This window comes from Tenrec ecaudatus, chromosome 1 (genome assembly GCF_050624435.1).
Source record: "Tenrec ecaudatus isolate mTenEca1 chromosome 1, mTenEca1.hap1, whole genome shotgun sequence".
Classification (NCBI taxonomy): domain Eukaryota; kingdom Metazoa; phylum Chordata; class Mammalia; order Afrosoricida; family Tenrecidae; genus Tenrec; species Tenrec ecaudatus.
In genome coordinates this window covers 115915756-116059934 of record NC_134530.1, presented here as the reverse complement: position 1 = coordinate 116059934, position 144179 = coordinate 115915756, and the positions used below count along the sequence as shown (strand labels likewise).

General features: G+C 47.1%; 1 protein-coding gene across 1 annotated transcript; it reads left to right on the top strand.

Moving 5' to 3' along the window:
• The first annotated feature begins 34129 nt into the window (after positions 1 to 34129).
• On the top strand, positions 34130 to 98014 carry LPAR3 (lysophosphatidic acid receptor 3). Its single transcript, XM_075540169.1, has 2 exons — positions 34130 to 34865; positions 97549 to 98014. Exons 1-2 carry the CDS (start codon positions 34130 to 34132, stop codon positions 97881 to 97883), a joined length of 1071 nt encoding a protein of 356 aa, XP_075396284.1. The 3' UTR covers positions 97884 to 98014.
• Positions 98015 to 144179: the final 46165 nt, after the last annotated feature.

Genomic DNA, 144179 nt, shown 5'->3' with positions numbered 1-144179 from the left:
GCTCTATAGCCTTGGAAACTCTGCAGGGAAGTTCTACCCTGACCAATGCTGGGGAATATTTTTAAAAAAGGAAGAAAATTTTCCAGTGAATTGTGACTCATAGCAGCCATGGAGGACACAGCAGAACTGGATGCCGCAGTTTCCTCTGCGGGCACAATTTTTCCTTTAGCCATGACAAGACCTTCCCATTGAGCACTGTGGCATGCCTCCCCCACCTTATAGAAATTTGATATAATTCGGGTGCCCCTAGGAACAGCAGCACAACTCTTTGGATACAAAACTAATGGCAAATATTTGTTGAAAGGGTTTTGATCTACTTTCCAGCTTGCCATTCGGATCATTTAAATTTGGTTTTACTAATAAAACGTTTTGGTAGAAGAGAGAAATACCAGGTCTCACAGGAACATCTGAACCTCCAGCTTCCTTCCCAAAAGTAGGATTTTCGTCACACTTTTCCTAATTGTTATCCTTACCTTTGTCTATTTTCTCCTGCTCCTGCCTCCAAGCCTGGATAGTTGATGGCCCATTCTTGTTCCTTCCCCTCTCCATTTGGTCTTATCACTGTCTCCAATTCCCCTCCTAACTGGCTCAAGCTTGTTAAACACACACACACACACACACACACACACACACACACACTACACTAAGCACACACTAAGCACCTACTAGGAATATCTTTTTCCTTTTTTGCTCGAGGCTCTTCACAGCCTCTTTCTGAGAATTCATGTTAAAGGTAATCCCAGCCAAATTAGGAGAGCCCTCCTCCCCTATGGAGCTCTCCGTGGTTGTGCAGTGGTGCCCTTTGGGCTATTCTTGGGGTTACCAGGGTTAGTGGTTCAAAGCAAGAAGCCTCTCTGAGAGAGAAAGATGAGGCGTTCCACTCTTTCTGTAGTCTCTGAGACCCACAGGGGCAGTTCTCACAGCTCTACACTGTCTACAAGGCATCAACTTGATAGCAATGTGTGTCTTTCCCTCTTGTCCTAGGAACAACATTTTCTTGCATGGGTTTGGGTAAGAAGGTGGGGGAAGACACTAATGAGGTTCATCTGTAAGTAACTGGTTAACAGGATAGAAGCACCTATGTATACTACTGAAGGGCAGAACAAGTGGAAAGGTGGGGGCGGCAATCTTTACATTGCTCCCCACCTCCAATTCCGGCACTTTGGGGCTAATTTAAAAATTACGGCTTTCCCCTGGATCCTGGATGCCTCCTCCTCCCCAACTACCATGATCCGAATTCTACCTTGCAAGTCTGGATAGAGCAGAGGTTGTACACTGGTGCATATGGGAGATGGAGGCACAGGGAATCCAGGGTGGATGATACCTTCAGAACCAGTGGGTGATGGGCGATACTGGGAGAGCGGAGGGTGAGTGGTTTGGAAAGGGGGAAGTGATTACAAGGATCTACATGTGACCTCCTCCCTGGGGGACGGACAACAGAGAAGGGGGTGAAGGGAGACGCCAGATAGGGCAAGATATGACAAAATAATAATCTATAAATTATAAAGGGCTCATGAGGGAGGGGGCGTGGGGAGGGAGGGGGAAAAAAGAGGACCTGATGCAGAGGGCTTAAGTGGAGAGCAAATGCTTTGAAAATGATTAGGGCAAAGAATGTACAGATGTGCTTTATACAATTGATGTATGTATATGTATGGATTGTGATAAGAGTTGTATGAGCCCCTAATAAAATGTTTTAAAAAATTGTGTCCCCTCCCTAGATCCCAAATTTCATGATGAGTAGCCTTTGATAGAAGCGCCCTTAGCTGCTGTCTCCTCGGCTGTAAAGGTCATAGTTGTGCCACCTCCTCTGTGCCCCCTGAAGCTTGCGTGGGGGGCAGTGCCTCCTTCCGGATGCTTCGTGGCTACCAAACTTGAGGCAGGGCGTTGGGCTACACCTGGTTAAAGGAAACTGTTCAGTGGTGCCTCCTGCCCCCTTCAAGGGGCATCCTTGTCACCTGCCATACCTTAGACCTTTCTCTGTCTGGGGAAGCCTACGCCCAGGGCTGAAGGCTGAAGGTCCTGCGGGTGGCGGTGTGGGCAGCGTTTCCCAGCAGCTACGTGTTCGTCTCTCCCCGCCGAGTAGTGAGAGGCACAGGGGGCGATTTGTTTCATGTGAGCCTTGGAAGGCCTGCACGGGGCGCCCTCGGGCTCCTTTCAGCCCGCCACCCTTGAGGGGCGGGACCAGTCCTAGGCTGAAGCTCCTCTCCGGACCGACTGCCGTCCCTGGCTGGCACGTGGCGCGGGGTGCACGGAGCGGCGCCTGGCCGGTTGGAGGCGCTCTCGCGTGGGAACTTTCCACGGAGCCGGGCGGGGCGGGGCGAGGCCGGGGGCCCGCCTCCTCGGTGCCTGCCCTCTTCAGGCCAAACTTTCCTCCCGTCGGGGCGCGGAGCGGCTGGAGGAGCAGGCGCCGCGCCGCCAGCCCCGCTGTCTTCCGCAGCGCCTTGCGCCCGGCAGGAGCCCGGCGCCCTGTTGCGCTCGCCCCGGAGGGCATGCGGCAGCTCCTGGGGCCCCGCTCCCGGGCTCGGCGGCGCGGGCGAGTGTGAGCGGTGAGTGGGGCTCTGCGCGCAGAAGGGTTCCCCGGGTGAAAGGCAGCCGGGCACCGGTGGGGGGACCCGGCCTCGGGGACTTTGCCGAGCCCGGCCCACAGCTTTAAGGTGTCACCACCAGGTTTCCAGGCTGGCGCACCTGGAAGAGCATCTCCTGGGGTGGTGGGTGAGTGGGTGCGGGGTGCGTTGCGCTTCTTGCCCGTTTCCAATTTTTTCCTCCCAAGTGCAACACCCAGTGGGGATGCAAACCTAGGGTTCCACCCCCCGTGGCTGTGCGGACACCTGCGGCGCAGGCTCCTCTCTGCTTTGGCGCAGGTGCCGCTTCTCCAAACTTAATCTTACAGCGAAGAGGCCTGGGAAACTCTGCGGAGTCCAGGGCTATAACATTTCTTTGCAGCCTCTAGTTCACGGTCAGTACGATGGCACGTCGATGGAGGAACAGCTTGAACCCGCTCCACGCAGGCATCTGTGATTTTCCTAACTAGTAACACCACTGGGGGTTGTGCTGTGTGACTGGGGAAGGTCCCAGGGATTCCCTCTCCTCAGGGGCAGACAAAAGGGCTTTGTCCCCTAGCAGCGCTGCTTCAATGCTTTCTCTCAGCAAGTTGCAACTCCCCAAAATTGGTTCGCAATTTCTCAAGCGTGCACTGGGAAGAGTGACTGAATATTAGAAACATTTTAGTCTCATTACAGTAATCATTGAAACAGCCTTCAAAATCAGCCGGAGGTCACTTTGTAACTGCTTGTTTCCACATCATGTTATCCTCCCGGATCTGTCCCCGTCACCCCTAGGCTATCCTCGCTCCTTCACCACCCAGGATGGTCGTCCTTAGAATGGGCCCTCAGAAGGAAGGGGCAGCGAGGCGACTCGTAGTCTGACTTGTTTGTAATACATTGGAGAGCAAAGTGAACGTCAGTCACTGAGCTGGCACCTACTCTACACGTAGACTACGTGCTCCTGTTCCCTGGCCTGCTGGGCGTTTAGCTCAGGCGTGAGTTGTTTGAGAACGCGAGTCGCTGCGTTGAGTGAACGCTCCCATTCAAAAGAGCATTGGTGGTGGGTTGGTTACGTGTTGGGTTGCGTGGACAGCAGTTTGAAGCCACCAGCTGCTTTGCGGGAGAACCATGAGGCTCTCTAGTCCCGGGAAGAGTTACAGTTCTGGAAGTTCTGCCCCTGTGAGTCAGTGTCCACTCCATGGGAATGCATTTTTTAAAGATCCCACTCAGGGGCACCAGGGTTGTTTTTTTGTTGGTTTGTTTTGTTTTTATCTTATCAGTAGTGGCTCAGCCTGATTCGATGGAAGCCAGTCGGACCAATGCTGTGTGATCTGATTCCAGTGACTAGATTCCACCCCACCCCACCCCTCATTTTTCACTCGAAATGGCACCATCAGACACATCCACAGCCTGGACTCTAGTCACGCCATGCTTGTCCACACAAACTCTGGGCCACGGAGCAAACACTGGCGCCCACGAGGCAGGCGCTCTTTGGGTGAGCTTGGAGAGTTGCGCTCTGGTTTGGGACTGTACGTTGGTGTGGGTGGTGGCAGTTGCCCTTGAGTTGCTTGCTGCTGGTCCCAGCCCATGTGTGTCTGAGTCGCATTTCTCCCCAAGTTTTCAAGGCTCTGACCTTTGAGAAACACAGTCACCAGGCTTGTCTTTGTAGGTGCCTCTTGGTGGGTGTCATTCACCCATTTTCCACTGGTAGTCAAGTGCGAGGCTGCATGTGCCTACCTGGGGCTCCTTGAGACTGCAAGGATCTAGTAGTATATAACATTGCCTTCCCGTCTGGACAACACTTTTATTAATTCTCACTACCATCAGTCTATGCAAATAGACCATTTGGGCAAATTTTTTTCTGTCTTTTTTCCCCTTCAAATTGCAAAGTGCTATAGTTTCTCTTTAACTACAAAGTACATGTCTTCTTTTCAAAATCTGGAAAATACATAAATCAGCTACCAGACTCTTTTTTTTTGCTGCCAGACTCTTTATAGCTAATTTGATTCAATAGATTTAATCAAATCTATTTTGATATCTAGCTCTTTGTTATATATAACAGATCTTCTTAGGTTTGCTCTGAATTAAGACACCAATGAAGAAAATTAAAGGTGGTGTTTGGTTTTTATTTTGTTGTAATATAGTTTAAATTTGTTATGCACTGCATGGAGTCGATTCTCACTCACAGTGACCCTGTAGGACAGAGTAGAACTGCCTCTGAATTTCTGGGACTAGAACTCTACAGGAGTAGAAAGCCCCTTCTTTCTCCTGAGGAATCTGGTCATTTTGAACAGCTCACCTTGTAGGTAGCAGTCTAACTCATAACCACTCTGCCACCCAGGCTGGTTTACTTGGGCTAAGGATTCGTGACATAGATAGCCCCAAACCACTTGTGGACATTTACTCCCGAGGCTTCTGTTTTTGGTGTAGTTTTACCCCGATTTAGCAGGACCTCTCACACCACAGAACGAAACACTGCCCGGCCCTGTGCCTTCCCCAGGATTAGTTGAGGATTGGACCTTTATGACCCATAACGTTTCATGGTCTGATTTTCAGAAGTAGACCACCAGGACGTTCTTCCTAGTCTGTCATAGTCCGGAAGCACCATTAAAACCTGTTCAGCAGAGTGCTCCAGCCTCCAGGACAGGCAGGTGGTGGCTACTCATGAAATGCACTGGCCAGGCCTGGAGGCTGGGTCTGCAACATAGAAGGTAAAAATCCTAGCATGGAGCCACCACCACCACCACCACCAATTCTCTCTCCCAGTTTACAAACACACCCCCACACATATACAAAGAAACTAACACAAAGCACGACACCAGCGGCGGCCAGGGCGTATACTCTCAAAGTCAGGCGCACGTTCTAAAGATTGGCTGCTGCTTCCACAGAGGCGCAGCGGTCCGCCGGGATGGAAACTCAGCGTCTTGTCTCTGGGCTGGGCCAAGGGGAATCACCGCAACTCCGGTGGGAATGACTATAGCTCTGATGATCCATTAGTCATTCTCCTTGGAGCATACATCAGTTCAGAATGCTCTCTGGCCTGTGATTATACCCAACAGAGCGGTTAAGTCTGATTGTAAGCATCTAAATGGCAGCGAGCAGGCAAAGACATTATTAATGTGGTCTAGAGAGACGGGCAGGGTTCTGCAATGAGACTGGCCTTTGCTCCAGCTCAGGCGTGGTGACCTTGGGCATGTTATTTAACCTCTCTAAGCCTTAATTGTCTCATCTGTACAAAGGAAGATGATCTCCCCCTCCCCTGAAGAAGTGAGCAGTTAGCAGGGTATCTGTTACACAGCACGCACCCTAAATGCTGGTTGCCCCATCTCCTCCTAGCTAAACATTGTTACGAGTATTAGCATCGGTGGACACGGGCACAAGTGCAGACTGTGCCAACGAGAGTGCAAAGGGTCCTCGGACACGGGTCATTGAGAAAAGTCACGCTTTCTCTCCTCTCTGACCTTGCTGATCATCCAGTGCCCCTTGTCCCGAGTGTGTGTGTAGACGGAAGAGACCCTGGAGCTTCCTGCCATGGATGGGTGGTGAGCTGTCCCCAGAAGCAAGGAGAGCTTGTGCTTCCAGAACCTGGGCTACAGAGGTACTCGGAGCATGAGAGCGCCCGGAGTTTAGTCCTAGGACCAGGAATAAATCACCTGTCATCCTTGAATCCGTTTTCTCATTTGCAGGATGGCATTAAATCATTCCGTTCCTACCTATTCGGGAACCCTGGTGGCACAGTGCATTACATACTGGGCTGTTGACCACAAGGCAGGCAGTTCAACCCCCCCAGCCACTCTGATGGAGATAGATGAGGCTCTGCCTCAGCGAGGAGCTATCGTCTCAGTAAGCCTGTAGAGCCCTGGTGGGTTGCTGAGCTAGAATCTACTCCAAAGCAATCCGTGAGGGTGTGTTTGGGTGTTTAAACCGACTTCCAGGGGTTGTTGGTGGGCCAGAGTAAGAACTGCATGTGAAAGAGTTCTGTTCCTGATGAAGGGCAATGCAAGTATTGGAAGGAAAGAGTCAGGCCTCCAGCCACGGACAAGCCCGGCAGGTAGGTGCCTTTAGTGCTCACAGAGTGTGCGTGGGGGGGGGGTGGAGGGGAGGGTGCTTGCTGGATATTTCTGCTCCTCCCTGCCCTACCCTGCCCTCTGAGGTTTCTCTGAGACTTCAGAGAACACATTCTGCTCCAAGTGGAGAAACTGCTCTGTGGATGATATGAGAAGAAGATACATTTCAGGGCTGATCTGACCCAGCACTGTGATTGAAGGCACAGGGCAAAGTCCCAAGGCAGCTGTTCTTCCCTCTTAGGACTGCTTGTCCCATCTGACCATCACACTCCACGGAAGTAACAAAGAAGGAACTCCCTACCCAGGGCGTCAGGGCACAGTGGCAATCACGATCACCTGGCACTGAGTCAGTGCACTTTGTGCCGTCCCCATTGCCGGTGCCATCCTGCACACTCAGGCTCTGAGGTGCACTTTGCAAAGCACTAAAGTGGCTTGGGCACCTCCTCCCTGTAAAACAACTAAGCATCTTATTTTATTCCATTGAAAAGTGCGTTGCTTTCTGCCTGGCCTGGTGAGCCAGGAGATAAGTACCCCAAGAGGACTAGGTTCTGCTGTCCTGAGTTGTCCTGTCTACCCCACCCCACCACAGCCCTGCATGCTCCTCCTCAGTCCTCTGCCTACTTCTGCGTCAGCTCCTGGCAGCACCTGAGCTCTGACGTCCTGTCCGGTCTGTCTAGATCCTTGGATTCCCCACTTGCCCTTGGACCCAGACATTGCGCTACTCCTTTGGACTGTAGCTCCTCCCCTCGACTGTGACTCATTCATACACCCAGGCTTGGCTGGACCATGTGTCACTGTGGAAAACACTCGCCTGCTACTGTTGGCTCCACCCCTTCCTAAGGACCTTGATCAGCCCCTCAATTACTCATCAGCTGTTTCATTGTTATGTGGAGTTAGACAGGAGGGTCCACTAGCCCTGGGCTTGATTCAGTCATGTACAGATTTAGCTGTGTCATCCAGGGATGCCTTCACAGGTGGTTAGAGGACATTCTGGCTGCTTTACAAGCCCCACCAGGCTCCCAAAATAAACATGTGATCGAAATAAAAACATTGTGCTTATTTTGTAGATACAGCCTCAAGGCAGGCCCCAGAGTCTCTCCCTTTTAGGCCAAGCTGCACGAAGCCCCCTCTCTGTGGAGTCCGCCTCTCAGACATGTAAGTCAAAGCAGGACAATGGGGTACTGCAGAGGCCTTCATCCTTAAGGAGAGCTAGACAACCAAGATTTGCTAGAGCTAGCAAATCTCGAAGTCAGTGGGAGTGACTAGTGATGCAGACACAAGCCTGGGCGGGCTTCATTGACATGTGCTGGGAGAGGACAGTGACTCATTGGCCTCCTGCCCTGGCTGACAGTCCTGAAGGGAAGCTGTCACATGGTCTGGCATGGAGGAAATCATTAGCTCTTTTCCCGTGTCCCCATAACAGTACCAATATATCCATTTCCCTGCATCTTCTGAGAACAAACTGGAGATGCCATTCTTCATTACCATGAAACTCCCTGTAGCCCTTTGCCAAGTTGACTTCAGACTTATTAGCAACCCTATAGGAGAGAGTAGACCTGCCCCAGGATTAGTGAAGCTTTACAGAAGGAGGCTGCCACATATTTGTTCGCATTGAGTGGCCGCTAGGTCAGAACCAGTGGCTTCTCTGTTAGCAGCCAAGCAGCGTCACCAGGGTGCCCTGTAACCTCTCCAGAGGGTGTGCTTCTCATCCCTGTCATTCGTTGAGCATTTCTTCAATTTCTGGCACCACAAGATGTTCCAGGTTCATCTTATACTGCCTGCCCCCCGCTTCCCCCTCTACCTCATCTCTTTGCCATCTAAATACAGAATGGTATTTAAAGTACCACGACCCTCTCGCAGAGTCAGCATATAGTGTACCAAATCAGGAAGTACATCCATACAACACTGCCACCCAGCCCCCGGATCCCATTCATAAGTCACAAACTCTCTCCCACATGCGCTTTAACTGCCTGGCCTAGAATTCACGTCACAATGGATTGTCATGTCCTTTCCGGAAGGGTTGCTCAGACTCTGCCTGTCCTCCAAACCTTTGCCATTTGAAGAATACAGTTTCCCTGTGCTGTAAAATGATTCCATCTGAGTCGATTGGAGGTTTCCGCAGGTTCGGACTCAGGTCTTGCAACCTTGACCAGGATGCCACAGAGTGGATGCTGTGCCCTCCCAGAGCATCACCTTAGAAGGTCCAAGAGGCCAACCTGTCTACCACGGAAAAATTAACCTAGGTCACCTGGCTATGCTGCTGCCTGCCAGATTTCTTCACCTTGAATTCTCCATTTTCCCCTTGGAAATGTATGAGGATTTGTGAAGAAGTCTTCTGGGGTTATGCTAATAGCTTGCACCTTATCAAACCTCCATCTGTGGCTTTACCGCTTATTAATGGCTTCTTCCTGAATCACCTCCCCCTATGCGGGTTGCCAGTGGTGATTCTTTATTCCATGATTCGTTCTATGTTTATTAGCTGGCGTTCTGACATCGGAAAGAATTGCATGGCTCCTTCATTCATCTTAGTACGTTGTATGCAATCCTTTTGTAGCCCAGAGTTTAGAATCTGTTGCTATCATTATTTTGTTGCTAGGCGTGGCCAGTGAGAGTTCCTTTTAACCTATTTCTATCACTCATTGAGGATTTCTTCATCTTCTGGCACCACAAGATGTTCCAGGTTCTTCCTAGACATTCCCCTATCTCTTCCTTCCTTTGAGTACAGACTGGTATTTAGAAACCTACAAACAGAAGGGTGGGGTGCCCATTGGTACTGAGATGTCATTGCTCACTCTCTCAGAGGATGGCCCTGAGAAGCACATGTTTGTGTGTATATACACATATATTCATGGGTCTGTATATATCAGATTATGTGTATATGCTATAAAATCGGGTTCATACCAATGCCTGCATTTTCAATCTAGCACTGGCTGTTTATGAGTGGTCTTCAAAATTTTCTTGGAAAACTGGTATTAAAGAATAAAAGACTTTTTCTACAAGATTTTTAAAACCCCTTCAGATATATCTCTTTGTCAGAAAGAAACTCGACACTGCTTTGAATATTTTGCTTCCTTGGGGCTCCTGGTGGAGTCGGGGGTTACACGGTGGGAAAGGTGAGCAGTCTGGAGCCACCAGCTGCTCCGAGGGGGAAGAATGAGACTCTGCTCCTGTAAAGACATCTGTCTTTAGAAGCCAACAGGGTGGCTCTGCTTTGTTCTATAGGGTTGGTATGAATCAAAGTGGACTTGATGGCACTGGGTTTGGGGTTTTGATTGTGCGTACTTGCTCAAAGTAGCAACCTTCCAACCACAATGCTCATCCTACGTTCTCTTGCTTTGTAAGCGCCTCATTGCTCGCCAGGTCTGAGCTCCCGTGCTGCTTCCCAGCGCTCCGGCCATGCCCACTCTTCCTCCTCCTCCTTGCGCCTGTGTGGCTCTCCACAGTGGTGCATGCCTGTATGCAGTTCCCCAGTCTTTGCCTCATTACCTTGTGTCCCTTTGCCACATGCTGACCTCTCCATTCAGGGAAGAGGAGAGAAGAGGAGAGAAGAGAGGGGAGGAGAGGAGAGGGGAGGGGAGGGGAGGGAAGGGGAGGAAAGAGGAGAGAAGAGAAGAGAAGAGAAAGAGAGAAGTTGATGGGAATGGAAGGGAAGTGTCAGGCGGGAACAGTGTATACATTTTATAAGCTCTTTTATCCCTTCCCAGAAATTCTTTTTTTATTTTACTCCGCCCTCCCCCACCCCTCCCGCCCCGGCCTGCAGAAGTTCTCTGAGTGTGCATGTTATGAGAAGGCCACTTTCCCCATACTCTCACCAGCACTGCACAGTATTCGTCTGTTTAAGTTGTATCAGTCTGATGGCGCGTTACTCAGTTACAGATCCCATCACGTGGAGTCTTAGGTTACATCTATCTTTAGTTTAGGATTGCCCCACCTTGGGGCTATAGACATTTGCACTGGGTCTTCTCTAGGAAGCGTCCCCGTGGTGCAGCAGTTAAGTGCTCACAGCGCACAGTGAGTTGACCCCACCAGCTGCTTTGCAGGAGCAAAGACCTGGTGATCTGCTCTGGGAAAGTTGAAAGGCAGCAACAAGCAAACCCTGCTGCTATCAAGTCGGTGTCAATTCGCAGTGACCCGGTAGCCTAGAGTAGAACCGCCACATCTTCTCCACATGGAGGGCCTGGTGGGTCTGAATGGAACCTGCAGCTCCTTCAGTTAGCAGTCACGTGTTTAACCCTTTTGCCACCAGGGCTCATCCATCAGGCTCACAGCCTAGGAAACCCTGGGAGTAGGGGGGCAGTTCTCCTTCTGTAGGGCTTCCCTGAGTCAGAATGGACTCAACAGCCCATAAGAACCATTCCTTGTGGGAGAGGGAGCTTCTTGGCCTTTGTCCACTAGACATCAGTATTGTTCTCAGTCATGGCTAGCATCAGTGTCTCTTGCTATGGTCACATGTAGGGGCAGGGAGGACATGCGTAGGCGAGTACCCCAGTTCTCGCTGGGTCTTTGCCCTCCTAGAGTGAAGAGTGAGGAAATGCGGACTGACGAGGAGTGCCAGGAATGGATGGGTGGTAGCTTGCTTGCAGCTCTCCACATGGGCAACTTCCAAGAGCAGCCGACAGAGGACAGTGAGAGGGGATGTCAGTAAAGTCCATTTCCATGCATTGTGACTGGTACACGATGGATTTTTTGCAGATTATATCTATCCTCATTTCTGGCGTAGTTAAACTGGCACACTCTGGCTAATGAGCAAAGTACAATGGTTTAGGAGAACCTATGTCCCTATGTCCCTCCATTCAACGGGCTAGAAGTAAGCCCTGCGGCCTGCTCTTCTGGAACTGTCTCTGCAGCAGACAGACTGACTACTCATTGTCACTGTCTGTTATGCATCTTGAATTTTATTCTGCCGTGTTCATTTGATTTATGTGGATTTGACCCCATTCACTTGTCGAGAGTGCTCCTGAGAGATGCATTTAGGAACTTTTATAGACATTCACCACAATCATGACATTTCTTCTAGAATAAATAAATGCAAAAGACAGTAGTGTCAGTCTGAAAAATAAATCTACTACGTAGTTGGTGGCTCAAGGAGATATAGCATCAGCTACAACAAGAAAGGCTTGAAAGGTCAGTGGTAAATCGAACCCAGGTCAGGGGACTCAGCCCGGCCTGAGCGACCCATCCTCGCAGCAGCTCCTCTGTGAAAGGGAGCATGGTGGCTGTCCTTCGGGCTGCGCGATCCAATGGGAAAGGAGCTGTGATCTCACTTTGCAACTCTGCAGCCAGCTGTCAGCCATTTTGCTAATTGCTTTTGATGTTGAGGCTCAGAGAGATTAAGGATCTTTGCCCCGGTCCCCATGATGAAGACGTCTATAAATGAAATGAACACTCTGTGTAGGAGTCAGTTCTAAGTACTTTAATGCTTCCAGCAGCCTTCAGAAGAAGGCCTTGCTGTGATCTCCATTTTATAGATGAGGATACTGAGGCCGCAGAGAAGTTAACCGGCTTGCCGGGAAGCAAAGCTTCAAATTCAGGCTGTCTAGGTCCAGGGGTCGGGTTTGTAAATTAGTTGATCTGCTGCCCTGCTTCTCGGTGATTACTTGAAGCCATAATCCAGAGCCTGTGTTTCTGTACCATACCACAATGCCTCTTTCCTTTCTTCCCGTTCTCTGCTCTCGCCTCCTCCTCTTGTTTCAAGTAGCCATTGCAGCACCAAGCCTGGCCTGCGCGCATCCAAGGGAAGGAAGGGTTTCCTGGATCATTAGTTGAGTGGAGGCAGAGAATGATTTTTAAAAGCTTTGGGGACAATGGGTTCAGCTTTCGTCTGCTAATAGAAAGGCTGTCAGTTGAAACCTACCTAGCTGCTCTGAGGAATAAAGACCTGGCCACCTGCTTCTGTAAAGACTACAAGAAAATCCAATGGAGCAGACTGACTTTGTTACCATGAGCTGGAACAGGCTTGACAGCCAACAGTGGTAGCAACAGAGTATGGCTGGGTGGCACAAATGATTACACTCTCAGCTGCTAACCAACAGGTTAGTTCGAATCTACCCAGAGACCCCTTGGAAGAAAGGCCTGGTGAGTTACTCCTGAAAAAATCAACCACTGAAAAATCCTGTGGAGCACAGTTTTAAAGTGAAGCACTTGAAGTCTACCATGATATACATGATGTCTACCACAACATACATGGTGTCTACCATGACACACACGATGTCTACCGTGAAATCTACCATGACACACATGAAATCCACCACGACACACATGAAGTCTAACATGACACACATGATGTCTACCATGACACACATGAAGTCTACCACGGCACAAGATGTCTACTATAACACACATGAAGTCTACCACAACTCACATGAAGTCTACCATGAGTAGACATCAACTCAGTGTCACTGGTGCAGGATGACTCATAAAATGGCTAAATTGGGGTGCTAGAGTATGAACAGTTAAACTTCTAAAACACAAGTTGTACATTCCACTCAGGTTTTTTAAATGTGTTTAACCTCGGAAAGATCGACTGACCACTATTGAGCACTTCCTAGGTGCTCAGCATCTTGATCAGCACTTTTTAAGAATTGCAGTCACACTTTCTACAATCCCGCTGTCTTTTGTGTGTGGCTAGGATGTACATTGTAGAGAAGAAAGGCAAGTCTTTGGCAAGATCCGGAGTGTGCCACCAGGCTACGGTTGTTGCTGAACATGGTGTCTGACCCCACAGAAACCACATGGACTTACCCCGATGCAGCCCTGGGTGCTGGAGCAGTCTTGTGGAGACCCCTGCCAGCCCTGAGATGCTTACATGTTCACTGATTTGACTTTCCTCCTGCAGTTGGTGTCATTGCATGTGTTTTGTGAGATGGAGGAGGACTTTGTGGATTGGCATAATGTTGGACTTGTGGGCTTAGACAGCTCTGGGTTGGGATGTTTTCTTGATGTGCACTTACCCGTTATATAAAACTCTCTCTTATACATATGCGTTTCTATGGATTTGTTTCTCTGAATGTACCCAGACTAACACAATGGCCAACCTTTGGCTTCTTGGTAAGTCCTGAAAAACTTCACAAACTTCTGCCCTGTGGTTGCACCATCAGTTTCATGTGTGGGTTACTCATTGTGTGTACTCACTGCCATCAAGTCAATTCCAGTGCGTAGCAGCAACCCGATATGATAGAGTAGAACTTCCCTGGGGATTTCTGGGATGCCAACTCTTTACGGGAGCAGAAAGCCTCATCTTTCTCCTGAGGAGTGGCATCTATGTGTCAGTTACTGCATCCACATTGTGGACCACATTCTTAAAGCATGCCTCTTCTCCGACTTTGGTGGCAGGCTCTCTCCCTCTCTTTAGTTGGCATTTGCCTCGAAGCTCTTCCTACCCATGGAGTTGGGCAGGAAGAGGCCCCTAATTTTAATCTGTACTGTAGGTCTGCCTGCCTTCGTTCCAATGCCTGATGTTTTCCAGAAATCTTTGAGAAAGGTTTTAAGTAATGATCTTACTTTCTGTTTCTTTGGAATACTCATACTAAGAAGCAAATTCACTGCCATCAAGTCAATTCTGACTCAGCCAGACAGAATAGATCTAATCCTACAGGTTCCAAGATGCAGCAGAAAACCTTATTGTTCTCCCTTGGAGCATTTTATGGGTTCAAACTTCCAACCTTGTGTTAGCAGTCCAACACATAACCTATTACACAACCAGTGCTCTTCTTTGGAATACAGAAGCAGTACATTTTCCTCATCTGCCAAGGCCTCTAGTTTCTGTACATTGTCCATTCCGTTTACACTTTGCATGTTGTTGTTGGGTGCCATTGAGTTGATTCTGGCCCATAGTGACTGTGTTAGTCCGAGTAGACTAGAGAAACAAATTCATAGAGACACATGTGTATAAGAAAGAGATTTATATACAAGAACAATCAAATATCGAGAACATATCCCAGCCCAGTCCAGATCAAGTCTATAAATCCAATATTAGCCCATAGGCCCTATACCAATCTATAAAGTCCACTGAAGACTCACAAAACACATGCAATGACACTGAATGCAGGAAGATCACCGGTGAGTGGGTGGGAAGTCTTGTGGATCCAGTGGCATTGTAAGCATCTCAGTGCTGGCAGGGGTTTCCTGTGGCTTCCCCAGCTCCCAGGGCTCTGGCTGTATTGGGGTAGGTCCATGTGGCTTCTCCTCAGGGATGTCTCACAGGGAGTGAGCAGAAAGAGAGAGAGAGAGAGAGAGAGAGAGAGATTATCCCACCTCCAAGGAGGAATGCAGGAGTTCCCGGAATCCTCAGGAGAAGGCCATGCCCACATAGAGAACTCTTTGGCTATATCCTGATTAACAGGACCAACTCCACCCCTTCACTCTTAATCCTCAAATTGACTCCAGCTTATGTAACTACCACGGTGACCCTATGCACGACAGGACGCAACACTGCCTGGTCCAGCGCCACCCTCCAATTGTTCCTGTTCCGGAGCCCTTTGTTACAACCACGGTATGAGTCCGTCTCCTTGAGAGCCTCCTGCTTTCTCCCTGCTCCTCTACGTCAACTTTGAATACGAACTGGCTAATACTTGTCTGAGCACATCTCTTTGCGAACACTTGTAAGAAGAGGCCAACACATGCCAACATTCTGTTCTTTTTCCAGCACCTTCCCCTAGCGCCCCAGGCCTTACAGGCATATGATTGATCTGCTGCGCAAGTTCGCACTGGTGGAAAGGCCACCAGGCTTCTGCTGTGGCGGAGGTTGGGCTGCCAGCTTTACAGCGCAGAGAACAGCTTCCCCACAGACTGCCTCCTGACTGTGAAGTCCGTGTGGCCTCATTTACATCTTTAATTATGGCTCAGCTGCTGGGACACAGAGACCGCCATTGAGTGGCTTGAGGAAAACAGAGCTGCGAGTTTTGTCCTCCATCAGAGTCCCGAGGCCCTGTGGCTGCCCCGCCCTCCTCTAGGCCAGTGTTTCTCAAGCGCTTTGTGGGAAAGGACCAGTTTTCTCACTTGCAGTCTATCGCAGACCTATCGTGTGGGTGCACTCTGTGTTCATGGAGATGATGAATCCAGCGACCGTGCCCTTGGACTTCGTAGTCCTGCCTGCTCGCTCCAAATATTTCTGAGCCATTATTCCCAGGTTCTGAAGGTACCTCCTCATCGATGGCCAAACTAGTTCAAGGATCACTCATGCTGCCTTAGGCTGCATGTTCAAAGATGAATCTCGGCCATTTGTGTTGCAGCTTGCAGGAAGGGAGAGGGATATGGAGGCGTGCACACCTAGGTGTTAGTGCCTGGAAGCTGCACACTTCACACCTTTGGTAAAAACATGGCCCCATGTTCAGCCTAGCTGTATGAAGTCTGGAAAAGCAGTCCCTCCGGTGCTATAAGGAAAACTGAAAGCTAAACTCACCGCCACGGAGTCGATGGTGACTCATATAGACTCTGAAGGACAGGATAGACCTGCCCTGGTGACTTTCTGACACTTTAACTGTTTATAGGAGTAGACAGCCCTGGTTTTTCCCTCGGAGTGGCTGATGGTTTCAAACTGCAAACCTTGCAGATTGCAGACGAACACGTGACCACTGCACCTTCAGGAGTCTTGGTTTAGGAAAAGGAAAATGTATCTGTCTGTCTGTGGAGAGGGTGGTAAAAAAGAAACCTTGCTACCTTTGAGTCAATTTTGATTTATACAGGTGATCAAGCTAAATCATAATTCAAAAAAATAATAACACAAGAAGTCACAGGGCAATAGACAGTGGGGAAACAAGTGTCACTCCACAGAGACAAAGACTTCTTGCTGGTCCTTGATCAAAGTTTGAGAATCTGAGACTGGTTATGTGGTGAGGTCAGCGACGGGAAGTCCAAGGGAAAGGGCAGTGAGACCTTCCTATGGGGAAACTTCCTAAGGCAGCAAAGGCCCAGGTGTGAGCTGCGTTAGAATCTAGAAGGCTGGGTGCAGATGTGAAGGCAGGCAGTGCCGGCGTGGAAACACTGTAGTCAGGACCCAGGAGGGTGTCGGGGAAGGGGAATCCAGTCCTTTATGCAAAAATGCCTGGGAGTGGGAGAACAGAAGACCCCTAGCCAGGGTGAGCTGGACAGAGACTGCCCAGTACCAAAGCATCCCACCGACGTACCTACCTATGCCCCAATACCAACAGGCGCAGATCCCAAAGTCACTGATCCCAAAGCCCTCTCGGTTAAACACCTGTCTTTAAAGTGGAAATTCATTTCCTTCGTTGACTCCATTGTCTTTAACCATTGAACTGAGGCAAGTGGAGGGTACCAGCCTGCATCCATCCTGCCCTTTTTTGGTTGGGAGTGGAAGTGAAAACCTTGTTCTTGTCTTGAAGATGCCTTGGGTTTCTGATACACAACAGGGAGCTTAGCCTGTGGTGGGGCAGGGTGGGGGGGTTGGGGGGGAGGGTGTGGGAGATGTGAGAACTGACGGCTGGAGGTAACCAGAGGCGAGTTCTCCACGTAGGAAAAGGAATCCTTTCTATCCTGGGGGAGGAGAGGACTGAGAACTGAGTGCAAGAGTTTCTACAGCTCAAAGCTGTTAGGAGAACCGGAAGCAAATATACTGACCGGTCGGAGAAGAACCAGGGTCACCGAGGCTATGGAATGGGAGTTTCACAAAGCGAATTCTGACTGTCAGATTCCACAGTGAGACCAGAGGAAAGGAGGAGTAGGAGGAGAGCATTTGGGAATTACGCTTTAATCGAGTGCCTACTAAAAGCAAGATTCTGGGCTAGGCTTCAAGGAACAAGGAGACAGAAGGACATTAATTCAGTTCCCAACAAGCTTAGAAGGGAGTGGGAGGCGGATGTCTGAGACAGCATCTTGAATACCATAGGAGAGAGACTATTTCTCTGCCAGATTTCCTGAAAGAGCAGCCTGTCCTTTCTTTCCCCTTCTATGCCACTCGAATGTTAGTTTTTCTGTACGGTGTGACCTGACTTCCATCTGTTCCACTTTGTTGAACCTAACTAACGAGCTAAGGCAATACATAACCCAAATACTGATCGACAGTTACTCTGTGGTACGCTATTAGGCACGAAGTCTACAAGCACCAGTAAGACACTGGCCCAACGCTCAAACCCTGTCCGGTGAGTCAGCAGAGAATCCCAACATGGTGGATGCAGTCTTGGGTTGTTTTTTAATCCCCCTCCTAATGGCCAGAAGAGGGTTTGAATCTAGAAAAGTCAAACTACCTAGAGCCTCCCAAACCCCAAGCCACTGTCATCAAGTTGATTCTTAGTTACTCTATGTAAATCTTACGGGATCAGGCAGCCCCATCTTTTTCCCATGGAGTGATTTGGGGGTTTGACCTTGTGGTTAGTGGTCCACTACTTACTCCCCACAGCACCAGTGGGGTCCTAATAATTACCTTGGGAGAATTACCATGAGTGTATGGAAGTTCCAGGTGTATTAACACCAAGGTCCCAAAGCCAAGGACTGCCTAACATGTTTGTATGCAGGTTGGAAGGGTAGGGATGCTGGAATAAGATGAGACTGTTGGTGGTGCACAGTCCAGGAGTGGTGCAAAGGGTGACCACACTCAGCTGTTAACAGAAAGCATGGAGGATCAAGTTCACTTAGAGGCTCCTCGGAAGAAGGACATTGCCATTCTACTTCCGGGATGGGAGTGAGGGAAATCAGTCACTGTAACCCTGGACAATAATCACTGGTAACCCTGTCTACTGTAACACACCTGGGCACGCCAGAAGGGAGTGGAGACTTGGCAGAAATGGGGCGACTTAGAATTGGGTGTCTAACATGAGGGGAGGTGATAAAGGCATGGAGTGCTTGGGTTACAAGCCTTCTTGGGTATGTTTAGTCGCAAATGAGTGAGACAGAGGGGATTCCCACTGAAGAGTTTCCTCTTTTCCTAATGGGTCTAGGGAAAAAGAGGATGGGGGAGATGTTAATAGGGTTATATGACTCATTCATGAGTAATTATTAACAAGATTATTGTAGCTGTGAAAACTAATTCTTTTTTTCCCAATCATTTTGTTGGGGGCTCGTACATCTCTTATCACAATCTATATATACATCCATGTGTCAAGCATATTTGTACATTTGTTGCCATCATCATTCTCAAAACATTTGCTTTCTACTTGAGCCCTTGGTATCAGCTCCTCATTAAAAAAATCATTTTATTAGGGGCTCATACAACTCATCACAATTCATACATACATCGATTGTGTAAAGCACATTTGTACCTTTATTGCCCTCATCATTCTCAAAACATTTGCTCTCCACCCAAGCCCCTGATATCAGGTCCTCATTTTTTCCCCTCCCTCCCCACTCCCCCCTTCCCTCATGAACCCTTGATAATTTATAAATTATTGTTTTGTCATATCTTGCTCTATCACACGTCTCCCTTCCCCCACTTTTCTGTTGTCAGTCCTCCAGGGAGGAGGTCACATGTAGATCCTTGAAATAGGTTCCCTCTTTCCAACTCACCCTCCCTATGCCCTCCCAGTATCACCACTCACACCACTGGTCTTGAGGGGATCATCCGCCCTGGCGTCCCTGTGTTTCCAGTTCCTATCTGTGCCAGTGTACATCCTCTGGTCTACCCAGACTTGCAAGGTAGGATTTGGATCATGACAGTGGGAGCATTTAGGAAGCATTTAGGAACTAGAGGTAAGTTGTATTTTTCATCATTGCTACATCACACCCTAACTGTCTCATCTCCTCTCCAAGACCCTTCTGTAAGGGAATGTCCAGTGGCCTACAAATGGGCTTTTGGTCTCCACTCTGCACTCCCCCACTCATTCACTATGGTAAGATTTTTTTGTTCTGATGATGCCTGATACCTGATCCCTTCGACACCTCGTGATCGCACAGGCTGGTTGGCTTCTTCCATGTGGGCTTTGTTGCTTCTGAGCTAGATGGCCACTTGTTTACCTTCAAGCCTTTAAGACCTCAGATGCTATATCTTTTGATAGCTGGGCTCCATCAGCTTTCTTCACCACATTTGCTTATGCACCCATTAATTCTTCATGTATAAAAGAGACAATGGCTAGTAGAACCAGAGGGTGTTGAAATGGAATTGTTTGGTTTGAATCTTCTATTCGCAGACTTTGTACCACCCGCCCAGTGACTTCATGGACATACGCAAATAAAATACAGGGCTCCATGGAGGAGACTGGTCAGTTTGGCCATTCCTTTGATCAAAGAAAGCCGTTACAAAAGCAGGAATAGGAATCAAGAAAGAAGAGCCTGGGGTAGAGCACGTGCCCTGCCTGAAGCGGGGGAGGCAGCACCAGAGGCTGCAGCACCAAGACTGTGAGACAGAGCAGAGGAGCAGTGCTGAAAGCATGAGGTGCAACACCGAGACCAGGAAGCAGAGTAGCGGGCTTCCCGGGCACAGGACAAGTAAAGCTGAGTGCCTCTGGGCAGGCGGCTGGCTTGCAGAGTGGGGTGCCCTTTGAGCATGTATCAGCAAATAAGGGGTTTGTAACATTTGCCCAAGTAGGACAAAAGTCATGGGCGCATGCAGCTGAGACACTGAGGACCACTGGGAGATATGTCTGTTAGCACGGCTGAGAAGGAGCCCCATGGAGAAAAGAAAGGACAGTATACTTAATGTTTTCTATCCCAACTTACAGCCTGCTAACTTCCTTAATGAACTCCGTAAATTCTGATGTGCCAGATGACTCATTGGAGGTAAATTAGCAGTGTGGCTACTCTAGCCATCGCTGTCAGTCACCTCCACACATTGAAATAAAACAAACAAATAAATAAATAACCTCCGTAAGTACCAACATTGTCTGCAAATTCTGTGTCTCTACTGCAATGGATTATCGAACCCAGCTGAGAAGTAGTGTCATGGGAGGGGTGGAGGGTGTCAGAATTGAAGAAAAAAAAAGAAGGATGGCCTATCTGACCTCTGCCTCTTTAGGAAGATGTGAGGTTGAATCTCCTTCCCCAGGTGTAGCGGGAGGAAGTCAGGTGTGGCCCACACACCATTTCCTCAGTTGCAGAGTGGTACCCTGGGCCATTACTAGAGGCAAAATCAACACAGCTCTAGCCGGAAGAGCAGCATTCTGATGCGCCCTCCGCAGGAGCACACCCAGTGTTTCTTGGACGACGTCAGGCAAGAGCTGCTATGGCAAGTACTGCCATCACCTACAGGCTTGGCTTGGTGGAGTTAACGCCTTGAGTGGACAAGGAAGTCTGGGGCTCAACACACTGAGAAAGTTGCTCAAACTATGCTCTCCTCTGCTGCGTCAGCCAAACCAGAGTTCACACAGGTAACAGACAAAACAGCCGAATGGCTCCTGTCGGGAACTTCAACAGTGAAGGGGCACTGGTGGCCCTACTTGTCGGTTACCCACTTGTCAGTTACCTGCTTGTCTGTTACCTCAAAGGTCAGCTGTTAGAGCCACCAGCTGCTCCACGGGGAGAGGTGTGGCAGTGTGTTTCTGTTAAGATTGCAGTCTTGGGAACCCTCCGTCTTAAAATTTTTAAAAAATAAATCATTTTATTGGAGGCTCTTACAGCTCCTATAACAATCCATACATCAATTATATCAAGCACATTTGTACATATGTTGCCATCATCATTTTCAAAATATTTCCTTTCAACTTGAGCCCTTGGTATCAGCTCCTCTTTTGTCCTCCCCCCTCCCCCAACCCTCCTATATTTGTGACTCCTTGATAAATTATAAATTATTATTTTCACATTGTGCACTGTATACTGTCTCCCTTCACCCACATTTCTGTTGTTCATCCCCTGGGGGAGGGGGTGTTAAATAGCAATCATGGTGATCAGCTCCCCATTCTTCCCCTTCATCCCCCACCTTCCCCCTATCCTGATGGTATCACTGCTCCCACTATTGTACCCGAGGGGTTTATCCGTCTTGGATTCCATGTGTCGAAAGCTCTTATTTGTTCCATTGTACATGCTGTAGTCTAGCTGGATTTGTAAGGTAGAACTGTGGTCATAATAGTGGGTGGCGGGAGGAGGGCTCAGAAGCATTCAAGAACTAGAGGGATGGTATGTGTTTTGTTATTGCTATACTGCACCCTGGGTGGCTTGTTCCTTCCTTATGACCCTTCTGTGAGGGGATGTCCAATTGTCTACAGATGGGATTTCGGTCTCCACTCCGACCCCCCCTTGTTCACATCAATATGATTGCTTGTTTTGGGTCTTCTGATGCCTGATACTTGATCCTGTCAACACCTTCTGACCACACAGGCTGGTGTGCTTCTTCCATGTGGGCTTTGTTGTTCCCTGCTAGATGGATGCTTGTTTAACTTCAAGCCTTAAATACCCCGGATGCCAAATCTTCTAATAGCTGGGCACCATCAGCTTTCTGCACCACATTTGCTTATGCACCCTTTTGACTTCAGCGATTGCATCAGGAAGGGGAAACCCTCTATCTTATAGAGGAGCTATGGGTTGGAATTGATTCAATGGCAGTGAGTCTGTTGGTTAACTCCAAAAGTGAGGGCAGAGTTCATGGATACCAAGAGTTCATGTAGCACTCCAGAGCTAGAAATGGCAATAAGCAGCTAAAGTGACGAGAAAGCTGAGTGGACGGTGAGCATGAGAGTGTGACAGGAAGAAGATGAAAGGAAAGAGAGGAAGAAAGTAGGAAGAAAAAGCTATTTATAGAGGTACAGCTGTAAGTATGTACATGTGTAAATATATTGATTTTTAATGAAAGGGATAGAAGCCAGTGTACATATATGTATATGTTAAGTATTAATATAGCAGACAGATTTTTGGCCTCTACTCAAGACCTCCCTAAACACAGGAACACTTTGTTCGAATAACCTGGCACTCCGTGATGCTCACCTCCACATGATCACTGAAGACACAAATGTGTGCTTAAGGAAATGTGAAGACAGTGGATGGTGCCTGGCTATCAAAACATGCAATGTTTGGGGTCTTAACCCCACTGGCGGTAATCCCGAGTGTGGCTTGGGGTAAATGTTAACTGTCAGAAGAAGTTTATCATACCTGGAATGTCTACTAGAGAGATTAAAATGAGTAATTTCTTCAGAATTACAGGCCTATAATATAAAACAACAAAGTTTATGCAAAGCAATGTACTGCTTTGGGTACAAAATTACTGACATAATTAGACACCAGGGAGGTTAAAGGCTTGAAGTTAAACAAGTAATCACCTAGCAGGGAAGTAAATAAGCCCACATGGAAGGAGCACGCCACCCTATGCGCTCATGAGATACGGATGGGATCAGGTATCAGGTATCAAAAGATCCCAAACAAACAATTATATCCATTTGAAAAGGGGGGAGAGGTTGGAGTGGAGACCCAAAACCCATCTGTAGAAAATTGGATATGCCCCACAGGAGGGTCACAAGGAAGGGACAATTCAACCAGGGTGCAGTATAGCACCAAAGAAACACACATCATTCCTTTAGTTCCTGAATGTTTCCTCCCCACACTGCCATGACCCAGTTCTACCTTACAATTCCAGCTAGACCAGAGTACACACATTGGTACGGATAAGAGCTCTCAACCCATGGAATTCAGGACTGATAAAACTCTCAGGAAGGGTATTGGGAGTAGCAATATCATGAGGGTGGGAGGGATGCGGGAGGGGAGGGCTTATAGGAGGGGGACAAAGGGGGAACCCATTAGAAGTTTGGACATATAGCTCACTCCCCAGGGAGACAAATAACATAAATGTGGGTGGAGGGAGACAACAGACAGTGTAAGACATGAAACAACAACAATAATATATAACTGATCAAGGATTCATGAGGGTGGGAGAAGTGAATTAAAGAGGTGATACCAAGGGTTCAAGTAGAAAGAAAATGTTCTGGAAATGTTGATGGCAACATATGTACAAGTGTGCTTAATACAATTGAATGATGGATTGTCATAAGATTTGTAAAAGCCCCCTCAATAAAATGATTATTAAATAAAACAACAGAAATATATCGCCTCACTGTTGTGGAGGCTAGAAATAGGCATTGTGAGAGAGGAGCCTCCCAGGGTTTTTCCCAGCTCTTGTAGCCCCTGTGTTCCTTGGTGTATGGCACCTTCACTCCCCACTTTCACATGCATCACCTCCCTTTCCCCAAGGACAGCACTCCTGTGCAATTAGACCCAACCTGACTCCAGCATAAACTCATGCCAACACTTCACCCCTTCAAAGCCCCTATCCCCAAAGAACTTCGAAGGCTCTTCATGAGTACCAGGGATTAGGATTTCAACATATATTTTGGGGGGTCACAAACCCACCTATAATGCCCTCCTCAGTCTGTAAGGCCAGAGGAGAAAGGAAGGCCACGGTATGCAAAGGGCTGCCTGAGAAGTGCTCTTCGAGCCAACCCAAGCGGGGAGGCGGCTGGAGAAATACACGTGGCACCCGCCTCTGTCTATCCCAATTTGAGCACCTCTTGTTGGAAGAAGCTAGAAGGCTAGGAAGCCAGTTGTGCTGTCCCTAAGAGCGTTGGGAAGATGGAGAAGGGCAGAGCAGGTGGGGAGCTGGAGGCCCAAGGTGACACCCTGCACACAGCCTTCAAATGGCGTGCGGATTCGTTTACATGGCCTGGCCATCTTTACACAGCTGTGATAGTTTAGTCCCAGACAGGCGCTGGTCAGGAGAGAGCCTCCCACTTCAATAATGGATCCTGCTTCCTGTCCAAAGCATAGAACTCCCAGTGCAGGAGTGCTTGTGTGTGAAGCAATCACAGTGCTCTTCTTTGGCTTCTGGAGGCTTGATGGCAACTCTGTGCCTACATAGCCACAGGCCTTTAAAACACGGTTTTCCTCCCAGGATTCAGTTAAGCACTAGCCTGCAGGGGGGGGGGTGTCAGTTAGGCACCCAAAAAGCCTGCAGGAATCCCATCTAGGTTACTTACTGTCCATGGCAGCCTTGGGAGACTGCCAAGGAGGAGGAGTATTTGGAACTGACCCATGTAGATAGAGCAGAATACTCTTAAAGAGCCTTCTCAGGGCTGGAGATGGGGGTGGAGCTGGTGAACGGGGCGAGCAGGGGAAGACGCTACCAGGAATAGTCCAGGAGAAGTTGGGGGGACTAAAATGTCCTCTGTTAGGAATGTTGCAATCAAAGGAAATCTGATTGTTTACCCTCATGAGCAAGTGCAATGCGGTCTCTCGTTTCTCGAAACATGCTTTTCACAGACACAAAATGCCTTGTACAAGAAGACTATCTCTCTGAACTGAAAATGTCCACAGGTTCCATTTTGGCATTTCCAAGTAACCTTCAAACAGCGACGCTGCTGAAATGTGCTGACACCCCTAAGGATTCCTCACGGTGACATGGGAAGTTATACATGCATGATAGCAGTTTTGTTCTAAGCATTTTGGATGGCATCTTTTGTGAAGGCCAGAGGACAAAAAGCATCTCTGATGTGTCTAGCCTTGTGCGTTAAAGAAGATTATTTTTCTTCGTACAGATAAAGCAAATGCAATTCAGTATTTGCATTGTATGTACACAGAGATCAAGGACTTTGTTGAGTGTGGAATAATCAATATCTCTTATTTAGTCTTGTTCTATAGATTTTCCATTTTGCTTGCCTGTCCAACCAAATGGGACCAGACGGTCTTCTGCCCTTAGTGGCCTCTGCAGAAAAGAAATACTGAGTACTCACTAACTGCTCTCGAGTTAACGCTGACTCATAGAGACCCCATAGGGTCAAAACGCCCCTGGGAGGTTCTGAAATGAACTCTTTTTTTAAAAAAATCATCTTACGGGGGCTCATACAACTCTTATCACAATCCATACATCCATACATCGTGTCAAGCACATCTGTACATTCTTACCCGGAGTAGAAAGTGCCATCTTTCTCCCACGGAGCGACTGGTGGTTTGAACTGCTGATCTTTGGGTTAGCGATGCAATGCTAACAACCCACTCTGCTGCCAAGGCTCCTTACGTATCGTTACACCTGTTTAGTAAACAGGTCCTAGGGTAGAAACTGTGTGTACTCTGTAGACTTTTACAAGTGCAGCCACTGTACAGGGAGAGAAAGCAGTGGTTGAAGACGAGGCTCAGAAGTTTGCAGGACCTTTGCAACTAGTTTATGCTGTTTCGCTCATGCTGCAGTGTCTCCTGGTTGTTCGCGTGTCACCTCCTTGGAGCAGAAGATGACTCAAAGCACTTAAGTGACTCATTTGTATTAAGTATTTTCCCAAGTGCTTTAGTCTACATCCTCCCCCCGCTCCCCACTCCCCTCTTGGTACAGTTGCTCACCTAGCAGTGGAAACACTCAGGTGTATTGGGGAGAACATTTTGGGATGTGGAGAATGAGTCTAGATCCGAACGGTTTTAGCACCTGAATTTAAGATTTATTCTTAATAAACAGAGTAATCAAATTTTGGCAAAGTTTAAAGATTAACTTTCTTCAGAGTTAATAAGTTCATAAGTCATAATTCGACCATCTTGGTTCTCTGGAGTCTCTTACCCAGTCTTGTAAGGTTTTCTTATCTGCAATATTGTACCTAGTCTAATCAGGTACAATATTGTATTAAGATAGGGTGGCAGAATTTCCATTGCCAATCAGCAAGCCCCCAGAATGCAAAGCAGTTGTCACTGCGCCCCTTCTGTTGGGTGTCAGAGTGTTTTAAGGGAAGAAGAGACACCAGATTCAAATGTAATTTATAGAGACCCATTTATTAGTTCTTACATAGGACAAAGACAAGACAAGCCATCCTGATGAGGGAGTCCAGCAGGGAGCCACAATGGTGATCCATGGATTCACCACAACTTAAAGAGGAAGTGCTTGGCGCCCAAAAGGAAACTGACAAGGAATCACGATGGGTGGCAGACCAATTCGTAATAGCTGTAGGCGAGACGACAATATTGTACCCGATTAGGCTAGGTACAATATTGCAGATAAGAGAGCCTTACAAGATTGGCTCAGGGCCTCCAGAGAACCAAGATGGTGGGATTATGACTTACAAACATGGGCCCCTACCTTCTCATTTTCCATCAACAAGAGCACATTAGGGCCGGTTTCTGAGGGCTACACTGCCCTCTCCCTGGGTTGCCCAGGGAAGCTGAAGCAAACACACACTGCAGGAGAGCAAAACTTTTCCAATTGTTGGTCCAAGGTCAGGAAGAGCTCAGTGGCTCTGTCTCACTGCCATGAAGTCCAGGGTGACTCATAGTGATCCCGCAGGGCAGAGCAGCACAGTCCGTGAGGCTTGCCGAGACACTGCCTCCCTATGGGAGTAGAAAGCCGCCTCTTCCTCCGACCTGCTGACCTTGTGGTCGGCCGTCTAACGTGTGTAACCGTTACGCCATCAGGGCTCCAACAGTTTATGAGGATACTCGAAGTGGATGCAGCGCTCTGTAGACTGCAGCCTTCTAAACACCTAGCATCAGCATCTAAGCTCTAATGCAAGAGTAGAACTCTGCCCCATTGAGTCTTCAGTGGCTGTTTTTGATTGTATGTTTTTGAATATCACTGTGCCTTTTTTTTTAATACAGCATCTGGGTGAACGTGAACCTCTAATGGTTAGCAGCCGAGTGTGTGAACCACTCATCCATTCACCCCACTCGGGGACTCCTGTGCTCTTAGCAACTGCTCCCAAAGTCAACTGAATAGTTGGTCTCAAAATAACAAAGGCCACTTCTACTTGATTATAGACCCTATTCGTTTAAATTTAATCGTGAACAAATAGCTCCTCTTCTCCTAATTTTCCCATAGCAAAGAGTAAAGGCACTGCCTATGAAGTGCAGGAACTTTATTTATTTTGAAGTAGAGTTGATTTTTCCAGGATTTTGTAAATTCTGGATGATCAGAAAAATTAAGCAAATAGTAGAGTTGCTATGGTGCCTGCCTTCCCTCCCGTGGGCAATTTCTCCTATTAATTAGCACCTTACGTTCAGGTGGTACAATTTGTCACCATTAATGAGCCAGTAGTGTTATATTCTTATGACCTAAATTCATTGTTAATTCAGATTTCCATAGTTAATTCACGCTTTGTTTTCCCCCTCTTTTGTCTCCACCCCTCCCCCGCCAACAGTTTTATTGGCATGTAATTCATGTATCATGCAATTTAATAGTTCGATCACATCAATAAGAGTTATATAATCATCATGTCAATCAGTTTCAGGATGAATATCTTATATTTCTTGTACTCATCAGTATCAGCTCCCATTTCTCTCCACCCTCCCCGCCATACCCCAAGGAACCATTAATCCAGCTACTGTCTCTACAGACACCTCTCTCTTCATTGATAGAAACACATTTAAAAGCAAAAAAACCCCCAAATCTAACAAGAATATCAAAGTAAAACAGATAGAACCTCAATAGAAAGGAAAGCAGAAAACATTAAAAACTAGAACAAATCTAAATGCATCATAAGGGAGATCAGATGACAGAGCGCTGAATTTTAACCTACCCTCGTCTATAACGACCTACTTACCAGCACCTCATGCATGTCAACAAGGCTGTTTATGTCCGTGGTTTGTGCTGATAGGACAGTCACCAGGGTTTAATCCATGCATATTCCACCTTCACCTTTTTTCCACCCCCCCTTTTTTTAAGCTGACACGGCTTTAAAATGGGTCAAAAAGGTGAACACATGGTAAGATGCTACATTGTAACCTAACTGCACCTGCCACGATGTATTGTCCTTGTCTGCTGCGGATTTCCATCCAAGACACCACATTACACTTCGTCCCATGTCCCCTTAAGCTTCTCTGTAAGAAAGTCGGTACCAGATTCTTCCTTGATTTTGATGTCCTTGACAGTGACGAAGCATTCTGGTCTTTTGTAGAATATCCCCTAATTGGGATTCTCTGATGTTTTTCTCATGACTTGACTGGGGCTATAGGTGTGTTTGGAGGAAGATGACAGCGAGACAGTATTATTTTCATCCCATACGAGGGTACAGACTGTTAACATATGACTCGGATCCAGCCCTTGCTCCTCTGGCTATGTTTGCTGTTCACACGAACGACTAAAAAGGATTCTGTGAGCAAACACTGCTGCTTCGGTAGGGTCAGACTCTCCTGACCACATGGGCATCGACCCCTCTACCATCCCACAGTGGCCTAGTTGAGTTTTCCAGAGAAAAGAGGATTGTTGGACCCTTGGGCATTGTAGAAAAAGAAAACAAACCCCACACAGATTGCCCCTGTTTCTTCCTGGGAGAACAAGGGAAGTGTTACTTGGAAACCAGCTAAAAGGTCCACAGCAAGTTATCTTGTAAGATGCAGCTTGAAATGAAAGCCGCTTGAGTGGGTTTTGGATGTCTTCATTTTCATAATTGTTTGCACATTATGGGCTGGCTGGCCCTTGGTTCAGAGAATCAAGTTTGGGAGAGTCTAAATGAAAGCTTTGCTCCCGCGTTTTCCTTTGGGTTCCACATATAGACTTGCTAGGCCGTCATTTTATGAAGTCTGAAATTACTGAAGTTTGAAGTTGCGGTACTCGCCCCAGAGTCCAGCATCTTTCGTTCCGGGTCAGAACTGTCCAAAGCCTCTAAACCTTTTCGTGTAATAAAAAGCAGCTTGGGATTTGGCCAAAGCCAGGTTTTGCGTATTTAACCCGATCTTGAAATTGTCTGTATTGTAGCCTACTTACCATAAAATTTTATAACATTTTCAGAGGAAAAATGCCTTTTCTATGTTTCTGAGGGTTGTAAAATAGAAATAACAAAACCCAAAGACCACTCAGCAGGCTTGCTTTGAGCCCTCCTTGTCTTTTTGATTGTGTGAGGCCGCCTTTCCGTGTGGTTGGATCTGATTACTCTGTTGGGGAATTTTCTAGTTGTTTGATAACTGTGGTGTTTGGGGCAGCCCGGTGTTGGTTTGGAGAGGACATGCTGTGTTGGATTTCAGACGGGGGTCCTGGGCAAGGCGCCTCGGTAGAGCCGAGTCCTACGCCTTTCTTTTACTGACTGTGTGGTCTTAGGGACAATGGAAGGCTGCTCCACCTTTCTCCTGGACAAAATGACTGTAATCATGGTGTCACCATAATTGTTATGAGGCTGAAGTTAAATGATCCACATACAATGCCTCGTCCACACCCTTGCTCAAATATTAACCACTAAAATGGTAGTAATAAAGTGGCAATACTAAGTGATTTACTTTAAGACACATAGTTAATGAATGGTGGGGGCCTTCTTGTCACCATACGAGTAGTGGAAACTAGGAGTCCTAGTGGTGTAGTGTTTTTATGTGTGGTTCTGTGATCCACAAGGTCTGCTGTTCGAAACCACCAGCCACTCTGAGGGAGAAAGATGGGGCTTTCTACTCTTGTGAAGCGTTAGTCTGGTGACCCCACGGGGGCAGTTCTCCCATGTCCTATAGGGCCACTATGCATCGGCATCGACTCCGTGGCAGTGGGTTTGGAGACTGGTTGACATGTAAGTTAGCAAAAGCATTTAGTGGGAGAACAGATGGCAGAGGACAGAGGTCCCTGCGTGCACTCAACAGTTACGTAAGCTCTTGAGGTAAGCTTAGTAAAAGCCAGGCCCCTGCTCTTGAGAACAGTCTAGTGGTGGACGAGGGACAATGACGGTATCGGCACAGCAGGAGATGCTGCGAAGTGGCTGATGGGGGCCTGAGAAAGATGAGACAGGTCTCCTTTTGGAGTCGGAAGACGTCGCCAGAGAAGGGACGTTGCTGCTGAAATGGAAATAATAACGCGTTGTAGTGTCACAGCAGCAAAGTTGAAGACCGAGAGAGGTCAAGAGACGATAACTGAGTGCCCTGAGAGAAGTTCTCTTAAAGGTTTCGGTCCTTTCCAGGTAGGAGAATGATGATGTTCTGCAGCTAACCGCTCCTGGGATTGTCCGCACGCTTGGAGCCCACGGCAGAGTAAAAGAAACAGAGGAGCTAATTCACGAAACACGCGGTTCTGTGCTTTGGGCTCTGGAGGGATGGCATTAGACTGTGATTTCTAGGAGCATAGGAACAGATAGCCGGTATTGAAAGCTGTCGGCAAGTGAAGCGTGACGGCTGCGTGACATTTTAACCAGAACACAGTCGTGTTTTCATTGTGACTGAAAAGCTGAAAGTAAGCCAGCCAGAGTAAAATGAATGTAAACTACTTATTGAGGATTGCTCTTCAAATATGAAGTTTAGACTGTTTAGAATTGTCAAAGAAGGATAGCGCCCTGGTGGCATAGTGACTCGTGTGGGGCTGCTAACCGCAAGGTCAGCAGTTCAAAACCACTGGCTGCTCCTTGGAGAAACACAGGACTTTCTACTCCCATGAAGAGCTACACTGTCAGAAACTCATAGGGGCAGTTCTACCCTGTCGTACAGGGCCCCTGTGAGTCAATATTGACTTAGTGGAAGTGAGGTAGGGTTCTTGTTTGTTTGTGCTCCAAAGACAACATTTGTGGACTAGTTTTAAGAGGTTTCCTTCTTTCTTTTTTTAATGTTAGAAAATAGAGAAAATTGGAAAGAATTTTTTAAATGAACCACAGTAACACCATTCTTAATCAAATATTTACCAATTAACTAATTACTATTTTGAGATATTTTTCCTTATTTTTATTCTATCTCTTGTAATGATAGTTGCTGTTTTACACACACACACACACACACACATGCACACATATATAGACCTGCAACATAATTACATATATTTTCAATTTTAATAATGGTATGCTTTTTTTACATCACCCTAACTCTGTGGTAAACCTGGTTTTCACCCTATGGATGAAAGTTATCTTTCTCATGAATATCCTATAGAAACTCAATTTGCTCTCATTGCTTGCTTCTTCCAAAAGTGAAAGTAGGCTCCATGGGGTGGGAGGTAGGGAGCTGCTTCCTGTAGGAACTGATTGAGCATGCTTTTCCTTGTCTTACTGAGACATGTCTGAGAAGATAGCATTTTGACCCTGACTGGGAGAAAATTAAGTTGGAAGATTTTGAAGTAAACATTATTGACATTTATGTACATTATAGAATTGTGAGCACCCACATTTGAGAACCATAACTATATTTTAAGATGCATTCAAAAGAAATTAGGAAAACTTTAAGTTAGTATTTTCCTTTGTATCTTAGTTCCAAGGTCTTTCTGACATGTTCATTTTTATATTGTTAATGGATTAGTCAAGGGGAATATACATTTTAAATCGTAATTATGTTTCTCTTGGCTATCTAGAGCATATAGCCAAATGAACTACATAATTATCTTTAATTAGTGAAAGCACACATAATGGTATCATTAAAATTTCACATGTGGTCCTTGGGTTTAATTTCTGTGCATTTCAGTACTACTGAAAGTGGAATTTTCTCCTTTGATATTTAAATTGAATCACCAAATTAGTGTTCCGTAGTCAACTTCCATATGCTGCTGGTAGAATTAGACACAGAACTGTCTCAAGAGTAATTTGACGGTCTATATCAGAAATCATTAAAAAAAATTCTCATCCTATACCCTGTCAGTGTCAACTCTAATATTTTTTCCTTAAGGGAATGATTGGACAGGCACTTAATGATTAATACACGAGCATGTAGCCTTGTTTATAATACAAAGTTCTGGAAACAACTTTAACATTTAGAGATCAGTTAAGATGAATGTGATATATTCCTATACAGAGAGCACTATGAAGCATTATATTATCATATATATTTATATTTTTAATTTGAGAAAATGATATGATGTAGTGCAGATAGATTGGCCTGTTATGTGGACTTATTTGCTACTAACAGTTAAATATTGGTGAGTGTGTGCCAAAGAGAATGACTTTTATTTGGCCATTATTAAAATTGAGTCCTTCCATGTAATTGAAAGGCAAGAGAACCATTTGTCTCTTGATAGCGTTCCCAGTTTATCTAAGTATATGGAGTGATATTTTACCTCCCATTTGCCATGGTGGAAAACAATTACCCAATTCATTTAAAAGTATTATTACACAGTAAAATGTAAGTTAAAACTAAGACTGCAATGCAGTCTTAAAATTGAGAGCTAATCCTGATACCGGAGGCAGCACTGGATGGTAAAATTTGGAAGAATCTTAAATCTTGGGAATTTCTATTCAAGCGGACACTGTCAGAGGCATGCCATTCTTACCAAAGAGCTGCTCAGCACTTAGACCTATTGGATCCCCAGAAAATCACTCCCAGGCCCTTTTCTTGTGAGGGAGCCCACAGCCACTCTCCCCAGAAGATAGTGCTCTTGGTCGTAAGTCTCCGTCTCCTTTGTGCCCTTCATGATGGTGGCCACCCCCCTGTGAGAGAGACACCTGGTCTTCTTCAGCCAGCACAGACTCATGGGCATCTGGGTCAGAACCATCTCTTTTAAGATCTCAGGCAGTGGCTCTCAACCTTCCTAATGCCGTGACCCTTTAACACAGTTCCTCATGTGGTGGTGACCCCCCCAACCATAAAATTATTTCCATTGCTACTTCATAACTATAATTTTGCTACTGTTATAAATCTGGTGACCCCTGTGAAAGGGTCATTTGACAACCCCCCCCCCCCCGCCAATGAGGTCGCGACCCACAGGGTGAGAACCGCTGGTCTGAGGGATTTTGTTCTGAGATCAGCATCTTCCCTGTTGGCAGGATAATCCAGTTTGCAATCTGCTTGCAGACCTGCATCCCACGAGCGCACCCCTCTCTTGACAATTATTTTCTGACATGTTGGGGTGGAGTTCTGCTCAAATTCCCGATTTCAGTGTCACCCATGAAGGCCTGTGCCACGTCTCTGTGCATGGCACCCCGATACGCAGAAGGACTGGTAAAATCAGGGGAGCCGCTCCGACACTCCCCTCCCTGCTGGGCTGGAAAGAGCCCAGATGGGGAAGCTAACTTGAAGTGATTAAGTTGCAAAATCCCAAAACCAAATTCACCTTGGTACAATTTGGAAGAGGCAGCGCTAAGGGCGATATGAAGCTGAAGGTCAAGAAGAGGTATTGAGACCAGTGTCACCAAATTGCACCACACGTGTACAAAGTGAGCGTGGAAATTGTTAGTGGAAACCAGAGAAAGTAGAAGGAGGATCCGGAGTCGGATCAGAAGTACTGGAACGTTGAGCTCTTGGGGAAACCATATGGCTGTGTCAACAGCAATTTACCTCACCCCGTTATCTTGACAAGAATGTACCTAGCATTGCCAACCTGCTCTTGATTAATGCACACCACCCACACATAAGCAATGAGCTGGAACCATCAGGGGGGAACACAGCGGCATGCCGCGCTGTCTTGTTCCCCGGGCAGGGAGATGATGCGAGCCTGCACACCTTGGAACTGCTGTTGCCTCCAACCGTTCAGCCAGCCAGCAGCCGTTCAACACATGCCTGTCATGGGGTAGGAAGGGAAGTAGGGCCCTGGGGTTACAGGTGTACAAGATAGACACAGGTTCTCCGCACCAAGCATGTGGCAGCCCCTGGCAAGCAGAAAGTGCCACTGCAAGAGAAACCCTGAGATAGGAAGTGCGGGGCTGGCATTCCGGAGCAAGGGGCAGGTATGCTGAGACCCAGAGGACTCCTAAGAATTGGCCGGAAGAAGGGGCGCAACAGGGGCAATGGGTTTGGTGGCTGCCGTTCCAATAGTGATCGTTGTTTCTTCTTTGAATCTCTTTCTAGGACGTCCAGGTCTTCTCCACAATGAATGGATGTCACTATGATAAGTTGATGGACTATTTTTATAATAAGACCAACACGCACACAGCCGATGAATGGACGGGGACGAACATTATGATTGTTTTGTGTTTTGGAACCTTTTTCTGCTTGTTTATTTTTTTCTCGAATTCTCTGGTCATTGCGGCCGTGATCATAAACAGAAAGTTTCATTTCCCCTTCTACTACCTGTTGGCTAACTTAGCCGCCGCCGATTTCTTTGCCGGCATTGCTTACGTCTTCCTGATGTTCAACACTGGGCCCGTTTCAAAGACGTTGACGGTCAACCGCTGGTTTCTCCGCCAGGGGCTGCTGGATGCCAGCTTAACTGCCTCCCTGACCAATTTGCTGGTGATCGCCGTGGAGAGGCACATGTCAATCATGAGCATGCGGGTCCACAGCAACCTGACCAAGAAGAGGGTGACGCTGCTCATTTTCCTCATCTGGGCCATCGCCATCTTTATGGGGGCGGTCCCCACGCTGGGCTGGAACTGCCTTTGCGACATCTCTACCTGCTCTTCCCTGGCTCCCATTTATAGCCGGAGTTACCTCATTTTCTGGACCGTGTCCAACCTTGTGGCGTTCTTCATCATGGTTGCGGTGTACCTGCGGATCTACATGTACGTCAAGAGGAAAACCAATGTCTTGTCTCCACATACAAGTGGCTCCATCAGCCGCCGGAGGACGCCCATGAAGCTGATGAAAACAGTGATGACCGTCTTAGGTAAGAGGAACCTGGCGAGCCGCGCCTTCCGCTGCTTCAGCTCACAACCGTGAGTGCCGCTGGGTGTGCCAAGCCCTTCCTAAGACTAGGGACGGAACGGGGAACAAGACAGAAACACATCCCCACTGCCTCAAGTTTACGTGTGGAGGCTTCAGAGAGGAAAATGCCCTTATCTATTTATTCCCATTTTCCACGAGCTTTGCGGATCTTTCCCCCTTCGTATTCTAATGCGCAAAGACGAGACAGCAAACAAAAGAAGTTAAATTTATACACTAAGATGCTGATGAGTCTCTTGGAGAATGTGGCACTGGCTGGGGGACTAGGAGTGCTCTGCCTGTCGAGTTTGCACTGTTCCCAGGAGTGGCAGGGCAGCTTGAGGTGTGGAGAGTGTGGTAAGGGGGTGAGCCGTGCAGGTGTCTGGAAAAGGATGTTCCAGGTGGGAGGTTAAGTAAGTGCGGAAGCCCTGTGTGCACGTGTGTTTATGTGCTTGAAGAACAGCAAAGTGGCCAGATGGAGTCGATGGAGCCAGGGGCAAGCAGGGGGAGGTGAGGTCGGGGAGCAGATGGGGCTGGTTCAGGTTCAGGGTCAGGTCAGGTAGGGCCATGTGGTGTCCAATGGGAGCTACCATTATGCCTCCGGGTCCTGAAACTGCTAGTTGGAGTGAGGTCATCGCACACACCATATCATGGCGAGAAGGACTTCAAACTCTGGATTTCTTTTAGTTGCAAATATTTATGTGCTGCCCAAGACCTACCAACGTTATACTGTTTGACAAACATTAGCTTGTTTAATCACCGTGGTAACTCTATGAGGTAAATACTGCTATTATTCTCATTTAACAGATGAAGAAACTGAGTAGAGAGTTTAAGCAGCTTGACCAAGGATCCTGGCTAGTAGTGGGGGAACTAAGACTCTCAAGCTGCCTACTGAGTCTAAATGTTTGATCTCCGTTATTCTGCTGTTTTCATTGGCTTGGACCTTTTCAGGTCTCATCTTTGTCTTGTCGTCATCTCTGCCCACTCATTCTCTGGTTAGCAGCTTTCTTAGAACATAGACAAGAAAGAGGAGGGTTCCCATGGGCCCATCGTCGTGCTTAACTTGCTCGACACCCTATCCACAGCAAGTACCTGCCCACTTAAGACTTTATCGTTACCGTACATTATGTACGGCGTGCAGCGTATGATAGAAAAGAAGTTTGCCATCTGTGTGCGGAGGACAGAGCTCTCTGCGGTCGTCATGTTTTCCAGTGCCATATGTCACTTTCTCCGGGACAGTTACAGAGGGTCTAAGATAAAGGAGCCATGTGTTGGGGAAGGCAAGCAAAAACACCAGGAAAGGCGGTGAGGTTGCCGAACAGGATAAGAGAAGTAGTGGGGTGGTGAAAAGGCAACACTGGGAAGTCGGTCAGCAGCAGGAAGACAGTTTGGTGTTAAAGAACTAGGGAAGTTTCTCTCAGTGGTGAGACAGAAGGACCTAGTGAGAGATGGGAAGTTCAAGGATGAAGGAAATGAAACAAGAGCTAGGTGGTTTATAAACGTCTGGCTCTTCATTTCTTTGGGCAACAAGATTTGAGTTTTAACTCCAACTCTGTCATTTTATACCAGGGTTGGAGGGAACAAATTAGTACACCTTTCTCTTGTTTAAATTTCCTCTTATGTCAGGGCAAAGATAGTCATTAAGGTCACATGATCTTTGCAAGCCTAGGCAGTCCCTGGGCTACTAATGAGATCCATTCCTTTGTGTGTCTTGAAGTTGAATTTGCAGGTAAGTGGTGACAGGTGCGTATGGTTCTTATTTGGGCTTTGGTGGTGCAAGAAAAGGCACACAGGCTTTTCTGTGATTTAACAGCCTCCCATGGAGCAATGGATAGAAAATGTGATGAAGAATTTGTTGCCAGTAGGAGTTGGTTGGAGGCCTGGTGGTGTAGTGGTTACGCATTGGGGTGCTAACTGTAAAGTCAGCAGTTCGAAACCACCTGCTCTATAGGAGACAGACGGGGCTTTCTACTCCCATAATGAGTCACCGTCTCCGAAACTCACAGAAGCAGTTGTACCCTGTCCTATGGGTTTGCTGTGAGTCAGCATTGACTCGATGACGGTGAATGTTTTTGGTTTGTTTTTTGAGGGGTTGGTTCCGTTGTTCCAATGAGAAGCCAAATTTACATAATATTAAAGGGCAAGAGTGAGCACAGGGACAGCAATATAAATAATATGCTAAGTAATATAAGGCAGAAGTAAATTCGGCGGTCCTGCTCTGTCATTAAGGGAGCTCTGGCCCCACAGTGGGATGTGTGTTGGGCAGTTTGAAGCTACCAGCCGCTCTGCAGGAGAAAGGTGAGGTTTTTGGCAGCTGTGAAGATTTACATCCTCAGAAACCCAATGGAGCAGCCCCACTCTCCGGCAGTATTGCTATGGGTTCACATGGACTCAACAGCGCATGTGGCTTGGTGACATCATTGAGTCCCTGGGTGGTGCAAACGGTAAAATGCAAAACTGCTAACAAGAAGGTTGGCAGTTCAAACCCACCCAGAGGCACCGGGGAAGAAAGGCCTGGTGATCTGGTCCCCAAAGGGTCACAGCCTGGAAACCACTCTGGAAGGCATGTTTCTCTGTAGACACGAGGTCACCATGGATTGACATCAAGTCAACAGCGCTGGTTGTTACATTAAAAAAATTATAACAGTAAAAACTAAAAGTGAACAGGAAGCAGAAATGAGAAAGTGTGCGTGTCCTTGTGTTAACCCAGAATTCCATGCACCGACTATGGATCAAAGTGCAGAGCCTCCTTCTGTGCGAGCATCTACCACAGAACCTGCCTGGGAAGAAGCCCTCGGTTTCCCTATCTAATGCATATACGAATTCAATTTCCTAAGTCAAGGTTCTTGATGAGACTGTCTGAGAAAGACTTATAGTACTGAGCTTTGACATCACAGTGACTGGGTCTCTGTGGAGATGCTTAGCTTTCTCATACTCCTACTCCTCATATATCAACTGTCTCATGGTCTGACAGTTCACATTTATGACATTAGTGAAAAATTCTATGCAAATGTCTGGCACTAATGAGGGCTGCTGAGCCAGGCAAGAGTCATGTTGGCCAGGACAGTCAGCGTGGCTGGGCCGGGATCCGCAGTGGTTGGGTAGCTGGGTGATGATGCAGTCACCAGTTTGTGACCTCAGAGGGTCACGCTGTATTTGTACACAATGCCAAGTGTCCAATCATGACCAGGCCTTTTGGAACCCTACCGTGTTTATAAGTGAGGAGTGCGTGCCATTTTAAAAACATTGTTGGCAGGTGCCATCGAGTTGGTTTCGACCCATAGCAACTCTTTAGTACAACAGAACGAGGCACGCCTGGGTCCCGCGCCATCCTCACAATTGTTCCTAAACTTGAGTCCATTATTGCAGCCACGGCGTCAGTCCACCTCTTTGAGGTTCTTCCTCTTTTTCACTGCTCCTCTCGGCTTTACCAAGCACCCTTCTCCAGGAATGGGTCTCTCCTGACAGCAGGTCCAATGTACGTGAGACGGAATCTCACCAGGCAGGTCTCCAAGGAGCATTCTGGCTGTACTTCTTCCAAGACAGATTTTCTTCATATTAAATGATGTAAATATCTACATGATAATATTATTGAAGTAAAAATACCCTTTGATATAAATGAAAGGTTCCTTTAGGATTGAACCTTGAAGTTTATTATAGCTAGATAGGTATACATATACACACACGAGAGATATTTAAGAAGTTCAGGAAAAAATTCCACTATTTTAAAATTCCATTTCCACCAACGATTTGAAGCCCCTTCATATATTTTTAAAACATTTTATTAGGGACTCATACAACTCTTGTCATACTCCGTACATACATCAATTGTATAAAGCACATCTGTGCATTCTTTGCCCTCATCATTTTCAAAGCATTTGCTCTCCACTTCAGCCCTTTGCATCAAGTCCTCTTTTTTCCCCTTCCTCCCTGCTCCCCCTTCCCTCATGAGCCCTTGATAATTTATAATTACTTTTTGCATATGTTTTACATTCATATGTTTACATATACATACACATATAAGTTAAATATATTTTGAACAGCAAGTAAGAGGCAAGTGATTTGTGTGGGCAGGAGGGAAAGGCAGCGCATCCTAAGTAGCATACTTCAAAGTGTCATGGAAGAAGTGGCCAGAGCGTGTGCAGCCCCCTGGGACAGGCGCACATTGTAGTGGGAAGTGCTGGACCGTTCGCCTGAAAGGTTTAGCTGACTCTCTAGATGACTGACTCTGCTGCTCCTTTCCGCTTTGAGAGTCTGCTGGACACAAACGCACACAGCAGGGGATGGAGAGGAGGCTCCCCTTGGGGCGGGTAGCATTGGTGCTGGGGGTGGTAAATTTCAACCTGCCCATTATTGTAACAGCATCTGGGCACCGAGTTCCCATTTCATCAGCCCCAGGGCAGGGTGCTTGCTCACTTCTTGGTTCTGATGTGTGATGTGGCCTTTTACATGAAAGAAGGTGCTTATTGAAAGAAAACCCTGTATTTTGAAATACTATGTGTCAAAAAGCTTAATTGGCTCCAGCAATCAAACACACGAGAAGGCCCCACATGGAAACCCCTCTTTTATTTGGAAACAATCCACCGAGCCAGCAGTATACATAGTATTGTTTTGTTGTTTCTCAAGAAATGTGCTGGACTTTTTAATGTTTCTGCAATGTCTCAAAGTGCTACAGAAAAGAAAGACCGGAGAGATTTGTGATTCATACTTTTGGAATTTTCACGAACCCGTATGTTTCCAACATCAGGTTATGATCCACTACTGAGTCAGGAAATCAGTTAGGGGATAGTAACCAACACTTTAAAAAGTGACATAAAATAAAACAGAAAGTGTCAGCATCACATGTTGTGGGTATCAGTCTTGTTTTATAACCCTCTCCCTCGCTCTGTCTCTGCTTCTCTTTGTTTCTCCTGGATCGTGTTATAAAACTTAGTTCTTACCATGGGTTATGGTCCAGAGCATTTGAAAAGCCATGCTCTTAAGTTTCTTGTTTGACAAATAATGGCTGTACTCTTTCAAGACATCATCATTCATTGCTAAGGAACTTTGAAGAGGTTTGTGGTCATCGACAGAAGGAGTTAGGTGTTTTTCCTCTAAGTTCTTCCTGCCTCTGCTCTTAAACCCTATTCTCAAGGAGGGGAAGAACAGAGTCCAAGTGTTGGTAAGAGAGAAACAATACCTGACGCTTGAATGCTTGGTGATAACCGAGTATTAGGAAGAGGCTTGGTGACGTGTGAGCAATTGGACCTGCCATTCTATAGCACTGTGCCGTTTTCAGTGTTTTGATACATGCCTCCCATTTGCTCTCCTAGAAATCCTGCAAGGTAAGCAGAATGGATCATTTCCCCCCAAACTTTTATTGGCATATAATTCACACATTATACAATTCAATAGTTCAAGCTTACCGAGAAGAGCTTACAATCATGCCCACAATCAGTTTTAGAGCATTGATGATCCTGTTTGCCTGCCATTCTGCTGTGTGCACCCCATACTCAGAAGGCCATCAATTGTTCACAGTTCCCTGTTGCAGATCCCTCAGCCTCTGCGCATGCCAAAATGCCTTTCCTTTTAGGCTGCCTGGCAAACCCATTTATCTTTTAAGACTCAGCTCAACAGTGTACCTCCTCTGAATCTTTCCTTTATCTATCTTGGTAAATCTGGTTACTGCCTTCATCAGGCCACCGCTCTACCTTGTCCATCATCAACGCCCTTCATCATTGCCACGTTCCTATTTGCATACCTCTCATTTGAATCAGGGTGCACTCTTTCAAGTAGGGGACTGAATCATCCCTCTGCATCCTTAGCACGTCTATTTGGCATCCATTCACTGAGATGAGAATAGATGGAATAAATGAGGAAACCGAGGTTTGAGGAAACCTAGTCACTGTTTGAAGTCATCCTAGAGCTGGAACTGAAATGAGCAGCCTGGCGCTCTCACTTTCAGCCTGGCCTTTGGCCACTCACCAGCCAGAGCGCTGCAAGGCTGTCCGGCAGGGGCAAGGTGTCTCATCTTGTCAGTGGGTGTTGCGTTTTATGATCTGGGAAGCTGGGGTCTCGGGAGGTTAAGTGGTAGTGCTATCACAGAGAAAGAAGCCTTTCCTGAGTGCCTGTGCTGAAGTCAGTGCGCAACGTGCTTCTAGGACTTTCTCTCACCTTGTCCTCACAACAGCTCCCTGTAAATCTCTTTTATGGAAGAAGGGCCTGAGGCTCCAGCAACTTGCCCCTCACTGGTAAAACTCAGATAAAGTCACATTTTCATCAGCTGTTTACATGCACATCTGTCTGTTTTACTGTTCCATCTTCATGACAACCTTACAAAGGAGACACTGTGATCTTAGCCAGTTTACAGACGAGGAGGTGAAGGTCCAGAGAGGCTTGGGATCTCAGCCAAGGCTAGTTGCAGACTCAAGATTGGAACCCAAGCAGCTTGTCTTCCGGGCCTCACGTGCCGGAGTCCCAGAACTCTTTTGTAAGCGCTGGGGCCAGAATGACCATGGCTCAGTTGATGAGGATTACAACTTGTCTCTCCTACGACTCCCGCTTAAGTCTAGTATAAAGTCACTGGATCCCTCCACAGTCAGCTTACCCTTGATTGGTTTCTGAAGACTTTCAAGTCACAATCGTTTTGATTATGACCACATCTCCGTGGACACGATAGCTCTGCACGTCTCTAACTTTGTACGCCTTCAAGTAGATGCAGAGCAGGAGCTCTGGAATCAGAAAGAGAACCAGATTCAAATCCGGGCGTTGTTACGGACTTAGCTGAATGCCCGGGAGCAAACTGTCTAACCTTGTGACATAGTTTCTTATCAGCGGGCAGAGTACTCGTACCGAGTGAGGAACAATGTAGGCTTGGCACATACAAGGACGCTTCCAAAAGTTTGTGGGGAAATTCCGTCATCTCTTAATCCGATTTCCCCAAGGCCTTTTTGAAGCCCCCTCCTAGTAAGTAGACAGAGTCTCGGTTTGACCCTGAAGAGCCCTGCTGGGTATGCATACGGAGTGCTTGCTGCCGTGCCCCAGTGATGCCAGCAGACTCTGAGGTGATAGAGAGGAGCCCTGCCACTGGCGCCAGCAAGATGGCAGCTTTGAAATGAGGACAAGTAGCCAGGAGGAAGCCGGCCAGGTGTGCTTCGCAGAGGCCACCCAAAGCTGGCAAGTGGCCCGTCTCCATGCGCCTGCGTTCGCATCACTCTCCCTCTAAACCACCCGCTGCCTGCGCACTGCTGTTAATGATTCCTGTCTGTGACAGATGTTCTCTGCATTAATAATTCATCACATTTTTGCAACATTTATGAATAAAACATTGTAAGCGTGACCCTGACTACCAAGCATTATCTTAATAAGAGCCCCGTAGCCCGGCGCCAGGCTGTTTCTGAGGAGAAGCATATTGGTACCAAATCTGACTCAAGTGACTAATGAGTGCCTCGCCAAGTCCTGTTATCTCCTGCCCTGGCAGTGAGCCATTTACCCTGTGTTTGAAAAGAATCGGGACCAGAACCCAGGCCTTTTGGCTTTGCTTATGGGCTTCAAAAAAGAGGAAAAATTAGACCCGGGACCGCACCACACCACCCTCTCCAGCACAACACACACAGAGACCAGGAGGCGAGGGAAGCTCACTGAAGTCCCTGGGAATTGCAGAATGTTTCTCGTCAGCTTCAGTGACCTTGCAGTGGCCTCTGCAGCGCAGAAGCCAGCTTTCAGTCTCTGCAGCCCTGCGTGCCTTAGGAATCACATCTCTTGTAAGCAGGAGCAACGCTAAAGCTCGGCCTAACGAAATGCGGAGTGAAAGGACCAGAGTGCTGACACGCAGGGGCTCCCCTCTTGCTGTGCGGGGTTGTATCTGTCGGAGAACAGCAGGCTCCTCATCAAGGCCCACCAGCCAGGAACTGATACTTAGTCTTGATCCAGAGTGGTCCTGCCTGTCTTGAGGGAGCCCCTTGTTGGATAGGCACTGTCTGGGTGTTGTATGGTGTTGTGGCGGGGGCTTATAGGAAGGAGGGTTTTGCTTCCAGGCCAACATGTTGACCTGCCTGTTAGCTGCTTCCCATCGCCCTACAAGGCAGTGGCGCACCCCTCCCGTTCTGAGGGGGAATATGGTGACGGAGAGACCCCCACGAGGACCTCTGATGCTAAAGGAGGAAGGCACTTGCTCGTATACGCACTTGGCTTCACCCACATTGTCAAGGTGCTTCTACCTCTTCATCGACATATATTCCACATAGGGTGCAAGTCGATAGTTCAGTCATGTTAAAGAGAGTTGTACAATCATCCCCACGTCAATTTTAGAACATTTACTTCTTTCTTGTACTCTTTCAGGGGCCTTCGCTCCCCACCTCCATGCAGCCTCCCCTTCAGCCCCTCCCCGCCCCCCCGAAACTGCCAATGCAGTCATTCTTTCTACAGGTCTAGCCACGCAGGATTTCCTGTACAGCAAAGCAGAAGACAAAAGACAGCAGCACAAAGCAAACAAACTACTCTGCGGGCCAGCAAGGCGATTCACATCCCTGGTCTATGGTCAGAGGGGATTCGCTGGGGACTCCGGCCCTGTGTAGGCCCTGCAGATGGGTTTAGAGTGCCTACTGTCCTCCATAGCCCCCCACAAACCAAGTGTGTACCATTTCAGCTCTGACACTGTTCCTGCGGGTTTGGATCATGCTGCTCATGCTCCATGGGACACACAGACTGGTGTGCTGCTTCAGTGTGGGCCTGTCGATGCCTCACTCAGATGACTGACTGCTTGTTGGAAGACATGTCTTTAAGACCTCAGTCACTTTTTCCTAACAGCCAGGCACCACCTAGTTTCTTTCCACACTTTGCAGTAGCACCTGTCTCTTCAGTGATCTCTTCACGAGGGCAAGTATCGAGCACGGCCATGTCACAAGAACTGATCGTGCTCAGATTGGGGGTAGGATTAAGTGTGAGCTCCACATCCCTTCCTACAGTTGATATCTGCATCTGGTTCCCTTTAGATCCATCATTATTGTTGTATGTGAGAGTGTTATCAGTCATTCTACCGGAGCACAGGTAGTTCTATGGATAGTGTCATTAATTAGCCAATGGATAGTGTCGTTGATTTAGCCAATGGTGTGGAAATTATAACCCTGTTGAAGTTGTCTCTGCTTCTTTGGGCCTGTTGTATCAGAAAACGTTTTGAGGAGTCTGCCCACCTCTGCCGGATGTGGACGCGTGCCGTCAGCTCAGGTCTGGTGCTCAATTCTCTGTTTTTCTGGTTAGCGGTGCGGGCACTTCCCTTTGCAGTCCGTTCAGAAGGCATCCCTTCTCTACCATGGTCCGTGCTTCCTGTGTGCTCTGGCAGCTTCTTCCATCCCCCCACACCCTCCTTCACTGAATCCATTCTGTTTCTCTCATCCCCTCTCACCCTCCTGCACCCAGAGCTCTGCTTCTGGCTTCCTTGGGCGAGAACTGGCGGCTGCGGCGGCGGCCAGAGCCTGCAGTTGTTGACTGTGTGGGTGTGCGGCGCGGGGCGTCTCACATGGCTCTGTGAGAAAATGGTCCATACGCCTCCTTGATCCAGCCTCTCCTGAAAGAGTCAGCATTCCAGATTACATCGTGCTGCTGCTTGGGGCATGGGTATTTACCAAAGGAGTGTAAGCCGCTACCTGATGCCCCTGCATTGCCCCATTGGGCTAATTTAACACCTGGAATTGTGTGGTCTGTGCCAACCCGTGCTAGACTCTTTATCAAGCCATGTTATCATCGCTCATTCTTTAAAGCCAGCCAGCCGATGACTGCAGCATCCAGTGTGTAGCAAAGGCAAACATGTCGCCGGGCGGGACTTGTGAGTAAAGGGTGTTTGCTGAGGTCCTGGCCCTGCTGCAGGGGAAAGGATTACCAGGAGCTGGGATTAAGGGCAGGTGAACCCGGAAATGTGGCCTCGGGGACACTGCAGGCGAGCAGCCTTTCTCCCTGATCTCACTGTTGTCCCTCTAACCCAGCCACCTGCCCGCACTGGCCACCAGATGACTGCGACAGCTCTGCAGAGCGTGGGCGGGTTGGATCTCATTACCTTGAGGGATCAGTGCCCAGTTGCAAGCTTTGTCAGCGTTCGTCTTGTAAACTATTGGGTGGGCTGTGTCAGGGGCGCGGTCCCAGCTTCACCTAGTACGTCCTTCTTGTTGCCTTGGTGAAATCTACCTGTCTGTGGATCCGTGATAGCGGCCCACTGTAGACACTGTTTGTTTCTCTCACACCACACAGTGCACCCTTCAACACTGCCCCCCTTTTTTCCCTTTGTGTTTTTGAATATGAAGACATTTCTTTCTTCTTGTAGATATAGGTTTGCATCATGAACATTTCCTGAGCCTTTACTAAGAATTAGGCCACATAACGAATAGAGGAGTGGCCTCTGTCCTTCATGGGGTCTGTGCTTGCTCTCATGCTTTCAGGGAAGAGCGTCTTCAAGTCACATGGAAGCAGGTCTGACCTGTGTGACTTTGGGTGTATTACTTACAAGGGACCCCATTTGTAACTTGAATCTGAAGAAATGGGATGCTGATTTTAAAAATGGAACTAAAGGAACAAAAAAATATATAAACAAGACCCAAGTGAGGGATTCAAGGCAAAAAAAAAAAAAGTGGATTTCGATGGTCCAAGGGGTCCTCATCCAAGGGGAAGATCAAAGCCAGGGTTGAATGTACAGCTGGAGCGCAGAGAGTAGAACACAGCAGACAGGAGGAAAGGCGGGGATGAGACAGGCGCTCACATAGCTAGAGAGACCAGGCCAGGGCCATGGATGGGAGGAGGTGTCGACTGAGCCTGTCTCTGGAATGAAGGATTTGCAATATGATGACAATCTGGCTTAAGAGGCATATGGGAGAATGGAAGGCTTTGAGTCTGAAAGTAGTGTGGACCATGCGAGTTTGTGAGAACATGGGATGAAAAGGAATAGTGTGTTTCCCACGAACTTTTGGAAGACCAGAAGGCAAGTTCTATGTGTGCACAATACAGCGTGGACCCTGTGGTTAACTGGTCGTGCCCCATCTCACCACGTCTAAATTAGATCAATCTCAAATACAGATGATTCCAGCCAAATTAAATAGGTCTGTGGCCAACCTGCCGCCCACAGCTAAGATGCTCCGCTTGGCAATGAGGGACCTTTGTAGGATGCCGAGGGCACCGGTGAATTGGGAAGAAGGTGGCAGCTACTACGTGCAAAGCAGTTTTAGAAAGACACTGTCTGCCATGTGGGACGTGGGCCAGAGAGGGAGAGTCCACTTGGAAGACAGCTGTGGGGATCCCAGAGCTTCACAGGAGAGAGGTGGCTCCCGTGTCTGGGAGCAGAGTTGGCCATCGGGGGGCTCATCAGTCAGCAGCAGCCCAGGAGCAGATGGAAAACAGCCCGTGGAGTATGGGCTTCTGGAAATCCGGCTTGAGGCAGAGGTCCCCAAACACATAGGGTTAGCGTCAGAGAATCCTGTAAGGTTCTGTCATGACAACTAAGTTTCATGGAGTTGGAATGACAAGAACAAGGTTGCACCCAACACAACTTTCATCAGTTTCCTATGGTCCTTTAAGTCCTGGTTTTTGTCACCTCCCAGCTGAGCCCATCTTCTTTGCCGCCTTCTAACTGAGAGGATAGAAGAAGTATCTGGAATGTGCTTACCACATCCATTGGCCTTCTACTACTAACGCCTATCATTTTCTGATATATATTTTGCTTACCTTTCTGTATATTTGAGCATCAAAATATTGGTCCTTGACCTTACCCCCCTTTATTATCCCACGTTTCAATAACCTGAAGCCATGGCAAGTTAGCTTCTGTCCCTTCCTATATCCTAAGACTGATCATGATTAAACCACCAGAGCCCTCAATGGTGCCATGTCCAGTGATCTGACCTGGTACCCATGCAATGTGCGTGCCTGCTTTCCTGCACCCTGATGGTTTCCTTCCACCTCCTGTTCCTTCTTCCCTTGCCTGGTTAGTCTATCTGTAGATGCCCCCGTGGCGTTCAGAATCCTTTCTCCCTCAGGAGAGCATCTCCCCTCATGGCTGATCCAGTGCCTCCGTATGAGTCCCTCCCACCTCCTGCCTCTCTCAGGCCATCCAGGGGCCTGCTAGACCTACCCACCTGGATGTCTTGCGGGCCCACCTTCACCTTACCTTATATATTCCTTGTGCCGGATGGGAATCTCTGCCATAAAAGTGCCTTCTGCCCTGGTGGGCACCTTGGTGTTGTCATCTCTCTCATCACCTGCTTACCCAGGTATGGCTCTGTTCTACTGCCCCCACCTTCGACCGTGCCTTGGCATCTGCTACTTACCTTTGTTTCTGTTGGGATCCTTGGCTCAGGAGCTTCCTCTATGTCACTGGCTGATACATATTCCTGAAAAGGACTGGTGTCCAAATCAGTGACTCTATGTACAAGAGAACAAAACACCACCTAGCCCTGCACCATCATCACAAGACTTCATGTGTGGGAGCCTATTGTTGCAGCTGCTCTGTCGATCCATTTCATCTCTCTCTCTCTCTCTCTCTCTCTTTTGTTTTTGCTTACCCTCTACCAATCATGATGCCCTTCTCCAGGGGCTGGTCCCTCCTCATAACATGTTCAAAGTCCATGAGACAGAGTCTCACCGTCCTCCCTTCTAAGACACCTTTGGCTCTACTTCTTCTAAGACACATTTGCTCATTCCTCTCGTCATTATGGTATGCAGGGATACCTCTTTTGATTGCATTTTACTTTATTATACTTCTCATATAGTCTTTTTTTTTAAATGAAGGTTTGTGGGAACTCTGAATTAAGTAATTCAATCGGAACCATTTCTTCTTGTTCTTTTCTGTGTTAGTCTGGGTAAGCTAGAGCACAAATTCATAAACACTCATATGTGTACAAGAAAGAGCTTTATGTAAAGGGGTAATTGTATATTAAGGAAACATCCCAGCCCACTCAGATCAAGTGCATAAATCCAATATTAGCCCATTTGTCCGATACCAGTCTATAAATTGCTCTTCAGACTCACAAACACAAGCAATGACACCAAATGCAAGACAATCACAGGTTAGTGGGTGGAAAGTCTAGTGGATCCAGTGGTAGTGGAAGCATGCCAGTGCTGGCAGGGGTTTCCACATGGCTCCTCCAGCTCCAAGGCTCTGGTTCCATCAGTGTAGCTCCGTGTGGCTTGTCAACAGGAATGTGTCGCCGAGAGCAAGTGAGCGTGTGGCTTCCAGTGAACTATTTATCTCTTACACGCCTCCAAATGAGGTCATCAAGCTACAACCTGATTGAGAAGCTAGACTCCACCCCTTCACTCTTAATAGTATCCAGTTGACACCAGCTTATGTAACTGCCACATATTGGAATGACTGCCTCTTGATCTATGTACAGTTTCCACATGAACACAGAGAAGTATTCTGGAATACCCATTCTTTGTAATTATATCCACCCAGTCAGCTGCCTTTGCGTCGTCAGTCAACCAGAGGCAAACATCTTCACTGTCAGCCAAGACTCTCTGACATCAGTAATGTCCACCATAGTTACACCCTCTTCTGAACCCAGCTTGACTATCTGGCAATTTCCTGCTGACATATCTCTGTGATTCTTTGAAATTTTTGAAGCATCTTCAGCAAAATTTACTTGCATGTGGTCTTACTGAGATTGTTTCATAATTTCCACATTCTGTTGGATCACCGTTTAATCATTTACTTGGAAAAACACTTCATTCTGTCCTCTCTTGTTGAAGTCATGAGGTGGTACAAACAGTTAATGCCCTCAGCCTGCTAACGGAGAGATGAGAGATTCAAGACCACACGGGCAACTGAGAGGAACCCTGGTAATTGTCTTAAGAAAAAGAATCCCCTTTGAAAACTATGTAGAGCACAGAGTTACTCTGACACCCATGGGGTCTCCATGAGTCAGAGTCAACTCTATGGCAAGTGGTCTGAGTTTTTCATCCATGGTTGGCTTCTCTTACATAATAGATAAATCCCTAATTCCTTAGCAATGATTATAAATCCCCTTTCACAAGTGTTTCCCATCTTTGTGTCCCAGCCTCTCAACCTCCCGCACAGCCCAGCATCTGCCATGCCAGGCTTCTGTCTTTCTGAAGATGTGCAATGCAAATCTGATGCCCTCCAGTTTGAGGTGGAGGGGGGTGGGGCACATTTTTTTGCATGGCAAACTCCTATCTATCTTTCAAGATCCAATCCATGACTCTTCCTCTTCTGCAGTGTTGTGTGTGATTCCCTAAGCAGACTTTAATTGTCTAGGGATTTTATAAGCACACTATACAAATAGAAATATTTAACCTGTCTTGTTATAATATACTTGTCAAATTTCTGTATTTCTTACTAGACTGTAAGCTTGTCAGGAACTGACTGTGTCTATTTACCTGCATTTTCATATGTCCAGCACATAAAGGAACTCAACAAATTCTTATATAATGGACTAGTGAACAGAGCCACTTGGCAGGTCTTTGGAAAGGAACTGAGGCTTAATGAAGGACTTGGTCACAAGGACAAAACATTATAAGAGGAGCAAATACAAGGGAATTGACATTGATGAACTGCCTTCAAGGTGTTCAGCATTTTATGTATAATGGTCTTATTTAATTTAAATAACCCTATGAAGGAGTTAGTTTATTGTTCCAAACTGACTGATAAACACATGTGGGGTTAATTGAAGAGCAGAGAGATAAATGGCTCAGTGAGCCTCACCTTTCTAGTTCCCGGGTCTCTTGCTTTCTGATGGTCGGACCAGAGTGCAGCTGTTTCAGCGAGTTCCCTGCTTCAGCTGGCAAGGCTCCCTTCCATGGACCTACTCCATGCAGCCCTGGGTGCGGGAGCAGCCGTGTAGAGACCCTGCCAGTGCTGAGATCCTTACACGTTCACCGATTCGGCTTTCCTCCTGCAGTCGGTGTCACAGTGTGTGTTTTGTGAGATGGAAGAGGCCTTTGTGGATTGGTGTCAGACATAAGGGCTAGTGTTGGACTTGTGGGATTGAGTTAGGATGTTCTCTTGATGTGCACTTACCCTTTATATAAAACTCTCTCTTACGTATGAGTTTCTGTGGATTTGTTTCTCTAATGTACCCAGACTAACACACCCTATGAGTGGGGAACCAAAACAACACATTTTACTTGAGTTCTGCTTTGTGCCAGACACTTTATACTTGTTCTGGTTAATTCACAGCTGCAAAGAAGGCATTTCTGCCACTGACTTAAATAAGAGGAAATGGAAGTGTTGAGATTAATAATCTGCCCCAGGTTATATATCAGGGTGTGGTAAAGCCGCCATGAACACCTGCTCAGAACAGCACTTTTCACAGCGTGAAATGGAGCTTCCAGTGCTCGGGGATGCCACAAAGAATGTTTCAAGATCTATACTGAAGTACAACACCGTCTGAGATAGGATAACTCCCATTGAACAACCCTTGGTCAAATGTAGGCACCTACTACTCAAGCTAGTGATGAAGAAGTTGAAGAATTCTACCAGTGTTTTCCATCTGAAATTGATCAAATGTGCAATGAAGATGCATGGGTAATTGTTGGTGATTAGAATGCAAATGTTGGAAACAAAGATGAAAGAACAGTGGTTGGAAAACATGACCTTTGTGATAGAAATGACGCTGGAGGTCTCACAACAGACTATTGCATGGCCAGTGACTCTATCATAACATATATTCTCAACAACACTAAAGGTAATTATGCATATGGACTTGTCTATATGAAATATACAGAAATCAAATGGACTACATCTGTGGGAAGAGATTATGGGGAAAAGATCAATAATAGCAGCTAAAACCAGGCTCGGGGCTGACTGTGCTCATGAATTACTCATAAGTTCAAGTTGAAGATCAAGATAATGAAAACAAGTCAACAAGAGTCAAAATATGACCTGAGTTTTGGCAACATCTCAAGAACAGATTTAACACATTGAACACTAATGACACGAGACCTGATAAGCTTTGACATCGAGAACATCAAGAACATCATACAGGAAGAAAGCAAAAGGTCATTGAAAAGAGAGGAAAGAAAGAAAAGATCAAAGTGGGTGTCAGAAAAGACTCTGAAACCTGCTTTCAATCATGGAGCTAAAACACAGTTACAATTTTGCTGAAGATCATCCAACCACAAAAGCAGCAGTCCATCGACTGGGAGCTTCCAGAAGTTCAGGCAGGATTCAGAAGAGGAAATGGAACAAGGGACGCGATTGTTGATGTCAGATGGATCTTAGCCCAAAGCTGAAGGTACCAGAAAGATGTTTACTTGAGTTTTATTAACTGTACAGAGACATTTGACTGTGTGGACTATAACAAACTATGAATAGCCTTGAAAATTTTGGAAATTCCAGAGCATGAGGAACCTGTAATTGAACCAAGAGGCAGTGTGCGAACAGAACAAAAGAATACTCCATGGTTTCACATCAAGAAAGGTGTGCATCAGAGGTGTATCCTCTCACCATACTTAGTCAGGCTGTATGCTGAGCAAATCATCAGAAAAGCTGGATTATAGTAAGAAGTAAGCGGCATCAAGATTGGAAGAAGGTTTTATTAACAACCTGAGAGACGAAGATGACACAACCTGACTACTGAGAGTGAGGGGGACTTGAAGTATTTGCTGATGAAGACCAAGGATTGCAGCCTTCAGTGGGGATTACAACTCAATGTAAAGAAAATCCACAAAACTAAATCAATAGGTAACTTTGTGATACACAGAGGAAAGGGGGAAGTTGTGAAGAATTTCATCTTGCTGGGATCCACAATCAGTGCTCATGGAAGCAGCGGTCAGGAGCTTCAATGACCCGTTGCATGAGGCAAATGTGCTGCCCAGGCTCTCTCTCTCTTTAATTTAATAAATCTTTTTATTGGGGCTCATACAACTCTTATCACAATCCATACATACATCAATTGAGCAAAGCACCCTTATACATTCGTTGCCCTCGTCATTCTCAAAATTCGCCTTCCACTGGGCTTCCTGGAATCAGCTCATTTTCCTTTTTTTCCCTCCCCCTTCCTCCCCGCTCCCCCCTTCCCCCACACCCTTAATAGTTTATAAATAATTATTTTATCTTATCTTATACTGCCCGGTGTCTCCCCTCACCCACCTTCCCATTGCCCATCTCCCAGAGAGGAGGTTACACATAGATCCCCAAGATCGGTTCTCCCTTTCTACACCCCCTTCCCTCCCTGTGTCACCACTCCCACCGATGGTCCTGAGGGGTTCATCCGTCCTAGATTCCCTGTGTTTCCAGATCCCTACTGCACCTCTGTGCATCCTCTGGTCTAACCAGGTCCGCAAGGTAGAATTGGGATCATGGTAGTCGGGAGGGAAGGAAGCGTTCAAAAACTAGAGGAAGGTTTTGCGTTTCATTGTTGCTACACTGAACCCTGAGTGACTCATCTCTCCCCACTACCCCTCTGCAAGGGATGTCCTGCTGTCTACAGATGGGCATTGGGTCCCCTTACAGTGTTGAAAAGTAAGGATTCTTCTTTTCAGACCAAGGTTTGCCTGACCCAAGCCAATGTCATTTCAATCATCTATGCATGAAAAAATTGGACATCGAATAAGGAAGATCAAAGAAGAATTGATACATTTGAATTATGGTGCTGGAGAAGAGTATTAAAATGACCACTGGATGCCAAAAGAACAAACAAATCTGTCTTGGAAGAAGAAGTACAGCTAGAATACTCCTTAGAAACAAGGATGGCTTAATCGGTGCTACACTGCACCTAGACTGACTCATCTCCTCCCCACGACCCTTCCATAAGGGGATGTCCAATTGCCTACCAATAGGCTTTGGGCCTCTACTCTGTACTCCCCCTCATTCACAATGATATGATTTTTTGTTTTGGATCTTTGATGCCTGATATTTGATCCTCTCAACATCTCATCACACAGGCTGGTGTGCTTCTTCCATGTGGGTTTGTTGCTTCTCAGCTAGATGGCCACTTGTTTATCTTCAAGCTTTTAAGGCTCTAGATGCTATATCTATTGATAGCTGGGCACCATCAGCTTTCTTTGCCACATTTGCTTATATACCCTTTTTGTCTTCAGCGATCATGTCGAGAAGGTGAGCATTATGGAATGCCAGGTTAATAGAACAAAGTGTTCTTCATTGAGGGAGTACTTGAGTGGAGGCCCAACGTCCATCTGCTACCATAATACTGAACCTATAAATATATGCACATAGATCTATTTTCCCATCATCATATATAAATATATTTACATATGCATGTCCCTGTATTTAGACCTCTATAAATTCCCTTTGCCTCCTAGTTCTTTCCTCTATTTCCTTTTACTTTCCTCTTGCCCTACTATCATGTTCAGCCTTCATTTGGGTTTCAGTAATTGCTCTCAGTTACATTGCCCTTGATCAAATGCTACCAGGTCTCTTATACCCTCCTTGTCATCAATTTTAGATCACTTGCAGTATAGCACTGATGAAACATACAACTTTCCTCTAGTTCTTTAATACTTCATCCCTGTCCTCCTCCCACTACCATGACCCCAATTCTACCTTAAAAATCTGGCTAAACCAGAGCATGTACATGGGTATAGATAAGAGCTGGAAACACAGGGAATCCAGGACAGATAACCCCCTCAGGACCAATAATGAGAGTTGCCATACCAGGAGGGTAAGGGAAAGGTGGGGAGAAAGGGGGAACCGATCACAATGATCTACTTATACTGCCCTCCCAGGAGGATGGACAACAGAAAAGTAAGTGAAGGGAGACAGCGGTCAGTGTAAGACATGAACAAATAATGATAATTTAGAAATGATCAAGGGTTCATTAGGGAGGGAAGGAAGGGGAGGGAGGGGGGAATATAAGCTGATACCAAGGGTTCAAGTAGAAAGAAAATGATGAGGGCAACAAATGTACAAATGTGCTTGGCACAATGGATTGTGATAAGAGTTGTATGAGCTCCCAATAAAATGATTTTTTTTAAAAAATCAGAAAGAAAAAAGGATGGCAAGACTTTGTCTCATGTGCTTTGGACGTGTTATCAGAAGAGACCTGACCCTGGAAACAGACATCCTGCTTGATGAAGTAAAAGGGCAGAGAGCAAGAGGAAGACCCTCGCCAAGATGGGTTGGCATGGTGGCTGCAACAGTGGGCTCAAACATGAGATCAGTTATGAGCTGGCTCACACACGGGTGCTCTCTGAGTTGGAACCACTTTGACAGCACCTAGCAAAAACAAGTCACCTGATTCCCTTATGCTCAATCACCCCCGTTTGGAGAGACTTTCTTAGGAAGTTTCCTTATCAAAGTTGGTTCCTTTTCCCAGAGTAGTTCTTGTTGTCAGCCTTTGACATTAAACAAGATACACAGGCTGGTGCTCTGTGGGTCGGACCTCCTATATTTATCTTAGCAGCTGTGAATCCCTATGGTTTCCATGTACGACTTACATGTTTCTGAACTTTCTAAGCTAGACTCACCGATGGGTCAGAAAGAGCCCACTCCTCCGTACCTGGGTCTGAGACCAGGCTTATGAGATATGTATTGTATCCAGGGCTCTCCCGAATAGTCCTTCTTGAGTAGTAGAACCTCACACACCAGCCTTAGACCAGATGCAAGGACTTTTCATGTGAGCTCAGCAATTCCTCCCTTGGACCATGAAGGTTTCTCTCCCTGGGGCATGGCCCCATGCTCTGTTTCTCTCCCTGGGGCATGGCCCCATGCTCTGTGGTCCTGGAGACTCTTAGCATTAGAATTCCTACTCTGCCAAAGGCTCTGGATTCCAGGGAAGTAGTTGTACTGCACTGATTTCTGGAGGGGGCAGATGCTGCAGGGCGTGTAGCACAGTTTTGGGATCTTCGTGCCTGTTCAGATGCCCTGCTCTTAGTCCAGAGACACACAGCAAACGCATAAATGCATCTCAGAAATCGGTTTCTGCTGAGACTGGCAGTAAGCCATGAAGAGCTGAGGTGGCATGCCCAACGTAAGTCCTTTTACCAGCTGTGTGACCCTGTGTCAGCTGGGCATCTGTAGGAGAGACGCTCAGAAGGACATAGAGGTGGCTATCTAAACGGTTAACACAACTTGCTGGGTGATACTGGGATCGCTTCCATTTGTTCTAATTTAGATGAGAAGTGCTGTTCTTCTGCCCCAGAGCAGTCAGAAATAATAGCATTTGCATGGGCTTGGGTCGTCTTCAGGATCCACGTGGTAAGGACCATCAGAGCTCCTGACAGGAAACCTCTCTGAATGTGCTCCACAAAGCCACTTATCAAGAACTGGCCGACGTGGGACTTCTGCCACTTGTAGGACAGTGACCAGCCGTGATGCCCAACAGGGACAGCTTCTGAGTTCTTACATCGAGGGCTGTCTTTTTTATCGTGCGTTGAGTCAAGGTTTACAGAGCAGGTCATCGGTTTTCCTTTCAACAATTAATATACACCTTGTTTCTTGTCACTCGCAGAAATCTCCTCAATGTGCCATCTCTTATTGCACTCCCCTCTCTGTTTTCATTCCGGAACTGTGTCCTTGGGTAAATGCAGACCTTTTGATCTTGTTGTTGTTCTTCTTTTTAAAATCATTTTGTTGGGGGCTCATACAACTCTTATCATAATCCATTCATCCATCCAGTGTGTCAATCACAGTTGTACATTTGTTGCCATCATCATTCTCAAAAAAATTTCTTTCTACTTGAGCCCTTGGTATCAGCTCCTCATTTTCCCCATCTCTCCCCCACCTTCCCTCCATCACAAACTCTTGATAGTTTATAAATTATTATTATTTTGTCATGTCTTACACCGTCCGACGTCTCCCTTCACCCACTTCTCTGTTGTCCATCCCGCAGGGAGGTGGTTATATGTAGATCATTGTGATCGGTTCCCCCTTTCTACGCCACCTTCCCTCCATCTTTTTGATCTTCTAAGAAGTCCCTGCTTTGGGGGCGGGGTGGGTGATGAGTTCAGTTCCAGACCTGAAGGGGGACTGAGGCCCTAGTCCTGGGGGTCCCACTGCTCCATCTCACCAGATTGAGAGTTTTCTTGAATCTTTCACCACAGGAAAGTTCACTGCTGGGTCTCAGAGTCAGGTTGAGGCTTGCTGCATGTGTAGAAGGGATGGTGGGACACTAAATGACTGTGGTGTGCACCCCTGTGACCAACACGATTTTTTAAAGGACGATGGGGATTCTGAAGTGAGGTACTACCTGGGGCCTTGGTCACAAGTGCCTGGGAATACCCAGAGGCTAGGTTCTGGGAATCCCGGGGACTTAAGGACCACCTCAAGAGACTGTAGGGCTTGGAGGAGAGTAGTATTGTAGAGATTGGCTTGACTAGATGCTGGAGATTCCGTGAACACCCATGAACCAGGACTGGGTGGACCCATGCGACAGAGGCAGCCTTCGATGGCAGAAAGGAGGGAACTCGGCAGTCTGAGGGTTGTGTCAGAGAGGCCATATTCTCTCAAAGCCCTTAAAGATTGGTTAAGGTATGTCCCTAATTGTCAATCAGGAGACACTAGACAGGGACAAGTCTTCATCAGGTGCGCATGGAAGGCTGGATCTAAAGATCACAGTGGGGCCACGTTGTCTTGCAGAGACTTCTCCTAGAAGAGAGAGAGAGGTGAGTCTCTGGAGATGTGAAGGGACAAGGGGGTGGATCTCCCGACATGTCAGAGCAGGACAGGTTTATGAAGTAGTCGGCATGGCCAAGGAAGCAGTGCAGGTAACGCCTGGCCAGATTCAGATGGAAAACGCTTGATCCCACCACACTGCCAATTTCAGGCGCTATCAGGCTAGGTTGGGGTTTCTGCGTGGTTCTGGGGTAGAAATGAACTGGCTGGATGGAAAAAGATTCACAAAGACTTGTCCCTGCTATTTAAGACATGTTGAGGGTTGAGGGAATGTGGCAGACACAGGAGAACAGAGTCAGGTCCAAGATGATAGGAGAAAAGCTCAGATCCCCTGCAGCCTGGGGCCTAGGGAGTGCCTACCAGCCACTAAGCGAAGAGTTGGGTTCCAGCAGGAGAACTGGGATAGCTTGGTGGTTCTTCCATCAACCAGGTGGGCATGCCAGGATGTCAGCGTCAGGGAAGTCTGACTGCGGCTAACAAGGATTTGGTCATTGGCCTAAGGTACCCTGGTGGCATAGTGGCTATGAGTTGGCTGCTAATTGAAAGATCAGAAGTTCAAACTACCAGCCAGTATTCAGGAGAAAGATGTGGATTTCTACTCCTGGAAAGAGTTACAGTCTTGGAAACCTGCAGGGATGGTGCTACCCTGTCCTCTCGGGTAGCCGTGAGTCGGCATCAACTTGGTGACAGAGAGTTGGGTTTTGTTTGCTCATTGCCTGGGGTCACGGAAGTGATAGGACAGGTAGATGCGACCTCTGGAGGGCCAGTAAACCCTGCAAGACTTGACAGGAGTCAGACACAGCCTCAGTCTCAGCAGACGGAGTCCAGTCCAGGTCATTGAGATCCCCTAAGGGGAACTAGGACATAAGGCCCAGGTATAAGGTTGAAGATCCAAACCTGAGTCTTAAGGCTCCTCAGATTCCTCCTTACTGGAGAAGGCTTCACAGCAGGAGCTTGCTAGTTTCCTCCAGCTGCCTCTAAGCTCTTGGGCTTGCAGGGTTCGAGAATCAAGGTTTTGGCAATTCATTTCAAAACTGTCCTTTGGGGAGGCTGAGCAAAGCTTTATGTTGGAGCCACCTGGGCGAGGTTTCAATGTGTGCTCATGCTCGCCGACATGTCCTCCCATTCCATGGAAAGCAGACATTGCAGCAAGCCCCACTCTTGGCGGCTCCACATGGGTCAGAGTAGAACTCTGCCGGTGGGGTTGTCACCATTAGGCCTTTCTTCGGGCTGGGCTCTGAGTGTATTCAAACCACCAACCTTTTGGTTAGCAGCCAAATGTGTGAACTGTTTTCTCCACCCAGGAGCTCCTCCCTTCACGTAAACCAGTTTCTAATTCAACGGTCTGCATCGCAGCTGCCCTGGCACGCCGAATTTGAAGAAACTCCGAAGTATTCCGAGTGCCCGTGGCCCACGGAGAAGGGTCTCTGAGACAAGTGTTCCCGTGGTGGCAGTGAGGAAGGACGCATTCAAAAGGCTTTAGAAACAGTAGAAGCCTCGAGAGATGGACAGACGTTAGGCATGAAAGGAGCAGCCAGACTGAGGATTTTCAAACCAGAGGGGCAGCGCTGCCCTGTCCTGGAGGGGCGTTCCGGAGTTGGACAAAGAGGGGGATGGTTAAGAATGGAAGTGGTTCAGAAGGTGAGATGTCATTTCCTTGAAAACTTTAGGCGATGCACCCCTCCCTCGCCCCCTTACATCTACCTCCTGGAGCATAAGCTAGAGTGTGGCCTTCCTCCTTTTCCCGATAGCACCTTGAAGCTGTGTGGTTTGCTCTGGTATGACCTATCTATTTAATCAATGTCTCTGGCCTGTGTACCGTCCAGAGACTTCACAAATGTGTGCCATTGCCTTGTTCTTTTCGTTCCTGGGAAGAAGCTCTTTTGTGAGGCTGAAATGAGCCAGTTTGGATTTGTATCAGATCTCATTTGCTCTGACACAGACAATCCCTGGGTGGGTAATGAAAACAATTTAATGGTGTGGTCTGAAGGAGAAAACAATATCGCGCCAGCTATTAACACCAGGGGACTTCTCCCTGCCCTTTCCCACTGACCTGCGGGCGGCCCTCCCCTATTACTGCTCTCTTGAGGAAGCAGGGGACGGAGTCTTGCCCAGAATTAATTCAGAGACTGTTTCATATGGAAAGGTCATAAAGAAAACCAGAGAGGTCTAAGTAGCTACCAACAAGAGAGAAAAGGGACTTCTCGACTTAGCCTGATGGCCGTCTTGACTAGCTAACAGCACAAAGAGGTGCCTGTTACTTTCAGCATCTTGAGAATCACCTTGTATGGAAATCTGCAGTTTTGTATTTCGAGGCGCTCAAAGGGCTGGGACTTTCCGGCAAAGGCAGATTAAGCAAAGGAGTCTCTGTTAGGTGGTTTATGAAGCCCTTGAATCAGAGCCTGATTCACATCCTCTTTTTATCGAATGATGGGCTGCATATAAAAATGCCCATGAACTTGAACTATGTGAATCAAGACGTCCTTAAGAAGACAACCTTTTATAGCTGTGAAATGTATCTGGGTGACACTCCTGAGAAAATACTAATTACACTTTAAAAAATCCTTTATAGAAACACTTTATTTGGGTGGTGCCAACAGTTAAGCACTTGACTGCTAACCTAAAGTTTGGCAGTTCAGACCTACTCAGAGGTCCCTCCAAAGGCAGACCTAGAAACCTGCATCAAGGAGGCCAGAGCCTGGACAGCCCTGCGGGGCAGATCTGCTGTGCACACATGAGGATTTCCGCTCCAGTAAAGAGTTTCAGCCTCAGAAGCCCACAGAGGCCATTCTACTCAGTCCTTTGGGTTGCTATGAATCAGAAAGGACTCAAAGGACTCAATGGTTTGGTTGGTTGTAGGATATGCTGCCATAAAGATGGACAGTGTCAGGAACCATTTATAAGGCCACTGTCAATCAGAATCCACTCCATGCCAGTGGGGTTTGTTTGGGGCTCTCGTTTGAAGCATCGAGAGGCCTGGTGGCACAGTTGTTACGTGTTGAGCTGGCATGGGAAAGGTCAGCAGTTCCAACCCACCAGCTGCTCTGAGGGAGGAAGACAGGCTTTCGACTCCCATAAAGAGTTGGTGTTGGAGTCTCAGGGCAGTTCTACCCTGTCCTATAGGGTCACTGGGAGTCGGCATCGACTCGGTGGCAGTGAGTTCTGTTTGGTTGGTTCTTTGAAGCATCAGTGAGAGCAGTGCCATTCAGGGTGCTGGCTGTGTGGCAGCAGACCTGTTCTCTCGTGACGGTACCTTGTTCGCATATAATGGAATCATGAACCACAGCAAGCACCCCCCCCCCCCCGAAACAGCTCAGTGGAGACAGCGTCTCATTTTGCTGGTGGCATATTCAGCGCCCCTACTTTTTTCTAAGAGTTCCATTTTTCCTCTAAACTGAAGGTATGATTTTTTTTTACTAAGGCTAGTGTTTTCTCTTCTTTTCCTTTTGAATCTTGACTATTTAAAAAGAGATTTTTCTAAACTCTTCTGGTTTCTGTTTTGGGATGCACATAAGCATAACCTGGGAGCATAATCAAAAGGATTAATCGACCCCGAGAGTGATGGCCAGCACATCTTAGGAGCATACAGTTTTTCCACTGCAGTTTTATTCCGTGGTTCCAAGCGTGTTTGTTACGGCCCCTGACTATAGTCCCAGGTCATTTCCCTGTGGAGGGATTTGTAGTTTACAGAGCCATTTTGACTACATTTTCTGTGGGTAGTGCAGGTGATGAGATGGAAGAAGTGTTTGCCATCAGAGCAGTGGATTCTAGTTCTGCTAACCAAAGAAGTTATTTAATTTCTCTGAGTCCGGTTTCCTCTTTTGTGAAAATGGTAATCCCAAGGCCCTCCCTGAGTTGATTCTTAGGAGTAAGTGAAATGTAACACACACACACACAAGGGCTTAAACAATGCACATAATGTTTTCTTGGAATTTACTTAGTGGATTTAAAGTGTTTTCAAAGCTCTTCCCATAAATTTGATTTAGCTGCCCAATGACCATGAGCAGTCGGCAGGACACATATGTGCAGTTTCATTTTATGGATTAGGAATAGATAAAGCTGCCCAAGGTGGCAAGATCGTTTTAGTGTGAAGATTTTAGGACTAGAGCAAAAAAAATGTAAATGCCCTACAAATATTGAAGTGCTTTGTTTTCAGAATCTAAATTATATTTAAAATGTGTATTGCTTTACTATAAAAGTACTACTTGCTTGTTGTTAAAATTGACACATGACAGGAATGTAACATTTAGAAACAGCAAGCCCACCTCCGTTCTCATGCAGGTACCAGAGCCACTTAAAAAAAAAAAACAAGTTTGAGGCACCACCTGAAGACACTTTACTTGTAAATAAAAGAAATGCATGTGTATATGTGTATTATCATGCACATAGTGAAGCGACTCTCTAGCTTTCTACCCAAACAGGGATTTGGGTATTTTTCATGCCGGCACCAGTGCTAGGTAATACTGCATTGTATTCCACATTGAACTCGGGACGTCTTTCTATTAGAAATCATTTCACTGGGGGCTCGTACAGCCCTCGTCACAATCCAGACATCAGTTGTGTCAAGCGCATTTGTCCATATGCCGCCATCATCCTTATTTTTGAAAACATTTTCTTTCTACTTGAGCTCTTTGTTTCAGCTCCTCTCCTCCCCTTCCCCCATGAACCCTTGATAAATGATAACTTAGTATTATTTTGGTATCCCACACCATCCACTGTCTCCCTTCACCCACGTTTCGGTGGTCCATCCCCCCCTGGGGTCCTGTGGATGTCTTATAGGCGCTCTCAGAGTGTTCAACATCACCGGTCATACTACAGTGAAATCCTTGTCTGTGCACTTCCGAGCACGTGTGGGACTCTTTTCATGGGCGGCATACAAAGAGGTAGAATTAGTAGATCAGGAAAATGCCCATTTAAAATTCCATTGGACATTTCAAAATGACTCTCCAACAGTTGATGGCAGTCAGCCTCCCCACAAACAGAGCAATGTGTTTCCTCGGCATGATTCCCCCCGCCCCCCTTTGAATGAAGTATTTGTGTTTTAGATCAAGACCTCTGAAAGACCACGACCTATCTTCTATCAACCCCTTCCAGCCACCCAAGGTGTAGACTCAAGGCAGCAGGGACGGAGGCGGGCACATACTAAGCTAACAACGGAGAGAGAGTGGGGTCCATCCCTATTCATTCATTGGAATGACGTGTTCTCCGAGCTCTATGGAACAGGACCTCTTTAAATACCGGGAATAGAGTGATAAGACAAAGTAAAAGGACTTATAAATTAATTAAAAGACAAAGTAGAATCTCTGTCCTCATAAACTTACATTCTAGCGTGGACAGAACATAAACCGACAAGACAATCTGACAGGTTCAAGCAGCATGGAGACCGCTGATGGAAAAGCCAGCAGAGAAAGGGATGCTGACTGACAGGCTTGAAGCAGGTGCTTGAGACTGGGCCTTCCTGGAAGGTGTCTTTGCAGAAGTGACCTCTGAATGGAAGCCCAGATGCAGTGACACTGGAGCCCTGTGGGGTGCTGGGGCAGGCTCAGTCTAACTGAGCTGCCTGGGGGTGGTTGTGTGCTGCCAAGTTGAATTTCACTCAAAGGGAGCCTATCGGACAGTAGAACTGCCCCATCGGGCTTCGGGGGCTACAGTCTTTATGGGAGCAGGTTGCCAAGTCTTCTTCCCTGAAGTGGCTGTGGGGTTTCCACCAGCCAAACACTGAGCCATTGTCCCCACCCCCCACCCCCACCCCCGGGCTCCCTAGAGCCTGCAGCAGTGAGTGTAAGAGTCCTGAGGAGGAGGAGGAGGAGGAGGCACCTGTGTGGCTTCAGGCCATACCCTCCAAGCCGTGCTGATGTTTGATTTGTCCCCAGAAGGCATCTAGGCTCCTTTCTTCTGAGCATGCTGCTGCGCTCTGGTGAATGAACTTAAGATATTCTTACATCTTGCCAGAAGCGTGAGACTGTTGCGTCAACTCAGATTTTGGCCGCTGTAACCCTTTAGCAAGTCCCTTCTACCATCCAGCAGATGGATGTTTTCCACAACCTCTCTCTCCACCAGCACGACCGCTCCTGTGGACATCTGGCGAGGTGTACCATAGACCTCCAGCCTGGAGAAGGTCAGACGGATATGCTTTGATGACTGTCAGACCCTTGTTCCCACGTCTCTGCTTCTCAGGACCCGAGTCCATTATTAACTCTGCCCTCATGCTTTGGGAGAGATGGCATTGTAGTTAAACAGGACGTTTGTTGGAAGGTGGTCACAGAGGGAAGCTTCTGCTCCGCAGGCTTGGAAAGTTACTCCTGTGTCTAAGGATGTGTCACCACTCTCGTGGCTCATGTATTCCAACGTTGGCTGAGAACATCTGCCAGGAGGCTGAGGGGTAGCTGTGTGGGGAGGAAAGAGAAGATGGTGAAAGTGGGGGCGGGGGCGCAGAGCAGTTCTAACATGAGGACGAGGACAAGGGGTTAAGACTGTTTTGCATTCCAGAGCCGAATTTTGGGCCCAATCCTGTCATCTGCTAAGACTTCATTTACCCTTGGAGTAAGGAGAAGTCACTGGGTCTTCAGAAAGTGGTCCCCATCTTTTAGTCCCTCCCGTTTCAGGGCCAGGATGAAACCGCCTGCATGTAAAGCTTACGAAGAGGCTTGTTTGGTGGTTACGTTTCCTACACAGTAATCCCTCCAGGTCTCAACATGCAGGGACTCTTCTTTGTTACTTTGCTGTCTCCGAGTGTCTTAGGCAAGAGAGCTCAAACAAGAAAACCTCCCCGTGACAAAACAGCTCCCCTGGAGACTTTGCCAAATGTGATATTGAACTTGAAATTCAAACATAGGACTGTTATTATTATTACCTTCTGCTTCTAAAAGAAACTCCCAAGCCTACCCTAATCTTACCTTCATAAAGGAAAAATGTGCTTACTCATAAGTACTTTTAACAAGCATAGGTAATTTTTTAATGACAAAATTTTAACAGTGCGGTGAATAAACAAGCTGATGAGGTTTATAATTTGGACTAATACTTTTCACTTTATCAAAAGAAAACTAATCGGCTTAAGTGCATTTTTCTTAATATACCTTGTCAGCGTTCTGAATCGTGAAGGTAGAGAAAATGTCAAGAAAACGATTTTTGCTACTTCACTTCTATCATAAAACCGCATATGTAGCCATGTATTATGAGGGGTTTTGCCTCCCGCACCCCCACCCCCAAATCTCTGGAAATGGAATTTCTTTGACTAGTGACTGAATTTCTTTGGTTTTAGACTTTAAAATGATCTAATAAGGGTGATTATAACATACCTGAGAGAAATTATATGTCTTTATTTCTGGTCTATACTTAAATAGAGAGTCCCACTCACTTATTAACAATCATTCTGATTATAAAATCAAAATACAGAAAGCAACTCATGTCAACTTATGTGACAAAGGGGAGGAGCCAGACATGTTTCATAGAACCTAAGGGGGTGCAGGTAACAATACCTAAGTAATAGCCTGGCAAGCTCTGTGTGATCCAGGAATAGATTTCTCTTATCCTTCAAGTCCCTCTCCTGTGCTTATTTTATTTGTATCCCTCGCTGCAAACTGTCCTGGGCTTTGTTTCCCTGCTTCTATTGTAATATAAAAACATGGCGTCCAGAACCTCCCATATTAAGCCTAGGCTGCCAAATAATGACCCATCATTCCTTTGTTCTCTTTTGTCTTCCTCCCATTTACAAATTATCTTGGACCATATAAGTATGCCTGGAAGCTGGGACCTGGGGAGGAGATTTTGATTCGTTCAATCTGGGTTGGGTGCTTGGAAACAACCCTTTTGGTTGAGGAGTGGATTCAGGTTTGCCAGGAGCCTTGCCTGTGTAACTGTGTGCATGGAGAGAGGAGGAGGAGAAAGACTGGGATTCAGACTGACTGAGAGGGAAGTATAGGCAGAAACAAGTACCATGAAGCCATTGAAATCAAGTGGCCTGGACATGTGGAGGTGGGAACTTGAAAGAGAATGACAGAGGATCAGGGGCACATTACCCAATAAGCAAGGTGAGCAGGGCTTTACTGTTGTTTACTCACAACTCCCAGTGAACAGGAAGCCAGCGCTTCCCTTGCCTGCTGGGGCCTCAGTCCCTAGCAGTGATTGTGAATTTGAAAAGAGACTTTGATTCTGTAGGAAGGTGCTGTGGGGTGGGGAGAGGGTGATGCTGGCAGTCCCCACAGGCAAACTCTCTTAACTGTCTGGTGGTGAAAAAAGGTTAAATTGTTCATGATAGATTACCAAGTAAGCACAAATAAACTGATGCTTATCTTATATACTAGGCAATCCAATACTTCATAGGAGCCATTGAAAATTTCACAGAATCTTATGGGGTTTCATTCATCTTTTTTTTTTTTTTTTGAGAGCATATCTTACTCTAAGTCACCAAAATCCAAGGACTCTTCCAGGGTTTTAGTCGTAATGGAATTTTATTGTTTCAAATATTTTTTTGGTTCAAATGAATAATTAAAGCACATTATAATATGGGCTCATATTTGTCAAATTAGGATTCTCATGGTTATACTCTATTCAATTAGAATTACACTACACAAATGGGAAGCTAGTCTCCCAACTTAGGCCATCATTTTAAAAATATATATAAATCATTTTATTGGGGGCTCATACAATTCTTATCACAATCCATACATCCATCCATGTGTCAAGCACATTTGTACATTTGTTACCATCATCATTCTCAAAACATTTTCTTTCTACTTGAGCCCTTGGTATCAGCTCCTCATTTTTTCCCTTCCTTCATGAACCCTTGATAATTTATAAATTATTATTTTTCATGTCTTACACTGCCTGACATCTCCATTCATCCACTTCTCTGTTGTCTGTCCCTCAGGGAGGGGGTTATATGTAGATCCTCGTAATCTGTTCCTCCTTTCCACCCCACCTTCCCTCCACCCTCCTGGTATCGCCACTCTCACCATTGGTCCTGAGGGGTTTATCTGTCCTGGATTCCCTGTGTTTCCAGTGCTTATCTGTACCAGTGTACATCCTGAAAGGTAGAATTGGGATCATAATGGTGGTGTGGAGGAAGCATTTAAGAACTAGAGGAAAGTTGTATGTTTCATCAGTACTATACTGCATCCTGACTGGCTTGTCTCCTCCCCGAGACCCTACTGTAAGGGAATGTCCGGTTGCCTACAGATGGGCTTTGGGTCTCCACTCCATACTCCCCCTCATTCACAATGATTTGATTTTTTTTTTGTTCTTTGATGCCTGATATCTGATCCCATCCATACCTTGTGATCACACAGGCTGGTGTGCTTCTTCCATGTGAGTTTTATTGCTTCTCAGCTACATGGCCACTTGTTTATCTTCAAACCTTTAAGACCCCAGCCACTGTATCTTTTGATAGCTGGACACCATTAGCTTTCTTCACCACATTTGCTTATGCACCTGCTTTGTCTTCAGTGATTGTGTTGGGAAAGTGGGCATCATGGAATGCCAGTTTAATAGAATAAAGTGTTCTTGCATTGAGGGAGTACTTGAGTGGAGGCCCAATGTCCACCTATGACCTTAATACGAAACCTATAAATATATGTACACAGATCTATTTCTCCATCATCATATATAAATATATTTACATATGTACATTAGGCCATCATTTTTCATATGAAAGCAAGAAAGGAAAGATGGAAACCTCAATGAATACTTTAAAAAATCATATTTATTGTCAAGCATTGCCAAAGGACCAAAGCACTAAATCACATTTACAGGACAGAAATATTCTGGTTACTGGTTTTTCAACAAGGAAATTCCAGTGAGCATTTAAGTGTGTCACAGTCATGAGGATGAAGGCTTTAGATGACTCAGCAGAGGGTCAATTCCAAATAAGACTTTTCTATATTTTTGTGTCTCGTTTGGTTAAAACCAAGACACTCGGGTGGCGCTGCCTCTTAACCACAAGCTTGGTGGTTCAAACCCAACAGCTACTCCATGGGGAGAGAGGAAGGCGTCTGCTCCCATAGAGACTTACAGCCTCGGAAAGGCCTGTGTGGGTCACTCACCCTGAGTTGGGCTGACTCAGTGGCAGCGGGCTTGGCTTTGATGAAAACCAACGACACTTTTCCATCACTGTGGTCTCCCTTCCAGTCATCTTTGAACAAGACACTGGTCTTTACAAGGGTGTAACATTCAGTTACTCCATAAAACCCTGGCCGACTGTTCACGTCTTTGGTTATGTCTTAAACAAGATTGTTTTAAATTATCACTTGCTTTGAAGCATACACAACCATCCCCCCTCCAGAGAGGTCTGAGGATGCGGTATTTTTCTACCATCGATGATTATACTTTCCCCACAGGGACACGAAACAAGTTGGCCATCCCAAAGTTGTTCTATTAGTCTAGCTTTCTTAAAAATGTCATCCTCTTGTACAGAAGTTTTTAAAGATTTCTATGTAAATAAGCAGTGTGCTTTGAATATTTCTTGTAGACCCATCTCCTCTTTAGAGTTTGTTAGACGTCAGTGGATCCGTTTGCTGGTTTTTGTTCATTTGGTCATTGCTGATGTAACATTTTGTAAGGAATCTCCTATAAGCTATGGACTTTGTGCTTTGCAACACATTTCTTTTGGCATGTGTTGAAGACAGCACCTCTCAAAGGAGCCCTGGTGGGTCAATGGTCAAGTGCTCAGTTGCCAACCCACAGGTCCGGGACTGAGACCCACTCACAGCGCCGCCAGAGAAAGTCTGGACAGCTGCTCCCAAAGGACTGCCGCCTGGGAAATGCTGTGGAACAGTTCTTCTCAGCCACGTGAAGGCTCTCTGAGGCTGAGCCAACTTGATGGCATGGAACAAACACCACCACTTTACCCAGCTCCTCTAGTCTGGAAAATCGAGCTGTTGATGATCACTCAGTTCTACAAGTGCTTCTGGTTTCTTCATTAACGTTAATGCTAATGATAGCAAACACTTCCGCAGTCCTTACCACGTGCCAGGAAATCACTAAAGCGCGCTCTACACAGCTAACGTACTCAGTTCCTATATGAAGGATGGATGATCATTATCCCCGTGATAGGCAGGGAAGTTAGATAGCTTGCTGCTGCAGGTCCCAGTTGATTGGAAGAGGTGAGATTTGAAGGTAGGATTAGTTCGTGAGCACCACACCATTTACTAATTCGGATGTTATTGAGTCTCGTCTCTAGATGACCACCCAATCAGACTGGCTTTGCCCGGGAGGAAAGGTGGCCTGGTGACGGTATAGAGCAAGCTTTGGGCACCTCACTGCAAGATCGGTGGTCCAGAGCCATTAACTGCTCCCGGGGAGGAAGACCCCGGGTCAGTGAGGATTTGCAGTCTCAGAACCCCGACATGTAAAGTCACTATGAGTCAGAACGCATTCAAGGGCAGTTGGTTTTGTTTTGGTTTTTACCCTAAGCACAAATAAGACTGGGCGTACAACCTTGGGAATACAGATAATCATGAAAACAGTAAGTTCAGTGCTGACCTCATGCGTGGACATTTAGGACGGGCACACGGCCTGCCTTTGAGAGACACCTAAGCTGCCTCAGTCCCTTGTAAGAGGAACGTGATCATCCTTAGTGCAAAAGATCAATGTATTTATTGGCTGCCCGGACCAAACTCCCTGCCATCGAGTCCATGCTGACTCACCAGCAGTCCCTACAAGACAGGGTTGAACTGCTCCTATGAATTTCTGAAACAATAACCCTGAATGGAAGTAGAAAGAACCATCTTTCTCCCATAGAGCTGATTCGTGGTTTTGAACTGCTGACCTTGCAGTTAGGAGCCCAATGCAAAAGAACTATGCTGCCGGGGCTCCTGTGAAATGGCCGAGTGGGTAAAGATGCTTTGACTTGAATCCCTGCAGTCAGTGTAAACTACTATTTTCACTCACCGCCACTTGCCCGCCAGTCTGTTGCACTCACTGTGGTGGGTGGTGCAATGCTGTGATTCTGGACGCTGGGCTCCCAGCATTTTACAATACAGCAGGGTCACTGGTGGTGCTCCGGGAACACGCTTCGGCAGGAAGAAAGACTTGCCAACTTACTTCTAAAAATGGGTCAGTGAAAGTCTTGCAGATCACAACGAAGGATTATTGTCCAACAGAGTGGTGGAAGATGAGCCCCCGAGGTGGCAGGAGCCGGAAAGAGCCAGGGGCTACACCAGTGCGCTGGAGCTCACGATGACTTTGAGGATGGTGCAGGGCCAGCCCCAGCTTCAGACTGTCTGTATGTGGGGTCATCGTCATGAGTCAGGGCTGACTCAGCTGCCGCTAGCAACAACCCTTTTTCTTAAACAGTGTCATTGCATGAGGAGCTGAGTTGTGTATTCCTAAAGGATGTTGCAGGAAAAAGACTTAGAACTGAGAGACAGCAGGCCAGTGCAGGGCACAGAGAGCAATGTAGAAGACAAGAGAAATGAGGGGTCAGGGGAATGAGCAGTCAGCAGGGGGAGGAGATGGCTGGCAGCCAGTCAGAGCTGGGCCATGACGGACCTGCCTGCCCAGCTGGGGGCTTTGCCCCTTACTCTAAAGACTTAGCAGCGAAGACACTAAATCCGACCTGCCACACAGGGAAGTGAACTAGATGGTGGGAAGCTGGAGGCAGTCTGTTATAAGGGAGGGCTCAGACAGTTGGAAGGGAAAAACAAAGAGTTCAAGAGATCTTTAGGACAGAATGGATAGTGTTTGGTGATTCCTCACACCTAGGGGTGGGAAAAGTTCAAAGTTGACACCCAAATTCCTCCTGGACACCCAGGTGGCCCGGGATACAGTTCGCTGTAACTCTGGGTTGCTAACCCAGGATTGAAGAGTGTGGATTTTGGAGTAGGGGCGAGCAGAGCCCTGTGAAGATGATGGAGCATGCCGGGAAGAAGGCGATCTAGGAGGGAATCTACCAGGAGCCAGGCATTAGTACTGGTGACCCGGATTGCATCGTGGCCAGGGTATGTATGCAGGCTGTGGTAACAGAGTGCCCCAAGGACCCCCTGCTTGTCCCGTAGCCTCCAGGGCCTAGCCCAGAGGCAGGTGAGTACAAGTTGTATCTCCAGAGTTGGTCTGATGCCAATCCATGCTTTACCTGCGTTATGCAGAGCTCTGGTGTCCAAAGTAGGTTTTAGAATCCCATCATATCATCCCAGTAGGGATGTTAGAGGCCAACCCGTTGAGTTATCGCAGGAGGATATGAAACTACCGTGGACTGCCAAGAGGACAAACAAATCTGCCTTGGAAGAGGCACGCCAGAGTGCTCCTTAGAGGCCAGGACAGCGAGACTTCTTCTCACCTACTGTGGACATGCTGTGAGGAGAGACCAGTCCCTGGAGAAGGACATGATGCTTAGTGAAATAGAGGGGCAGAGAAAAAGCGGAAGACCCTCAAGGAGATGGACGGACACCGTGGCTGCATCAATGGGCTCAGGCACAGGAATAATTGTGAGGACGGCGCAGGACCGGGCAGTGTTTGGTTCTGTTGTGAACAGAGGCACTCAGGGTCGGAATCGACAACAACAACATTGTGTGCGTTTCAAGGACATCGTTTCTGAAGTACAGCAACTTTTCTCCCACTTCTTTTTATAGTTGTTTTCTGTTTGGGTCAAATAAAAATATAAATTTCTACTCAAAGTTAGACCAAAAGTCTTCATTTCACTGTGGCCCAGATAACAAGTGGTGTGTAAAGGAAAAGTGAAGCTTGATTATAATCTAGAAAAACTCTCCAGCCTCACTATTCTGATGTTTCTCTATCCCTCACTACCATTAGTGTTTCAGTTCTGTTCTTCAGCAACTACAAAACTTTAAAAATATGTTTTATTTATGGCATATGTTATATTGTCATAATATGCATAAAAACTTTACTAATGAATTCTATTACTGTGTTATGTAATAGAAAATCTTGCCTAAGCTTGGCATTTAATATATGATTTGTTATGGCATAATGGTTATTGGGCTGCTAACTGCAAGGTCGATAGTTCTAAACCATCCACAAGGCCACTGGAGAAATATGAGGCTTTCTACTCCTGTAAAGAATTAGTCTGCGAAACCTACAGGGGCAGTTCTACCCTGTCCTGAAAGGTCACTGGGAGTTGCCGTTGACTCGGTGGCAGTGAGTTTGGGTTTGTGGTTTTGTTCACTAGTGAAAGTTGCTGTTTCCCCTAGAATGGAACGGGAACCCCCGTTCTTCATGCCTGCCCAGCACTGGCTGAGATCCTCCTCCGGGAAATCACGTCAGCTGACTATGTGGAATCAGCCCAGGAGCGCTTTCTGTCTCGAAACAAAGTGTTCTCTTCTTATCCAGTGTATGTTTGCTTATCTTGGTGAATAAGTGAGAAATTATTTTTCCTTCAGAGATAGAAGTATTTTTCATATGAACATCACTGCCGTTGAATCAATTTTGACTTATGACAGCCCTGTAGGAGAGGGTGAGACTGCCCTGGCTTCCCAAGGCTGTAGCTCGTCATGGAAGTAGAGAGTTTCATCTCTTCCCAAGGAGAGACTGGTGGCTTTAACTGCTAACCTCCCCATTAACCGCCAGACATGTAACCACTACTCCATCAGAGCTCCTTGCTGTGGACACAGGGCTTTTAATTTACAGGATGAAACAACGTCTTAGTTGCGTTGTTTGCTAATAAGATATACTTAACCTCTCAGATTCCTCGTCTCTAAAAACTGGCGATTAGAAAACACCAGAGGTGATTAGGAAATATTGGCGTGGGGATTTATTTTGAGGACTGTCCTTTTAAGATTTTGTCCTTGTTTTCTAAATGAAATTTCAAATAAGTTATTATAGATGATTAAGATGAAATAAGTTATCTTCCCAAGTACACAGGATGCTTGCATACGTATGCATAAAGTCATACTAATTTTGAATTTTACAACTTTAAGTGGTTGTGCGTTCGGCTGTGATGTGCAGGGTCAGCAATTGAAAGCCGCCAGCCGCTCCCCCGGAGAAAGTCAGGGTTCTCTAGCTCATAAGAAGTTAATCTCAGAACTCTCGGGGGGTGGGGGGGTAGTTCTACTCTGCCCTCTAGCGTTACTAGGAGTGGACATGGACCCCAGGGCAGCAAGGGGTTCTGGAACGTGATATTTCATGCATTTGAGATTTTGAATGCTGTCTGGAAGTAAGGCATGGATTTATAATACTTTGATAATGTTAATGTTTGACAAAGAATCTTATTGATGCTCATCCAAATTATGTAATTAAATTATAAAAATAAAAATGCTGTTCATAAACCACCACACGAATGCACACATTAACCCAGCGTGCATCTCGCAATAAAGTTGCTAGGTGAGATTAGTCTCTGGAGAAGGGTACTGTGCTTGGTAATGTGAAAAAGAGGGGAGTCTTCGTGGGGATGTTCTGAGAACAGCAGCGGCAACAAGGGGCTCAGTCACAGGAACCATTGCGAGGAGGGCGTGGGACCGAGGGGTTGTTCTGTTGCGCCCACGTTGCTGTGAGTCGGAACCGACTTGACTGCCCATGACAATGACTGTGTGCAGTGTTTATGTGGATGTCCATGAGATCTCTGATCTTTGGACCTAACATTTTGATGAACGCGAAGAACAAAGTGATAGGAGAGTTAAGAGTGGTGTCAATAACGGAACAATTCTACTTTCAGCTGATCATGAGGAGACAGATGCCAACCTAGCAGGAATCTTAAGACTAGCAGAGAACTCTGCAATTGCTGTATTTCTTCAGCTTACTGTGATTTAGCTGATATGTTCAATAAATAGAAACAAAAGACCAAAAAACAAAACAAAACCAACCCTGCTTGTAGGTGACAAAAAGTTGGGGAGGGGGAGAAGCGAATCTGTTTCATAGGAAGACCGAGTCAAGCAGTTGTGAACAGGGTAAAATGGCATGCCCAAACTGAGAAGATAGGCACTGATCTCAAACACGCAAAACACAGATGAGGAAGACCTCCTAAAGCGCTGATAGTTAGGAGGAAATAGTGAAGAAAGGAACTGAAGGCAGGCATTCACTGACCAAAGTGCTCTGGCAAACATCGTGTTGTGCAGTGGTCTGAAAGTGGAAGGGAACCCTGGGCACAGAAACGGAAAGTGTAGAGTTCAGAGTGGGGAAAGAAACCAGTCCACTTCTCTGTGTGTGAACGAGCCCTTGGTGGGGTGGATGGGCCCACTGCCAGGAGGATGTCTGGGGTTTGGAAGGATCCGGAACAGGTGAAGGAAATGAGGAAGTTTCACCAAGGAAAAGGAGAATTGGTGACGTTTTCTGAAATAATTTTAAGAATTGCTACTCAGAATTAGGATTATATTTCTGAAAATTCTAGAAGTCAGTGAGAGAAATTAGGATATTTTGACTCATTTTCAGAAGACTTGTTTTAGACATTAAATTCTCCAATGGAGCTGGATGCCTAGTTATGAGGGATGGATTTCTCCTTGGTGGAAGTATGTGGTACATCTTAGTCAACCTAGCATGGGAATTCTTTCATGGGGTCAGAGGTTTTAGACAGCTCCTAAAACTCCTGATATTTTAAAATCATTTTATTAGGGGCTCATACAACTCTTACCACAATCCATATATACATCAATTGTGTAAAGCACATTTGTACATTCGTTGCCCTCATCATTCTCAAAACATCCGCTCTCCACTTAAGCCCCTAGGAACCCTTGATACTTTATAAAGTATTATTTTGTCATATCTTGCCCTTAACCCACTTTTCTGTTGTCTATCCCCCAGGGAGGAGGTCACATATAGATCCTTGTAATTGGTTCCCCCTTTCCAACCCACCCTTCCTCTACCCTCCCAGTATTGCCACTCACACCACTGGTCCTGAAGGGATCATCCACCCTGGATTCCCTGTGTTTCCAGTTCCTATCTGTACCAGTGTACATCCTCTGGCCTAGCCAGACTTGTAAGGTAGAATTGGGATCATGATAGTGGGGGTAGGAGTGGTGTTGGAGGAAGAATTTAGGAACTAGAGGAAAGTTGTATTTTTTATCAGTGCTATTATGCACCTTGACTGGCTCGTCTCCTCTTCGAGACCCTTCTGCAAGGGATGTCCAATGGCCTACAAATGGGCTTTCGGTCTCCACTCTGCACTTCCCCCTTCATTCACTATGGTAAGATTTTTTGTTCTGCTGATGCCTGATATCTGATCCCTTCGACACCTCGTGATCCCACAGTTTGGTGTGCTTCCTCCATGTGGGCTTTGTTGCTTCTGAGCTAGATGGCCACTTGTTTACCTTCAAGCCTTTAGGATCCCAGATGCTACATCTTTTGATAGCCGGGCACCATCAGCTTTCTTTGCCACATTTGCTTATGCATCCAGTTGTCTTCAACGATTATATCAGGGAGGTGAGCACCCAATGATATGATTTTTTGTTCTTTTGTGCCTGATAACTGCTCCCTTTGGCACCTCGTGATCGCACAGGCTGGTGTGCTTCTTCCATGTGGGCTTTGTTGCTGCTGAACTAGATGGCTGCTTGAGTAGAGGCCCAATGTCCTTCTGCTACCTTAGTACTAACCCTATAAATATAGGCACATAGATCTATTTCCCCATCCTCATATATAAATGTATTTGCATATGTATATGTCTTTATATAGACCTCTATAAATGCCCTTTGCCTCCCAGCTCTTTCCTCTAATTCCTTTGACTTTCCTCCTGTCCAACTACCATGCTCAGTCCCCACCAGGGTTTCAGCGATTCCCCTTGGCTACATTACCCTTGATCATGCCCTACCAGGTCTCCCACATCCTCCTCACCACCAATTTGGACCACTTGTTGTTCCCCTGTCCCTGGGTTTGTTAGCACCACTACCTTCCTTCCCACCTTCCCCTCTCCCATGTCCCCCTTGGAACTGTCAGTCCTGTTGTTTTCTCCTCCAGGTTGTTCATCCAGCCTATTTTATTTAGACTGACCTGAGGAGATAATAACATGCACAAAAACAAGACACAGCAAAACCAAGCAACAGTAAACAGCAAAACAACAACAACAAACCACTGACAAAGAACAAAACAAAACACATCAAGAAAGAAAAGCTTGTAGTTAGTTCAAGGGTTGTTTGTTGGCCTTTAAGAGTGTTTTCCCATCCAGTCTGTTGTAGCACCATGCCCTGGCTCCAAAGTCCACCTTCAGGAGTCCCTGGGGACCTCGCCGCTCCATTCCCTTGCTGTTCTGTTGCACCCCCTTAGTGTTTTGCCTCGGTGTTATGGGATCAGATCGGGAGCAATTCCCACACTGTTTCTATGATGTTGTCTCCTGTAGGGCTATGGGTCAGTGAGGGGTTTCATGTCTCATAGTGGGGCCGGCCGTGTGGTCCTCTCTGTGGACTGGCTGCTCTAATTGGGAACATTGTCCTCACGGCCTGGTGGGCCAGGATGTGCTCCACTCTCTCCTTCTCCCCCTTCATCTGCTCCTGTGTGCTCTGGTCAGATATGTCCCTTTCCTAGAGCTGCAGATTCAATGCTTCCCTTTTAAGTAAATTCTTCTGGGGGGAGGGGCAGGTGTCCACTTAGTAGTTGGGATTGGGGCCAAGTCTCTGATTCTATCAGAGAAAGTTTGTTAAGATTTCTTAAGTATAGGAAGATAATTTGATCTCACTTTGGACTGAGCTCAAGCATTAAATCATGGGGGTTGTATTATCTGCACAAAGCAAAACAATTTTTCCAGAGTTCATATTTGCTCTGGCTGAGCTAATTAGAATTGCTGAGCAAACAGGATGATTGATCATGGAAAGACCTCTGCACTTTAAAATTACATGCATAAGAACTCTAAAATTAAGCTTCCAGGTTACAGGAAACTTCCTGTTCATCCATCTTCTTATTTGCTGTGACTCTTACCTGGTTACCCAGGAGACAAAGTCTGCTCTGCTGGTATTAAAGGTCTTTTTATGCCTAGGCACATACCTGCAAATATCTTTTGTCCATTTATTCAGTCATTTGTTGATTTATTCACTAATAAGTGTTAATTTACGTGCCTGCTTTGTGGCAAGCACTACACTAAGAACTGGGACTATAAAAAGAAATAAGTTAAATGGGGGTGTAGTTCTTGAGCTACCTATAGTCTAATTGAAACAAGGGACATAAATATTATTGAAAACAATATTTTTGCTACATTTTTGGTGTCCAAATCAAAGCATGCAAAATGGATAGGTCGCAACATGCTACTTCTGCTATTGAATTCTTTCTCATTGAATTCCATCTATTTACTAGATATTTTAGAAAATAACACATCCATGAAAATCATGCTCACACACATATGATGGGAAGAAAAAAGGAAATTGTGCTCATGTTCCATGCAGGCACTGCAAGCGTGACATTGCCAGCAGTGTTCATCCAGCTTCAGGAGACGGGAAATTATCATGTTTGTGTAATGAAGGCATAAGCCACGGCCATGAACTTGTGATCAAGTTTGGTCGGACCCCACTAACTGGAAAAGAAAACCACCGAGACGTTGCTTTGCGCTGGGGCGGCTTGAGGCTGGGTTCCTAGAAGCTGATCTGCACCCAGGCACCTTGCATTGGAAACAGGTGGAGGAAATGAGAGGAGGCTCTGTGGGAGGGCTACCACAGCCCGAAGGAGCCCCGCTTGCCTGGTGGTTCCTCAAGTTTAGCTGCAATCTGCAGGGTCAGCTGTTGGAAACTACAAGCCGCTCCTCAGGAGAAACACGGAGTTTTCTACTTCTGTAGAGTTACCATGTCAGAAACTCGTGGGAAGTTCTGAGTTAACATCGACTCAATGACTTTGGCCTTGCCACAGCCCAAGTATGAGCAGTACCATGGCAGTCAGGGGCCATTGCCTGTGTGCACTGGGGTCCTGTGGTGCCAACCCCGCATGAACCCGGGTGGCAGGACAGTGTGGGTATAGACTTACATTGTCCCAGCACTATGGGGCTCCATCCAGGTGTTCAAACGAGGTTCTCACAGTGGTCCTGTGGCATGTGCTGGGAGATCCAAGCAGTCTCAATGTAATGGCTGGCCAGTCAGTCTTCGGGGGGGGGGGGGGAGGGGGCACTCGCAGATGCAGCTCCCTAGCTGCAGCTGTGTGCGTGGCATCTCCAGTCTTGCTAGGCTGTTTCTAGGTCAGAAAAGTGAGTTCTTCCTATATTGGAGAAAGTGGTTTGCAGAGCCAAGAATGAACCCAGCTGGGAGAGGGGCTGCTTTGGAAACTCAAAGGTAGACTTGTTGAAGATCTGCTGCTAGAAACCAAACTTCCTCATCAACAGGCACCAAGATAAAAGCTTCACGGGAAAAATGAAGCTCAAGTCAGCAACATGTAAAGCCTGTAAAATACTGATGTACACTTATGGAAGTTATGAAGTATGAAAAACACGCAAACTATTTGCATTAAAGGAGTCCTGTTGCATAGTGGGTAATCCATTGGGCTGCTAACTGGAAGGTTAACAGTTCAATACCACCAGCCACTCTGAGGGAGAAAAATGAGGCTTTCTACTCCCATAAAGAACTACAGTTTTAGAAACCCACAGAGGCGTTCTACTCTGTCCAAAGGGCCGCCATGATTGGGAATCAACTTGAAGACAGTGAGTCGGCTGGTTGTGTTTGCGTAAAAACACAGTCTGATGTTCCAAAGACCAAACAGATCCTTTTCTTTAATCATCACCCTTCCCAGATGACTCAGAAAACAACAGCTAGTTCTCCATCTCAAATAACTGATTCTGAATATTTTTCTAACCTTTTCCAGCCTCTGGAAGTTGACTCTGACTCTCTTTAAACACAGAGCACAGAATCATCAGCAAGAATGGCCACACATAGAGTGCTTCCCCTGCCAAGCACCTTCTGTGTGTAATACACGTGTTTAGCCCTTATAAGAACCCGAGGACATGGGTCTTCTCATCCCTGTGACCCACATAAGGTACCTGGGGCACCAAAACAAAAACCAACCTCCCTTTCCATCTGTCAATTGTGACTCATCGTTACCAAACAGGACAGGGGAGGAGTGAAATGAACACTCGATTGCCCTGCTGACCAATGCTGTTGTAAGTTTTCCAGATACCAGCTCACAGTCCTGGAATACAACAAGAACTGATGGAGCATTGAGCATACATCCTACTGAGCCCTACACGGAAGGCCTTTATAGCTATTCTCCCCAACAGGGAGACTTTTTTGTTTCTATTTTACTGATATGGAAACAAGGTTTTCAAGAAAATAACACCAAACTCCCTGCCAGTGGTGAGTCAAGTCTGACTCATAAAGACTTGATAGGACAGAGTAGAGCTGCCTCTCTGGGAACTCCTGAGGGGCAGGGCAGGGGGGGGGGGGCGGAATATATATATAATTTTGGAAAGAGCTATTTATTTTTTTCCAAATAGGTGTTCTATAGACAAAAGTCAATACTGGGTCAGACACATTCTACAGAAGAAATCGTCTTCCTTGACATCCTGGCAGTAAGCAGCAGCTCACGCTGACCTGCAGCAGCTGGGTGCTGGGAGAGGTGGAGGGGGTCCAGGGGAAGTTCCTCATCCGAAGGACGAGACAACCTGACTGTACCTTCCTCTGTCACACAGTACATTGACCAACTTCCCCTGCCGGCCTGCTGCCAATGGTTAGTCGAGATGCCACACGGGTGGCACACTGTCCTTTGAAAGCAGGGCTCTGAGAACAAACTAGCTTTGACTTCACCCCACCCCAAGGTCCATGCTGAGCCAAATCAGAGATAAAGACAAGTTTTAGTCTCGCATATACAAGGCCTGTGCTTGTTAACACGATTAAGAGCGAATGAAACCAAATTAAAGGCAAGCATGCTTCCATCAGGAGTTCCAGCCAGGCCCCTTTTAGAAAGGCTCCGTGTTCTAGCTCAATTCAGGAGGGATGGAAACATGTGAGCTGTCCGAAATCCTTGGTCCAGCACTTTCTTGACTTGCCCTCCCACCCCCGCACCCAGAAACAATCACTCATTTTCCCCAAGAGGTCGGGTTTGCGAGACTGTAACTCTTTCTAGGGGTGACGAGCCTCGTCTTTCTCCTGCGGAGCCACTGGTGGCTTCCAACTGCTGACCTTGCAGAGAACTGCCCAACGCGTCGCCGCTGTTTTACAGACATGGAAACACGGCATAGAGCGTTTGAGGGAAGCACCCTACTGTACCTAATGAGGGGCTCCTTCTAGCATGAGTGTCATGAGGAAAAATGCCAAATTAGTCATCATATATAATAAGACAAATATTTGCTTCAGAAAATGGGAATATGCTGAAAGAGGGCATTTTTAGCGGTTTCTTTAAGGAGTCTTTTTGTTTTGTTTTTTGAGGGCCCTAAGAGTTGAAAGATGAGCTTTTTATTATTTGAGTACCAGGATGCCTTTAGTTCCACAGTTTAAGTAGAAAACATCCCAGAACTCCTCTTCTGAACTGACCGTGTCTGACTTGCCTCATAGTCTAGAGCAAGGAAGAGAGTCTGCAAAGAAAGGCCCCACTTTAAAACAGCAAATGCTTTTTCTCACTGTCTATATTTATGCGATTTTGATGTGTTTTGTTCACTTACTAACAGTTTACAGTAAGTTTATTACTGTTTACTTGTTTTAGCTTAGTAATCAATGTGAGTACTCGGAGAAATTTGTCAAAGTAATTTTTTAAACAGAGGGTTATTTCAAACTATGATGTAATGCAAACTATGATGTAATGGGTACTTTAGAGAAACAAATCCACAGAAACTCATGTATAAGAGAGAGTTTTATATAAAGGGTAAGTGCACAATAAGAAAACATCCCAACCCAGTGTTGCCCAAGCCCACAAACCCAACATTTACCCATATGTCCGACACCAATCCACAAAGTCCTCCTGCATCTCACAAAAACACACACTATGATGCGGACTGCAGGAGGAAAGCTGACTCCATGAAAGTGTAAGCATCTCAGTGCTGGCAGGGTCTCCACACTGCTGCTCCAGCACCCAGGGCTGCATTGGGGAAGGTCCATACAGCTTCTCCTTGGGGATGTCTTGCAGGAAGTGAGCCTTGCCAGCTGAAGCAGGGAACTGGCTAATGCAGCTGTGCCCTGGTCCAACCATCAGAAAGCAAGAGATCTGAGAACTCTGAAGGCGAGGCTCACTGAGCCATTTATCTCTCGGCCCTTCCATTAACCCCACATGTGTTTATCGGCCAGGTTGGCACAATAAACTAACTCATGCAGTGATAGTGTGTTTTGCGTTTCTTCAATGTGAAACATAGACTGTACGAGGAGTCTCAGACTCTTATTTTTGATGACAATAAGCTCTTTACATCTGAGTAGGAGCTCTGGATTCTAAGACACCCAAGAGAACATGACTTGTAGTCCTTTGGGGGATAATGATCCCCAAAGTGGTTTGTTATAGCACTGAGGCATGACAGTATTTGGTATGTTCTTATGGTATTTGGTTAGTGGTGGCCAGGATGGCAAATTGAGACTGTTTTTCCTTACTTATAATTTAATACCTGCATTTCCTTCGTGACCCCACTGCAGCCCGATGTGTCCTCTCCAATCACCCCAACCCGTGGGGATTTCTACTCTGAACCTCTGTAGCTTTTAAGCATCCATTCCACTCATTCGTGAATGTTCTTTACCACCTTAGGGTTGTCATCTTGAATGTATGTGTTCTTTTCCCACTTCCGGGAAGGGCACACTCCAAGAGTAAGGAGAGGGAACAAGAGCAGGAATTAGACCAACTTGCTTTCTCAACCATGATTACAAAGACAAATAAGCGCGCTTCTGATTGTGGGAAAAGACACTTGCATTTACCTCCGTGCTCTTGCAGTTGTTGCTGCTGTTGGTGACGGCAGGTTGGTTCTGACGAGCTACCGCGTGTACAAAAGAACAAAGCACTGCCCAATCCGGCGCCCTCCTCAACGTTGTTTTCAGGGTTGAGCCCATTGCTGCAGCCACTGTGCCAGTCTCTCTTGTCGAGGGCCTTCCTCTTCTCTGCTGCCCCTCCACTTTACCAAACATGGGTGGATTCCAAGTGCCAACCTTTCACTTGGTAGCTGAGTGCTTACCCAGTTTGCCACCGTGGAAGTAGAATCGCTAATTGTATTTCGTGTGGGGAACTAGAAGGCATGGAAGACGTCCATAGGTGAAGTCATAGCAAAAGCCTGGTCTTCAAGGAGTTTGCTTTTCAGATAGAAATCACTCGGGTCCTGTTGCCAGAGCTTGTAGCTCCGAGGCTATCGGGATACGGCCTTGGGATCTTTCCTAAGTACCTACATGTCGACACACTAGTGTATGTTTAATGCCGTCTTGTAGACTGGAGTGGAAGCACATGCGTAGCACGTTCTAAACTTTTTTATCATCTCAAGTATGTGTGCATATGTTGTACGCATGTTATTTTTGGTTGCTGCACGATCCATCATGGTTTGGAGGGATCCTCATTTTGTGAACCAAGTCTTCATTGCTCAACTCTAGTTTTCTCAAGGCTGTCACTGCATTATTGAAACTTGTAGATTTCGGAAAGTTTTCGTTTTCTCTTAAAGTGTGAAAAGCTAAGTACCTAAAGGAGTCCTAGTGGTCCAGTGGTTAAGCACTTGGTAGCTAACTGAAGGGTTGGTAGTTCAAACCCACCAGCTGTTTCACACAAGAAAGATGTAACAGTCTGCTTCTACAAAGACGTATGACCTTGAACCCCCTCTGGGGCAGTTCTTCTCTGCCCTGAGCCACACATAGACTTGGAGGAAACCGGTACTGATGGGCTAAGTGTCTGCAGCCATTGAAAGAAAACTTCAACTAGAAAAAGAATCTTGAAAACTCACAGAGCCTGCTGAATATTTATTTTTTGGCTATTGTTCTTTAAAACAAAACTCCCCACACACTATTTTTTATGGCTAATTGGGTGAAGGTTGACAGAGATTATAGTCTTACATTCAATAATTCGCATGCATTCTGATTAAGGTCATCTATTGCAATCCCCTCAACATGCCATCCTTGATCTCCCTCCCTGCATTTCTTGTTTCCACTCCTTCCCTAACCCTCTGATCTGAACTTTCTCTTGAGAAAATGCTGCCCCTTTGATCTTAAATGGTTACCTAGAGGCAGATGGGCTTTCAGGTCCAGCCCATACTCTTGGGGGTCCCACCAGTCACTATCTCAGCAGGAAGTCAGGTCACTTTTGTGATTTTGAGCTCTGTTCCAGTTTCCTCCCGCTCTCTCCACAACGGTCCACCGTGGTCCTTTTCAGAGCACTGGTGTAGCGGTCGCCGGGTACCATCTAGTGCTGGTTTCGGGTTGTGGAGCCTGATGTTGGTGGGGTCCATTGGGCTGACTCTTTACAGGTGTCTTGATTTTCATCACTCTTGTCCTCTGCCTGGGGAGAGACCACTGTTGCACCTCAGATGGTTGTGCATGAGCTTATAAGCCCTTGCAGCTGCTACTTGTCAAAGTAGGATGTAGAACATTGTCTTTGTGAACTATCTTATGCCAACTGACCTTTGTGTATCCCAAAGCAAAAGCAAATCCATGTGGACAAACAGCTATCCTCTGTTAAACCTATATTCACGGTGTGCATATATCATGTGTGTTTGGGTCTTTATTTCTCTAGGATATAAGTCAAGTAGAGGGTTTGCTGGGTCCTAGTATATTTCTCTTCCCAAATTTGTGGGGCGCCCCATACATACTGTGTTCCGTGGTGGTTGCACTGTTTAGTAGCCCCACCAGGACAGCCCATCGCATTGTGTGCTTCCCCTTCCCTCCATGACCCGCTGCTTCACCAAGCCTGATGCTTCCTTCCAGCCAGTGATCTCTCTCAGTGACAGGTCCAAGCAAGCAAGGCAGAAAATGTTTGATTTTTATCTAAAAGCTTTATACTGTCTAGAATTTTGAAGTTAATCACCAGGCCTTTCTTCCAAATCTTAGTCTGGAAACTCCACTGAAACCTGTCCAGCATGGTACCTCTCTCCTGTCCTGGTACCTGTCTCCTGGTACCTCTCTCCTGGTACCTGTCTCCTGGTACCTATCTCCTGGTACCTGTCTCCTGGTACCTCTCTCCTGGTACCTGTCTCCTGGTACCTATCTCCTGGTACCTGTCTCCTGGTACCTATCTCCTGGTACCTCTCTCCTGGTACCTCTCTCCTGGTACCTGTCTCCTGGTACCTCTCTCCTGGTACCTGTCTCCTGGTACCTCTCTCCTGGTACCTGTCTTCTGGTACCTGTCTCCTGGTACCTGTCTCCTGGTACCTCTCTCCTGGGATTTGAAATAGCAGCAGCATTGCTTTTAGTATCAAGCATCTCACAAGCCACCACACTATGAGAAACTGACAGGTGAGTGATTGAAAATATTTATTAAACACCTATTGTGTACATGGCAAAGGAGCCCTGGTAGTCCAGTAGGTTACTTGTTGGGCTGCTGCTAACCATATGGTCAGTAGTTCAAAACCATTGGCCACCCCATGGGGAAAAGATGAGTTCTTCTGCTTCCATGAAGATGCAGTGCCTTGGAAACTCAAAGGGGGCAGTTCTACTGCACTGTGTAGGGTCACTATGAGTGAGAATGAACCCAGTGACTTTGAGCACTTGTGTGTACATGACGAGGAACCCTAGTGGTACACTGGGTTAAACACTGGGCTGGTAACTTTAAAGGTTAGCAATTCAACTCAGCTCTACCAGCTACCCCATGGGAGAAAGAGGCAAGTCTACTTGCATAATGATTTGTTTTTTACTTTAATGGTTTTGTTAGCATTTCATCCACAGGTCATACAATTCAATAATTCAACATACCAACAAGAGTTGTATGTACAATTATCACCACATTCAATTCTAGAACATTTTCTTCTTCCTTGTACTCATCATTGTTCATGTAATTTTTTCTAAGTATGGTAAAAAAAATAATACACCACAAAACATTCTATAATGCCACAACGTCTACATGTGTAATACAGCACCATTGATGCTACTCTCTGTGTAGCACACCATGGATGATATCCTTTTTCAGACTGCGAGGCAGCACAGCTTTGGAAACCCTTTGGGACACGCGCACGCAGTCCTGAGCTCTCCCCTGCAGATGTCACTCCGGGAGGCAGCCAAACGCACACAGAAATCAGGTCCCATCCCCACTGGCAGCCAGGCTTTCAGTTCACGAGGACGGAAGTGTGGGGCCTCTGAAGCTGTAATTCTGTTTATGTTTTAACCTGGGAGCTCCCACAGCTCTTGTAATATTCCTTACATCAATTGCATCAAGTACATTTGTACGTGTGTTGCCACCATCATTTTCCAAACATTTTCTTTCTACTTGAGCCCTTGGTATCAGCTCCTCTTTTTCCTCCTCACCCCCACCCTCATGACCCCTTGATAAATGATAAATCATTATTATTTTCATATCTTACACCATCTCTCCCCCTTCACTCACATTTCAGGTGTGGGGGAAGCTTACCCATTGATCCTCAGTTCCCTTTTTCTTCCCCTTTCTCCCCGACTCTCTCCCCACCCTCATGGTATCGCTACTCCCATTACTGTTCCTGAGGGGTTATCTGTCCTGGATTCCATATGTGGAGAGCACTTATCTGTACAGTGTACATGCTCCAGTCTAGCCAGTTTTTAAGGTACAACTTGGGTCGTGATAGTGGGGGAGGAGGAAGCATTAAGAACTAGAGCAGTGGTTCTCAACCTGTGGGTCGTGACCCCTCTGGGGGTCAAATGACCCTTTCATAAGGATTGCCTAAGACTATCGAAAAACACAGAACTATTTCACAATATACAATTACATATTGTTTTGTGATTAATCATTATGCTTTAATTACATTTAATCATGTCCAATTTGTAACAATGAAGATACATCCTTCATATCAGATATTTACATTATAATTCATAACAATAGCAAAATTACGGTTAGGAAGTAGCAGCAAAAATAGTTTTATGGTTGGTGGTCACCACAACATGAGGAGCTGTATTTAAAGGGTTGCGGAATTAGGAAGATTGAGAACCACTGAACCAGAGGAATGTTGTGTGTTTTGTCTGTGCTGTGCTGTTCTCTGGCTGACTAGTCCCTTCCTTGTGACTAGTCCCTTCATGAGGCTTGAATTCTTTATGGGAGCAGATAGCCTCTTCTTTCTCCCTCGCAGCAGCTCGTGGATTTGAAGCACCAACCTTGTGGTTTAGCAGCCCAAAACCTAACCCGCAGCACCAGGAGGGCTACCACAGCCCCTGAAGATGCCCGCCAGAGCTGCTTGAAGACTTATAAAGCCCACGTCCTCAGATTCATGCAGAGATGCAGGACCACACTGGGCTGTAACACGTGCTTCAACTGGGAGAACAGCTTCCCAAGAAACCAGGGAAGCTGAAAATATTGTTGGGCAGTTTGTTTCAGATATAAGTGTGTGTATGTATGTGTATATATGTGTATATGTATATATGTATGTGTATATATGTATATATATATATATCATATTAAATGAAGGGGGAAGTGCAGAGTGGAGACCCAAGGCCCAAGTGTCGGCCAAGGGAGATCCCCTCATAGAGGGGTTTAGGAGAGGAGATGGGTTAATTAGGGTGTGAGGTAGTATCGATGAAGAACACAGCTTTCCCCCAGATCCTGGATGCTTCCTCCCCCCAACTACCATGATCCGAATTCTACCTTGCAGGGCTGGATAGGACAGAGGCTGTACACTGGTACATATGAGGGTTGGAGGTACAGGGAATCCAGGGTGGATGATACCTTCAGGACCAAGGGTGTGAGGGACGATGCTGGGAGAGTGGAGGGTGAGTGGGTTGGAAAGGGGGAACTGATTACAAGGATCCACATGTGACCTCTTCCCTGGGAGAGGGACAGCAGAGAAGGGGGCAAGGGAGACCCCGGATAGGGCAAGATATGACAAAATAACGATGTATAAATTACCAAGGGCATATGAGGGAGGGGGGAATGGGGAGGGAGGGAGGGGAAAAAGAGGACCTGATGCAAGGGGCTTAAGTGGAGAGCAAATGCCTTGAGAATGATTGGGGCAGGGAATGTATGGATGTGCTTTATACAATTGATGTATGTATATGTATGGATTGTGGTAAGAGTTGTTTGAGTCCCTAATAAAATGTAAAAGAAGAAAAGAGAAAAAAATGATTAGGGCAAAGACTGTACAGATGTGCTTTATACAATTGATGTATGTATATGTATGAACTGTGAAAAGAATTGTATCAGCCCCAATAAATTGTTAAAATAAAAAAAAAAGAAAGAATGAAAGATAATTACCAGATAAATGGCTGCTAACATCACAGCGTTTCTGAAGTGTGGGAGACTCGGACTTCTAATGGCTTCATTGTGAGTCATCCCCCTGCTGGGATGAAGAATCACTTTGGGATTTTGGCAAAATGTAAACTCTGATTCAGTACATCCAGTGATTCATCTGTGGGCTTTGAAGCATCGTCATCGCATCTAAGAGAGGTCCTGAGGCACTGCTGGTGATGGGGCGCCCCCAGAGATCTGGAGGTGGGGATAGTGGCCTGTTACTTAGACAGCTTATAATTCCCAGCTGTTTCCTGGAGGGAAACACTAGAATTAGGCTCAGACTGTGGTTCTTAGCTAGTCTGCCTTTGCTTTAAATTGTATCTCATAACCCCTGGGCACCAAGATTTCCACTTTTCCAAAATTGGCCACAAATTTTTAAAAAGTATGAAAAAAAACCCACCGTTGCTAAAGTCAACAGATCTAACGGCCATAGCCCTAGTGCTAAACGAAGTCTCTGAGGACCCTTTTAGCTGCTCATCCTCTGGTTGAGACGTTTCAGTGTCTTCTGCGGGAAAAATAAGTCAGGTTTACCACAGGTATATATTTTTATTCCTTTCCACATACGTGACAATGCTTTCCAAATTATTGGACTTGCAAAGTGCTTGTGGGTAAAGGGGTATGAATTTCAAAGCAAACCAGAGCAGGAAGTACTATTTTTAAACTGTTGACAAATTCTTTAATGTATTATGAGGATATTTTTCCTAGAATACTCTAATGTGTGAGTTATGCACGATAATCTTTCCAACCAACAAAATGTGTTGTTGTCACCATTATCTTTGAGCTCTTGCTTTAAAATTTCCTCTCCAAGAAGAGCACTTCCCTAGGACGAGTTCCACAACCTGATTTTTAGGCAGAGTTGTAATTTTCTATTTTAGTAAATCCGACAGCCCTGCGGCTAACGAGGCTGGTATTATTGCTTGTGCCCTGCTCCTTCTTCTTGGGCTTAGAGGAAAAAGAATAACAGGGTGGACATATTTAAAATATATCCTCCTGTTTGATGGAATTAGGAGTCCGTGTGACGACGTAAGTCTTTTCCGTGAGAGCCATTGTTTTTCTTATGGGTTGGTTGTCCCTCGCATGTCAGGACGCTTTTTACAAACATTCCCTGAGTGCATGTTTTTATTGTGATAAATATGTAGACAACAAAGCATTGGCCAAAGCAATAGTTCTATCACATACATACATTTACAGGCATCCTAACTCTCCTTTACGGAATTATTCCACCACCACCCATATGGCTTGGTGAGCAGATGAGATCGCATTTGACTACAAGCATCACAGATAGAGGAGTCAGGTGTCAGGCACTCGAGGTCCCAATCTTCTCTGCATGGGTCTGTCAACCAAACTCCAAGAGCGTGGCGTTGCCTTCCGTACATTCCATTGAATGCACTCTTCTCCCAGACGGACCGCTGTCCTTCCTTCTTATCACCTATCACGGGTAGGTGTGGTGGGAGCCAGGGCAGTGTTCAAGAGGTCTTGAAAACTTCAAAGCAAGGGGGTGGTGGTGGGAGGCGGGTTGGAGGTAAGTATTGATTATCTAAAGATAATATTAACCAAAAGACTAAAATGATTTATTTTTCACTTGTCACCAGTATTTGCATTTGTAATTCTATCTTCCAAAGTGTTAGGCTTTCTCTAATTTGATATTTCTGGTTACCTTGAATTACACTCATTAAAGTATCATCTCTGCAGGTAATTGAATGTTCTCGTATGCAAGTCAATGTACTTTAAAAATTAACATTAAATTTACAGGTATTGATTTTTGAGTAAAACACTCAAACTGGTTTATTTAATTACTGGAGGACTGCTCACTTATTTATAGCCTAATTGCACTATTAGTGAGTATCTTAAACAGCTACTGAAAGAACCTCATTAAAATAACAAATAATTGCTGCTTATCAATATAACTGACCTGTCACTTGGCAATGGAAGGAAATTAGATTTGTGATCCAAATGTAATTGCTAGGGAGACATTCACTGTAGGGCTTGGCACGTGGTAGGTAATTACCTAGCAAATCTGTCTTAATAGGACAGATGGCCTCTGTGAGCACCTACTGCTGGTGACTCCCAGTCCACATTTCAATTTGGAGCTCTTGGAGTTCTCGACCCCCCCCCCCATTTCTGGCTGGCTTTTATATACTTCCAACTGGAGAAGCTACAAATACTTAAGTGTCCAGTGCTGGAAAGCAAAGCTCCTGGGAGACCTGCCCCTGTTCCACCTCCCCACTTGGTTCTCAGCCCCACGCGCTACCTGCCACTCTGGATTCTTTCCTCTCCCTCACTCCCTAGATCCAAGCATCCATCAAATCTTGTCATTTCTTCCTCCGCACTCCCTCTCCAACTCAGCCACTCCTCTCCCTCCCTACCAAAACCAAACCCAAACCCACTGCCCTTGAGTCCATTCTAGCTCATACAGAGCTTCAGAAGATGCTAGCTCTTGAGAGGAATAGATAGCCTCTTCTTTCTCCTGCAGAGTGGTAGGTGGATTTGAACTTCTGACCTTTGGGTTAGCAGGCTAATTCTTAGCCCTCATGCTTTCAGCCCCCATTTTTTCAGGTACTTAGGTTTTTCCTTGAATTCTAGCCGTAGTCTCTGCCTAAGCCTTCGGTTCTCATATTTTACTCTATTCAAGCAGTATTTCCAAACCAAAACCATGGCCTTCGAGTTGATTCTGACTCATAATGACCCAATAGACAGAGTAGGTTTTCCACGACTGTAAATCCTAACAGCAGCAAACAGACTTATCTCCCCCCCCACCCTGCCCCGATGAACCTCCAGCCTTGCAGTTAGCAGCCTAAGGCTTAACTCACTACGCCACCAGGACTCCTTAGCTTTGCCTCAGAATCAGATTGACGGTGGAAATGCTCAGATGCACCTTCGTCAGGTTCTCATTGGGTAGGTCTCCGTGGGCCTCAGATATCTGAAGTTTAGGCAAGCACCTCAAGGTGACGCCGAGGCAGGAGGGAGCAGGTTGCTAGTTTCATCCAGTTCTGCTCTGACCTGGGCACTTGGACAAAGTTGTACTCTAGAATACAAGACTCCCAGTGCGGAAAAGTCTTCAAAGAATGGCCCTGCCTTACTCAACATTGTTCAGTGGAGTTCCTTAGAGCTGCCTCGGGCAGGGGCCGGGGTGCTGCAGTCGGAAGATGAGAGCGTGTGCTGGTGGGCAGGACCAAGAAGACCCAGCTTACTCTCTTGCTTTAGTTAAAGAAGCTTTGGTCCTGAAATTTAACCAAAAAAATTTCCTTTACTTTCAAAATGGGAGGGAGAGCAGGGAGGGAGGGAGGAAAATGAGGAGCTGATGCCAGGAGAGCAAATGTTTTGAGAATGATGAGGGCCATGAATGTACAAATGTGCTTTACACAATTGATGTACGTATGGATTATGATGAGTTGTATGAGCCCCCCACTAAAATCATTAAAAAATAAATAAAACCCACTAACCTATAACAATGGATTGCAAACTTTAAAAAAGAAAGAACCAAACCTGCACTCATAGAAAGAAAGCGGGGCATTCCACAGTATGGCCCGTTACAGGACACACATGTTTTTCTGTGTTCAAAAGTCATTGAAAACAGTTTCATAAAGCATCACCTTTTACTTCATGCGATCTGATGGTTTCTAAAATCTACTTCATATTTTAAAAGTTGCTGGCTATAATTCACTGACCTGACATCACAACCTGCTAACAAGTTGTAATTGGATTTGAAACACCTCTGATCCCCCCTTCCTCAGTGGTCTTCCTTGCTGAGCCACGGAACCCAACAGACAATCTCTGAATCCTCCCAAGGAGGGTGCATAAGCCATACCATTCTAGAAACTTCAGAGAGAAGTTTGTTCATTGCATACAGTGATGCCTTAGAGCCACTAGGCTTAATTCTTTCCCAGCGCCCTGGTTGAAGTAGACATGCAGTGTCTGGAGCGATACACCAAATCCAAACACAAGAGTGTTGTACCCAGGGCCCCTTCTGATTTGACCCATGCCCATGGCTTTGACTGACTTCTTGAGTCGCTTCCTCTGTCTGGGTTGAAATCACCTTGCACCTTCTTGGAGTTGTCCAGATGCCCCACATTGGTCCTCACCTCTGCTCAACCAGGTGTCATCTTAACGAGGGCTTCTTTGGTCGCAGTCAGAGCCAGAGTCATCTCAACTGGATTTCATTTGTAGATCCTTGAGGGGAAGGACCGACTTGGCTCCCAGACACTGTCGCACAGGCAGAGAGAGCACCATGTTGACTCTTAATGAACTTCAGTTTCCTTCAACTCCCTTGCCTGCTCTGCCCCTGAGTGTAGGGTCTGTTCCTAGTGTTGAGGTTGGAGGAGGACCAGCCTGCAGGTTTCGGGAGCTCATCACAGTAGAAGAGATAGGACACATGAAATAGTAACTTGCAAAGGCAGGTGGGAGAGACTGTAAAACAGAATTTCAAATTCTCATGGATTCCAGACGTTCTGGATCCATGAAGAATGATGGAAGCCCAGAAACTATTGCCCTGAGATCATCTTTGAAGCTTAAGCCAAAAATATCTCTGACGCCTTCTTATCACCATATAATAAATTTACTGAATTAGCTATAAAAAACGGGGATAAAAAGTTTACCTTGAGCATTTTTGCTCTTTTAAGAATTACCTGGGCTCAAGGCGACACCAACTCTCTGGGATTAAGGTTAGCTAGGAAACTTAGCAGGCAGTGAATCGAGGTTAAGGGGGAGCGACAACACCAGAGAGGGCAGGAATTGTCGCACACTAGAAGAACGTAACCATAGAAACTGAATTGCATGTGTAAACATATTTGAATTGGTATATGTTCTGCTACATAGATCCCCAGCAACAACATTAAAGCCGTTTTTAATATCATTTTCAGAGGGAGCTAGAGGGGTGAGAGATGGAAATGAACTGTAGCTCCACCTCCATAAGCCGCCCCTCCTTTACTGTGAAACCAGGAAAAGTGGATGTTTCTGGCTCATTGCTGCTAAGTGGCACCTTATCCATCAAAGTTGATTAAAAAGATGAAAAAATATAAAACAGAATTTCAAAGTCATTGGAAACCTGACTTACTGAACATTGAGGCTACCGATACCTGTTGCCTGGAAACAGCTGCTAAGTCTTGAGCTAAGCTACCCTTTGAAGTCATCTTTAAGCTAAACAGTAATTTACCTCATTTCATCAAGAATATTTGCTTAGAGCAGTGGCTCTTAACCTCCCTAGTGCCGCGACCCTTTAATACAGTCCCTCATGTGGTGGTGACCACCCCCCACACCCATAAAATTATTTTCGTTGCTACTTCCTAACCATAAATTTGCTACTGTTATGAATCTGGCAACCCTTGTAAAAGGGTCCTTCGATCCCCAAAGGGGTCGTGACCCACAGATTGAGCACCGCTGGCCTAGAGCATCATGCTTTAAAAAAAAAGAAAGAAACATCTATAAGAAATCAAATGGACAACAGTAACTGTAAAGCACAGGTGGGCCTTCTAAGGGGCAATGCCCTGGTGGTGGAACGATATGGACGGAGAGGGAGAATGCTGACACACCGTGGGTTGAGTAACCATCGTCATTGGAGGACATGCCAAAATTGTCGACTAGGAGGGGAGAACATAACTTCCGTATAGCACTGTGCTTGCATGGGGGAATTGGAGATGGTTTCAGATAATGACTTGGTGACTTTGGGACCTAGAATAAACTAGTGAGCCAATTGAAACTTCAAATTCTTCATATGGAAGACAAGAAGAAGAAGAAGAAATAGCAGCAGCCTCGCAGGGCTGTGGATTTTAATGGGGCATTGTATGCAAAACCGAGACCACACCGCGGGCTCACACCTCTCTGGAAGTGTGAAAGAGGACTGCAGTAGGCATCATGCCAAGTGCAAGGTGGATGCTGGAGGCAGTAAGCTAGGTGGAGTTGAGAAGAGAGAATGGTCTTTGGGTGGGAGAGATGGAAGCATTCCAGTGGAGGAAGCAGAACATGAGCTAAACTTAGTAAGAAAAGGAGGCCTGAGGTTAGGAAGTGGGAAAACCTTCCTGGCAGGATTGAGCCCCAGAGCATACAAAGGTCCACAGAAGCTCTCTCTCTATATGCCTCGTCTGTGGACTAGTTCGGCAGCTAGGGTGTGTGCATTTGTTTATGCACAAGATGTACTCAAACCATTTTGCAAATAAATGCAAGTGTGATCTCTGTCGGTGCCCATTTCCGATTTTAAATAATCCTCCTCCCCCCTCTTTTCCCACACCTTTTTGCTAACTCTGTGGAGTCTGTGAGGCTGCTTGATGTAAGCGTTTGGGATCATCCTAGAGCAATGGCTTAGGAAACTGGCGGTGCAGCATGAGTCCTCTGGGGGACTCTTTAACCATGCAGATTTCCACAGCCCACTTCAGAGATGGTGGGGCCTGATGTGGAACTGGAGAATCGGTGTGAACAAGCTCCCGTGTTCATTTGGAGGGCTAGGCAGCTTTGAGAAGTGCTAGCTTAGAGAATTCAACCTCCTCTGTCTTTAGCTATCCCGGTCTATAACTGTGTCAGGGAAGAAGGCAGAACTTGGTGAATGGCACTGGCCATTGAAGCTCATGGTTGTTCTTAGCTGCTGCTCAGTCGATCGGTGCTAACTCACAACAGAAAGAAATGGTGCCCAGCCCTGCACCCTCTGGACAATCAGTTGTGGTTCTTTCGACTGATGTGATCCCTAGGGTTTGTGTTGATTGGTTTTCAGAAGTAGAATGCCAAGCCTTTCTTTCTACTTCATCCTAGTGCCGTTTCTGCTCTGCAGAAGCCTGTTCATCAAGGCAGTCCACTAGTCTGTACTGACAGATGGGTGGTCGTTGGGCAGCTGAAGTACCCGGGCTAGGAATCAAACCTGGAATTCATCATACAAAAGCCAAAGCCATTGCCATGGGAGCAGATAGACTCATCTTCTTGATGGGTTTGGACTGCTGGCCTGGCAGAACATCTGTGTTTCCCAAGTTTCATTGCTGGAAAGTGTAATCACCACCTGGAGCCATGTTCCACAAACCACTGTCCCACATTCCTGATAGCCATTCCTACACCTGTTCTCCAGGTTTCTGTTTGCCAGGCTATTGGCTGATATATATCTCCTAGGATCCATCATTTTGAGAATGACAATGGCTGCCTACTGTGTGTTTCTAAGATTTCACACATTCTCCACGAATCCTCCAATATTACAGGTTATGAGAGCCCAAAACCATCCCTAACATTTCCCCCCTCTTTTAATTTATTTTATTTTATTTGGCCTTATATAGAGAAAGCACTCCTAAGCATGCCCTGCTATGTAAACTGTGCATCCATTCTGTGATGTGTTTGAGAGAACTTGGTGGGCCGGAGGAGTCGTGGTACAGCCGTGTTTCCCAGATCTCATTTATGGGAAATGTTATCATTGCCTGGAGCGACGTTCCTTAAGCCTTTTCCCATGCCCTTAAGAGCCATTCCCACATCTGTTCTCCAGGTTTCTGTGTGTACATATTAGAAAACTCAGTTCTTTTGGAGTGCAGTGTACCTCATCCAGGTAGGTCATCCTTTGGACTTTGCCTTTTGAGGCTTGCTGAGGCTGCAATCTAGTCAGAGATCTAGAAATAGTAATGAGTGGAGAGGGTGTTTCCGGGGAACCTTGGAAGATGTCGGCCTTGGGTGATGTTCCAGACAATGCCCCAGCAGCCGCATTCACAGGCACAGTTGAGTTGATCTTCAATGTCCTTGGGAGCCTAATGGTTTTACAGATGATGAATTAGCAGGCAAAGGTGGAGGCATCTCTTCACAGGGGAGGGTGCTGCTGCTGGAAGGAGGGATTCAATGGAATTAAGGGTCCAGGCTTCCTCTCTTCCAGATTGTTTCCCCACATGCTCCCTTCCCAGGCTTCAGGAGCCCATTTCTTTTCGTTCAATGGCCTCACTTTAACATCAGCCAGCACTATTCAAGGTTAGGAATGCCATTGACATTATACTACAGCGATAAGACTGGGGATTTGGTTTGCAGCAATATCAGCCCTGTTACCACGAGGAATAGGGCTTCCATTTTAAGGCACAGGTGGAAACTTTGAGGCTTTTTATGTAGTACTAGAGTCTTGACTGAAGCCCTGCGCTCCTCTCCTTCCTTTACTACGTCATCCATGTATGTAGGGCCAACCAGCAAGAATCCATATTTCTCACCCTGATGAAATTGCAGAGAAGTGTCAAATATATGATCACCTGAGCTAGAGCCTCATTTTCCATCAATATTTCATCTGTTGGTGGTGACACGTTCGGTATTACTATTGATAACTCATGCCATGGGTTAGCAGTGACCTCTTTATTATTGGAGGTGAGTGATCTATGCCTGAAAAACTAATTAGACTTGAGAACCAGCTTATAACACTCATCCTTACAATTTTGTTTCTCTAAAACCACTCTCAGACCCGATATATATGTATATTAAAAACCCAAACTCACTGCCATTGAGTTGATTCCAACTCATAGCAACCTTATAGGACAGAGTAGACCTGCCCCTGTGGAGTTCCAAGCCTGTAACTTTCACAGCAGTTGAACGCCTCACACTTATCCTGTAGAGCGGCTGGTGGTTTCCAGCCTTCATGTTTGCAGCCCAGTGTGTAACCTGCTATGAGACTCGAGCGCCTTCACTAATGTAAACCAGAGTTTCATGCTAAAAAAGAAGTTTTTATGATTACAGGGGAGGGGGGTCATTGAAAAAATAGAAGAGTTTCTAGGGAAACATTAACTTTCACCTTTTTAAAAATCATTTTATTGGGGACTCGTACAACTCTTATCCCAATCCATACATCCATCCACTGTGTCGAGCACATTTGTACGTTTGTTGCCATCATCATTCTCGAAGCATTTGCTTTGTACTTGAGCCCTTGGTATCAGCTTCTCATTTTTCCCCTCCCGCTCAATCTTCCGCCCGCAAGAACCCTTAATAATTTATAAATTATTGTTATTTTGTCAAGTCTTACACTGTCTGAAGTCTCTTTGCACCCACTGTTCTGTTTATATGTAGATCCTTGTGATCTGTTTCCCCTTTCTACTCCACCTTCCCCTTCCCCTCCTGGTATTTCTACTCTCATTATTGGTCCTGAGGGGTTTGTCTGTCCTGGATTCCCTGTGTTTCTAGTTCTTATCTGTACCAGTATACATCCTCTGGTCTAGCTAGATTTGTAAAGTAGAATTGGGATTATGATAGTGGGGGCGGGAGAAAGCATTAAAGAACTAGAGGAAAGTTGTATGTTTCATCATTGCTACACTGCACCCTGACTGGCTCATATCCTCCCCGAGACCCTTCTGTAAGGGGATGTCCAGTTGCCTACAGATGGGCTTTGAGTCACCATTCCACACTCCCCCTCATTCACAATGTTATGATTACTTGTTCTTCAGTGCCTGATACCTGATCACACAGGCTGGTGTGCTTCTTCCATGTGGCTTTGTTGTTTCTGAGCTAGATGGCTGCTTGTTTATCTTTAAGCCTTTAAGACCCCTGATGCTATATCTTTTGATAGCCAGACACCATCAGCTTTCTTCACCACATTTGCTTATGCACCCGCTTTGTCTTCAGCAATCATGTCGGGAAGGAACTTTCACCTTCTTAAAATGTATTTATGTGTTATATATGAGGGTAAGTAAAAATATATTAGTGGAAATTCATCAGAACTTTTATTAAACAAAAATACCAAAACAGAAAGTTATTGTTTCTCTACAGCTCCCCCCTCTGGTTCTATGTACTTCAGGAGGCACTGTTGCGGGCTCTCTAAGGCTTCCCCAGGAGACTGCGGGGCTCCGAGGTTGACGCAGTGCCAGCATGGCGATTTTGAATCCTTCAAGGGCTCTGCATGTGTTCCTTTTCAATGGTCTTTGAATTTGGAGGGAAAAGGAAGTCTGAAGAGGGAAGATCGGGTTGTAGGGTGGATGGGGTAATGTTTTTCAACAAAATTCTCTAGAGCAACCCTCGTGACCTTAGAAGAATGGGCAGGTGCATTGTCATAAAAAAAGATTTAAAAATTCCTCAATTCAACTTTTCTGGCCTTTTCCTCACCAATGCTGGTTTTAATTTTCTTAAAACTTCTTCCTAGTAAGCTCCTGTGATTGTCCTGTGTCCTTTGAGGGGGAAAAATTTATCAAAATTGCCCCTTGGGAATCTCAAAGAGTTGCCAAACCTTTCCAAACTGCCTCTCTGTCATGAATTTAATTGGCTCAGTAGAAGGTCTTGAAAGCAACTGCTTTGACTGGTCCTCCTTGTGGAAGGCACCTTAATCAGACTAAGATAAATGTATCGCCGAGAAAGCTGGTCTGCAGTCGTGCACAGATCACGGAGGCTTGTTTAAGCACATTTTGTTTGTAATAAACCTGCCCACGTATGAACTGAAACTTTAGTAGCAAGACTGCTTTACTTGCTTAGAAGTCAAACAAAATTTTATAAGATATGTAGTGTGCAAAGAAAACAGAAAGATAAAATTAGTATGTGTATTTGCCACTTGAATGAAGAAATAGAAAATTACCCATTTTAAAAGTCTCCCAATTGAGTGGCCCTCTGTTCCCTCTAAAGATAACCATTATCATAAATTTTGCATTAATAATGTTCTTGCTTTTTCTTATGATTTTACAACTTATGGACATAACATTAAACATCCGATTAACCAGTGTTCACAGTAGACCACAAGCCGCATTGATTTTGATTATTAATATAGTTGAATTAATTGCATCTTACTTTGTTCTTCAAATTTCCTGCTTTTTCTGCCTCTTTCTTTGCTTTCTTTTGTATTGATCTTTTTTGTTTTTTCACATTTCCCCTTCCACTGCTTGTATACTTTATTAAACTTTGGAATGTGTATTTAACAAAAGCCGGAGTCCATATTCTATTCTGTTCTTCTTATAAACATGAGCAGCTCTGCTGATGCTGTTGGGTTAGCAGTGGACTACTAACCACAAGGTCTGCAGTTCAAACCCACCATCTGCTCCTGGACAGAAAGATGAGGTTGTCTGTTCTTGTAAAGTCTGATAGTCTCAGAAACCCTAGTGTATAGGTTCACTCTGAGTCAGAATCAACTCAGTGGCCATGGGTTGGGCTTGGTTTCGGTTCTCATCAACACAAGGACCGTGAAACCCTTCCACCGGGGTTCTTGGAATTATGCCGTCTCACACAGAAAGGATTCTTCACATCAAAGTCAGAAGCCACAGCGTTTGAAGTCAGCCTTGTTTGGTTCTCTGTTGACAACCTAGTTACCCCCTCTTGGGATTAGCATGGAGAGCAAGGGTACGAGTGGTGTGAGTGGTAAGGGAAATGCACCCCGTTGGAGCTTCACTCTCTATCAGGGTTTTTAAACTTTCTGCTAACGCCCGTTAGAAAATACACTGCCAGTCCTTTCTTTCCAGGCACCTCTGGGTGAACTCCGTCCACTAACCCATCAGGTAGCCGCCGAACATGTTCACAGTTTGCATCACGCAGAACCTCCTAATGCTTAGGAAGCAGGGGTCGAAGGCCAGTTCTTATGACATGCGGAGCTCTAGCTCCAAGGTCAGCAATTCAGAAACCACCAGACGCTCTGGGAGCGAAAGAGGAGGCTTTCTAGCCCCGGAAAGCGCTCCAGTCTTGGAAACCCGCAAAGGCAGCGTCCTTACCCTCCCTACAGGGTCTCTGTGAGTTGGAATCAAGTTGATGGCAGTCAGTATTTTGTGTTTTGGGTTGTGTTTTTTTTTTTTTTGGAGGTGGGGGTTAGTTTTGAGATAAGAAAGTAAAATAAAACATGGCCTTTCCATGTTCGCCCAGGAGGCGCCTCCCGGCAGCTGCGTGCCTCTAACACACCCAGGTCGCCGGCTCACAGATGAAATTTGCGCTGCAGTTGTCAGAACAAATGCTCTTGCATCTCTTGACGTCAGTGGCTGGAGGGGGTGGCAGTGGGGGCACAGAGGAGATGGGGATGGAGCAGTCCCTAAAAACTGATGCCTGGGGCTCAGCACCTGTTGTTTTTCTCTCTCTCTGCCTCCAGGGGCGTTTGTCGTGTGCTGGACACCGGGCCTGGTGGTCCTGCTGCTTGACGGCCTGAACTGCAGGCAGTGCAGCGTGCAGCACGTGAAGCGCTGGTTCCTGCTCCTGGCACTGCTCAACTCGGTCATGAACCCCATCATCTACTCGTACAAGGACGAGGACATGTACAACACCATGAAGAAGATGATCTGCTGCTTCTCTCAGGAGAATAGCGCCAACCCCGAGAGCCGCTCCTCCCGCATCCCGTCGGGGGCCCTCAGCAGGAGCGACACGGGCAGCCAGTACATGGAAGATAGTCTCAGCCAAGGCACCGTCTGCAAGAAGGACGCTTCCTAGGCGTGGACACCCCTTGGCCCCCCAGGCCGCCGCCGGGGGACGAGCTGTAAGAATGACTACTTGTGCCCCACAAAGCCCGTGTGCAGTGTTATTTGAGGTTTGAACCAATCATGGCTAGATTAAAAAAAAAAAACAGTTGAAAACACGGGCAATAGAGAGGACGTAATGCAACAATGCAGAGAAAGCGGGTGGGAGTCTGCTTGTTCCTGTATGCACGAGCATCCGCCCCCGTGCTCTGGTCGCCATTGGCTGTGGCTCAAAGCCAAGGATGCTAGTCAAGGGCTTGGGCCCAAGTTCAATAATAATGTTACTTGAGCCACTTTGTGTAGCTGCTTGGGAAGCTTATGCTGTTTTCTCTGCATGCGTTTGAAAATTGTAACAATGCTTCAGCGATAGTTTTCCCTCCAAGAAACTACAGTTCGTTTGATGCCGGATCGGCACCCAAGACTACCAGATGAGTAAGGGCATCAAAGGCCACCAGATTCATAAAGGAAAGGATGTTCTGAGCAGCAAACACTTAAAACTAGCAAAAGCATTAGTGGTCAGAAAGCCTTCTTTGAAATTAGAAAGGCCTTAAAGCATGGCCCTCTGTATATATGCAGATGTGTATTTATACAATTAGATTTTTTTAAATTTAAAGGCATCAAGGACAAAACAAAAGCCACACAGTTGATGCCAACTCATGGTGACCCCATATGTGGCAAAGTAGAATTGTGCTCCATAGAGATTTCAATGGCGGACTCTTTGGAATTGGATCATCAGACCTTTCTTCCAAGGCACATGTGGCTGGAGTAGAACCTCTCCTCTTGAGCTCCGCAGCTGAGGCATTAATGAACTCACTTTCCAGTTCTAGACTGTGGCTGTTGAAACGCCTGCTGTGCCTTAAAAGAGAACGCGTGATTCTTTGGAAAGCAGGCACTTTTGCACATTAGAGTCAAAGGTCCCTTGAAGGTGGGCGAACCGAACCCTTTTACAGAGGAGCAACTATGTGCCAGACGCGAGTTTTTACTTTCCGTTACCTCTAACTATTGAAGGCCTGTCAGACTCAGTATAGGGAATCATGTTCACAGCTCATATTCTTCCCACAGCTGTTGACATGTCTGTAATGCTGGTTTTCTCATGGCCTGAACTTGATCTGGGTTGTGTTTTGAATGTTTCTCCTTCAAAGTCCCAAAGTAGGTGGCATGAAAAGCAAGTCAGTAAGGTTTTTTTTAAAAAAAATTAATAAGAATACTTCATACATAGCCCACTGACCAAAGTTTTTATGTAAAACATTTAGAGTATATTCTAATTTTTAGAATAAGAATAACTTCAAGGCAGATATTTTCGTATTTATGTAGCTTGCAAAAGAAGTTTACATTTTTTTGCTATTGTGATGTTAACATTTATGTGCAAGAACTACTTGTAATAAAGAATTTGAGAAGTCATGCTTTTAGATAGAATAACCTCAAATAGAGAGTATTGATTTTAAGTAGATTTCACAAACTCTGTGTAGTAAGTGGGTCTGTGTGAAGCTTATGTCAGAGCTACTTACAAAATAAAATCAACATCAGCGCTCTGTTGTTGAGGTGCATTCTTGCTCTTGTGTGCTTTACAAGTGAAAATATAGTTTGGGGTAACTATAGCACATTTCTATCACAGGAGAAATATCAAATGTGCCATGCAATACATACTCAGAATGTTTTATGTGAACATTTTGAATCTACGGCTGGCCAAAGGGTGGAGAATGGAAATTGAATTCCAGTCCCTGAATAGCTACTAAAGGGATCTTTAAAGACTCTCCTTTGAGGGAAGTGCCGTTTTTAGTACTCTGCAGCTGAGTATCATATCCAGACGGGTGTCTGGAGGGGATCCAAAGTGTGCCAACTCCGAGTGGAAATATATAGCTTTGGTTTGTATGCACGCGCACACAGCACCGTGGTGGCGCGAGGGCACAGAAGTCGCCTCTATTTGGAATTGACAAGTGGCAGGATAGACCACTCAGCAAACCTATATCTTAGAAGAAGCGAAGAAACAAAACTCTCTCTCCAGTCTTAGCACCTCAAACTCATCTGCAGGTCATCAAGACTGTAATCTCACTCCAGCTCTGTCCTTGAGTTGATTCCGACTCAGAGCGGCCCTACAGGCCAGGGTAGAGCTGTCCCTGTGGGTTTCCAAGCCTAGCCCTTTATGGGAGTAGAAGGCCTTGTCTTTCTCCCACAGAGCAGCTGGTGATTTCGAACTACTAACGCTGCAATTGGCAGACCAACTTGTAGTAATGATACTGAAAATTTGATCTGGACTTTTTTCTGGTGAGCCGTTGGCCTCATACTACTTCTCAGTCAAATGAGATGATGATTTTGTTTTCCCTGGAGTTGGCAAGCTGGCCAGAGTTTCTCATGACCACATTGATGCGAGAACTGGTCCCGTGTAAAGACTGCCAGCTTGGAAAGGAAGACACGTTTGAAAACGAATTGTTGGGGTTTCTGGTTGACTTTGTTAGATGGCAGTGAGTGGTTGACGGGGGGGCCCGGTCATCACTGTGAGACGCCCCTAAGTCAGAGAATGCAGGGAAGCATCGAAGAAAGCTCTTATTTCCCTCAGAATCATTACTTTGGTACCTTTTCTATATGCCAAATGGCAGGTTTGTAAACTGCTGGTTCCCGGCTTCGCAGGCACCGTAAGCCCATGCTCAGTGCAGGCTTGGACGCCCCAGGCCTTCCCAGAGTCAGCAGCTCATTGGCTGTGGCTGCATCGCACCCCAGCTGTCTATGTAACTCATGAACCTGAACCTCTTTCTTAGAGGTCGTCAACCCTCTAATGGCCCATCCTGGGATGGGTGGGGTACAAAAAGTTCCTCAGTGGCTTAAAACTGACCCTAACCAAGGTGACGAGAGAAAGGGAGAGAGGGAAAAAGAGCGAGAGGCCTGGGGAAGCCTTAACAATCCCCTGGAGCAGTTCTGCTCGCACACGTCCTATTGGCTTGATGGCAGCTGGTTCGATGTGCCTCCTGTTTGAACGGCCTGGCGCGGAGGTGAGCCCTGGAAAGACCCCAGGTGAATGCTACTTAGCCACAAACTCAAACCCTTGGAGAGCCTGGGGTGACAATAAGCATAGTATCATTTCATGTGATGTAGATTCACAAAGCTTATCTGACTTCTGGGTGGTTTGCCAGAGAATTTTATTTCCTTGGTGAACTACTAAATGTGAAGTCCAACTGGGGAACCCCAAGGGGCTACCAATTATATATGCTGTCTTCAGTCACAGGAGTTTGGGTTAGCCCTATTCAAAGTAGTAGAAGCTGAATGTTGTGTGAGGGATGCTTTCCTGAACGCATCTCCTGATTTAAGACTCACTTTCACAGAGGAAGGCGTGTTAGGCAGGGGATCCTAGTGCTGAGTGTTTTTTGCTGTAGGGCAGGGTGTCAAACTGGCAGCCCGGGGCCCACATGTGGCCCCCAAGGTAATTTTTTTTGTGGCCTGCGATGCTCTGAAATAAAATGAAACTAGAAGAAATTGCTATGAAGAAAATAGCGCTTAGGGGAGATGGAGGCAATACTGTACACACAATTCCCTCGTTGACCCTTTAACTACCGAAGACGAGTACACAGGTGGTCCTGTGCCTTTCCTGGGGGTCTGTGGACGTGCATAAACGCGCTGACTCAGTTCCGGCAATGTTTGGAAGCTGTATGTCTGCCACTCAGTGTCACGTCATGAAAACAGATCCCAATCGCGGAAAGGTTTAGAAGGAGCACTCTGGGCTGTGCTGTTATGAAGCATACCTAGCGGCAGCGCTGGTTAACATTTTAGAGGGAAGCCATTACAGTTGAGCATCATGTTTGTCAGCTGCCCAACATTTGGTGTTTTTTTATTAGTTACTTTGTTATATTTCCCAGTCACAACATAAGAGGTAAGTGAAATCTAGTAGGAGGAAAGGGCTGGCAAGTTTCAGGTAAAAAAGAATAATTTTAGTTTTATCAACATATTAAATAAAATTAATGTTTAAATAAAACAATTATATAGTGTTTTAATTATCCGATCCATATTCTTGAGTCCTCACTTCAAAATATAAGTTTAACAAAATTGGTAAATGTGACGTGGTCTACGTGAGACTTGCCTGCTGCTCCGGATGGCTCGCGTTTGAATTGAGTTTGACCCCTGCATCAGTGCTTTCTTCCATTTCCACAGCCGCCCCTCTTTTGAGCAGGCTTGCCCCGAGATTGACAGATGGTAAACCAGTAGTCAGGGTGGTTTGTGGGGAGGAGTGTTTTATGATCTGTGACTGCTGCCCTGGGGGTTACAGCACCAACAAGAGCACTGAGGTCGCTAAAGGAGGCCTCCGTCAATGGGGGTGCGGGTCAGCTCATCTCCGTTACTCTAACGCCGCTGCATGCTGGTACATGAACGCAGTTTGCGTTCTCTGAGCCAGCCAGCTTTCCAATCTGCAACTCCTGCCAACTTCTTGGAGTTGCAGTTTTAGGCAGCAAGACTGTACAACTTTCTTCTGGATCAGCAATTTCAAGTTTGCATAATTCCACTTCCCATGAAAAGTCTTCTGTGTATTTGAGACCAGTACCTGCACAGTCTACATGACTAGTAAAATATATTGATATTTAAAATGAAAAAAACAACAGCACAAAAAGACGGCACGTTACATCTTTGTACACAATGGGAAATAACACCCTTCCATCCTCCTGACACTTGCACCTATCAGCATTAGTCCGACGATTTCGTTAGAACTTTTGGCCCCACGGTAGGTGTGGACAGTTGCACGTGTGCTGCCCACGCACGTGTGTTGGAAGAGACAAGACTGGAATTCCCAAGTCTTTGCTCTCATTCCTGTTCCGATCTGAACTGCCAAGCTCTCCGTAGGATTGCTCATGACCCAAGTTCAGGGCTTCAATTCAAGGCACTCGAAGGACCTTAGCTCCCAACCCTGGGCGTGACTCTGGAGAATCCCCAAGTCTCGGACTTCCTGGGCTTTCTTCCTTTCGTCGTGAGTTTAGAGAAAAGGGGCTCTTTCTCCTTCTTTCCCTTCGGGACAGTGGCTCCAGAGAAGTAGCCTTATCAGAACCACAGCGGCAGCTGGTCTGAAATGAAGACTTCAGACTGGGGTAGCAGTCAGCTTCGTTTTTTTTTAACAAGAACTGTCCGTATTAGATGGATTAACCTGTTTCTGTCGAGTTGGCTCTCCCTGTGGCCTCTTATGGGTGAGTCTAGAATTAGGTCCCAAAGGGTTTTCACCAGGCCTGATTGTTTTGAAAGTAGAATGCCAACCTCTTCTCCTGAGGTTCTTAGATTCTCCAGCCTTTCGGTTAGTAGCTAAGTTTGTTAACCATGCCGCGCTCAGGAATTTCTTTTATCTGCACAACTGGGCCATTTTAAATGTCTGAGGTTTCGGCAGGTGTGAGCTATATAAACACAAGTCCAGCATGGATATAGGAGAGAAGGGATTTGGGGACCAAGTGGAACCACTCTCCTAAAATGAGACCCAAGTGGTGCAGTGGGCTGTGCATGGAGCTGGTAACCCGAGGTCAGCAGTTTGAACTTAGCAGTCATTCTGTGAAAGAAACATGAGGCTGTTTGCTCCCATGAAGATCTACAGCCTCTGAAACCAGTTCTGCTTGGTCCTACAGGGTCGTTCTAAGAATCAGCTCCGTGGCAGCGGGCTTTAGTTCGGTTTGCTAACCTATGTGGACAAGCTAAGAGGCTGGATGATCTGCTTCTATTTGGCAGGAGAGAATTTATATTCAAAAATGAGTGGGTTACTGTCCGCTCCATCAAGGCAGATCAAAAACTGCACATTTATATTTCCTTTAGCTTAACCAACAGTCTTCTGAACATTTCCTGGGTGGTGTGCGGATTGGAGCTAAGCAATGACACACACAAAAGTGCTCTGCTCCTAAAAGAATGCCATTACAACCATATTCACAATACAACTCATCAGAGAATCTGGGTTATATGGAGAAGAATTCAGGAGCGGGATTGGAGGAATGTTTATTAACAATCTGTGATATGCAGATGACACAACCTTGCTTGCTATAAGTGAGGAGAATCGAAGCACTGCTGACAACAATTATAGCCTGCACTGTGGACTACAAGCCAATGGAAAGAAGACCCAAATCCTCACAACTGAACCAGTACGTCACATCACGTAAATGGAGAACAGATTGCAGTTGTCAAGGATTACCTCTTGCTTGGATTTGCAGTCAGTGATCATGGAAGCAGCCGTCAAGATCATTGCACGGAGTCAGACTCCTGCACAAGACCTCTTTCACATGTTGAAGAGCAAGGATGTTCCTTTGAGGACGAAGGGCCTGGACCCAAGCCGTGGTATTTTTGACGGTCTCATATGCATGTGGAAATAGGACATTGAATAAGGATGACTGAAGATGAAGTGATGCAGCTGAAAGATGGTGCCGTCGAAGAAGATTGACAGTACTATGAACTGCAAAAGAACAGCCAGTCCCATCCACCCACCCACCCGCGACTACCATAATCTCAATTCTACCTTACAAATGTGGCTAGACCAAAGGATGTACACTGGTACAGATAAGAACTGGAAACACAGGGAATCCAGGACAGATGATCCCTTCAGGACCAATAATGAGAGTAGCGATACCAGGAGGGGAAGGGGAAAGTGGGGCAGAAAGGAGGAACTGATCACAATGATCTACATATAACCCCCTCCCTGGGGGACAGACAACAGAAAAGTGGAAGGGAGACTTCAGACAGTGTAAGATATGACAAAATAGTAATAATTTATAAATTTTCAAGGGTTCTGGAGGGAGGGAGGGAGGGAAGGAGGGAGGGAGGAGGAAAATGAGCTGATACCAAGGACTCAAGTAGAAAGAAAATGTTTTGAGAATGATGATGGCAGCAGATGTACAAATGTGCTTGACACAATGGATGCACGTATGGATTGTGCGAGCCCCCAATAAAATGATTTAAAAAAAAGAAGAAGAGATCTGTCTTGGAAGAGGAACAGCCAGAAAGCTCCAGAGAAGCAAGCAAGGCAAGACTTTGTCTCGCATCCTTTGGACGTGTTAGCAGGAGAGGCCAGGCCCAGGGACAGAACAGCATGCTGGGTAAAGTAGAGGAGCAGTGAAAACAAGCAAGGCCATGATGAGATGGATTGACACAGTGGTGACAATGGTCTCAAACGTAAGAATTGTGAGGGCGATGCAGGACCGGGCAGTGTTGGATTCTGCAGTACCTGGGTCACGATGAGTCAGAATCACCTCAACAGAGCCTCACAACAACGACACTCACAATGCAACCGGTATAAAAGAGGAGAGCTTGGGAGGGTAAAGGGCATAAAGGACATACAGGTGTGGATGTGACCATCCTCCAGGTGTCACGTGATGACATTGGTGATAGTGCTGGTTGGGGTGGTCCTTTACAGGGAATGCTCCAAGATCTGGAGGCAGGAAAAGAAATCACAATCAGGGACTATAGTAGTGGTTTAAATCCATGTAGAATTATGAGTTGGAGATCTAGCGGTGGGAATTCTAACCTAGATAAGCTTTTTTGTTTTTTGTACTTAAGTGGGTGCCTGACCATGAGTTTATGTAAATCTAGTAGATGGACTATCCCAGTCAGACTTTCGTCGGGAAAACAGAAACCGTTCTTGGCATGTGAAACAGGAGGGGATTTAAAACAGGCATTTAGGTGCTTCTAGAACAGGATGGCTGGGGGAGGAAAGGGAAGTGAAGCCGGCAGTTAGGTTTCGGGTTTGTAGCCATTGCTCAGCGAATCTCTGCCACATCAGCCAAGAATGTCTGAAAACTGTCCCGAGGTCAGTGAATTGCAGAGGGTCACCTGGAGACCAAAGCAAAACTCTCAGATCAGCTACTGCTGTTGATGTTAGGGGCCCTCAAGCCCGTTGTAACTCAAAGTGGTCTTCTGGGGAGCAGAATAGAACTCTACCTGGTCCTGTGAAATCCTCCCTGCCATTCCTGCGTGTGAGATCCTTGCTGGTGCCGCTGTACCAACCCTTCCCACTGACGTGCTTCTTCTGCTGACCTTTGACTTCTTCAAGTACGATGTCTTCCAGCAGGGCTGGCCCCCTCACCACATGTCCCAATGCCCAAGGAACATGGAATGAGTCTCACTCTCCTCCCTTCTAAGGCATGTTCTGTCTGGGCACATAGATTTGTTCACTCCTTTGTCAGTCCATGAAATATTTTATATCCTTATATATTTAATTTTGGATTCATATTATATTTAAATTTAAATGGTAAAGTATTTTAAACTTTATAGTCTACACCAACCATAGTTCAAAAGCATCAATTCTTCCGTTTTCCTTACTCAGGGTGCATCTTTCTTTCAAACGCGTGTGAAGCTACGGAAACTATCTTTCTTTGGGCCAGGCACATCCTAGTCTTCAAAGTGACAGCTTGGCTTTTTTGACACCGATTTGCTGGATGATATACATCACTTGCTTTCTGGACTACTGCTTCCAGGGGCCTTGGCTGTAGATCCAGGGAAAATGAGATCCTTGACTATTGTCATCTTTTCTCCAGTTACCAGAATGTGGTAAAGGGACCCAGCCGCGCAGATTTCAGTGCCACACTGAAGGCTGTAGTCTTACATTCTCCTCAGTCCTCATTTTCAAGTCCTCTTCTCTTTCAGCAAGCAAGGTCGTGTCCCTGGCATCTTGATGATTGCTCATGAGCCTCCTTCCGATCCTGACGCTGCCTCCTTTTCATCGAGTTGTTTTTCAGACTATGTGTTCAGCATACAGATTGACTAAGCATGGAGGAGGAACACAATGCTGACACACACCGCGTCTGGTTTTCAACCATCCCCTGGATCCTTCGCAATGACTGCCTCTTGGTCTACACACAGATTCTACATGAGCACAATGAACAATGGAAGCCCCGATTTTCTCAATGTTATCACTCTATTTTTATGATCTACACAGTCAAATGCCTTCCCATAACCAATATGATACAGGTATACACCTTTGGGATCTTCTTCACTTTTCGCCAAGATCTATCTAATATCAGAAATAATGCCCTTCGCTCTGTGTCCTCTTCTGGATCTGGCTTGAGTTTCTGGCGCTGCCACGTCCACATGCCCCTGTGTATAACCACAGAAGGAGGTGCTGCCATCCTCACCACCACGGCTACGCTTGAGTCCCTGTTACAGTCACCGTGTCCAGCCAGCTCATCGAGGTCTTTCTCTGTTTGGTGGACTCTACTTTTCCAAGCATGATATACTTCTCCAGATTGGCCGTGCCTGATAACATATCCAGAGTGAGTTGAGTCTTGCCATCTGGGCTTTGAAGGAGCTTTCTCGCTGCGCATCTAGTCCTCGGAGGCAGATCTGTTCAGGCTGTAGCCATCCCACTCAGCTCTGACTCCCGGAGACGTGATGCACCCCGGAGGGACGGTGGCCCATCCTGGGCCACGTTGAGATGAGAGCACGAGAAAGAAAGGATCTTTGGTCACATTGAAAGACAACCGTGACAAAGGTTTCATCTCTTAACCTTTCCTTCGGGTTTCCAGATAATGAGAACAGGATCTTGAAACAATAAGTGAGCTAAAGTGGGTGTCAAATGTGCGTGCAAGGGGATTTAAAAGTCAGCTTTGAGCCAATGGCCTCAAAAAAATATTGGATCAATTCTTCATAATAGAATTAGGCTTCAGAGTTTGTGGTTAGTTTAGGAGAAATTAATACTGACATTTCTTCTTTTGATAGAAGGGCCTGACTTGAGCATCCACGTGAAGAAGGTAGAATGTGACTACAATCTTGATTTTCCAAATGATGAAACTGAGGACCATGTGATGGAATGAGTATTTATGCTGCAGAGTGACCAGATCAGAGATCAAACTTAGCTCTTGGCAAGTTATCCTCTAGGGCAGTGGTTCTCAACCTTCCTAATGCCGCAACCCTTTAAGACAGTTCCTCATGTATAAAATCGTTTCGTTGCTACTCCATAACTGTAATTTGTTACTGTTATGAATTGGGCGACCCCTGTAAAAGGGTCGTTGGACCCTCCCCCCACCCCCAAGGGGTCGGGCCCACAGGTTGGGAACTGCTGCTCTAGATATTCTTTTCAATTTGGGGTAGGGGAGAATGTTCTAAACACTGCATGTAATTTTAGATTTCGAAGAGCTAATATTTGCTAACAACAGTTTAACCCTTTAGGGATTAGACATGTTCTTGCTCTTGGAGTAATTCAGCTTCCAAGGATGGGATGATTCTAAACGAGCTCATTCTAATTTAAGAAAAGTCTTTGTACACAAAGGTGATCGGCCTCGTTTATAGCACTGGACGTTTATAACAGTATAAATATTTAAGCGTTAGATAAATATCAAGCCAAGTGGCCAAGCACAGGGGCTCCAGCCCCAGTTTCCTGGGTTTATGGCTCCGGTCTGCCATTTGCTATCTGTGTGACCTTGGGCAGGGGCCTCCGTGGCTTTGTGTTGCCATCTACAAAATGAGGCTGTCAGTGATACCTACTGCACAGAATTCCTGTGGAGATGAAATACATTACATTTAGAATGCTTAGAACGGTGCTGGGAACCGTGTTTATGTAGGTGTTGATGGTAGAAAGCTCTTTAGCAAATTTATAGAAAAATGTACGATGTAGAATTGGTTGACAGTTGGGACCTGCGAGTCAGGCTGGTGTTGTGTTAATGGTGCCTTTGTGTTCTGAACTACTACAAAAAACAGACTTGCTTTTTATGGAAGTAAGAAAGTCTGGTAGGCCCAGAGGTAGGAGGGCTGCTGATGTTCAGGAATCCCATTTTAGACTTGTGACATGTGTTGCCGCACAGAGTAGACCAGGTGGAAATGTTGAGGCGGCTGGTAAACAAATCTGGAGCTCCTGGGCAAGGTCCAGGCTGGAGAGAGACACTGTGGAGCCAGCACTCCACCGGGAGGATACTTAAAGGCATGAGAGGAGATAACATCACTTGGGCAGTGAGTGAAGGCTGAGACTCTACCAGGCGCTGGTCTCTACATCCTCGGTGTTTAGAAACCAGAGCAATGAAGTGGCCGGGAAGGAGGCTGACAAGGAGCCGTCTTTGGTGCGGGAAGAGCCAGTGATGGAAATGCCCGCCTTCCGTCAGTGGCTACAGGATCAGGCACGAGAGTGAACTCTTGACTGGACCTGTGCAGGTGGGTGGTGAGCGTGCCAACAGCTACTGCAGGGGGTGGTGCGGATGAAAGCCTGCCTGCCAGGGCTCTGAGAGGAGAGAAAAAGAGACAGTGAGAGCAGGTTATTTTCCAGGGTGACTTGTGTTTACTTTCTGAAAAGGGATGGAAGAAAGGGATCGGTAGCTGGAGAAGCAGGTGAGCTTGAGGGAGGATTTCTTTTTTTTTTTTTATCATGTTATTGAGAGCTCTTACAGATATTTTAACAATCCATAATTCAATTAGATCAAGCATCACTGTACAATTGCTGCCGCTACCTCCGTATAAGAATGGTTTGTTCTAATAGTGTGGCAATGTCTGATGCTCACCTTCCCAACAACATCGCTGAAGACACAACGGGTGCCTACGCTAATGTGGTGAAGAGAGCTGACGGTGCCCGGCTATTAAAAGACATACCGTCTGGGGTCTTAAAGGCTTGAAGGTGAACAAGCCGCCATCTAGCAGGGAAGCACCAAAGCCCACATGGAAGAAACACACCAGCCAGTGCGATCATAAGGTGTTGCCAGGGAAAGGGGCTTCTTTAAAGATGGGAAATGGTGCAGCACATTAGTGGCTGGTAGACATGATCCCACGCACAAAGACAAGTGGTGATTCAACCTAGAGATGATAACTGCTAGAAGGAATGGGATCTGTGGTATAAGAGGGGTGTCTGGTCTTTACTAGGAACATTCTATCCATAGTAAAAGGCAGGCATAAATACCAGGAGTTGAGCATATGGGGATAGGGTAAATTCAATTGTTTTGTCCAATTCAATGTTCCTATCTTACTCGTAAGGAGTCCTGGTGGCAGAGCGGGGTACACATTGTTCCAACCTCAAGGTCAGCAGTTCGAAACCACCAGCCACTCTGCTGAAGGCAGATGAGGCTTTCTATACATATAAAACATTAGTCTCAGAAACCCACAGGACAGTTCAACTCTTACCTAGAGGGTCACTGTGAGCCGGCATCGCCTTAACTGCTGTGAGTTTGTTTGCTTATTTGTTCAATCGTACGGGAAAACAGGTGCTGCAAACTCTCAGGAGGGAGTAACAATAGAGCAGGAGGAGGTGGGGGTGGGGGCCGGGTGTTGAGGAGAAAGGAAGAGGCAAGCAAGAGCTGCTCAGGAGAATGGGGCAGTGAGTGGACTATCCAAAGGCTCCCAGATTAAGGCCCCACCCAGTGAGACTTAAGGTGAGAGTGGTCTTTCACAAAGTTGGTATGATTTTTCTACCAAAGATCTGTAGCTCTTGGTTGCAATTACGGCGTAGACAGACAATCGAATTATTTGGTCAGGTGATGCCTATTCGATACCCCAATTGATTAGGTCAGAATTCCCAGGGCCAGGGCCCCTCCCAGTGTTCCTCTGAGGAGCTGGTCTCACGAGGCGAGGGCTGAGCACCACAGAGGGAAGCACAGAGGTGGAGAGAAGCGTCCAAGGAAGCCTGAAATTCAGGCCATACTGTTGGTTAAACAAGAACGAAAGCGGCGGTATGTTTAATTACCTAATTGTGGACTCTAAATTTAACTGCTGTCATAAGTCAGAGAAAAGGAGGCCGGCAAGACAAGCTCTGCTGCGTCTGCACTGGGTGCTAGGAGTTGTGTGAGTAGTACATTCTCTGTTCCGAAGCAACCGTGGGCCATAGGAGACATGGACGTGAGAAAGGACATGGTGACCAGAAGGCTGGTCAGAGGGAAGCCGGCGCAGGGGTCAGGGAAAGCGGTTGCTGCAGAGTCTAGTCAGTCTTCCTCACAGTGACGCTGTGCGCCAGCGTAAACCATCTTATACCTGCGGCAGCAGTTTCAATGCCTGCTTTGGGGGACCTTTCTTCCTCAGAGCCGCTGGGTGGACTTGAACCTCCGACCTTTCGTTCAGCACCTGAGAACACGAACTCTTTACACCACCACAGTCAGGTCATTGATAGCAAACAGATTCTTAAATTTATTTGGCCTACCGCCACATAAAATTTTTAGATAAAAAATTTTCCTCGGTCCTCCCTGGCCATTAAAATCGTCTGCGCTGTGACCCAGGATCCAGGAAACATGGAGGTATCTGTGTAGGGTTACAAACTGGGCTGCTAACTGCCAGGTGAGCAGTTCGAAACCACCAGGCCCTCATGGGAGAAAGATGGGCTTTCTACTCCTGTGAGGAGTCCCAGTCTCAGAAACTGCAGGGACAGTTCTGCTCTGCACTATGGGTCACTAGACACAGGCATCGACTGGGTGGCAGGGAGTTTGGGTTTGGTTTAATCTCCTTTCGCAGCCCCCCTGGATCATTCCAGTGCCTCCAGGGGGCAGAATCTCCCACTTGGGGAAACACTGATCTAAAAGAAGGAACAACTGATCAAAGCAACCAAGAATAAATGAAGTGGGGGAGTGTTTGTCCCTAAGGGTCTCACCTCCCGCAGCCTGACATGCAGCGGGGGCCGGAGGAAGCCGCCCTGCAGGATTGCTGAGTGAATGCTCCCTGCATTGTTTGTACATTTCATTTTTAAAAAATATTTCATTTTTTTTTTTAATGATGGCTGTTGGGATCCATTGAGCTAAAAGATGGCCTCTGAGTCGAAGCTCATTATCATCTGTCACCGTGGCTGGGGAGCTTTGCGCGCCCACAGAACCTCAGGATCTATATTTCTCCCGGCTTAATCTCGAGGTCCATATCCCACACAGCACTGCTCATAATAAATAGCTAGTATTAAATGATAAAGGAGGCTACTGTGTTTTATTTTATTTGGCTTTCAAGCCAATCAATTTTATAGCTGCCTGAGTACTGAAAAAAAAAAAAATCCGGAGACAGCTAAGAATCGGATGAAAAACTAGAAGACGCTGACAACATGAATCTTTATCTCCCTGGCTGCCCCGTGGAAAGAGGCCCTCGGTGGACTGAGGATGATGCATCCGTCAGGCGGCTTTTGGGTTGGTTTGCTGAGTAGCTCTGCTGTGTGCCTCTTGGTCAGTGGACGCTGAGTGCGAGTGTGTGTGTGTGTGTGTGTGTGTGTGTGTGTGCGCACGCATGCGCGTGCTCAGGAAGAACTCCAGTTTACTTGCTTTCACACAGAGAATCTGTCCTCCACTTTGACAAGGGGGACAATAATGAATCCTGAAATGGTAGGGAAAAGCGGTGGGGGAAGCAACATGGAAAAATAAAATAGCAGCTCTCCTCTGCAGTTCTGCTGCCGAGGAAGCTGCATCTAGTAAAATACATACAGGGCTCGAAGAAAGGGACGTGTCCCGGCTCCCGTCAAGATGTACGGCCTCAGAAACCCCACGCAGGCAGGCTCGCTGTGAAGCAGAGTCAACCGGGGAGCTGTGGGTCGGGGTCTGGCGTCTGCGCTCACCTGTGTTCTCACGCGCGTCTCAGTTTGGATGTTCTAGGGGACAGGGGTTGGGGTGGAGGACACAGGATGATCCAATAAAAAACACACACTAAATTAAACCCAAAAGGCAACCTCTGAGACCTCTGAGTGCACTTTTTATGCTGGAGTTTTGAATGCTCACCAAGACAGTTGACGTCATTCACCCATGCTGGCACAGACGCATTCCTCGATGCAATGAACAAATTGTGCTGGTGACCCGACTGCAGGCCAGGCAGAGTGCTGAGCACTGAGCAAGATGCCCCAGTGACGAGAGGGACTCTGAGCTCACACGGAGCTGATGTGGAGTCCCCGAGGCTCTCTCCCAAAGATTCATGGGACAAGTAAGGGTCATCCCATTCGTTACTGGCTGCCCGCACTGTTCAAGAGGCAGTTCTCAAAGACCAAGTGTCTCACCCTGTCTTTGACTCTCCTGATCTTATAGAAAACTTGAACAGAATTTCAAATTCTATTGGAATAGACTTGCTAGACTCATGGGGGCTAGTTGTACCCCTGACACTATTACCATAATCTATAAACCTTGAACCCAAAGAATCCCCGTCTGCCTTTTTGGAACCAAACAATAGTTTAAACAGTGAAGGCTGTCTGCCTTGCGCATGGGGCTCTTTTACGATCTATGTCGATGAGATTAGATTGACAACAGCAGCCACAAAGAGCAGGTAGGAGAGTTGGGGAGCAGTGAGAGTATGTTAATGAGGAAGGAACACTCCAAAGAGGAGGCCAAAAATGCTCACACACCTGGAAGAATAAAATCAATGTCACTGAATTGTACATGAAGACTGTTGATTGGTCTATAGTCTCCACATCAACAAATCCATACATCCAGTTGGGGGTGGGGGTGGGCACAAGCAAACAACAAAGAACCATCAGATTCCCCTACACAAGTTTATACCCAACCAAAACCAGACTCGCCACAATCAAGTCGATTCCCACTCCTAGCAACCCTATAGGACAGAGTAGAACTGCCCCGTGAGTTTCCGAGACTGTAACCCTTTATGGGAGTAGAAAGCCTTGTCTTTCTCCTGAAGTCTATGCAGAAAGGGGAAAGTGCTTAGTCAGAAAGGAAGAGTCTGAGGCAGGTAGAAACTGAATCATAAGGACATCGTCATCCGTGGAGGACTTCACCCCAGAGTGAAATGCGGACTCTCGTATGAGTGACCCAGAGAGAACATGCCTGCTTTACTTACTGACTTGGCTTCCAGAACCCCATTCTCTTGGTTCCCCCTTCTTGGTCCCTTTTGCTGGTTGTATCCATCAGGGTTCCCCAGAGCAACTGTGCTGTATGAGTGTGCACATATGGTGGTATGTGTATGTGAGTGTGTGCCCCCCCAAATCTGAAGGACAGACAGGCAAGCTGGAAGCTCAGCAGGAGTAAGAACAGCAGTCTAGAGGCAGGATTTCTTCTCTTGGAAAGCTTTCTAACTGATTGGCTGAAGTCCACCCATATTAGGTAGGAGAATCTCCCCTATAAAATACCTTCCCAGTGAGTCTTAGGCCAGCATTTGATGATGCTCTGGGTTCAGTGCCTGACTGCACACTGAAAGGTTGGTGGTTCAAACCCGCCAGCCACTCCATAGGAGCACGATCTGGCAGTGTGCTTCCCAAAGGTTGCATAGCCCTGGAAACTGTCTGGGGTCATTCACCATGCTTTGGAATTGGGTAATTCAGAGATGGAATCAAGTCCGTAGCCCAAGGTTTGGTTTGGGTGTCCCTGGGTTCTATAAATGGTCACCCATTTGGCCATTAACCAAAGTGTTGGTGGCTTAAGCTTACCTGAGGCACCTCAGAATAAAGGTATAGCGGTTTCCTTTTTCACTCAACCATTGAGGTTACCAGAGCTGGAAGAGGATGGGAAAGAAGGCTCACTGATAGACTAGATGCAGCGGTTCTCACAGGGTCTCCTGATTCATAACAGCAGCAAAATTACAGTTATGAAGTAGCAACGAAAGTAATTTCATAGTTGGGGGGTCACCAACTATATTCAAGGGAGGAACTGTATTCAAGGGTCACAGCATTAGGAAGGTTGAGAACCACTGGGCTAGAGGGTAGATAGGTGTTAACTTGGGTGATGAAAACCAATCTGCTCAGTGCTCAGTGCCATTGAGTTGATGGTGACTCATAGCAACCTTTTAAGACAGGGTAGGACTGCCACTGTGAGGTTCTGAGACTATAACTCTTTACAGGAGTGGAAAGCTACATCTTTTTCCTATGGAGTGGTATCAAACTGCTGACCTTGTGGTTCACAGCCCAATTCAAAACCATTATGCCACCAGGGTTCTGTGTATATTTATAGAGAGGTTTAGATCCAGGAAATGGTTCACACAGCTGCAGAGGTGTGAAATTCCGAACTTGGTCAGGTATCAGGCTGAAGCCTTCTCAAGATTCAAGTACTTAGACAGGCTAATGAACCCAAGATCTTCAGGTCGGCTAGCAGGCTTCTGACTTCAGAGTCAGCAGGCACAGTGGCAGGCTGCCGACAGCTCGAGGACTAGTAGGCAATACAGCAGGCCGCGGGCTCAATCCAATGACAAGAGGTCAGAAGACAAGCCACATGCAGGAGCCAGACCCGGCAGAAAGCCAGCAAGCATTTCCACAGTGTCCACTTCTTTAGGAAGCAGTGCACACTCCTGAGAGGATCTCATCGTGAGGGATTGCTACATCTTAGCTGCCAAAAACACTGAGAATCCTGGCCCCGCTTTATTGGCACAAAACATTAGCTGTCATAACATAGCTCTTTAGTGGGTATAGTGAATCGACTTAAAAACGAACTAAATTAAAACCTCACTGCCACTGAGTCTATTCTAATTCATAGGGATCCAATAGGACAGAGTAGAACTGCCTCTGCAGGTTTCCAAGTCTAGAATTCTTCATGGGAGTGGAGAGCCTCCTCTTTCTCCCAGGGAGCAGCTGGTGGTTTTGAACTGCTCCCTTTGGGGTTAGCAGGCCAACAAGTAACCCACCCCTCAAAATTATACCGACATTCAAATCCCTAAAGCCTGTGAATTTTACCTTATAAGGGGAAAAGAGTCTTTAAAATGTATTTATTTATTTAAAATCATTTTATTGGGGGCTTGTACAACTCTTATCACAATCCACACATCAATTGAATCAAACATATCTGTTCATATGTTGCCTCATTATTTTCTAGACTTTGCTTTCTATTGAGCCCTTCTTATCATTCACTGCCATCAAGTTGATTCCAACTCGTCTTGAAAGGAGATCGTTCTGGTTAACCCTAAAACCAATAGCAAGTGTTCTTCTAGGAGGTCGAGGAAGATACCCAGGAGGAGGCACTGTGGCGAGGGCTGTGGATAGTGGAGTGATGCGGCTGCAAGCCAAGGAAGCAAAGGAAGCCAACAGTCACCTGAAGAGGGAACGAAGGATTTGCTCCAAGAGCTTCCACGGGGAGAACAGTTACAGAAGTACCTTGACTTCATTCTTCTAATCTTCCAGACTAGGAGAGACTACATTTCTGTTGGGTCAGGCCACTCAGTTGGTGATCATTTGTTACTGTATCTCTAAGAAATACAATGCGTAGGCTTCAAGCAACCCCCACCAATGACTTAGACTACGTAGTGATGTGTTTAAGGAAATAAGCCTGTGTTACTGTAGTATTTTGTGTGAAAGAGAAGCACGTATTTACTATCTCCTGTGCCCATAAAACGGAGCCCTGGGGGATTGGGAAAGCAGGGTCAGCAGTTTGAACGCCCCAGCCTCTCTGAGACTGAAAGGCTTGACTTTCTCTAAAGACATCCCTAAAACGTTACTGTCTTGGAAACCCACAGGGACAGTCCGACCTTGTCCTGTAGGGTCGCTGTGAGTTGGAATTGACTTGATGGCGGTGCGTTTGTTTTGGTTTGTGTGCCTATAATGTTCTGCTTCCATTCGTTCGGCCTTCAGTAGCTGCCGAGGTTTCAAAGCTGTGGGTACCACTTTCAGCAGCTCCGTCCTTCAAAGTGGGGAGCCAAGCCCTTCTTTGTTGCACCACGATATTAAATAAACTTTGTACTAGCCAATTAAAGAATAACCTGATTTTAAATCCCATTCATCGTGTATGAGCGATCGACTTAGAGATGTGGCTTTCCAGCCATACTTTACTAGACTGGCCTACAAGAAGCCCTGCTGATTTAATGAGCAATGAATAGAGCTGCTAACCCCAGACCTTTGGTTCGAATCTGCAGTGGCTTCACAGGAGAAAGATAACTGTGTCTATTCCTGGAAAGCTTTAAAGTCTTGGAAACCCAAAAGGGCCGCTCCACTCGGTCCTATAGGGTAGATATGAGTTGGTAAACCACTTGAGCAGTTATATAGCATGCTTCCTTTGTAATTCTTTAAAAAAATTAGTTTTTAAAAAAATAAATAAGTGAAAATCCTATTTATACATCTACTTCCTTGGTGTTCTATACGTTATTGGATGATCAGGATGGTTTCACTAGTTCAATCAGGACATCGAAGTTATCTAAGGAGAAATAGAATGCATTGATTCATAAATGTGTTGCAAAAATCCTTGAAGGTGTTAAACTAGCCAAACTTACAAGTAGGATCACATATTGTTCAAAGGCCCTTCACATAGTGACAGACCATCTATAGAAACTGCAGAGAACAATAAGAGTTAATGCAGAATTTGAAAGCTTTGTGAAAAACCCAGTAGCTTAATCTGTAACTTTAATAAATTAATATTAATATTTTAAAAGCAATATTAACCTCTGGATAGTTTTTTTCCTGCCCTGAAAACTATTCGAGGGCACACAGAAAGCCCCCATTTAATAAAAGCAACATAAAAGAAAGCTTTCCTTACTCCATCCTGCAAGGCCAGGGGAAGGGAGGGGCCAGCAGCAGAGACGGGGAGGGGTGGGGAGGGGGGTAAGCTGTTTTATGGTCCAAAGGGCAGAAGGCCATGAACTTTGCTGGTGAGTGCCTTTGTTCTGAGTCAAAGTTGCCTTGAGACATAAAAGAACATCAGGTACCAAAGCCTCTAGTGAGTGAACAGATAAAGCGAATTCTGCCAAAGCTCAATTTACCCTATTCCCTGCCCGAGCCTCCTCAAGATGACGTGGTGAGTGTGGTGTTCAGGCAACCATTTGATTTTCCATTTATTAGGCTAATTTGAAGAATCAACTCAGTCCCCACAGAGAAGACCACAGAATGATCATTTGGAAGTGGTAACCATTTTTGGCTTTTGTCATTTATTTCTCATCCATGGCTGCATGTATCATTGGTTTCCTTATGAGTGGCTGCCGGTCCTAGTCTCCCCACTGGCTCCACATTAGCCAAGAAGCCGAGTCTGAGGGAAGGAGCCCTGAGTACATGTTGGCCTAGGATCAGGCAGGCGATCTCTCTTTCTTCCACGCCCTCAAGTCCACTGAGCAAAGAAGAACGGATGCGTTCAAACCGTGGCGCTGGAGAAGAATATCGAAAGAATCATGGACTATAAAAGGGAAAACAGATCTGTTTTGGAAGAAGTAGGGCCAGAAGGCTCTTTAAAGGCAGGGAGGCAAGACTTCCTCTTACATGCTTTGGATACGTTGTCAGGAGAGACAGGTCCCTGGAGAAGGACATCATGGAGGGGCAGTGAACAAGGAGAAGGCTGGACGGAAGAGAACTGCTCTAGATGGTTTCCTGGGCTCTTTATAGAAACAGATGGTCACATCCCTCACAAGTGAAGCAGCTGGTGGATTTGAATAGCTGGCCTTTTCAGTGTCACCGGAGAGCTTCACCCCTGTCCCACCAGGACTCCTAAAGGAGATCTGATGTTGTCGTCATTGTTGTTGATAAGTGCACCAAGTAGGTTCTAACTCACAGCATCCCAATCTACAACACAGCGAAGCCCTGCAGGGGCCTCTACCCCCTCACACTTGTTAGTATATTTGAGTCCACGCCAATTTCAACGTTCTTCATTAACCCCGTACGTCAGAGGCATCAGTTCTTCTTTCCGCTTTCATGTATCTATGAGCCAATGTAAAATGCCATGGTCTGCCTCACACACCCCTTAGTTCTCAAAGTGACATCTTTGCTCTTCAGCACTCTAAAGCAGGGGTCCTCAAACTACAGCCCGCGAGCCACATGTGGCCCACCGAGCACATTTATCCGGCCCGCCGGGTGTTTTTGCCACTGCTGCCTGTCCTGCTTAGCAGCCAACTCGTCCAGTGTGCATAGGAATTTGTTCATAGGGTGTTTTTTTAAAACATTTTATTAGGGGCTCATACAACTCTTATCACAATCCATACATATACATACATCAATTGTATAAGCACATCTGTACAGTCTTTGCCCTAATCATTTTCTTTTCTTTTCTTTTTTACATTTTATTAGGGACTCATACAACTCTTATTACAATCCATACATATACATACATCAATTGTATAAAGCACATCCATTTTAAACTACAGTCCTGCCCTCCAACGGTCTGAGGGACAGTGAACTGGCCCCCTGTGTAACAAGTTTGAAGACCCCTGCTTTAAAGAGACCCGATGCAGCAGATTTGCCCAATGCAATACATCATTTGATATCTGGATGCTATTTTCAGGATTATATACCCTTGTCACTAAAATGCTTGACATCTCCGATCCTTTCTCCTTTCAGCATGATATTATCTATGGGCCAGTTGTGAGGATTTCAGTCTTTTCACTAAATCATAATTCATAGTGAAGGCTGTAGTCGTTGATTCTCATCAGTAAGTACTTCACGCTCTCTTCACTGGCAGCCAGCAAAATTGTGTCATCTATATATCCCAGGTTGTTAATGAACCTTTCTCCAAGCCTGCTGCCATGCTCTGCTTCATGGAGTCCAACTTCTCAGATGATTTGTTCAGCATACAGCTTAAATAAACCGGCTGAAAGGAAACAAGCCTGAAAAACACCTTCCCTGGATTTAAACCAGGCTACATCCCCTTGTTCAGTGTGGACATCTGCCTCTGGGTTTATGTACAGGTTCTGCAGAGCACAATGAGATAGTCTGGAATTCCATTCTTCACAGTGTTCTCCCTACTTTGTTATGATCCTGCTCTGTAAATCATCACCTAAATCACAATACATTAACACACACACACACACACACACACATACACACACACACACACATACACACACACACACATACACACACACACACATACACACACACACACATACACACACACACACATACACACACACACACACACACGCACACACACACACACATACACACACACACACACATACACACACACACACACACACACACATACACACACACATACACACACACACACATACACACACACACACACACATACACACACACACACACATACACACACACACACCAAAACAAAAGCAGTCAGCATCTTTCTGCTTTTAGCTGCCATCCATCTGAGGTCAACAATGTAGCCTTCATTCCACAGCCTCTTCTGAACCTGGCTTGGCTCTCTGGCAGCTCTCTGCTGATGTACTCCTGCAAGCTTCCCTGAGCCGCCCTCGGCAACATTTGATCAGTATGTGGTGTCAATGGCACTGGCGGCAATACAGTGCGGTCTTAGCTCTTATCCAGCCTCAGAAGAGCCACTGAGGATGACTGAAGGCCTGAAACATGGCAACCAGAAGGAAACCCTGAAGAAAAAGAATAATGTTACATGAGGAGGAGGAAAACTAAACGGAGATTGATGATGACCTGAAAGTATAAACGGAGACCCACTTTGAGACGTTCCATCTCACAGAGGTATAAGCAGGCAACCACTTCATGGTTTTCCCCCAATTACTGCCGCATGCCTTTGTTCTCTGAGTAGTGAGCCTCTTTGGTTATGCCTGGGCTCAGAGTCCATTGCTGTCCAGGTGCTTTTAGAAATTTTGGATGTTAACACTATCCACTTCCATTTGATATTTAATTCAAAGCTCTCTGGGAATTCCAAGGGGTTAAATTGGGTAGTGAAAGAGGCTCACTGTTGGGATAGGGCTCAATGGGGCTCGGCCATGGTTCTCAATGATTAGGTAGACATAGTGCACATCTACAATGTAATATGAAATGATCAGATGTGATCAGTCATTCAGTTGAAAGAGGAGCTGCCTTGAGGGACCTGCCCCCAGTATAAAAGTGTGAGTGTATGTGTGTGTCTGTGTGTATTTCAGGCAGTAGACTGAACACTTTTGATAGCTCATGATGCTGCAGGGGCTGCATATTTAGATATGATTTTAAAATGGATATATATATATATATATATATCCATCCAGGAAATAGCTTACACTGTTGTAGAGGCAGTTAATTTCCAAGCCTATGGGTCAGCTGTCTTTTCCTGACCCACATAGGTGTGGGGACTGAAGAACTGAGAGTGGCAGCTCAGATGGCAGGCTTGTGGCTGCAGAGATGAATAAACCCAAGGTTGGCTGGTAAAATGGCAGACTGCTGAGGACTCCCAAGATCAAGTAAGTACCTGGATCAAGGCCAATGAAATGAGGGTTAGATGACAAGCTAGATGCAGGATTCAGACGCAGCAAAAAGCAAGCAAGCTTTTCCATAGTGTTGACACAAAACCTTGAGTTAGCCAAGTTGACACAAAACCTTAACCATCACAATTCTTTTAATCACCTGACCTCCATCCAACTAATGGGCGTCATCCTGTAAAAGTCTTTAGCCTGACACCTGACATGCAGAGTTTGGATTTACCAGACCCTGTCACCCCATGAGCCCATACAGGTGTTCAGCCTCCTGCCTGAGCCATGTGTTGGGAGAAGAATGGGCCACTAGCAGCACCAAGATGGCACCTTTTGTCAAGCAGAAAGGCATGCCCAGGAGACAGGTGCTGTCCAAACTTGCACTTCAGGGAACATGGTGCCCTTGCTCCGCTCTGGGATCTCTTTGTTAGTTCCACAAAAACAGAAAGCACCCACTTGCTCTCTCCCACTATGACATTGAGAACAGGACATTGGTTTTTTTCAGGGTGCTTCCCCCACCCCTTTTAATTCCCCAGAGATTATTTAGCAGGAAGTTAAAGCACTATAAACTGAGATTTTATTATACCTGGTTGAAAATCGTCCTGAAGCCTCTTTGTGGGATTCTGCATGGCGAGGAAGAGCTTGGTTGTGTCTTCCCTCTGAAGCCTGGTCCACACCTCCTTCTGACGACCCTAAAGGAACTAGTTGTGCTCCTTTTTGTCCAGTTATTTGACAGACACTGACTTGACGCCCGCTATTCTTGGATTACAAAAGGGAAAGTTTCCATTTTGGAGTTCAAGAAGCTGGTTGTATTGAGAGGCGAGAGAAAAGTAAACAGATAATCACCCAGCAGTTGGTAAGCACCAGGCTGGAACCACGCACGGGTTTAAAGTTGTGGACTGCACAAGTTTACATGGGCACGGGAGGAGGTGACGGTGACATCTGCACCGCGGTCCATGTGGGCGCAGAGCCACCTGTGGCAGCCGGGGTGGCTCTGTGGGCCGTTGGGCGCGGTAGCTATTCTGGGCAGGAGGCTTGCTCACAAATTCACATCCTTTTTAGGCCCCTCCCCTTGAGTGTGGCCAGACCAGTGACTCTCTTGTAACTAAGATTGGAAAAGAGGTAAGCGGTCACTTCTGAAATAAACTAGGTAAGATGGCAGCGCCTCTGTCGCTAGAAGACGCTCTTCTCTGCTGACTTTGAAGAAGCAGGCCGTCGTCTTGTGAGTTGGCCTATACCAGGGGTGAGGTGGCAAGGGATGGAGGGCAACCAATGGCAGAGAGTCAGCAAGAAACGGAGGCCCTCAGTCCCACCGTCTGAATGTGGCCAGCAACTGTCTGCGCTTGGAAGTGTAGCCCTCCCACAGCCAAGCCTTCAAATGAGATCTCAGCGCTGGTGACACCTTGATTCCACCTTTCAGGTGAGACCCTGAAGCAGCAGACCAGCCCAGCTATGCCTGAGCTTTTGACGCACATACATTGGGAGCTAATACATGTATATTGTTTCAGTTTGCTAAGTGAGTAGAAGTTCTTGGGTGACACATGCATGGTGGCTAAGCAAAAGGTGAGAGGTTTGGGTTCACCTACATACCTCAGAAGAAAGGCCTGGTGAACTACTTCCCGCAAATGAAACTCTGTGTGCACCATTCTACTCCGACACCCGTGGAGTCACCTCGAGCGGGGCTTATTGAACTGCACAGTCGCATTGTTGCATAGCAGCACGCAGCTTATGCTGGTGGCTGGGGACAGCGTCTTGGGACAGACACATGCTATGACCCCTGTACTTTGAGAGAAACCTTAAAATGGTGCCTCCTCCCTTGAGGCCATACCAGTAGTTGTGCCCTGTTCACCTATATCTGACTTTCCTCCTCTGTAAGAGGAGATGGAAATGTACTTCTCCTGAGGGCTGAACATTTGATAGTTTATGTAAAAGGCTTTTAACATTGTGTCAGATGCTTAGTCGGTCTTCCTTGAACGCTGCCTCTAAATCTAGAGGGTTTAGCACAGAACCTAGTACATGCATTCTACATGTTGATCAGATGGAAGGCCAGCACGTCAGCATCTCATGTCAAAAGGACATGTGTCAGAAGCCCCTTCATTATCCCTCAAGGTCTGCCAGAGGAACACAGACACGACGAACGGCGGTGCCAGAGGGACTCAACAAACCCAGCCAGGGGCTGCCCTGGTGAAGGCAAGTCTCTGCAAGACACCATGTCTTTGGCTCTGCTAACTCTGGGCATCACATTCTTGCCTTGGGTGGAGGGGTGGGTTTCCCCTGTGGTCTGGAATGAGGAACACTCTCCATACTCACAGATAACGAAATGTATAAGATTTAGTTCCTCCTGTCAAAGGATCTGATAACAACCTTTGTATCTGATCATACTCCTTTTGCTACGTCTTGCACTTATAATGCATACGTGATTTCTACCCACAAGCTTTTACCGACAACTCTATACCATCCTCTAGACATAGCACTGGCAACAGAACCCTGTGCAAATCAGCCCTGCTCACTCTCCCTGGGGGTTCTCCCTGCCAGAGCTGGTCGGAATCTTTTGTGTGTTCTGCGCCGCTCCCCAGCCTGCCCCTTAGCTGTTGGTACAGAAGCACGCATGCTTTGTGTGTTTCTGACCCTGAGTGATCTTTCCAAAGTCTTCCTCTCCACGTACACACTTACTTCCAGAAGACACTTCAGGCACTGAGTCTTCATCGATTATGTTTTATGGAATGCTTTCCTCTCTCCAGGAAGCTCTTTCCCAAGGGACTGAGCACGTGGGTTTGCAACTAATAGCCTTGTTCATCTGGAGGTTCTTTGTGTTCCCTGTTCTGATGTTTTCTCCAAGGGGTATGAGCTGGGGAGGTGGGAGAACCCTCGGAGGGCTTGGAAGCAGATTGTGAAGTGGACCCTGCATCTCCTAACAGACATTGTGAAAAATAGATGGCGGGATGCCCTAGCGGTGGTCCCCAAGAGCTGCTATTTAGTTTGGGCTTGCAGTGAGGTAACCACCGACCGAGAGAACCACAAAGAGAGTTTGCAGGAGAGAGTGCTGCCACAAACAACTGGACGATTTCCCCCAGACAGCCAGGGAGGACCAGCACCTGACCTCCTAGCCCAACCTATGCTACTGCATATTTGTGGGGGCTTCAAAAAGCCAGTGGAAAACTGAAATTAAATATAATGGAATTTTTTTCATAAACTTTTTGACCAAACCAAAGCAGACTTACTGTCATAGAGTTGGTTCCAACTCATAACGACCTTACAGGGCAGGGTAGAAATACCCCTGTAGGTGTCCAAGGGAGTAACTCCTCATGGGAGTAGAAAGCCTCATCTTTCTCCAGCAAAGTGGCTGGTGGTTTTGAACTGCTGACCTTGTGGTTAGCAGCCCAATGTGTAACTCAACATAAAGTAAACAAAAACTCTCATAAATGGATCAATAAGTACCACCATAAAAAGCAAAGACAAGATTGAAATGGACAAGGAGTTCTTTTTATTTGGACCCACAATCAATATTCATGGAAGCAGTGGTCAAGGAATCATACTACATATTACACGAGGCAAATCTGCTGGATAAAATTTATTTAAGTGTTATAGAACAATGATATCACTTTGAGGACATCAGGTGCCCCTGACCCAAGCCATAATATTTTCTTTTTTAAATCATTTTATTGGGGACTTGTCCATCTCTTATCACAATCCATCTATCCATCCATTGTGTCAAGCGTGTTTGTACATGTGTTGCCATCATCATTTTCAAAACATTTTCTTTCTACTTGAGCCCTTGGTATCAATTCATTTTCCCCGTACCCCACCCTCCCTCATAAACCTCTGAGAAAAATGTCTCCCTTTCCCCAGTATTCTGTTGTCCATCCCCCAGAAAGGGAATTATATGTAGATCATTGTGACTGGTTCGCCCTTTCTCCCCTCACCTTACCCTTACCCTCCTGGTATTGCTACTCTCATTATTGGTCCTGAGGGGTTTTCCTGTCCTGGAGTCCCTGAGTTTCTAGCTCTTATCTGTACCCATGTACATGCTCAGGTCTAACTGGATTTGTAAGGTACAATTGGGGTCATGATAGTGGGTGTGGGCATTAAAGAACTAGAGGAAAGTTGTATCTTTCATCCGTACTATACTGCACCCTGACTAGCTTGTCTCTTCCGTGTGACCCTTCTGCAAGGGGTTGTCCAATTGTCTACAGATGGGCTTTGGGTCTCCACCCTGTGCTCCCCCTCCTTCACATCGATGTGATTTTTTATTCTGGGCCTTTGATACCTGATCCCATTGACACCTCATGATCACACAGGCTGGTGTGCTTCTTCCATGTGAACTTTGGTGTTTCTCAGCTAGATGAACACTTGTTTATCTTCGAGCCTATAACACCCAGATGCTACATCTTTTGATAGCTGGACACCATCAACTTTCTTCATCACTTTTGCTATGCACCCATTTTGTCTTCAGCCATCATGTCAGGGAAGGTGAGCATCACAGAATGCCAGGGTATTAGGACAAAATGTTCTTGCATTGAGGGAGGACTTGAGTGGAGACCCAACATCTGTCTGCTACCTTAACATATAACTATATGTACATAGATTTACTTTCCTATTATTATAAATAAATATATTTACATATGTACATGCCTGTATTAGACCTCCATAAATGTCCTTCGCCTCCTAGTTCTTGCCTCTATTTCCTTTCACTTTCCTCTTGTCCAACTATCATGTTTGACCTTCATTCAGCTTTCATTAATTCCTCTCGGCTACATTGCCCTTAATCAAGCCCCACCAGGCATCCTATACTCTCCTCACCATCAATTTTAGATCACTTGTTGTTCCTTTGTCTCTGGGTTTGTTGACACTCCACTTCTTTTTCCCTGCCCCCAATGTCCCCCAGAACCATCAGTCCTGTTGTTTTCTCCTCTGAATTGTTTACCCCACCTATCTTATCTAGATAGACATGCAGAGACAATAAGCATAAGAACAAGACAGAGCAAAACAACAAAAGCAAACAAAACAACAACAAAAGAAAAGCCTATAAATCATTCCAGGTCTGTTTGTTGACCTTTAAGAGTGTTTTCCACTCCAGTCTGATGGGGTGTCATGCACTGGCCCCAAAGTCTAATTTTGGTATTCCCTGGGGACTTCATTGCTTTGCTCCCCTTGCTGCTCTGTTGCTCGCCCTTAGTATTTTGCCCCCACATCCACTCTTTCAGCTGAATCACCACTACATGGTGACTAGCACCTTCTCTTTGGGGTCAGAGTCTCAGCTGCTGGGGCCAATACCAGCCGTCAGGGGCCCTTCCTCAGGGTCTGAGCCCTGGTCCCATGAGAGCCCTTCTTCTGAGCTCAGAGATTCCCGCACCAGACAAATCCCACTTTTTCTCCAGAGGTGGGGCTTTCAACTCTGCAGGGCCCCTTCTCTACATTTCTAAGTTTCAAGAATTCTAAGCTCTTCTTTTATTCCCTCAGACCTAGGCGTGGTAGCTGCGTCCTGCAGTTGCTACCTTTATGGTGTATGGAGTCTCTTCTTGCCTCAGAAACCCACGAGGGCTGTTGTTCTCTCTCCGACAGGGTCGCTGGGAGTCAGAATCGACTTGCTGGCAGTGAGTGTGTCTATGCCTTTAATTCATCATCCAATTTCGTCCATCGAATGTGCTTCTGGAATGAATGCATGTTCTCCATTGATTGAGTGCAGCACTGTGTATAAGCGCTAAGTCCTTTGGATCACACTTGTTAATCGTGTTGTTCAAAACCTTTAAAACTTTCCTGAATTTTTTTGACTGTTTGATCTATCAATTACCCAGAAAGATGTGCTAAAACCGCCCACTCTGATCATGAATTTGTCAATTACTCCTTGAAGTGCTGACAGGTTTTGCTCTAGTGATAGACTTCTCAGATAACACAGAGGAGGCATTAATCAAAGCGGAAACTTCAAATGTGCAAAATGTGCAAAAAAGGACCATCAGCTGCTTCCGTTCTTTCTGCCTCACTAGCCCAGTTTAGTCAGTCCTCGCCTGGACGGGGGGCTCTTGCTCTCACTGTCCCCCACGCCCCCCCACCTCCTCCCTTTTCCTCGCTCCTGTTCTAGAAATGCATACACGAACAAATGAAAAGAGCATGCTGAATGAAACAACCCTATGTCCTTGGAAAGTCTGGATCTCAGCCAGGGGACTGGACATCCTTTAAAAATACTGTTTTACGGAAAGTGGATGAAAGGAGACATCAGACAGTGTAAGCTATGACAGAATAATAATTTATAAATTATCAAGGGTTCAGGAGGGAGGGGGGAGCGGGGAGGGAGGGGATATAAATGAGGAGCTGATGCCAGGGGCTTAAGTGGAGAGCAAAGGTTTTGAGAATGATGAGGGCAACGAATGTACAAATGTGCTTTACACAAGTGATGTATGTATGGGTTGTGATGAGTTGTATGAGCCCCCAATAAAAATTTTTTTTAATAAATTAATTTTTTAAAAAAGAAAATACTGTTTTACTCATCACCTCAGGACCACGTCACTCTCCGTTTTGCACAGGGTCACCACGTGCTAGTGTGGTTTGGGACCAAGCCGATCCAATGCGGTGGGCAACTCGCGTTTATGTCGCCTCCAGTCTGTCGCCCTTCGTTAGGCCACGGATGCTGATGAATCGTGATTCAGTGCCCTCTAACCCCCACCCCACCCCCACCCCCAGAAAACAGAAGCCCTCCTATCATCCCACAGTGGAATTCGCTGTTTAGCCTGTCCTTGGGTTGACCTGCGAGAGACGCACAGATCGTGAATAAATGAATGAATCATTGGTTGGGTGGCAGCATCCCCATTCCTTACCTTCGACAACTGCTCGTTGAAATGTGGCTTCACCTGGGAGCAAAGCCCTATTTTGCTTCTGACAGCAGGCTGTCGGCCGGATGTGCTTGGAAAAGGCCGCAAAAAAAAGTCTTTCCACCTCTGGGATTCATTTCCCCTCGCAGATGATCTCAGGAACTTCATTTTCCATCCGGCAAGTCAAGGGAAGCCCTGCTCCGAGAAGAACAAGCGGGTTCCATGGAGTGGAGACAACTTCATTTCCCACGCAGACACGCGTGCCCGGAGCGCGGCGGCGCGGACCATGCGGCGCACACACTAAGGGCGGCCCGACGGGCAGCTGGCTGGGGCTCTGGCCCAGCGCTGGGCTCGCGGGTTCCCTTCTCCCCCCAGGACTGAAGGGCCTGTTATTTGAAAGGGAAGATGGAGCCAAGCACGTTTGTCCTGACTTGTTGAAGGTGACATCGAAGGAGGGGGCTGCCTCTCAAGGGCTCTTGCTGACCTCTGGAGGGCCAGCCTGGCGGTCAGAGGAGGTCACGGTTTGCTGGACCCCCGTGTCCCGGGCAGAGAAAAGCTGCGATTAACACGGGTGCTGAGCCCACGTAGTTGAAGCCCGGGGGCTCCGGCCTCATCCCCAGGCTTTGTCTTCATTTGGAAAGTAGCGGCAAAAAAGGAGTGGGTGGGGGCCAGGGTGCCGTGAAACAAATAATCACTTTCTAAATTTGAGCGAATGATCAGTAGTACTCCATGAAAGAACCTGGTGGTGCTACAAACAGCGGCACCAACCAAAAGGTGAGGGGCGAGTCTGTTCAGAAGTCCGCTTCTAAAAACGCTGGGGGACGAAGCATTGTTGTCGGAACTCAACCGCAGCTGGCTTCGTGGTGGTGCATCGAGTTACTGTAATGTCCGTTGTTGACTGAGCACCTGGGGCCAGATGCTGGGAGAGAAAACAATCCTCTAGCAAGATTGCTGCGCTCGACTTTCTTATAGTCTAATCAGGGAGAAAACACAGACACGCAACACCCAGGAGATGCATATAAAAGTGGAATAAGACCAAAGCAATCAATAGCAAACCCATGCCATGATCATTTCCCAGAGCGGAGGAAGGTCTTTTTACCCACCGAGGTGTGTCCCTGGGCCGTGCAGAGAGTTATCAGTTACTAGTCCAAAGGTTGGCAGTTCAAACACACCCAGAGGCCCCTCGGAAGACAGAGCTGATGATCTGCTTCCAGAAGGCCGCGCCGTGGCAGCCTCTGCGGCAGTTCTACACTGCACCCACGGGGTGGCCTCGCCCAAGCCACGGACACTAACAACCACCCCACCACCCCTAAGCCGAGGGTGTCGGCCCGGAATGCCTCAGCAGAAGGAGTCCTGTTGATGATAAGGACGTGTAGCTATTAGCTGCCGTTGTGCTTCGTAAGAGCCACCCAGGGCATCACAAAGCACAGCACCCGCGCACTGCTGCCTGTGCCAACCTGTTAGCTTTTCACTCACTCTGTGCTTTGCCAAGCATGATGCCCTTCTTACGGGACGGATTTCTCCTGTGAACACAGCTAACGCAAACAGGACAAAATCAGGTCGCCTTCGCATCTCAGGAGCCTTCTCGTGGTACTTAGGTGAGAGTATTGAGGGATTACATTATGGGGGACATATATTTAGTACCCATTATCTCACGTGTCAGAAAGACCATTAAAATGTGGCAAAAAATCTTAGAGTGACACACAATTCAGATGTAGAACTAGGGATTCTAATCAACACCTTTGCTTTTTGTCCCAGTCTTGCCCAACTACGTCCCATTATGCCCAAACCTGGGATTTGCCGTTTCCTCTGTGTTCTGCCATGTTGTGTATTGTGTTTGAGAAGTTGACCCAGTGTGATAGTGGAGGCGATGGAACTGTGTGATGAATGTGCAGAGGTGTGTTTGTGGTTGTGGCAGCGCATAGTGGAGAGAAAAGGGTAGGTGGCAAGAGCAAACCCTTGTGGATCAATTGGCAGGGGTCCTGGAGGAGAAAGCATTTTAACAAAGCTTCAGAAGTTCTCTGCACCTTGGTGGTGCAACGCTTAAGCGCGAGGCCGCAAACACCTCCCAGAGCTCTGCAGGAGAAAGGCCTCCTGGGCAAGGCGGCCCAGAGCCCCTAACCCAGCAGTTTGGGGTGGGGTTGCTGTGATTGGGAATGGGTGGAAGCAGTGGTATCTAATGACAACAGCGTCAGCCAGCCTTTACACCGTTTGCATACTAAGAACTAAGGTTGGAATGAAAAGCTTCCATCTATAAACTCTTAGTGAAGTATCTCAAGAGTAGCTTATCCTGGGATCACATTGGATAAATAAGGGGGTTACATGGTGATACTAAGGGACCCACCACTCCTTCCACTCAGTGGTTGTACTGCAATTGTGCCACACCCTTTGCTCCTGATGGAGACAGAAGCCACGCTGGTCTGTGCTCCTGTCTACAATGGCGGCGCCACTGCCGTAGCGGGAAACCCTCCAGGAAGCCCCAGATTGGGTCACCTACCATCCTCTGCTCCACTTACTAAAATTACACAGTTTCCTGGGACTGTACATTCCCTAAGAATAGAGTCTCTCTCTCTCTCTCTCTCTCTCTCTCTCTCTCTCTCTCTCTCTCTCTCTCTCTCTCTCTCTCTCTCTCTCTCTCTCTCTCTCTCTCTCTCGGCATGCAACTTGGTCCCTAGTCATTACCCGGTAAGTGTTTGTGGACTTGAATCTCACTGGAAAGGCAGGTTGGGGCCACATGTGAAGGTCCCCCAGGAGAGGTGTGGGTAGAGTTCAGGGAGACAAAGCATGTGTGAAATGACTCGAACGCTTCTTTCCCCCAGGCCAGAGCTGACACAGGTTACTCAGCATTCCGTTCCTGTCCAGAAGAGCCGCTGCTTTCTGTGGGCTCATCTTGGCCACCAACCCAGGCTGGACTGACTTTACAAGGGGTAGACCTAGGACCACCCCCTTCCTTGCAGCTGCCTGGGGAGTAAGGTTGGAAAGTAGGTGACCCCCTCCCAGGTTTTGGCCTGAGGGAGAAGGGCACTGGGGAGACTGGGTGTGACTGGCTTCAGTGGACAAAACCATGGGTGTGGGGAAATGGCACGGATGAAAGCTTGAGTCCCACGGCCAGGGGCTCTGCAGGTCAGGTGGTGAACTGCATGCCAAGAGCTGTCACAGAGCCCAGTGTGGGACACGTGCCTCAGCAGTCCTGCGGTGTCTGGCTGCCAGGGAGTGGTTGGCAGTAAGTAACTATCACAGCCAGGGCAGTGCACAGGGACAGCGTACTTGCTGTGCCAAGGCGTTCAAAGAGGAATTCATTTACGCGTCGTGACAAAGAGGAAGGCCCGCAGCACGATGCACTGACTCCACAGCTGCAGCAGTAAGCTCCAGCACAGGGACCCCTGCCAGGACGGTGCAGGAGCAGGCAGGGTTTCATTCTGTTGTGCATAAGGTGGACATGGGTCGGAGCCAACCCAATGGCACCTAACAACATACATACATACATACATACATACATACATACATACATACATACATTCATACATACATTCATACATATGTACCAGTTGGCGACAAGTCGGTTCCAATGTGTTTGTCAAAGAGAACAGTCTCCCATAGGTTTTCCAAAGGATGGTTTTTCAGATACGGACTGCCAGGCTTTTCTTTGACAGCACCTCTGGCTGGGCTTGACTTTCCCCCTTTCGGTTAGCTGCTGAGCCTTTGCACCCCCAGGTCTCCTTTTATGAGCATACCAGCAGAGGTCCAATCCCCATCCAGGAGAGGAATCCTCTGAAACATGCTGCCTTTCCAGGGAAGTGGGAATTGACTCTGATTCAGGAACTTCCTCAGCAGAGCTCAAGGTCAGAGCGGAGAGGAGGGGGTACAACCCTGAAGTTGCCTTTTGAAGAATTAGAGGCTGGCCAGCAGGGGAGACTTTGGGGGCTCCCAGGCCTCTCCTCTCCTTGTCTGCTTGCACTTCCTGACTGAGGAGCTGAGGGTGGCCCCCTGCTGGAAGCGCCCTGCCAAGGCCAGGCCCCTGGAATCCTCCCTTCGGCCCAAGCACCCTGCTGAGAGCAATATAAATATGGATAGAGCATAACATCTTTTAACATTGTACGAGAGGAGAAGAACAACCAGGTCCAAGTGACAGTATTTTGAAAGGCCACAGGGAGCCCCTGCTGCTGTCGAGTGAGCATCGCTCCTGGTCCATGTGATTAAAGAAACCCTGTGGGTTGTTCTTCTCCTCAGAGACAGACCAGGGCCTCTCCCTTCTCTTGCAGCCCTGAGTGATCTTTAAGGCTTTAAAGAGCACTGCATTCACATTTACTACACATTCTCTAAATGAAAGGCAGGCAAACACACATTAATGAGCCTCCTGATTATTGCAGCTCTTGAGAAATTAATTAACGGCAATGCATACACTTAACATTCCTCCTGCTTTGGGTGCCGGGACGAAGCATGCACGCAGCCGAACTAGCAGAGTGGGTTTTCATCGCTCGCCACCAAGAGCCACTGTGTGTGTGTGTGTGTGTGTGTGTGTGTGCGTGCGTGTGCGTGTTTCCAGCCAAGAAGCTGGCTTTCCAAGACACTTTTTCTTTTCTTAGAGAAAAGCCATTCCCTGGGTAATTTAAATGATAGCATCTTTCTGATGGCTTGGAATTTTCTTTCCCTTGAAACTAGGTGGTTTCTAACTAGACAATCTTTACATTTGCCTCACTGATTCCTTTTTTTAAGTTTCCAAATAGTTTTATTGGCACTGGCTTTTTGTTTTGTTTTGTTTTGTTCTGTTCTTGTTTTCAGTAGTAACATTTTCAGCACCGACCCTTGCCTGGCCCTTCCTATGTCAAGATAGCCAAGGCCTGACCCATTGCCCTTCCATTGTGTCCAGCCTCTGGTACCCCCAGGTGGATCACAGAAGAACTCTGCTCCACAGGGTTTTCAGGGTGTGCTCTTTATGGATGAACTTCACTGGTCCTTTCTTTCCAGGATTCTCTGAGTGGACTTGAACTTCCAACCTCTCAGTAGCTGTCCCATTAACACTTGGTACCATCCTAGCACTCCAAGGCAACCCTTAGATGCTGCTGTGTTTCTCAGTGTTCTAAATTACTCACCTTCTCTTTCTCTCGCTCCCTGTTCATGTGTTATTTCTTCATAGGGCTCTTCTATGCATGTCTCTGTAACTCCCACCCAGTCGTAACTCTGTAACCCCCACTCGGCAAATGGGCATGTGCCACAACGATAGAGGGGGGGTCAGTTTTCGCTGACATTCTTCTGCCTATAAAGAGTGAGTCATGCTGGAGGCAGGGACACAGAGACAGAGGATGAGGAAGAAGAGTACATTGGAAACCTTTCCCTGAAGGGGCAGAGCCGGCAGAGGCCAGGCCACCAGACCAGAGGCCAAGGCAAGGAGGCCAGGAGACAGAACAGCAGAGACGGTGAGGCAGACCAGGTGGTTGACTTCCTGGTCCATGGAGGCAGAAGTCAAGTGTCCACATGCTGAGACCGTAAGGGCCAAAGAGATTTGGCTGCTGGCCGAGCAGAGGCATCACTGTGGACCAATGACGATATATCTTTTATATTATCAATCATCTCCTATGCATGTGAAAGTTGGACATTGAGTAGGAAGTTAAAAAAAATCGATGCCTATGAATGATAGTGTTGGCAGAGAATATTGAAAGTATGCTGGGCTGCCAAAGGAACAAACAGACTCTGTCTTGGGAGAAGTACAGCCAGAATGTTCCTTAGATCGAACAAGTTATCAGGAGAAACCAGTCCCTGGATAAGAACCTCGTGCTTGGTGATGTAGAGGGTCAGTGAAAGAGAAGATGCTCAACATGACAGACTGACACAGTGTACACAACAATGAGCCCAAACACAGCGGCCGGTGGGAGGGTGGCCCAGGACGGGGGGTGGGGGGGCTTTCTCGGTACACACAGTCGCTGTGAGTCAGAAGCAACTGGACAGCACCTGGCAGCAACCATAATGTTCTGTGATGCGGACTTGTGGAAGCCCGTTCCCTCCCCTAACCAACCCCTGCAATGGTGAGTCTTGTCCGTGCCTCTGTGTGGTCACTGCACACAGCAGAAAAGTAGCGAGTCAAGTGGGGGAATGATTGGTGTCAAAGAGGGGAAAGAAAGACGGCAGGTGGAGGCACGTCTGACTGCTGCCTTGTGGCAGTTGGCCGCAGGCTTGTTCGGAGATGGAGTCTCCTTCTCCCTGTGGAAGCTGGAGGAGGTCAGCTACGGCATGCCTGCCCCTCACCACTTTGGAACTGTGTGCACATCTGTACTTATTAATTCTCACAATAGCCAGGAGTTAGTTCCATTAGCATCCCCATTTTCCTAACAGTGCACACAGGCCAGTTAGGTTTTGATGCGTGACACAGGGAGTCAGGGCAGAGCCAGGATCTGTGGGTCGCCATCGGTGGCTTGGCCAATCATGGCAGCGCATGGCGGCCCCTGTGGACATTTCTGTCTTCAGTGTTTCTATCTGACATGTATTTACGGAGAGGGTTTCCCACTCATCTTGTTCAGGGCGTTCTCAGTGTCGCTCTGGCCTGAAGGCGAAGCCAACAGCAACCTGCCTCCGCATCGTTTCCGCTGGGAGAGGACAGCCTGGCAGCCAACACCCAGACCTGGCACCCCGGCCTTTCACATCCATGAGGGAGGAATGCCACTCCACATCAGGGGGTTCAGCTTGTGCTTCCCCTGCTGGGGAGGGATGAAGATGGTTGGCATGAAGCATTTCTGTGTAGAGATAGAAAGAGGGAGCAGAAGTGGCCTCATTAATCCCATTTTTGGATGAGGAGGTGAGACTGAGCAAGAGATGTGACTTAGTCACTCTACATCACACATGCTGGCTTTGCTTCGGTTGGGGCAGCAAGACTCCAAACCGGCAGATTCTGCGATTGCTGGGGTTATCTTTCTTCTGAACCCCACTGGCTCCACCCAGCCTTGTTGGATGAACCCCTCACCAAGATGGCTACTCATTGATAGTGATTTCTAATCTCAGCGCTGCAGCAACCTGGCATCTGTGAGTCCCCCACACTAGGCGCCGCAGGAAGAGCTGAGCACCTTTTTTGCCACCCCCTGCAATCCCAGAAAGAAAGCTGGGATTCAAGCATCCCTCGGGGGTAGCCTGGTAGCAACCACATTTCCCAGCTCCGATCAGTGAAGCAGCCGAGCTTCCGCAAACCGTTCAAGAAAAGGGTGTTAGCGGTGTTAGCTGGACCGTGTCCAAGTCAGGAAGAAAACCCTCGCCAAGGGGGTTCCTCAGGTCAACGAGCAAAGCCTCTCTCCGGCAACACGGCCTCACACGTAGTCTCTGCGCCTCACGAAGAGCTGTGGACTGCGAGGGCTCTTTGGCTATCAGAAGCACAGAGCAGCGAATCTTGGAGGTTGGGGGCATGGTAAGTTAGACCCAGGCCACACACAGGTTCAAGCCCAGCTCTGCCACTTCCTACCTCTGTGGTGTGAGGCAGACGGGTTACTCTTTCAAACTCCATTTCATCAACAGCATGAGCGAGTACCTGCGCTGTGAACTGTGACAGGTGAGACAATGTGCTTTACACGTTCGTACAAGGAATCCAAGGGTCTGATCTGTAGGAAGCACCAAATACATAGCAGCTGTTTGTCCAGAGTGCTCTCTGTCACATTCTTCCTGGTAGCGAGCACTTGTTGTCCCCTCGTGGCTCTAGAGTGAAGATTCCCTGCTCAGATGTTGCTTTGTCAGGAGGCCAGCCTGCTCCCCTCCTCCTACCCTGCTTTCTGCTCTGCATGCCATGTCTCACTGCCATCTGCCATCTCCTACATGAGAAATCAGATGACATATTTCCCTGAACAAATCTACTACACATCGCTTCTTTACAGTGTTCAAAGCAATGATGTTCCTTTGAGAACTCAGGTGCACCTGACCCAAGCCCTGGTTATTTCTGATCGCCTGACCTGGATAATGAATGGGTGCAGTGGAATTATGGTGTTTGCCGGTGAGGAATATTGCATACACTCCTGACTGTCAGGAGAGTACAATATCTGTCTTGTAGGAAGTGGAGCCAGAATTTTCCTTAAAAGCAAGGATGGCAAGTCTTCTGCTTGCTTACCTTGGACACGCCACCAGGACGGACATAATTTACCAGGCCATCATGCATGGTAAAGTGGAGGGCCAGCGCCCACAAGAAGACCCTCCATGAGATGGATCGACAGCACAGTGGCTGCCCCACCGGGCTCCGGCAGAGCAGCAATCGTGAGGACGGTGTAAGAGCAGGGAGTGCCTCATTCTGTCGTAGGTCAGGTCACCGAGATGGAAATTGACTCCGTGGCATGGCAGTGAATGAGAACAATCGGTCTGGCAGTGCAGCCTTGAAAGCACTGTTGACCTTCTCCTGCCACTGGAACATTAGCTCCGTGATGACAGCAATTGTGTTGTGGTCACAACTGGACCCCTGGCGCCCAGGGCCTGGAGTGACTTGCTGGGATGCCAATGACACATGATTGAGCAGAGCGGAATGCACAGTGTCCTGGCCGAGCGGACCGAGGTTCCCTACAGTGACAGGGCCAGGGACTGGGCATCAGTTCCAGGGGCTATTGAATATCTGGGGCCAGGCTTGGGCTTCGGTACCACCAGCACAGTCACTGAGGAGGGGTGACCTGCTGAGGCTCGAGCTCGGTACCAGGGAGCCCATAGCCCTGAAACAGACGGATCACCACCACAGGCTGGGCTCCACAGATGTCTCTGCTGGGAGAAGCACCTCTGGAAGTGGCCGGAGTGCCCATGCCCCTTCCTGGGTGCCTGATCCCACTCCTTCCAGCTCTTCCTTCAGGAGTCAATCTTGGGGAGTGCCCCTTTCTCACGGAGAGGATGTCTTCAGAGTAAGTCGTGACCATGGATAATGCATCGCTTTTAAATGCAGGCACGCTCTTCTAAGTGCAGCACCTAGCTCTCTTTAGGCTTCTCAATAAGGGGAAGTGCCCCCCTCCCCGCCAGCTCTCTCTGACCGCCTGTGAAGGTGTAGCAAGCTGTGCTTCGAATGCCGTGCCCTGACGGTGCAGGCTTTGGTGGGCCGAGCATCTTGACCGCTGCTGGTTCTGGAAAGCCAGGGCGAACGAGGGCTAGGGACTGTCAACCCTGCTGGTAGTGCCTGGCCAAGAGCCACACCCCGTGAAGATCCAGACAGAGGGCGCATTGGACGCGGGGTCATTAGAGCTTTAGGGCCATGCACCTCAGCGTCATCCATGGAAACAGGGAGAGAAGGGGGAGAGGGGGGGGGGGGAGATTCTCCTGATGCAAGGCTTTCAAATGTTCTAATCCCCCTGGTTTCCCAAAGCCCGGTGAGAGCAGAGAGCTAGAGCAAGAGGGAGAAATAGATTAGACGTTAAAAGAGCCACAGGGAAAGTGCGCTCCCTGCACTGCCTAGTACACCGGGACAATCTGACCATGCGCATCGGGCTCCAGTTTCTGCATCTCCTCAGCGGTCAATGAGACGGGCAGGGTAAGATAAGGAAGAAGCCGCCACTAGTATAAGAAGTCCTGCTGGTGTCGTGGGTAACACATTACGCTGCTAACCACGAGGTCAGCAGTTCAAAGCCACAAGCTGCTCTGCTGGAGAAGGGCCAGGCTTTCTACTCCCATGAAGAGTTACAGTCTCGGAAACCCACAGGGGCAGTTCCAGCCCTTATCACTAAGGTAACTAGGAACGACTGGCTAAGACTCAAGGTGAAGGACCACGGTACCCCAGCCATCAGCGTGACTGTGAGGAGAGCCCGAACAGCCTTGCTAAGGTTGCGCGGTAGTCCCAGACCTAGTTGGTCACATGGCTCTCCCACAGCCATTCCCCACCGAATCGTGAGGTCATGACCTCACCGGGCAAGCCCAGCCTGATTTCCTGGCCGGGTCCAGCTCTCCGGCTGTGGGTGGGTCGTGTCTTCTTTTCTTGTCTCGCCTCAACAAGCTTCTTCAATAAACATGGCTCTTAGTTAAGAAAACATCTATTTGGGGTTTCCTGGGTGGGGCTGTGCCAGAGAAGGCGTGGCCTCTCGGGTGGCTAGACATTCTTATGGACAAATATAGCTCCCACTGTGGCAAAGGGGATACTGCCAGTCTGTCGTCCTGACCATCTCCCCCAGAGCTTGGGGAACTGCCTGTTTACAGCCCATGTTGGTGTCCGCTAGAGCGGGCAGGCAGCCTGCCCACTGGGCATCAGGACAGAAGCCTGGCAGGCATGTCTCAGAGGGTCTGTCTAGCCCTGCTTTAGCTTTCATTCCTCAGACAACTCCCTTCCCTCCAATCCCTCCTCCACACAGGAAATGGCCCATCGCTACATGTGCCCCCCACCAAACCCCAAGCGTCCCTCTAATATCACACCGCAAACATTTTGTTCTGGAGCATTGCATGTCTGTAGGAATCGGAAGGAGCCTTGGTGGTGTAGTGGTTACACGTTGGGCTGCTTGCTAACTGCAAGATCAGCAATTCAAAGGCACCAGCCACTCTGTGGGAGAAAGGCTTTCTTCTTTCATAAGCAGTTACAGTCTGGAAACTCACAGGGGACAGTCCTACCCTGCCCTATAAGGGTGCTCTGGGTCAGCATTGACTCCATGGCAGTGAGTTTGGTTGCTTGATTGGTTGGTTGGTTGGTTGCTTGCTTGGTGGGGTGGCAGGCATCAGGAATCCTGAAGCTGGGACAGCCTCTGGAATATAGTATATGCTCAATAAATGTATGCTGCATGAGTGAGCCTTGATTCATTTCAATGAGGACTCTCTCTCCTATGGAAGCCAGGGAGCATATTTCCACACAGAATGGCCTCTGTTTTGCCAATAAATACATGATGGACCCAAACAGAAAACCAAGTAGGTAAAAAACCCATCGTGGTGGCTTGGGTCAGGAAACGTTTAAAAACGGCCTACGCCAAAGCCAAGGACACGCTGGCTTTACTGGCTGCGATTCGGTCTGCAGGCAGGGTCCCGTGTGGCACCCTTGGACACAGAAACTCACTCCCATGTGTCCGCTGGTTGCAAGGCTAATAACAAGCTCGCCTTTGGCAGTGAGTTCAGACCCCTCTCCTGAGCAGGCTCTGTCGATCACCTTTTGGCAATAATCATGGCATGGAAATAGAGAGTGAACGTGGGGCTGACTTCTGGCGTGCTGGGGCATCTTGTCAGAGGGATGGGAGGGTGGGGCGAAAGGAAGGAACAGCCTCGGAGGGGAAGCCGAGGCACCCCGGAGGCTGAGCCTCAGTAGGGCTCTTCTTAGGCCTGAACTTCTTGGCGGATCCGAAGCAAGGCCTGACATGAGATTACTTTTTTAGATCAAAGAATCGGCTAAGAGCTGGGTGGGCCTTCTGTGTCAACCCAAGATGCCTCTCCGCTGAGAGTGGAGGGGGCCTGTGGAGAGAGGAAAGAGGCTTGTCCGTGGCTCTGGCAGAGAGGCATGCCAACTGTGGGGTGGACCAAGGGGCCCTGGGGCACAGCGGTCAAGTGCTGGGCTGCTGGCCAGAGGGTGGTGGTTGAGACCCAAGAGCTGACCTGGGAGGTGGGGTAGATGTGGCAATCTACTGTGTCTCCACAGTGTGGGGTGGGTGGGGGTGGGTAGAGCTGGGGGCCCATGTATGTCTGTGTAGAACTGGGCTCCCTGGGGCTTCCGGTGGCTTCCTTCTTCGGAAACTAGCCTGCCAGGCCTTTCTTCTGAGGTGCCACTGGGTAGACTGGGACCTTGACTCTTTCCACTTGGGGGCGCATTGACCGCTTTTACCCACCAGCCCTTCTAATTTGAGAGACATGCTGCTCCAGAGAGGACTCTTCCTTCTCCGAATCGAATGCCCTGACTCCCAATTCGCCGGCCTGGACGGGAAGGGGTATGGTTGGAGGAGGAAGTCCAGCAACACTCCTGGCCCAGGGCCCCGCCCAGTGCCAGCACCAGGTCATCTTTGTCAGAGAGCTGGAGGGATTTCCCCCTCACAGCATGTCAACTGGACCCCTTTTCCCGGCGACTTTGGCAGAATCATTGCTTTTTTAAAGGGTAGATTGTCTTTCATGACAAACAAAAGTGGCATTCAGGCTCCAGGGCCCTGCGGGGCCTCAGAGCTCTCCCGTCCAGAGCTCAGGCTGCCCTCCCCCTCTGGGCAGCATCCCCGAGACTGGTGGGCGGGCTCTGGGCACATGTGCTGCCCCGCAGAGCCATGGGCCGTCCAGGCCAGTCACCTTGAAGGGACTAGAAACTCAGGCAGGTGCTTAGGGCAGGCAGCTGTCAGGGCCCTCGGTGTGCAGTCAAGAGCAGCTGATGGGCTGGCACTTGCAGCCAGCCAGGGCACACAGAATGTTCCTTCACAGAACAGCGAATCCATCTGGGCCGGGGAGCCACTCGGGACATTGCCTGTGCTGTGTGCAAGGCCGGGAGCCTTTATTGTTTCTCTGGACACCTCCCCCCACACACCGCTTCTCTCCAGGAGGGCACATACCTCCTGGCCCCCTTTCTCCCACCTGCTGCTTGGGATCCAGCTCCCCTCCTGTGGCCACCCATCAGCATGTGCAATGCACTATCGCACTATCTTTCAGAAGCCTCTCTGGGGCTTCCCTGAGAAGGAAGACACAAGCGGTGGGCACATTTGTGGATGGTGCCTGGTCAATCTCCTGTCAATGTTAAAACCTTTCTGTTCTGCAAGAGCTGGCTCGGCGGGGCGCCTGCGTCTGCTGAGACTAGGCAGGGAGCGCCTCAGCCTCCCCGCCATCCATCTCACCCATCATCACCCTCATCAGAGAGGCCAGAGAGCAGAGAGGGAGCCTTGGAGGCAGCTGAACTGGAGGGCAGGAGCCCTGGACGCCAGTCCCTGCTCGGCGTCTAAGGAGCTGAGTGCCGTGGACTTGGCATCATTCCCCTTGCCCCTCTCAAGTCTGCACAGGACTCTTTGTGGTGTAAAGGCTTAGCATGCTGGGCCCAGAGGCTGAGGCTCAAATCCACCCAGGGGCACTCTGGAAGAAAGGCGTAGCACTCGACTTCTGCAAAGTCCTCCCTTGAAGACGCCCAGAGCAGGTTTCGGATGGACACACATGGGTCCGCAGGAGTCAGCGTGGACTCCATGATCAATGCCCCTGATTCGACACACACTCGCAGTGGCGGTGTGCCTAGTGGAGCCCACCTCTGCCAAGTCTTAGACAGTGACGTTGGAGGGGTTGGGGGGTTCCTTAGCACAGAGCTCCCAACGGCCACCAGCCACTGCCCGCTGATGTGAGGGGCACTTGAGGGGAAATCTGTCTGCCACACATGCTCTAAAGAATGTGTAACCTGAGCAGGGGATTATGTACTGGCACAAGCCAGATCACAGGGGACAGAGAGGGAAGAAACACGGCATGTCGATACAGCAGCAAAGTCCCCTGAGAAATCTGGACTGGCCAGATGAATTATGTTGGTTGACTAGGCAAAGCATCCTCAGAGCCTCATTTTATTTGGGTAGTGAAGGTTAGGTATGGAAACGCACCTGGAGACAGAAGTGCCCTATAGACACAGGTAGTGTTCTGGCAAGAGCAGGAATCCATTCAGCCCCTTCGTTTCACAGATGAGGAAGCCGAGGCCGCCCAGCTGGGACTGGTCCATAGCTGACCGCTCATCTTGAGAGTCATAAAGAAACCCAGGCCTTCTGGCTCCCAGCCCAGAGCTCTCCACCACCAACTGCATTGTCTTACTTGGCAAGGAAGCAAAAAAGCAGCAAACAAAAAACCCAACAACCATCCTGCCATTTAAAGCACAGAGAGGTAATGATTTTCAATAGTGTATGTGGTGGCACTAATAGACTAATAGCCCCATTGACACCTCAACAAACAAGTTCCCAAACACTGAATGGTTTGTTCCATGATTGTCACTCGGCCAACTCCCTGTGGGAGTCCCTGTGGAGAGCCAGCTAACCCATCTGAAACCCTGTTCCTTCAGTAGGATGGGCTCCACTGTCGCCTCCGTGCATGCCTCACCAAGAAGGAGAAACCCAGGAACACTTGCCAAACGAAATCCACAACGTGAGGATCCAGCTGAATGGCAGAATCCACAAAAGCGGTGAGCAGCGAGGGGCACTTGAAGGGAAACCTCAAAGCCGTGGCACATTCGGCATGCCAGGAGGTATGAGATAAAGTCACCACACTCAGAGACGACTTGGACGATTTGCACTCAGGGGAGCAAGCAGGCTTCAGGGGGCTTGTTATTTGGATGGTGTGCCAGGGTTCTCCGGAGACACAGTGGGTTGTGCTTGGGCTGCTGACTGCTGACGGCCAGTGGAAACCACAGCTCCTCCGGAGAAAGGCTTCCCATTCCCACAGCCGAATCGGAACCCACGGGGGCAGTTCTAGTCTGTCCTACAGGGTTGCTGTGAGTCCGCATCCACTCGACGGCAGTGAGCTTGAGAGAAACAGAAGCAATGGTGTGTGTGTGTGTGTGTGTGTGTGTGTGTGTGTGTGTAGCACAGGAAGACCCAACCAAACTCATTACTGTGGAGTCAGTACTGACAGGGAAGAACCTCTACATAGGGTTTCCATTCTGTAATCTTTATGAGAGTACACCCCAAAAAAGAAAACCCCAAACTCTGCCTTTGAGCCAATGCTGACTCATAGCGATGCCCCCCACCCCCATGGGTTTTCAAGCTGTAACTGCTTACGGGAGAAGAAAGCCCAGTGTTTTTCCCACAGAGCTGATGGTGGTTTTGAACTGCCGACCGTGCGGATCACTGCCCAACGTGTAACCATTACGCCACAAGGGCTCCTTTATGAACGTACACGACCACATTGTTCTCCTGTGGAGCAGCTAGTGGGTTCAAACTGCTACTGAGTTTTGATTTTTAGCCGCTGAGAGCGTAACCACCATGTCACGGTGCTCTTTCACAGACAGATTCCGTTTAGAGATTCATGTTAAGGAATGGTTCACACTACTGTGGGCCCCAGTGTGGGTTAAAAATGGGTATCAAGACAACACAATTCCTCACAGCTGGACCGTCAGGTAACTTTATGAGAAAGCAAAGATTGAAGTTGTCTAGGATTCCATTTTGCTTGGATCCACAATCAATGTTCATGGAAGCAGCAGTCAAGAGAGCAAGGGACACATTGCAATGGGTAAATGTGCTGCCCGAGACCGCTTTAATGTTGAAAAGCACGGGTGTTACTTTGAGGACGAAGGTGCGCCTAACCCGAGCCATGGTCTTGAAAGTTGCCTCAGATACATGTGAAAGTTGAACTTTGAATAAGGGAGACCAAAGGAGAATCGGTACACTTGAATTGTGGTGCTGGCCAAGAATATTGACAGCACCATGGGCTGCCAAAAGAACCAACAGATCTGCCTTGGAAGACGTACAGCCAGAGTGCTTCTCAGAGGCAAGAATGGTGAGACTGTCGCCAGTACTTTGGACATGTTAGCAGGAGAGGCCAGTCCCTGGAGAAGGACATCATGCTGATAAAGTAGGGGGACAGCCCCAAAGAGGAAACCCTCAATGAGACAGAGGGATTCAGTGGCTGCAACAGGGGGCTCACACCTAACAATGATCGTGAGGAGGGCGTAGGTCCTGGCAGTGTTTCCGTCTGTCGTGCACAAGGTCACTGTGAGTCGGAACTAGCACAAGGGCCATCTATCTCACTGGCTGCGGCAGGTCCACAATCTATCACAGTGCATAAATCAGACCAGTTTGCTGGAAGGCCCAGTAAGGTAAATTACACTCTTGAGGCAGAACCAGCCTCCCTTGGCAAACCTCCTTTTAGCTCTTAAGGCCTCCTGCTGATGAGATGAGGCCCACTACCTAATGGAAGGTGCCGCCAACCCCACTGCCCTGGAGACGATCCTGCTCTAGGGAGCCTATCGACTAGGCAGAACTGCTCCATAGGATTGCTGAGACCATGTATTTTTTTAATAAATCATTTTATTGGGAGCTTTTACAGCTCTTTTAACAATCCAGACATCAATTGTATGAAGCACAGTTGTACATATGTTGCCATCATCATTTTCAAAACATTTTTTTCCTACTTGAGCCCTTGGTATCAGCTCTTTTTCCCGCCCTCCCCCACACTCCCACCCTTGTGAACCTTTGATAATTTATAAATTATCATTGCTTTCATATCTTACACCAATCGCTATCTCCCTTCACCCACGTTTCTGTTGTTCATCCCCCTGTAGGGTGGAGGGGGGTAGTTATACATTGATCATTGCTATCGCCCCCCCCTCTGTCCCTTCCCCCTACCCTCATGTTATTGCTACTCCCATTATTGTTCAAGAGCTCTTATCTGTACCAATACACATGCTCCCGTCTAGCCGGGTCAGTAAGGAAGAATTGGGGTCAAGAGCATGGCGGTGTGTGGGCGTGGGGGGGGAGTATTAAAGAGCTAGAGGAATGGTGTGTGTTTGTTGGTGTTATACTGCACCTGACTGGCTTGTCCTTTCTTTGTGGCCCTTCTGTGAGGGGATGGCCAATTATCTACAGATGGCTTTGGGTCTCCACTCCCAGCCCCCTGGTTGGAAACTTTCAACCCTGACAGGCGCAAACAGCTTCCCTCTCCCCTCCCCCCTCCCCCCTCCCCAGTGGCTGGTGGGTTTAAACCACCAATGTTGAGTTCAATGCGCTGCCCCATCCATGGAGGGTAAACTGCTTTAT

Excerpts from the sequence above, each read along its gene's own strand:
- LPAR3 (XM_075540169.1), top strand. The coding sequence starts at position 34,130 with ATGAATGGATGTCACTATGATAAGTTGATGGACTATTTTTATAATAAG. Across the intron at positions 34,866-97,548 it reads AACAGTGATGACCGTCTTAG|GGGCGTTTGTCGTGTGCTGG; the intron begins GTAAGAGGAACC and ends CTCTGCCTCCAG.